Source organism: Symphalangus syndactylus, chromosome 4 (assembly GCF_028878055.3).
Source record: "Symphalangus syndactylus isolate Jambi chromosome 4, NHGRI_mSymSyn1-v2.1_pri, whole genome shotgun sequence".
Taxonomy (NCBI): Eukaryota; Metazoa; Chordata; class Mammalia; order Primates; family Hylobatidae; genus Symphalangus; species Symphalangus syndactylus.
In genome coordinates, this window is record NC_072426.2 from 36653825 (window position 1) to 36769694 (window position 115870).

General features: G+C 36.3%; 1 protein-coding gene and 2 long non-coding RNA genes across 5 annotated transcripts; 1 reads left to right on the forward strand and 2 right to left on the reverse strand.

Moving 5' to 3' along the window:
• Positions 1–14975: 14975 nt before the first annotated feature.
• RTKN2 (rhotekin 2) lies at positions 14976–97313 on the reverse strand. Its single transcript, XM_055274428.2, has 12 exons — positions 96994–97313; positions 91069–91265; positions 68447–68505; positions 63848–63901; positions 62346–62463; positions 58769–58966; positions 46034–46128; positions 40859–40965; positions 39787–39918; positions 27289–27454; positions 21595–21702; positions 14976–20292 (listed from the first exon to the last, which is right to left on the reverse strand). Exons 1-12 carry the CDS (start codon positions 97051–97053, stop codon positions 19757–19759), a joined length of 1830 nt encoding a protein of 609 aa, XP_055130403.1. The 5' UTR covers positions 97054–97313; the 3' UTR covers positions 14976–19756.
• On the forward strand, positions 28193–58332 carry LOC129480539 (uncharacterized). Of its 3 annotated transcripts, none has more exons than XR_008657076.2 (5): positions 28193–28243; positions 41743–41848; positions 50611–50743; positions 56581–56718; positions 58158–58332. It is a non-coding gene; the product is annotated as an uncharacterized lncRNA (long non-coding RNA). The 3 variants fall into 3 exon arrangements; XR_010120480.1 differs by lacking the exon at positions 28193–28243 and adding an exon at positions 39810–39998; XR_010120481.1 differs by lacking the exon at positions 56581–56718.
• A 4497-nt stretch (positions 97314–101810) lies between the features above and the next one.
• Positions 101811–105488, reverse strand: LOC134736465 (uncharacterized). The gene is made up of 3 exons (XR_010120482.1): positions 105381–105488; positions 102904–102996; positions 101811–101906 (listed from the first exon to the last, which is right to left on the reverse strand). It is a non-coding gene; the product is annotated as an uncharacterized lncRNA (long non-coding RNA).
• Between the last annotated feature and the right edge of the window lie 10382 nt (positions 105489–115870).

Genomic DNA, 115870 nt, shown 5'->3' on the forward strand with positions numbered 1-115870 from the left:
TAATTGAATAAGTACTGCAGTTATGAAATTATATTTTCTCTAGAGAACAATTTCTCAACAACCAAATAACCCAAGATACTAATATTCTATTTATATTTTATAATTTCTTAACAAAGATCTCAAATAAGAACTAAGTAAAGAAAAAAACAGGCCTTGTTAGTTAGTGAAGAGTAAATAGAAGTATAGTTTTCACTAGACAGTCTTGCCTGAAGCTCAGTTAGAAATCTTACCATTCACTGGTAAAACATCTGCCAAAGTTAACAGGTAAACCACTAATTGGTAAGCAGTCACTCCAGGGCCCATGCCATCATCACCATCCCCAACTCCCAGGAAATCTTGCAAAAATTTTTCCCATTGTTCTGCCTCCCTTTCCTAACTAATTTGCCAGCCAAATTTCTGTTTTCAGTACTAACTTTAGATGACTCTCCTCTCATGACAGCTTAACTTGTCACTCCTTATTTCTATAATCTATCAAAAATAGGACCCCCACAGTTAAAAAAAAAACCCTCATAATTTATATGGCAGACCCTCCAAGTTGACTGGTACTCAGGCACCAAGTCAGTCCCAAACTAAGGAATGTTGATTGCATCAGTTCTTCCAGCTTTGATTCAAAGATTGCTTTTGGCAGGCCGGGCACAGTGGCTCAGGCCTGTAATCCCAGTGCTTTGGGTGGCCGAGGTGGGCAGATCATGAGGACAGGAGTTCGAGACCAGCCTGGCCAAGTTGGTGAAACCCTGTCTCTACTAAAAATACAAAAATTAGCTAGGTGTGGTGGTGGGCACCTGTAATCCTAGCTATTCAGGAGGCTGAGGCAGGAGAACCGCTTGAACACGGGAGGTGGAGGTTGCAGTAGTGAGTGGAGATCGTGCCACTGCACTCCAGCCTGGCAACAGAGCAAGACTCCGTCTCAAAAAAAAAAAAGATTGCTTTTAGCAAAGACATCATTGACTCAGTTTCAAATCGTGGTGAGATTCTTGGTTTGGTTCCTTTAGGAAGAGATCCGGTTAACCTGACATCTGAATTCATGGCACAGTTACATGTGACTGCTGACTCCTCACCTTGCAGCCACCCCAATTTGGGAAGTCTCCAAAACAGTATATCAGGTGCTTCTTGTGCCCAGAACAACCTCTGGGGTTGGGATAATAGTAATAGCCACAGTAGCTAACATGTATTGATTATTTGCTGTTTTCTTGGAATTTTACAGTTTTATATATAACCTCTTATTGAATTCTTGCAGTGGTCCTATGATTACCATTTTACAGGGTCTGGGCCTTAGAAGAGTTAAGTTGAACTGCCAAAGGCCAGTCGGTGAAAGTAGCAAGGCTAGGATTTGAACCCAGGACAGTGTGCTTTCAGCACTGCAATGGCTGGAGACTGTAAGGTGTGGCTGCCGCGGGAGGGAGCTGGGCTATCATACCTTTGCCTTTGTTTGCTCCATGCCTGGCTCCCCTGCCCTGGAGCTCTCAGTCTTGCGTATTCTTAACGTATATGCTTTTATATCATCTTGTTTTGTTTTACATTAGGGGCATTTTTTATAATTCAGCTAATGTTTCTACTTAATGCATTCAGAGAGTGAGAAGTTCCAAAAAAGTTTCCTTTCTGTATATGTAGTTAGGTTTTGCTAAAGAAAGGTGAGTTAAACTGGTGATTTACTAAAAATAAGATTGATGAGGGAACCTTATCTCGTTTTGAAGATGACAAATATGGAGACTTTTCAACCACGGAGGAAGATAGAACGCAGTAGCTGAATGAAAAGGAGATTAAAGCAATAAGGGAAGTAGCTTTCTGCCCCTTGACAGAAGATGTGTGTCCTATAGAGAAGCTTCTCAGAGTGCTGGGGTGGGGGTTGGGGAGAGGCATGGTGGGAGGCCAAGTGCTCCTCAACTCCTTCCTGTTCTTGAGTAGCTCCACTTGGCTCTGTCTTATGTATTAACAGTCTGCATAAACTATTGTTTGGAAATACAATTCTGCTGCTAAAACAAAAGTACGACATTGTACAATGGTTATTTTACTGCTGGTTACTGGTCAGAAAAACTTTTTTTTTTTTCTGACACTGGAACTAAACCCTATGAATAAATCCAAATAATTTCATCCTCCATCCTCAGATGCCCAGGCAGCTAGCAGAGTCCTGTATATGATGAGGACTAGCAATAAGTTGGCTGAGTACATTTTTCCCAAATATTAATAGTACAGGTTATTGATTGCATCCCAGGAAGTTTATGGCAAAAAAATTAAGCAGACCATTTTCACTGGTGTTGATAAGACTTGTGGTTCATTTAGTCCAAAGGTGGGTTAAACTGGTGATTTACTAAAAATAAGATTGATGAGGGAATCTTATCTCGTTTTGAAGATGACAAATATGGAGACTTTTCAACCACGGAGGAAGACAGAACGCAGTAGCTGAATGAAAAGGAGATTAAAGCAATAAGGGAAGTTCTCTACCCTAAGCATTTTATTTTAGTAATTGATCTGGGTTGAAATTGGTCGAAAGTGGAATTATTATCTCCAAATGATTCCAAAGTTTTACTAAACTTAATTTCTTGGGCTGCTTTGCTGCCTAATACAACAAAGATGTTGAAGTATACCAGACACACTATTCTGATTTCCCAGATAACCTTTGAGTGACTGATTCAGGGATGACAGCAGCTTTGTTCTCGTAACTGACTATTTAAGGAAAACTTTTGGCGTCACAAATTACAAAAAAAAAAAATACAAACAAAAAAGAAAAAACATAGGGAAAAAGTTCAGTTGAATAGTCCCCAGAGGGAAGCAGAAATCAGGGACTCCATTCGAAGTCCTTGGACACATGTAAATGAGGTTTGCCTGAAGCCCCTAAAGTTTCCTCCCTTCAATCTGTTCACCCCTTTGTGTCACCCTTCAGAGCCCTCAGGCCTCTCCTTTCCTCTTGTGTACCAAAAAGAGAATTTGATACATTCAGTCACCTGAAGATGTCACAGGTGGGTGCAATTTCATGTGTCACCCTCCCCTTGCAAAAGAGCTGCCAGGCAAGAAAAATCAAGTCAATAGTGTCACATTAGTGACCTGGATATATGTGAACCACTTTTTTTTCTTTTTTAGAAAATTTTAAATCACAGGTGAGGTGTGATTCTGTCAGCATACTTATATTGACAAAGCATGCCTAAAAAAGTGGCCTGTGCCCTTGGTGAACTTAATGTGTAGTGGTGGCATTTACAGGCTGCTTTTCTTCTAGAGACAATTTATGATGATGCTCCTCAATGCTATCTATAGCTATCCCTGCCCCAACTACTCAGAGAGAATCTGTCAGAGATGTGATCTGAATCCACTAAAGCCCATATGGCAAATTTCTTCAGCATACCACAAAAAAAGCAAACTTTAGACTGACATTCAAGGCCATCCATGATCTGACCACATCTGCCTTACTAACCTTATTTCTCAGTAATCCCTAACCATATGCAAATGAAACAGTTTCAAGTTTTTAGGTAGACCCTACATTTTCATGCTTTTTAAATTATCAATTACAGTGGAAACAAGCCCAAAACTTGGTGGTTAACACAGTATGCATTCATTATCCTATTATCAGTTACTATAGGTCAAGAATTTAGGAGCAGCTTAGCCATGCGTTTCTGGCTTGGAATTTCTTAGAAGGTCGCAGTCATGCCTAGACTTGAGGGTCTGCTGCCAAGGTGTCTCACTAGTAAGTTGGGGCTGGTTATTGGTGAGAGGCCTCAGTTTCTTTCCACATGGGTCTGTCCCGGGACAGTCTGAGTATAGCTACTGTCTTCCCCCTAAGTAAGTGATCCAAGAGAGGAAAACAGCAAGGGTGTGCTATCTTTTTATGACCTAGCCTCATGTGTCACACAGTATCACTTCCACTATATTCTCTGAGTTAGAAATGAATCACTAAGTCCAGCCCACAATCAATAGGAGGGGGACTAAGCTCCACCTTTGAAGGGAAGAGTGTCAGAGAGTTCGTGAACGTATTCTTTTTTTTTTTTTTTTTTTTTGAGACAGAGTCTCGCTCCTTCGCCCAGGCTGGACTGCGGTGGCGTTATCTTGGGTCACTGCAAGCTCCGCCTCGCGGGTTCACGCCATTCTCCTGCCTCAGCCTCCCGAGTAGCTGGGACTACAGGCACCCTCCACCACGCCCAGCTAATTTTTTTTTTTTTTTGTATTTTTAGTAGAGACGGGGGTTTCACCATGTTAGCCAGGATGGTCTCGATTTCCTGACCTCGTGATCTGCCTGCCTTGGCCTCCCAAAGTGCTGGGATTACAGGCATGACCCACTGCGCCCGGCTGAACATATTCTAAATCACCATCATGCTCCCACCCCTTTGCTCTTTCTGTTCCTGCTGCTCAGAATGCTTTTTCCCGTATCCGCGGAGCCCAATCAATCTTCCGTCTTTCAAGACCCAGTTCAACTGTTACTTCCTCCAAAAATCCTTCCCAAATGTCTCCTAAGAGCTTTGCTTTCTTTTCATTCCCATTATATTTTCTACTTTTTTTTTTCTTTTTTTTTTTGAGATGGAGTCGTGCTCTGTCACCCAGGCTGGAGTGCAGTGGCGCAATCTCGGCTCACTGCAAGCTACGCCTCCTGGGTTCACGCCATTCTCCTGCCTCAGCCTCCCGAGTAGCTGGGACTACAGGCGCCTGACACCACGCCCAGCTAATTTTTTTTTTTTTTAGTATTATACTTTAGGTTTTAGAGTACATGTGCACATGTGCAGGTTTGTTACATATGTATCTATGTGCCATGTTGATTTGCTGCACCCATTAACTCGTCATTTAGTGTTAGGTATATCTCCTAATGCTGTCCCTACCCCCTCCCCCCACCCCACAACAGTCCCCCAGTGTGATGTTCCCTTTCCTGTGTCCATGAGTTCTCATTGTTCAATTCCCACCTATGAGTGAGAACATGTGGTGTTTGGTTTTTTGTCCTTGCGATAGTTTACTGAGAATGATGTTTTCCAGTTTCATCCATGTCCCTACAAAGGACATGAACTCATCATTTTTTATGGCTGCATAGTATTCCATGGTGTATATATGCCACATTTTCTTAATCCAGTCTATCGTTGTTGGACATTTGGGTTGGTTCCAACTCTTTGCTATTGTGAATAGTGCTGCAATAAACATACGTGTGCATGTGTCTTTATAGCAGCATGATTTATAATCCTTTGGATATATACCCAGTAATGGGATGGCTGGGTCAAATGGTATTTCTAGTTCTAGATCCCTGAGGAATCGCCACACTGTCTTCCACAATGGTTGAACTAGTTTACAGTCCCACCAACAGTGTAAAAGTGTTCCTATTTCTCCACATCCTCTCCAGCACCTGTTGTTTCCTGAGTTTTTAATGATGGCCATTCTAACTGGTGTGAGATGGTATCTCACTGTGGTTTTGATTTGCATTTCTCTGATGGCCAGTGATGATGAGCATTTCTTCATGTGTTTTTTGGCTGCATAAATGTCTTCTTTTGAGAAGTGTCTATTCATGTCCTTTGCCCACTTTTTGATGGGGTTGTTTGTTTTTTTCTTGTAAATTTGTTTGAGTTCATTGTAGATTCTGGATATTAGCCCTTTGTCAGATGAGTAGGTTGCAAAAATTTTCTCCCATTCTGTAGGTTGCCTGTTCACTCTGATGGTAGTTTCTTTTGCTGTGCAGAAGCTCTTTAGTTTAATTAGATCCCATTTGTCAATTTTGGCTTTTGTTGCCATTGCTTTTGGTGTTTTAGACATGAAGTCCTTGCCCACGCCTATGTCCTGAATGGTATTGCCTAGGTTTTCTTGTAGGATTTTAATGGTTTTAGGTCTAACATTTAAGTCTTTAATCCATCTTGAATTAATTTTTGTATAAGGTGTAAGGAAGGGATCCAGTTTCAGCTTTCTACATATGGCTAGCCTGTTTTCTCAGCACCATTTATTAAATAGGGAATCTTTTCCCCATTTCTTGTTTTTGTCAGGTTTGTCAAAGATCAGATAGTTGTAGATATGCGACATCATTTCTGAGGGCTCTGTTCTGTTCCATTGATCTATGTCTCTGTTGTGGTACCAGTACCATGCTGTTTTGGTTACTGTAGCCTTGTAGTATAGTTTGAAGTCAGGTAGTGTAATGCCTCCAGCTTTGTTCTTTTGGCTTAGGATTGACTTGGCGATGCGGGCTCCTTTTTGGTTCCATATGAACTTTAAAGTAGTTTTTTCCAATTCTGTGAAGAAAGTCATTGGTAGCTTGATGGGGATGGCATTGAATCTATAAATTACCTTGGGCAGTATGGCCATTTTCACAATATTGATTCTTCCAACCCATGAGCATGGAATGTTCTTCCATTTGTTTGTATCCTCTTTTATTTCATTGAGCAGTGGTTTGTAGTTCTCCTTGAAGAGGTCCTTCACATCCCTTGTAAGTTGGATTCCTAGGTATTTTATTCTCTTTGAAGCAATTGTGAATGGGAGTTCACTCATGATTTGGCTCTCTGTTTGTCTGTGATTGGTGTACAAGAATGCTTGTGATTTTTGTACATTGATTTTGTATCCTGAGACTTTGCTGAAGTTGCTAATCAGCTTAAGGAGATTTTGGGCTGAGACAATGGGGTTTTCTAGATATACAATCATGTCATCTGCAAACAGGGACAATTTGACTTCCTCTTTTCCTAATTGAATACCCTTTATTTCCTTCTCCTGCCTGATTGCTCTGGCCAGAACTTCCAGCACTATGTTGAATAGGAGTGGTGAGAGAGGGCATCCCTGTCTTGTGCCAGTTTTCAAAGGGAATGCTTCCAGTTTTTTGCCCATTCAGTATGATATTGGCTGTGGGTTTGTCATAGATAGCTCTTATTATTTTGAGATATGTCCCATCAATACCTAATTTATTGAGAGTTTTTAGCATGAAGTGTTGTTGAATTTTGTCAAAGGCCTTTTCTGCATCTATTGAGATAATCATGTGGTTTTTGTCTTTGGTTCTGTTTATATGCTGGATTACATTTATTGATTTGAGTATGTTGAACCAGCCTTGCATCCCAGGGATGAAACCCACTTGATCATGGTGTATAAGCTTTTTGATGTGCTGCTGGATTCGGTTTGCCAGTATTTTATTGAGGATTTTTGCATCAATGTTCATCAAGGATATTGGTCTGAAATTCTCTTTTTTGGTTATGTATCTGCCAGGCTTTGGTATCAGGACAATGCTGGCTTCATAAAATGTGTTAGGGAGGATTCCCTCTTTTTCTATCGATTGGAATAGTTTCAGAAGGAATGGTACCAGTTCCTCCTTGTACCTCTGGTAGAATTTGGCTGTGAATCCGTCAGGTCCTGGACTCTTTTTGGTTGGTAAGCTATTGATTATTGCCACAATTTCAGAACCTGTTATTGGTCTATTCAGAGATTCAACTTCTTCCTGGTTTAGTCTTGGGAGGGTGTATGTGTCAAGGAATTTATCCATTTCTTCTGGATTTTCTAGTTTATTTGCATAGAGGTGTTTGTAGTATTCTCTGATGGTAGATTGTATTTCTGTGGGATCGGTGGTGATATCCCCTTTTTCGTTTTTTATTGCATCTATTTGATTCTTCTCTCTTTTCTTCTTTATTAGTCTTGCTAGCAGTCTATCAATTTTGTTGATCTTTTCAAAAAACCAGCTCCTGGATTCATTAATTTTTTGAAGGGTTTTTTGTGTCTCTATTTCCTTCAGTTCTGCTCTGATTTTAGTTATTTCTAGCCTTCTGCTAGCTTTTGAATGTGTTTGCTCTTGCTTTTCTAGTTCTTTTAATTGTGATGTTAGGGTGTCAATTTTGGATCTTTCCTGCTTTCTCTTGTGGGCATTTAGTGCTATAAATTTCCCTCTACACACTGCTTTGAACGTGTCCCAGAGATTCTGGTATGTTGTGTCTTTGTTCTCGTTGGTTTCAAAGAACATCTTTATTTCTGCCTTCATTTCATTATGTACCCAATAGTCATTCAGGAGCAGGTTGTTCAGTTTCCATGTAGTTGAGCGGTTTTGAGTGAGTTTCTTAATCCTGAGTTCTAGTTTGATTGCACTGTGGTCTGAGAGACAGTTTGTTATAATTTCTGTTCTTTTACATTTGCTGAGGAGAGCTTTACTTCCAACTCTGTGGTCAATTTGGGAATAGGTGTGGTGTGGTGCTGAAAAAAATGTATATTCTGTTGATTTGGGGTGGAGAGTTCTGTAGATGTCTATTAGGTCCACTTTGTGCAGAGCTGAGTTCAATTCCTGGATATCCTTGTTAACTTTCTGTCTCGTTGATCTGTCTAATGTTGACAGTGGGGTGTTAAAATCTCCCATTATTATTGTGTGAGAGTTTAAGTCCCTTTGTAGGTCACTCAGGACTTGCTTTATGAATCTGGGTGCTCCTGTGTTGGGTGCATATATATTTAGGATAGTTAGCTCTTCTTGTTGAATTGATCCCTTTACCATTATGTAATGGCCTTCTTTGTCTCTTTTGATCTTTGTTGGTTTAAAATCTATTTTATCAGAGACTAGGATTGCAACCCCTGCCTTTTTTTGTTTTCCATTTGCTTGATAGATCTTCCTCCATCCCTTTATTTTGAGTCTATGTGTGTCTCTGCACGTGAGATGGGTTTCCTGAATATAGCACACTGATGGTTCCTGACTCCTTATCCAGTTTGCCAGTCTGTGTCTTTTAATTGGAGCATTTAGCCCATTTACATTTAAAGTTAATATTGTTAGGTGTGAATCTGATCCTGTCATTATGATGTTAGTTGGTTATTTTGCTCGTTAGTTGATGCAGTTTCTTCCTATCCTCGATGGTCTTTACAATTTGGCATGTTTTTGCAGGGGCTGGTACTGGTTGTTCCTTTCCATGTTTAGTGCTTCCTTCAGGAGCTCTTTTAGGGCAGGCCTGGTGGTGACAAAATCACTCAGCGTTTGCTTGTCTGTAAAGTATTTTATTTCTCCTTCACTTATGAAGCTTAGTTTGGCTGGATATGAAATTCTGGGTTGAAAATTCTTTTCTTTAAGAATGTTGAATATCGGCCCCCACTCTCTTCTGGCTTGTAGAGTTTCTGCCGAGAGATCAGCTGTTTGTCTGATGGGCTTCCCTTTGTGGGTAACCCGACCTTTCTCTCTGGCTGCCCTTAACATTTTTTCCTTCATTTCAACTTTGGTGAATCTGACAATTATGTGTCTTGGAGTTGCTCTTCTCGAGGAGTATCTTTGTGGTGTTCTCTGTATTTCCCGAATCTGAATGTTGGCCTGCCTTGCTAGATTGGGGAAGTTCTCCTGGATAATATCTTGCAGAGTGTTTTCCAACTTGGTTCCATTCTCCCCGTCATTTTCAGGTACACCAATCAGACGTAGGTTTGGTCTTTTCACATAGCCCCAAATTTCTTGGAGGCTTTGTTCATTTCTTTTTATTCTTTTTTCTCTAAACTTCCCTTCTCGCTTCATTTCATTCATTTCATCTTCCATCAGCAATACCCTTTCTTCCAGTTGATCGCATCTGCTACTGAGGCTTCTGCAATCTTCACGTAGTTCTCGAAACTTGGCTTTCAGCTCCATCAGCTCCTTTAAGCCCTTCTCTCCATTGGTTATTCTAGTTATCCATTCTTCTAATTTTTTTTTCAAAGTTTTTAACTTCTTTGCTATTGTTTTGAATTTCTTCCCGTAGCTCAGAGTAGTTTGATCGTCTCAAGCCTTCTTCTCTCAACTCGTCAAAGTCATCCTCCGTCCAGCTTTGTTCCGTTGCTGGTGAGGAACTGCGTTCCTTTGGAGGAGGAGAGGTGCTCTGCTTTTTAGAGTTTCCAGTTTTTCTGCTCTGTTTTTTCCCCGTCTTTGTGGTTTTGTCTACTTTTGGTCTTTGATGATGGTGATGTACAGATGGGTTTTTGGTGTGGATGTCCTTTCTATTTGTTAGTTTTCCTTCTACCAGACAGGACTCTCAGCTGCAGGTCTGTTGGAGTTTACTAGAGGTCCACTCCAGACCCTGTTTGGCTGGGTGTCAGCAGCGGTGGCTGCAGAACAGCGGATTTTCGTGAGACCACAAATTCAGCTGTGTGATAGTTCCTCTGGAAGTTTTGTCTCAGAGGAGTACCCGGCCGAGTGAGGTGTCAGTCTGTCCCTACTGGGGGGTGCCTCCCAGTTATGCTGCTCGGGGGTCAGGGACCCACTTTAGGAGGCAGTCTGTCCATTTTCAGATCTCCAGCTGCGTGCTGGGAGAACCACTAGTCTCTTCAAAGCTGTCAGTCAGACAGGGACATTTAAGTCTGTGGAGGTTCCTGCTGACTTTTTGTCTGTGCCCTGCCCCCAGAAGTGGAGCCTACAGAGGCAGGCAGGCCTCCTTGAGCTGTGGTGGGCTCCACCCAGTTCGAGCTTCCTGGCTGCTTTGTTTACCTAAGCAAGCCTGGGCAATGGCAGGCGCCCCTCCCCCAGCCTCGCTGCCGCCTTGCAGCTTGATCTCAGACTGCTGTGCTAGCAGTCAGTGAGACTCCGTGGGCATAGGACCCTCCGAGCCAGGTGCGGGACACAATCTCCTAGTGTGCCATTTTCCAGGCCCATTGGAAAAGCGCAGTATTAGGGTGGGACTGACCCGATGTTCCAGGTGCCGTCTGTTACCCCTTTCTTTGACTAGGAAAGGGAACTCCCTGACCCCTTGTGCTTCCCGAGTGAGACAATGCCTCGCCCTGCTTCAGCTCGCGCACAGTGCGCTTCACAGACTGTCCTGCATCCACTGTTTGGCACTCCCTAGTGAGATGAAATCGGTACCTCAAACAGAAGTGCAGAAATCACCCGCCTTCTGTGTCGCTCAGGCTGGGAGCTGTAGACCGGAGCTGTTCCTATTTGGCCATCTTGGCTCCCGGCTAATTTTTTGTATTTGTAGTAGAGATGGGGGTTTCACCGTGCTAGCCAGGATGATCTCGATCTCCTGACCTTGTGATCCACCCACCTCAGCTTCCCAAAGTGCTGGGATTACAGGCGTGAGCCACTGCGCCCGGCCATATTTTCTACATTTTTTTTTTTTTAACTATGCTTGTTATTTTAGATGGTAATTATCTGGTATTCCAAGCCAGGGTTTATCAACTTTGGCACTACCAATGCTTTGGGCTGGATAATTAATTATTTGTTGTGGGGATCTTGTCCTGTGTATTACAGGATGTTTAGCAGCATCCCTGGTATCTTCCCACCAAATACAAACAGCACCTTCTGCCCCTAGTTGCAACGATAAAAAATGTCCTCCGACATAGTCAAATGTTTTGTGGTGGGCAAAAAAAAAAATCTCCCCGGTTAAGATCATAGTTCTAGACAATTATGTTCTATGATTCATTTTGAATTTCCAACTCATGGCTCTGAAAGGCCATTAACAAGCTAGGAGAGGAACAGACTTTATTCTTTCAATCTTGATGTTGCTGAGGACCCCTGAGTTTTCCTGTCTAACCTTTCCTAGACATTCTTCAGTCTTCTAAATGATTCCAATAGCCTATCAGTAAATTCGCCCACCAGATGCAGGGGCTAACGTCTGTAATCCTAGCACTTTGGAAGGCTGAGGCGGGTGGATCACCTGAGGTCAAGAGTTCAATACCAGCCTGGCCAACATGGTGAAATCCCATCTCTACTAAAAATACAAAAATTAGCTGGGCGTGGAGGCACATGCCTGTAGTCCCAGCTACTCGGGAGGCTGAGGGAGGAGAATGGCTTGAACCTGGCTTGAAGGGGAGGTTGCAGTGAGCCAAGATCACGCCACTGTACTCCAGCCTGGGCAACAGAGATTTTTATTTTTCTTAAAATAAATAAATTCACCCACCTTTTTTTTTTTTTTTTTTTTTTTTTTTCATTTTCAGCTTGTTAGTTTCTGTTGCCTTCTACCTAAAGAAATGTAATTAATGAAAATCAACTCATACTTCAAGGTCTGGTTCAAATACCACTTCTAGTTGTCCCAGATGTCTCTGGATAGAACTTATCTCTTCCGCTCATTCATATTTCTTTTAGTGCTTTCTGCAGCCTGACAGTGGAGTCTATCTAGGTTTACATATGCCCAAATGTTCCTTCAACCCAGGGCCAAGCATTATGCACAGAATAATATAGGCTGGATCTAATTGTGAAGGAAATGGATTTTCATTTAGGGCTTTAATGCAAAGGAATACATCAAGTGACCACATTACTGGGGGAAAAAGAGTTTGGAGGCTAGTCTGGCAAACCTTGGTCTCAATGCTTTTTTTGCTAGTTCACGTTTATTAGAGGCTGTTGGTATACTGAGGAGGATGACAGCACTTTCTTCAATAACTGATTAGGTTCAAATCCTGTCTTCTCCACTTACTGGGAGACTGTGAGCAAGTTACTTAATTGTTTTGTGCCTCCAATTACTAATTTGTAAAATGGGGATTGTTAAAATACTACCTCATGGGGTTAAAACATAAAACAGATAAACTGAGAGCTGCTTTGGCTGAATTAGGAGAGACCCAGAGACTCCCTCACTTGGCATCACCCTACTGGTTGCTACCTCCAAGGGCATCAACTCAGGGACCTAGGGCTGTCTAGATCAATTTGAGACAAACACCAGTAGCCATCCCAGTTGTTAACTAGCCATGTTGTCTTGAACAAAGTATTTACTCACCTGTTTAACATTAATAAGGAAGTTGAACAGGTGAGTAAATACCTTGTCCAAGACAACGTGGCTAGTTAATGGTAGCCAGGGGCTGAGTGCTCATTCTACTAACTCTGTCAGCTCTAGTTCTGATGCCAACTATTCTAGCTTAACCTGTCTTATTTTCTTGAACTGGCATTCAAGGTCCTTTATGTGGTCCAACATATCCCATCTCTCCCCTACTGCCACATTTGCTTCAATCATACCCACTTGTTTCACCTACAATTTACTTTACAATATGCTCATTCCATTTCTGCCCAGCCAACTGCCCTATCCATTCATTCCTTTCCACTTCTGTGACTACTAACCTCCCTTTGAATGCTGCAAAATGAAACTCCTCCAGGAACCCATTGGATGAATTATCTTCTATTTTACTTATCCCTTCTAGATTTGAAAACCCTATTATTATTAATCCTTATATCTTTGCAAGATATTCATAGTATATACTTTTGCACTTCTTAACTCGTTAGTTTTTTGAGGCAGGGTCTCACTCTGCCCAGGCTGGAGTACAGTGACTCAATCACAGTTCATGGCAGCTGGAACTCTCAGGCTCAAGTTATAAGTTATCCTCCCACCTCAGCTGCCCAAGTAGCTGGGACTGCAGGCATGTGCCACCACACATGGCTATTTTTTTTTTTTTAATTTTTTGTAGAAACAAGGTTTCACTATATTGCCCAAGCTGCTCTTGAGCTCCTGGGCTCAAGCAGTCTACCTGCCTTGGCTTCCCAAAGTACTGGGATTATAGGCATGAGTCACCGTGCCCAGCCTTAACTCAATCCCTCACAGATCTTTCATAGCACTTAAAATGAGATGCTAAATTGTATAATACTGATTACTCTTTCATATTGCCCACAGTGTTTTATGTATTTTTTAATCTTTATAACCTAAGTTTCCCAGTGGCAGGTAGAGATTGCTTGTATCCAGATAGATTTATGTTAGATATATGGGAGGCAGGTGAAACCATGCTTCATCTCCATAATCTCTAATGATTGGTTCTACTCACTGGAATTCACGTGAGCTTAAGAATAGACTTTTAATTTATAGGCCCCAATAGTGCCAAATATAGAGTTCAAGAGAAAATGAAGTATTTGGACACAATTTTAGGTATTTCCTAAACTTTTATGCACTGTGAACCTAACATGTTCACATCAAGCAAGAAATGAAAATAGGAGAGGGGTTGTAAGTGACTAAGTTACTGTGTGTGTGTTGGGTCTCTATCAGCTGTATCCTTTTCCCTCTTCATACACATGTTACATGCTATATGTCAACCTATAGAAACAAGGCAGGAACTTAAGTATTAGGTCCTGGACTATGTGTTACATGCATTTTATTTAATAAACACAACTATCTTGTAAGGATTTTTATCTTAAACAAACATTAAAATAAAAAACCCAAATGAGGTTAAAAAAAGCCCCAAATCATATAGCTAAGTCATGACAGAGCTAGAATTTAACCCAAGTCTAACTCCAGAGTCCGTAGTCAACTACCATTCAGTATATGACCCAGAGCAAGTCTTCACCACTCTTGTATGTGTGTTAAGTGGCGCTACTGAGAGAATATGGTAATGATTAATTTATATAAAATATTTAACACAGTATAGTATCTTACACATATTACCCAATAATCTGTACTCACTCTCATTACAGTATACTATGACAGGGTTAAATGTCAATAAAACATGCTTCCTGCCCTTGAAAAATCTAATAGGGTGTGGTGGGTAGACTTCTAAAATAGCACTCCAGTGGCTCTAATTCAATGGCTCTTTACCCATGAAGATGATGAGATATCACATCCATGATTATATTGCATGCAAAAGGGATTTCCGAATCAGTTGACCTGGAATTACTCAAAAGGGAAATTATCCTGGTGGGCATTCCTCATCTAATCATACGAGCCCTTTAAAAGCAAAGCACTTTCTTCAATTGGGAGCAGCTGAAATAGTCAGAGATTTGAGGCATGAGGCAGGCTTGATGCACTCTTGCTGACTTTGAAGACTGAAGGGGCTACTTGAAAGGGCCAGAGCATAGTTTCTAGGAGCTAAGAGTGACTCCTAGCCAACGGCTAGTCCTACAAGCACAGGAACTGAGCATGAAGTACCTAGTAGGGCATGGCAGGTTGGAGCTGGGTTGTAATGGTTTCTGTAAACTACAGAAGGGGATCTGAACTTTTTATTCTGCTCCATTGGGAGCACATTTTAAAAGAATTTTTTAAAACTAACTGAAAATACCTGAAGAATCTAACACAGTATGTATATGAGTATGTATGTATGTTGTATCTATAGTTTTATATTTTATATACATAAAACACACATTTTAATATTTGAGGTAAGTGAATAACTCCTCTATTATTCTCCCTGTTAATATAAAATTATAAAATTGCTACAACTAATTCAGTTAAATGTTTATTAAAATGGTTAGGTTCAACAAAAATACATCCATTCATAATTTTGAGTAAACAAAATATAAAAATATTTTTAAACAAGACACCAAAAAGTATTCATTTTCAACAAAACAATTTATTTTGATATCTTGAAACATCTGATATAATTATGTATATACAAGATCTTTTCAATCTACCTCTCCTTTAGTAGTTACATTAAGAGATTACCATATGTCTCAAAAGCAAACTGCTGCAATTTAAAACACAATTTTCCATAAGATCTGGAATGATCTTTCCTAATTATCAAATGTGTCAGGATTAGTATTTTCTCCCATACTCAGATAAAGAAAAATGTTTTTTAAAATTTCTGTAACTTTTTTTGTTGTTAATTGAATGTAAAGGTGGTTTGTTTCTCTAAGCACATTGATTAGTAGGCCTCTCTCCCTCAAGGTTTTTTTAATGTTAAATATTTCTGATGACACTACAGATTTAGAAATAAAATGCTGAAATAATCCATTTGAGCCAGGATTGCTCATTTGTCTCCCCCACTCTGAGGCGCTCTGCGGGAATAAAGTACCGAGGGAGGTACATTAAAACAAAGAGACTCCTTGTGGCTAGCAGCGACTGAATATCCTAGGTACCTAATTTACTGCAGTGGCTTAAGCTCTGGGGAAATTCTGGATCACTAAACTAAAAGTAAGGTTATGTCAATGGATTTTCAAAACAGTATACTTTAAGAAGGATTATATGTAAACATTTTAATAATGTTAATTATACCATGGCTATGAGAATGTTAGTCTTATAATAATTAGCACCAGCTACTTGGTATGTCTTTTTCTGATTAAACTGATTCCACCACACTGTCTACTTCTATCAGTCTTGTCTAGAGGAGCACTTAAAGAGAAAAAGTTAGAAAACGTCTTCACGAATCAGTTCTTTTAATGTGTAGAAGTTTCAGTTACGTGACTTAGACTTGCTTACCAAATACCTTTGGTACTTTAAAAAATGTATGTCCATGATATACTTTTTAATCCAGAAGTTTGACCCATATTAAAAAATAAAAATTATAAACAAAGCCAATTACACAAGCATGTCGGAAAATAACACACCCTAATATATTTTCAAATGATGACTTGTCTTTTAAAAACCCAAAGGTAACATCTTTCCCAGAGTTAACTAAGAACATCTATGATCCAGAATAAGCAGATTTCATTTGACTATTAACAGCAATGAAGCAGTTACACACAAACATGTAAACATATGTAAACACTTAAAAATAGTGATGCCTTTGAAATGTAAGGGGAAAATGACAATGTAAAGTTATAATTTAAGACTAATAGTGAAGATATAGCTACTAGAATATAAATGGTCATCAGTTAATTAAAGTTTAATTACTATTCAGTAATTCACTCTTTAACAAGAAAATGAGTTATGATAAATTCAGACTACAGGGACAGATATTTTTCTTGCAGAGCAGTTCTTGCTCATGGTGCAATGCAGCATTCTGTCCATGTAGTATAGTTGTACCTCATTCGTGGTAACACAGGTGATTACATTCAAATGGCATTTAACATAAATTGCACCAAACTGTCCTACAATTTCATTTTGGACTGAATTAATTAACTTCTCAGTAGGTGGCTGAGGTGCTGAACATAAGCCTAAAGAAATACTTGACTGCTTAACCTACCTTATGTGAGGTGTCTCTAATTCAAGACAGCTTCCATTTTTAATAAATAGTAGCAGGTAAAATGCATTTAGTAAGATCCCAAAGGGTAAAGATAAGGCATTTATAATAAATGGATTTAGTTTTCCACATAAATTCACATCCATTTAAAAGAAGTCAGGGGGCATTGCAGACAGCTAAGGAGGATTTAACAAAACTCAGCAAGAGTTGGCATGCCTGATATTTTTGAAAGACTATTTACCTTAGGAGGTGTGCATTTAGAATTTTAAAAATGCCTTCTTTGCCCTTGCAAGATATTAAAATACAAAAGTTACCACTTAGTAGCAATTAAAAATAATACTATCTTAATGCTGACTTCATAATTTATATCCCAGAGCTTGAAATGTAATTGTCTAAGACATTATCTTTAGATCATCAGAATTATCATATCATAAAGTATCTATTCTATTTCCCCAATTATATTATCAAGAGCTGACAGCTAACTTTTTGTTTCAAGTTTATAGTCTTCATATATCAAGAAACAAATTAAAAGGACAAACAAGGAATGTGAAAGCTCATAAAAAGCTGAAGCAGCTTTCATATTACATGGCGTATTTATTTGTCATAAACTTCTGGTTTAAGAAATGGGAAAACAAACACTTCTTTTGAAACACTCTTTGACACAGTGCTTAACTATTTTTAGATTTTTTTTTTAAACTGTAAAGGAAGGGAGGAAGGAGAGACAGAAGGAAAGTGGGAAAAGGGGATGAGACAGAGAGGGAGGAGAGGGGGCCAGAGAAAAGAAACAAAGACAAAAAGGAAGGAAGGAAGGAGGGAGGGAAGGAACGAAGGAAGGAGGGAGGGAAGGAACGAAGGAAGGAGGGAAGGAAACCAACTTTGTATTATAACTACAGTCCTTAGGTAAGGGTTAAATTAGCATTTCAGGAGCTGAAGACACCAGACCCATTTCAAAGACTTGTAACATACAGTAAGCTGGGACCCCCAGAAAGAGACCGAATAATTTGGTGGGGAGGGGGTGGTGGTCCTTGCTCAGGCTTTTAAATGGTTCTAGGTAAAAAGGGCTTCAGTCCTGTTTCAAAGTTCTGCTCTGAGGGCACAACTGCTAGATAATTTCTATATGAACACTTTCTTTTTCTTATACACCTTAAATCCTTCCTGCTGTTATCCACATGAGGAAAAATGGCAAGAATATAATCTGGAAGTTTAATACTGATTTGTAATAAAGGAAGGTGTCAACTAGGAAAAAAAAAGAATGCTTAGATGCCAGCTTCAAAACAATTTTGCCTGCAGCATCTTCTAGCTCAATAATTTAGTGGCAATGACAGTCACAAATGCTGTCAAAAACAGCAATGAGGTTTTAAAAAATAACCAAAAAATTCAAACAATAATATCCTTTAGATTTTTAATGTCATTTATTGAAATGGCAGTTATAACAGAAGCTTTGAGAGCCTTCTAGTTAGAAAAAATAAGTCCACTTTTTAAGGTTTCCATACATGTGATGATCTCTACATGCTATCAAGCAGGCATATAGTATTTTCTTCTCACGAAAACCTGTGTCTGTCCGGGTGTTACCAGTCACAAGAAACCTTTTGTTATCATTACTCCCTCAAGATTCAATTCTTACTAGGAGTCCTGGGCAAACACAAAAGTGTCCTGGCAGTTACATCATTCTCTATAAATGAAAAAGACCCTGCTATCTGAAAATAATGAAAGGCTCCATTTAAATTAATGTGGTTTTTTGGTCAAGTGTTCATTTTGTTTTGTAATAATGTAGTTCTGATCCAAATAGAGTTCTTGCTAGCTTTAAAAAGATCTCAAGAGATTATACACAGGGCAGCAATTTAATTCTTAAATTTTTATTTCTTGCAATGACATTTAGGGTTCAGTGTGATTTGAGATTTTTAGTGCTGTTGCTGACACCTTATGGAAACTGTTTTATTTGGAAATTCTGATTAGATTTTTAAAACTGTTCTGCTCTTGTTTACAAAAAGCATTATTATAAAAAATGGATTTTTTGTTCCTTTAAGGTATTTTTATGCTATTTATTCCTCACTTGACTTTATAATCCTGTTTGGGTCACTATGATTAGTTGCTATGGAAATTACCTCCTATGGAAATGATTCCAATGTCATTGTTGTAAGAATATGACATTTAATGAAAAATACCGCTAGCAGACATCAACTCTTACTAGGAAAAGGAAATCTAATTAAAATTTTAAAAAAGAATTCTGAAAATTATTTACCATGGCCAACTTTTGTGATATTTTTGAATCTCTCATCTTCTTTTTAAATAAGTATTAAATGAATTTTAAGGTGTTGATCAGCTACTCACTTCCCTAAATTCCAAAGTCACAATGGAAATTAGCACCACACACAGAAAATTGAATGTAAAGAGCATTTCATCTATCATTTCTCTAAACTAATAAGTGTTATGCTTCATTAATGAAAGTTAATGTCAACAGTATTTCAGGGCTCATCAAGGAAACAAGTTTGAATAGCATATTACAAATTCCCTTTAAAGATGAAGAATTTAATATTGCAAAATTTATCCCAGGAATTTAAAAGGTCAGGCCTATAAACTAGTGAGTTAAACAATAGATGAGAGCCAGTGAACCATTAGATGAGAATTCCAGAATGCTAAGAAGAGAATTTTCTTGGGTGGATTCTATAATTTGTGGTTTGAATAAAACCTTTGAAACATTCCATTAGTATTAAAATTCTCACAATGAGAATATGGCTCATATTTAACACATTTTAAATTACTAGACAGTCTCTCCCCAAAAGAAATTTTAATGCTTTATTCTGCCTAGGGCTTATTCACTGCCTGGTACTAATTCAGGAATAAATTAACCCTTCCAACAATTAGGATATTGTCTAGAAACTGCCTCTTGCACACTGCTGGAGAAATCACTTACATTTTGCAAATCAGGAGTAAAAGAGAAATCCATTTCTTCATTATAAAATGTTTTTCTATACCTAATAGCTTATTAATTATTGGTATAAATCACTATCATATTTACCTATATAATTACACTTTATTCTATAATGCCTCTGAATTAAGCTTCACAGTTATAGATTTTGTTAAATGTTTTATCATTAAGAGTTTTCTATACTTGTGCCTGCAGCCATGATCTAGGGTCCAGAATGTCTTTGATGGATTTCTGCCTTGGAGCTGGCACTGGCTTGGCTTCAAAATTGGTTTTAGTGTCTGTGTGCTCACCATCACTTAATCTATTTTTCCTGGCAGGGAGAAGTTTTCGAGGAGCAGCCATTGGTTTCGGTAAGTGATGCATTAGGGTTGATAGTTTGGTATCCAAAGACGATGTCTGAGATACACTTGTTTTTCCCCAGTTGTCCTTAACCAATTGATCTGTGTTACTCTGTGATTTTAAGCTGAATGGAAGTTTATCAGAAGGAGGAAGGGGAGCTTGTCTCTTTTTCCCTTTTTCGTCATGTAATGGCTCACTTGCAGGAGACAGTACCTTTTTCTGGATGACCATTTGATGGTTACCATCAAAGAGTGTGGCCCAAGGAGGTGGTAAGCATTCTTCATGCTGACCAGTAAGGAACTGTCCATTTGTCTCTCCAATTTTTTTTTGTATTATATCCGTTAGACTTTCAAGTTTCATAGGTGAATCAATGCCTGTAATAATTTTAAGAAAAAAAACATGAAAAAATTCAAAAGCAGTATGCACTTTATCTGAATAAATTCTTTTCCAAACTAGTATGCTATATATAATGGTCATCAAAGACTATAAGGAAAACGTTCACTTGTAAAAATAACCACACCATCAGAACTAAAAAGATCATGCACTGCACCAATCATACATTATATATGTAAACATCCACATAATACATAGTATGTAAAACATATATAATATACATATAATGTACATAATACATACACATTTATAAATATATTCCTATATAAATTAGCAAAATCCAGCTTTCAAAGAAGTGGAGTTATATGAGTTTTCTAAAAAATTCTATAGATTAAGTATGAGATAACATTTCTTGGATTTAAAACCTTATTCTGACTGCTAGGTAAGAGATTTCCTTTTTACAAAAGCTAGATATATATTAGGATGACTGTATTTAGATGAGTATCCTTTCCTGTAGACCAGCAAAGTCTCTGTTAAAAGGGAAAATGCTTAAAACCAAAAACCCAGGAAAACAGAGTGAAGCCCTCATACCACTTTGGTAATAAGGGTGGTGGGTGAAACTTTCCTTGGGAAAAATAAAAGAACAGAGATAAATGTCTATTAAATGAATTACTAGTATTTTAAAATGTGTGAACCCAAATGTATCATTTTTAACCTAACATTTTAAAGTGAATGTAAGTACAGGTACATTGGTGGCAAATTAAACAGAATTTAGACTGACTTGCACTTGTTCACAGCATTATTTACTGAGGCAATGGCACAAAAATAAACACCCTTCAAGGTGTGGGAAATTGAATATTAGTGAGTCTAGAAATTTAAAATTTTCCAAAGTATTAAACTTAACCAATTTTTTTTTTCTGGCTAGAGATGAAAGCTTCCATTCATTAATATGCACTTATCAACACTACTTGAAAACAAGTTTAATAAAATACAGAAAAAAATTACTGAACATGATTACATTTTAGAATCTGCAAGTGTTTATTTTCAGAATTTTCATCAGCTACTCAGCTAATATTTATTTTCAGTGCACCTTTACTCATTTTAAGCCTTAAATTTTTTGTTTGATCTTAAGCATTCAGACTATGAAAAAATGTGTATTCATTATTTTGTATTAATTCATCTATTAAACATGAGTTCCTTAGTCTATAATCATAGTCTTTTTTCATTCATTTTGATTGTGCCCTGAAAATTTTAGCATTTTAATGTCAATAGAATAAGCTGCTTGAGTATGGACAATGTTGTTTTTGTTATCCTGCAGCTTAGAAAAGACAAACTCCACTTACTCATATCATGGTAGACTGAGGTTGCCTCTTTTGTCAAGAACAAAGGTGGTTTCCGTGGTGACATAATCTCAATTTTCATAAGTTCTTCACAACAATGCTTCCATTGGCCTAAGACAGACAGAAAAAAGGTAGACTAGTTTAAAACATAAATGTGAAGATATATATTTCATTTTTAATAGATAGCAATACATTTTTGCTTTGAATAAAAATCAGTGAATTTATAAATAAAGCACTGCCTTAAGGGAGGCTTGCAGAAAAACCTAGTACTATCCATAATTTCGAAGTCCAGTCCTGAACATAAAAGTAATCTATTTAAAAAATAAAGTTCCGCCAGGCACAGTGGCTCACGCCTGTAATCCCAGCAACTTGGAAGGCGTAGGTGGGCGGATCACCTGAGGTCAGGAGTTCAAGACCAGCCTGGCCAACATGGGGAAACCCCTTCTCTACTAAAAATACAAAAACTAGCCGGGTGTGGTGGCAGGTGACTGTAGTCCCCTCTACTCGGGAGGCTGAGGTAGGAGGATCGCTTGAACTCGGGAGGCAGAGGTTACAATGAGCTGAGACTGTACCACTGCACTCCAGACTGGGCAATAGAGGGAGACTCTGTCTCAAAAAAAGAAAAAAAAAAAAAAAGAAATACTTCTATGCAAAGACATTAGGCTAAAATCTCTAGGCTATTAAATACTATCCTATTTAACTAAATGGTTAATAACTACTTTAAAATTTCTATTTATTGCAAAAGTTTGTGCAGGTTCTCTTCTTTTAAATATTAAACATTAAGTATTCAAGATGTTGAAAGGTTAAACAATCAACTTAAATATAGTTACCTAGAAGGAAATAGAAAAAAACATAAAGGAGTGAGGTTCTCAAAAATGGTTTTAACCATGAAAATTTTGATTAAGAAATAAAAATTATTTATTTAACAACTGTCCCTTTAAGATGATTATCATGCTTTTCAAAATCATTTAACTCTAGAAAAACACTGTATTTTCATTTAGGTTTTAAAAGGTATATAAAAACCTATTAAGTCATATCGCCCAATAAAATTCTGAGTCTAATTTGTTTTAGGAAGGACACATTAAATAAAGGTATTTGGAATAAGAAAAAAATACTTTTAAATAAAATCAACTATTAAGTTAAAATTTAAGTGTGGACATTAATTTTTATTTTAATTATGTTTCACACTATTTTAATCTTAAATTTTTTAGATTTCTCCTGAGTGATGTCTAAAAATTTAATCTTTTCATACTTGTTGTGCACCTGCATGCTGGACAGCAACTATGCTAGTTCCTACGTATCTGTATATTAATTTTATAAGAGTAAGTTACTGAGGTTCACCTTCTTATAGCCTATCTTATACCAGTAGAAAAGTAAATGTAATACACCTATGTTGTATATCCATATTTCATATCCAACTTATTTCCTATGACTTAAAAACTAAGGACACGGCCGGGCGCGGTGGCTCACGCTTGTAATCCCAGCACTTTGGGAGGCCGAGGCGGGCGGATCACGAGGTCAGGAGATCGAGACCACGGTGAAACCCCGTCTCTACTAAAAAAATACAAAAAATTAGCCGGGCGCGGTGGCGGGCGCCTGTAGTCCCAGCTACTCGGAGGCTGAGGCAGGAGAATGGCGTGAACCCGGGAGGCGGAGCTTGCAGTGAGCTGAGATTGCGCCACTGCACTCCAGCCCGGGCGACAGAGCGAGACTCTGTCTCAAAAAAACAAAACAAAACAAAACAAAACAAAACAAAAAAAAAACCAAAAAAACTAAGGACACTTCATGTTTAGTAAAATTACTCATTTTTGTTGTTTGTAGTTGAATATACTATCATAGTAATATGATAATATATGCATAAATTAAAAATCCACCACTGTAGAGAAACATCAAAAAGCCTTTCAGCATGTTTTATTATGATGCTAAGCACTGAATAGGATAAAAATTTCAAAATAAGCCACATAGCAACTGATAAAGGGAATAAATTCTTGAGTACAAGGCTTCAAAGGTTGATCCCTAGAATGTATATCTAGTAGGATCTGAGATCTTATTCCTCCCCACACTTCCTTTTATAGATAAATATATAAGAGCCAGTTTTTTTCTTCTTGGAGGCAAGAAAAAAAACCCATATCTAATGGAAAAATAATGAAACACTTTAAACTGGCACACATTTCTGTCACGTTCTTAGAAAAATTATTATAAAGTATAGTATTTCCTCTATATTGATAAATGAAAGCATTTCATTGTTAAACTAGTAGCAGAATACGAGTTACAATGAAAACTGGAATATAATGCCACATTATTTCACGTGTTGCTAAAGTCAGAGGTACAAATGTGTTCATGGGTCAAGACTTTACAATTGAAACATTTATTTTGCCAGTAAATAAATCTCTATGCATAGCTATACATGATAGCCAGTATGCTAACATGAAAACAAGGGTGCAATATGAAATATTAAATGGGTATGTTTTGTTCACATAACAATTTATATATTGAAGATGTTTCCTAAATTACCATTTACTGTTAGAGTGTTCCCAGTCAAAATAATTTTTTATGCTAAGCTCCTAAAGTAACTCAATATTTATATTGTTAAATATTTTTTAAAAATTTAGGCCGGGTGCGGTGGCTTACGCTTGTAATCCCAGCACTTTGGGAGGCCGAGGCGGGCGGATCACGAGGTCAGGAGATCGAGACCAAGGTGAAACCCCGTCTCTACTAAAAATACAAAAAATTAGCCGGGCGTGGTGGCGGACGCCTGTAGTCCCAGCTACTCGGAGAGGCTGAGGCAGGAGAATGGCGTGAACCCGGGAGGCGGAGCTTGCAGTGAGCGGAGATCGCGCCACTGCACTCCAGCCTGGGTGAAAGAGCGAGACTCCGTCTCAAAAAAAAAAAAAAAAAAAAAAATTTAATGTTCCAAATCTACCTTAATTTTCTGTATCTTTGACCTACCATTCTTTGCTCCACTCCTATTGACCATCCAGAACACGTGTCACTCCTCTTTTACATGTTTGTTAACTCACAAATATTAAAAATAGTTATTACATCCCCCTTGCCCACCAACATCCACCCGAGGCTATTCTTCCCCAGGCTAAACAGATCTACCTCCATAAGTGTTTCCTCCTGAGTTCTAATTATCTCACTTTCTTGGTTTTCTATTCTTAAATAGCGCCAAATAATTGAAATTTGCTCTCAATATTAAATTTCTCTTACTTTATTCTGCCCTGAATATCTATCCTGTACTTTGTTCTACGTACCATACTTCAACCAGGATCACAAGAGGTTGCACCTGTCACTAGGAAAGTTAAAATTTTAAAGTACAAGTCAAATTTTTAGTATGGTATAAATACCTCCATCTTTGCTTAATATATCCATACACAATGAATTCTGAATTTTGAAGTATAAATGTAATAGAATTTGTACTATAAAAATTACATAGGTTGGCAGTTTTTATGCAAAAAAGCATTAAATACCAAAAAAGTAACCAGACCCGAGAACCAAGTTGTCATCACTTCCTTATTATGTTGACAGTACAAAAATGTCATGAGGTTCTTATTCCTTCAAATCCCCATTTTAGCGTGATAAATTATTTCACATAATCTAGAGAATGAAAGCATGAGATGATCACTTAATAGTAGCTGATATCTAGACTACAAGATTCTGGTATTATCACCTTCATTTACCTCTCCTGTTTTTATGCACGTAACAATTATAGAATAGCTGGGTGCGGTGGCTCACACCTGTAATCCCAGCACTTTGGGGGGCCGAGGTGGGCGGATCACCTGAGGTCTGGAGTTCAAGACCAGCCTGACCAACATGGAGAAATCCTGTCTGTCCTAAAAATACAAAATTAGCTGGGCGTGGTGGCACATGCCTGTAATCCCAGCTACTCGGGAGACTGAGGCAGGAGAATCACTTGAACCCGGGAGGCAGAGGTTGCGGTGAGCCAAGATCGCGCCATTGCACTCCAGCCTGGGCAACAAGAGCGAAACTCCATCTCAAAAAAATAAAAATAAAAATAAAACAAATAAAAATATCAAAATCATTTCTAAAAATAAGATAGTCATTTATAAGCCAGATTCTCTAAGAGCATTTAGGAAAATGGTTAAAGTTTTAGCTATGATTAGCAAAAGCAAGGAAGTTCTTGTCTTTTAAGTTATATACCTGAGATCCGCTGAAAAAAAAATTTTTTTTTTTTAAGACAAGAGTCTTGCTTTTTGCCCAGGTTGCAGTGTACAGGTGAGATCTTGGCTCACTGCAACCTCCGCCTCCCGGCTTCAAGCAATTCTCCTGCCTCAGCCTCCCAAGTAGCTGGGACTACAGGCACATGCCACCACGCCTGGCTAATTTTTGTGTTTTTAGTAGATATGAGGTTTTACCATGTAGGTCAGGCTGGTCTCAAACTCCTGACTTCAGGTGATCCGCCTGCCTCAGCCTCTCAGAGTGCTGGGATTACAGGCGTGAGCCACCGTGCCTGGCCTGAAAAATTTTAACTAAATAAATGTGGTACATGCTGATAAGCATGAAATGAATATGTGAACATTTATTGAGCATCTAGGGATGATACTTAAGGAAAACAAGTCCTAAACAATCCAAGAAGGCCATGGAGGGAATCCTCTAGTTCAATGCTGTGAACCAGAAACCTCTTCAGGCCTAAGTTTCTCATCTTCAGAGCAAAGGGAAATAATTTCTACCTCACAGGAGTGTTATAAGAAATAAATGAAATAATCTGTTATATGGGAAATAATCCATAAATTTAGATCCCTTTCTTGCCTCTTACCCAATTTCTAACTTGAGAGCTGCAGGTATTAACTCTTCCTCATAGTGATCCAGGAAACAGAATTCCTAAAATGTCTGTCCCTAGGATTATTTCTATGAGTTGCAGAAATAATTTCCTTTTTTTGGAAATGTCTCAACTTTCTATGGAATAGCATTCAGTAGACAAAATACTGGTAGTATCTATCAGTAGGCTTTGTTTGATCAGAAACAGGCATTATCAACATTCTACATTTTCAATATAATGATAATATGCTATTGAACTTACTGTCAGTAAACACAAAGAACTGTTACGATTTCAGTATTTTCCTGTTGATAAAATTCCTCCTTGAGAAATATTAGAACCTCATATATTTTACACACTAGAGCCCTATTACATTACCATCCATTGTTTTTATGTCCATGTCATTGGACTGTATTATTGAGATGAGAAAATCGTATGTGTGTGGTTTAAAAAGAAACCTGTCTGGATGATGTCCAAGAAGATGATAACGAATCTGGAGTTAAGGGAAGGCTACAAAAGTGAGACTCCTGAATGTTTCAATATTTTAGGATCATCATTATCCTGGAAAAGTTTTTTGTTCCTCAAATGGCTTCTTATCCCTTGGATCAAACACATTGCTTTCAACAGTTAAATCCTAATATTTTGAGAGAATATGGTCTGGTTGTTTTAGTGACCAAAGGGAGCTTCAAAAAGTAGGAGGTAGAGATGCTAGAATCCAAACGTATACTATACAATAGTCAGTCAGGCACTGGAAAGAGATTGAGAGAAAGAAGCATCAGTGCATTGATGATATACTACCATTTTTTCAAGAACATAAAAAATTTTTGCTACAAACTATAAGATTATAATTTTAGGATTGCTGTGCACATCCTTTTAGGCTACATAAATACACAACTAAAAAAATCCAAATATCTATTTACTAAGATCAAAGAAATGCTGCCAGAAGGCTTCCATCCACTTCTGAAGATCTTCTCTATTGTCAGCTGCAAAAATCTGAGTTATAGCTTGTCCAGGAACAGGATTGATGACAGAGAAATTATGGATTCTTTTCTTGGCATCCTTATCCATTGCCCGGATTCTGGTTTCCTAAAAATTAAGAAAAAAATTGGGGTTTTGCATGAGAAAATTTCTGTAATGATCAAACAAATGTTTTATTGCTTAGCTACCATATTTATACCTGATGTAACCATAATCTTATTGGTAATCATTTGAAATTTAAAACATGTAATTTTGAGAATTTTTTATATTCAAACTCCAATCTAGGTTTTTAAAAAAGAATGCTTTATATAAAAAAACTGAATAATGTCTTAAATTATGCTATATATAGCACTTATGCTAAATTACATGAGATTAAAACATAACCCCTGTTTTGATCTATCTAAGTGGAAGTTTACTGTCTTTTACATACATCTTAAAATTTCCAATAAAACAAGTACAGCATGTCACAGCTATAATGTGGATTATGTTAACCATATTTCAAATTAATAAAATAGAAGAATCAGTAAAGTATGTTTTTTATTCTAATATTCATGCATAATATCTAGTGCTATCAGTTAAAGCCGTAAAACCGTAACTTAGTGTTTACTGTAGCAAAACAGGTTTTTCTCATTAACATTTATTTTGTATGTAACATTCATTTACAAAGTCCATAGCTAAAGATCCATAAAGTAATATAATCTTTATAATGTTTAAATTATTTTTAAAGTGCTAAGTACAACACTACCACAAAGACAATGGTTTCATTCATGCTGATAGTCTAAACCTTTTTTCTGAGTGATACTAGAATGCTATTATGATGACACTTATTGATTCTATACTTAGAAGATTCTGAGAAGTCTATTCCCAAGTCACACACAGGCACAGCCATGCCACATGGTAAGCTGGCAACTACATGTAGCTTTGACCAAGGAATATTGGGGGATAAAGTCTGTACTAGAACTATCTGTCGCACAAAGATAGAGATTTGATGCCTAGATAATAACTCACTTACACTATTCTAGGGCAATGCTGTCCAGTATAAGTACAATGTGAGCCACATATGTAATTGAAAATTTTCTAAAAACCACAATAAGTAAAAAGAAACTGCTGAAATTAATTTAACGATGTATTTCATGTAACTCAGCATATCTGAAATATGTTGAAGGCTTTCATACTAAGCCTTCAAAATCCAGTTTGTATTTTACACTTACAGCACATCTCGATCTGGACCAGCCACATTGTAAGTGTCTAACAGTGACTCCGGGATAGTGGCTACTGCACTGTACATAGTGGTTCAAGAGAATCATGGTTAAGCCTACTGTAATGTGTGACAAGAATATTTTGGCTGGTAGTAATAAAAGCTGATTAAGAATAGAAAGAAATTCTTCACTGAGTAAAGTGTGAGGAGAGGCTATACAGTCACACACCAAAACCTACATATACATACAATATGGATATTATGTAGTCATTACAGGGTTAGGAAGAAAAGCTATCCATTCCCTGAAAAATGGATAAATACAGGCAGGTGAACACCATATATACTACACAAGGAATTCCCTTCTGAAAGGAATAAATTCTTATTCAAAAACCGTAGGGGAAAAATGTTTGTTGTATAAAGCAGCAACATAACTTTGAACCTTTAGAGTATCACAAAATATAACAATCATTAACCATCTTAGAGACAGTCTATCCTGTCACAGTAGAAATCTAGGAATGTGAGTGTCTTTAGAGGACTGTAATGGGACTTATGCCCAGTATCTTAATTTTATCATAATAGAGTCTTTTTACACTTCTATGTCTTGGTAATAAACTTTGTGAATTAATTCTTTTAAGTAATTATTTTTATTATGTAACAAATTTTGCCCTAAATGGTATCCTTGGAGCTCAAAGATGCACCTAATCATCCACCGTAAATATAAAGCTTATAATCACAAGCAGAGAATGCCTTAAGCTCTAGGAAGAATCTTTGATATGCTACTCTTATCAGACTAATTGAAGGTTAAATCACAGTAGGGGAAAAACCCTCTATTGTATTACAAAATAAAATACAATAAAAAGTATTCTTGTTACTGAAATTGTGCTTCCCTCCACCAATTCCATTTTAATAAACATTTCTGACTACTTTTTGCATAAAGGATTAAAGTGGATTCAATCTTTAAATAAGGGAAATTTGATTTTTATAGATGAATTTGGATATTTTTACCAAGGTATCATTTCAAATGAAACCACTACATAGAAAATCTGATGAACTCAATCATTTATATCCTTCTAAGAGAATATAATGCAAAAATATATAAATACTACTGTGTATACTCCATTAATTCTGGTAGCCATAAATATCACTACATTTTTAAAACTTGAGAGGTTTTTAAAAGGTGCAAATGAAATGCAGAATTTGAATTAACTTCTATATGTTATCATCCAAAATAATTTAATGGAAAACTTTTAACCAAAAAAAATGCATGTCGAAGAAAAAGTGATTAATACAAGTAAAGTTTCTTAGAGTGTCAGAAAGTTCATGCAAGCTGTTTTTTCACTGTGGGAAAATATCAACAATAGTTCTCAGGTCTTCAATTCTCAAAAAAGGAAGTGATTAGAAAACACTAAGGTGAATTTTAGGACTGTTATTTATGGGCTTATGTGTTTATATAAGTGAAGTATCTCCTCTTAGGGTATGAAAACAAGGAACTTGGTAATTCCCTGCCTCCCCCCATATTTCTGCCACCTAAAATATTGCCTAGTACTCAGTAAATGGCTAAAAAGTATTTAAAGAACAAATGAAATAGGAAAAGAACAACTCAAATAATGATTAAAAAGTTTTGTATTGATAGACCCAGATCCTAGAAATAATCTCCAATCCAATTCTTTATGAGGAAACATGTTCTGTGAGAAGTAGTCTATTAAGCCCAGCGTTTCCTGTATTGTTTTTGCTAATCTCAAAACTTCAATTATCTAGGGGGTTTTATAGTCAACTTTTCTTGATTTGTAAATAGATTTGAGATTATTCACTGTGTAATTTTATTCTGTAGCTGGGTTTGCTTTTCGTCAGTCTGCAATTTTTCACTCCATGAGATGGTGGTGTTACCTAGAGAATGCCAAGTGAAATCAATAAAAACATAAACTGGGAAGTCAATTTTGTAATAAAACATAAACTCTAAAGTCACAGGAAAGTTTCATTTAGGTTTTTAAAAATTATTATTTTGAATTAAAACTGTACTTCCTCCTCTTCATTTCTATATACATGGAAAATTACTAGATCAGGACTACATTTATAAATTATATATGTTACTTTTGACTATACGACCATAAAAAATGCACCCAGATTATGGTCTCTAAATACTCTTTACTAAAAAAATCAGAGCTTTTTGAAGAAATGGCTGACTCTCAGCCTGGGCCAGGAAAGGTGTAAGATGATTCTGGAACATCCTGTCCTATCAGAAATCTAAGATTCCTAGGGTTATGTCAAAAGGATTCAAGAGTCAACTCGAAGGGGCTTCTACTAGTCAAACATTGGACATTGATTAGAACATTGATTAGAATAGCAATGGCAATGGACACATTACACATATTTAAATCCAAAAATTCATAACAATATTTAAAAACTAACTCATTGGTCACCTGTGAAACACGGTAGGAAACCATCTCATTGTTTTGGTAACTGACATATAAATGGGAAAAAACAAGCAAGCAAACAAACAAACAAGCAAACAAAAAAACAACAAAAAAAACCCAAGCACTTATCCTGTCTTCCCTATAAGAATTGTACTTCAGGGTAACCAAATAGCTGATGAAGTACAGGCATTCCAGCTATAAGGAATGTATAAATACTACCAGTTTGTAATCCTTAATGAAATAAAGGATCTAAACAATGCTCATTAGTGGTTGTTAAGATGAGTGGAAGACCTAGATATATGATAATGCTTCTTGATGAAAGTATATGACCCTTCCTAAAATGTATTCTTACTAACCAACCAACAAATCTGAATATGATCCAAAAATATAAGAAAAAAGGCAAGCTGGGTGCGGTGGCTCATGCCAGTAATCCCAGCACTTTGGGAGGTGGAGGCAGGTGGATCACTTGAGGTCAGGAGTTCAAGACCAGCCTGACCAACGTGGAGAAATCCCATCTCTACTAAAAATACAAAATTAGCTGGGTGTGGTGGTGCATGCCTGTAAACCCAGCTACTCGGGAGGCTGAGGCAGGAGAATCGCTTGAACTTGGGAGGCAGAGGTTGCAATAAGCCGAGATTGCTCCACTGCTCTCCAGCCTGGGCAACATGAGTGAAACTCCATCTCAAAAAAAAGAAAAAGGAAAGAAAAATGGCAACCCAGGGATGCAACTAGAAAAATCCAGACTATGGAAAAACCCTGCAGGATAAAAGATCAATTTCTTCAGCAAATAAATTGTCTATGGTGTGTGTGTGTGTGTGTGTTTGAAGGGGGGAGTTTGAGGTGGGAGTGAACATAAGTCAACATATTCACTATTATTATTATTATTAAACTTTTAAGTTCAGGGGTACAAGTGCAGGTTTGTTACATAGGTAAACTTGTATCATGGAGGTCTGCTGTAAAGATTATTTAATCACCCAGGTATTAAGCCTAGTAACCATTAGTTATTTTTCCTGATCTCCCTCTTCCCACCCTCCACACTCTCCGATAGGCCTCAGAATGTGTTGTTACCCTCTATATGTCCATGTGTTCTCATCATTTAGCTCTCACTTATAAGTGAGAAAATGTGGTATTTGGTTTTCTGTTCTTGTGTTAGTTTGCTAAGGATAATGGCCTCCAGCTCCATCTATGTCCTTGCAAAGGACATGATCTAGTTCATTTTTATGGCTGCAAAGCATTCCATGGTGTATGTGTACCACATTTTCTTGATCCAGCCCACCGCTGATGGGCATTTAGGTTGATTCCATGTCTTTGCTACTGTGAATGGTGCTGCAATGAAAATATGCGTGCATGTGTCTTTATAATAGATTTATATTCTTTTGGGTATATACCCAGTAATGGGATTGCTGGGTCGAATGGTATCTGTCTTTAGGTCTTTGAGGAATCAACACACTGTCTTTCACAATGGCTGAACTAATTTACACCCCCACCGACAATGTGTAAGCATTCCTTTTTCTAAAGAGACTTAAAAGACCTAATCAATCAACCATAATATGTGGCCCTTATTTGGATCCTAACTCAAAAACTTACAAAAATTGAGACTAGGGATCTTAAAGACTGCCTGGATTTTTAACGATATATTAACTACATATAATTATATCTACATATGACAACTTATATATAAAACCATAAATTTTCTTAAGTGTGACAACTGGAATATTTACAAGTAAAATTATATGGTCTCTAGGATTTGCTTCAAAATATATCTAATGGGGCAATGTGTGAGAGTACAAATGGGTTCATTTATACTATTCTATGTATAAATTACCTTGAATTTTTTTCCAAAGAAAACAATTAAAAAATAAAATACAAACACAAAAACCAAAGTCAGTCTATTATTAATGCCTCTTTCTTGGCTGTAATGCAGATAATATCTCACATCTTCCTTACAAACATGCTATAAAGATAAATGAGTTATTTGAAAAGTGCTTCATCTGAAGTCCTATTAATCAGCAATGAAGACAAAATGTTGGTGCTAAAAACAAGCTTTAGACTTTATATATACGCTAATGACAAAAAAGATTATCTTCGTATATACAAGGAATGTTTGAAATATGTAACGCATAGCTATAAGTTAAACCAACCATGAGGTATGATTAGTATCAGTTTAATATAATTATTTTAAATTTATATTAATTAAATCAGATGTAAACTCCTACAGGAAAATGTTTGAAAAATTATTTTTGCTATATTTACTTTTAAAAATCTGAATAGTTGGTATGATTAGATATTAAGGAAACTAACATAATTGGATTAAAATCCCATGTGCTTCATAATAATTTTGCTTTCTAGGTTCTATGATAAATATAATAGTTAAAAGTATTTTCAAAACAATTTATCCAAGGTCTACTACACTAAGCAGTGTTATTGACTTGTTTAGTACAGATTTTATTAAAATGAATGATGTATATAATATTTAAAACAAGAAAATACTTGATCTCAAAGACTCACACTTTTTTTTAACCATCATACCCCTCACCATATTGACAATGGATAAAGCTTTAGTTAACAAAATGCTTTCTATAATGTGTAGGAAATTCAGTTAAGTACCTGTTATTGAGAATGTCTTGCTCAAGAACATTCTTGTGAAGTTTTCTGAATTTGAAGCAATCACTTTGAAGTAAATCACCCTTTCAAATTTGGATTGACAATGGGAGGGGAATAGCTTTTAGGCTTTTCTTCCCTTAATGTGACTATTTCCACAGACAGCTCCCTATGAAAATTAATGAACTAACTTAGCCTTACAAGAAATGCCATTTAGAAGGACAAGAATTATAGCTTGAGAACAGATCCTGTGATCTAAATAACAGAACTATTATTTATATACCTTACCAACTGTGAAATTTATGTTTTCAAATAATTTTTAAGTAGCATTAAGGAAAATTATTTTCATGAGAAAAGAAGAAAGACAACCAAAAGACAAAAAACTCTGATTTGTATTTAATGTTTAACATTATTAAGCTTAAAGATCTTAGAGACCAACCATTAGAAATATACTAAACACTAAAAGAGAAACAGTATTCTTTTTGCTTGAGATGGAGTCTCACTCTGTCACCCAGGCTGGAGTGCAGTGGCACAATCTCGGCTCACTGCAACCTCCACCTCCCAAGTTCAAGCAATTATCCTGCCTTAGCCTCCCGAGTAACTGGGACTACAGGCGTGTGCCACCATGCCTGGCTAATTGTGTTTTTAGTAGAGATGGGATTTCACCCTGTTAGCCAGGATGGTCTCAATCTCCTGATCTCGTGATCTGCCCGTGCTGACCTCCCAAAGTGCTGGGATTACAGGCGTGAGCTACCGCACCCAGCCAAGAAACACTATTCTTAAAAGTTTTATTTGATCCTTACCTGCTGTATCAGAAAATACCAAACTGGTTTTTATCCTTTGTTTATTTAAGAATACACTGTTCGAGACCACCCTGGGCAACATGGTGAAACTCCGTCTCTACTAAAAAAAAAAAAAAAATTCTGGGGTAATTAAAACTTTTAGGTAAATAATAGTTATGGCCAGTAGCTAGCCGTTTTGTAGGCACTACCAAAAGGGCACAGCGAAAACTTCAAAAATTAGCTGGGCATGGTGGTAGGTGCCTATAATCCCAGCTACTCAGGAGGCTGAGGCAGGAGAATAGCTGGAAGCCGGGAGGTGGAGGTTGCAGTGAGCCAAGATGGCACCACTGCAATCCAGCCTAGGCAACAGAGTAAGACTCCATCTCAAAAATAAATAAACAACTAAATAGGAAAAAAAAAAAAAAAAAAAGAATATACTAAGAAGCTGGGTATGGTGGCTCATACTTGTAATCCCAGCACTTTGGGAGGCTGAGGCAGGCAGATTGCTTGAGCCCAGGAGTTTGAGACCAGCCTGGGTAACATGGTGAAACCCTGTCTTTACAAAAAATACAAAAATTAGCCAGGTGTGGTGGCATGTACCTGTAGTCCCAGCTACTAGGGAGGTTAAGGCGGGAGGATCCCTTATGTCTGGGAGGTGGAGGCTGCAGTGAGCTGTGATGGCACCATTGCACTCCAGCCTGAGAGACAGGGCCAGACCCTGTCTCAAACAAACAAACAAACAAACAAACAGAAAACGCTAATAGCATGTCTCCCTTACAAATTTGCAAGGTAAGAGAAAAACAATCAAAATATCTAACTTAGATTTAAAAACCAAGTAATTTAAAACACTGAATAGACAAAAACCTATGAATTTATCACTATATAAGACAGTGAAGGTAGGGGAGGGAGGAAGATAACACTCATCTGCTACCCCTGGAGGGAGTAATATCAACTCCAATATATATTACCAATACCACTGCAATACCAATACATGACACCAACTTCTTACCCTGAAAACTGGCAATTAAGATACCAAGTATTTATCCTGCCTTTTCACAAGAGACTGTAATTCATCCCTAGTTGATATGAAAAACTTCTTTACAAAAAGAATGCCAAAAGGAAGGACATATGTAGAATGAAAGTAGTATGAGAAAATCACCCAGAATCTCCCGTGTAATAACTGATTTAGACAAAGATAATCACAGGTGGCTAAAACCATTATGTGAAAGATTGTTAGAAAACAAACACAGTCACACATTGCCAAGGTGTCTCCTCACTGGCTACTTGGTAATCGTAAAGAGGGAAGATTACTTTATGTTGGAGAGAGGGCATCACCAGTAGTGGCGACAACCTGACATCATGAGCCTCCTAACGGGAGGCTCTATAAAGTACTTGTCTGTCATCAACCATAAAATATTCTAATAAAAATGTTTTACATAAATACAATCAAGCCTCTAGACCTCATTTACAAATTAGAAGAATTGTCGAGGATGCGTAATCCTTGAATAATCCTGGACTGAAGACCTGAGGTAAAAGGCCATTTTGGGAAAACGGGGAAATCTGAATATGGACTGAGCATTAGGTGACATAAAAAAGTTATTTTTAATTTTCTTAGCTGTGATAATGGTATTATGATTATATATATATAAAAGGTCCCTATTTTTATTAATAGGAGTTACATGTTGAAGTATTCAGGAATGAAGTATCATGATATCAAAGTCTTATGTTCAAATGGGTCATCAAAAAATATAGATTTAATCAAAGAGATAATGTAAATATGACAAAATGTTAACTGCTGAGTCTAGGTGGTATGTATATGGGCCACCAGTATAGTTTGTTTTTTTTTTCCAACTTTTCTGTACATTTGAATCATTTTGTAAGTTGAGAATAGTGCTCAACTATTACAAAAATTACTTTAAATGGAAAAATAATTACATAACAGTCATGTTTTAGGAAGTAACAAATATATTTCTTGACTGGGATAGTGCTTGATTTTTTCAATAAGGAGATCAGTGAATTCACTATTAAGAGGGAAGTTTTCAGGTGAATGGAAAAATTCAAAGGAAGCCTGAGGTAGAAGTAAGAACTACAAAGAGAAAAAGGCTTCTAAAGAGAAAAACACAGGAAACCTATACTGGAGAAAATTAAGATGGCAATATTGCAAAGAAGGAAAACAGAATACTTTGTCATCAGTTTCATCTTTGAGATTAACAATTAAATTATATTTATTTATATTCTATAATAATAATAAATATATCTTTCCAACCTTAACTCTTATTTCATGTCTAATTTTAAAATGCTCTTTTGTATTTTACACAGAAGTTATGTACAATGGAAGAGATAATTAACTCACCAGTCCTCAAGGTCAAATGTAGCTCACATTGTCTCCAAGTATAAGGCTAAATCTATACAAATTACTAAATTAATAATTTTCCTGTGATATGTAATGGCTAATTGTGGAAGAAACACTGGAATTTTAAGTCTGCTGATTTCAGTCATCTTAACAATGCCACTGATTGACTACAAAATCTCATTAGTCACCTCGCCATCAGCCTTTATTACCACAAGGAAAAGTAAATCAATTAAAATAGGTCAATTTAGTCAGGCCATATAAACATTGTCACCATTTTTCTGGAATTAGATCCTTGTCATCAGACTGAAAATACAGACACACTGACTACAATAACACAGTTTTATTATAAATGTTCTCTTAAATTTAAATCGTAAAGTGTCCACACACATGCCTAAGCCATCGCCTATAAGTCTACTGTGGCTTCATCCTCAGAACCTCATTTTATAGCTACTTTTTAACTTTCAAAATTTATTTACAGTGATATAAAGAGAGGGAAAAGTCTAATTTTGCCTTCCAAATCTAGTCTAGCAGTACGCCTATGAGGAAATAGCAAAAACAGTCCATGAATTTTTATCTATTTTTTCCTACTCATTAGGAAAAGGGTGAGCCATATAATTTTCCTTACTAATTTGGAAAGTTCTATCTGATCTCTGAGACTATTTCTTCACTTGTAAAAGAAATAATATAGGCCGGGCGCGGTGGCTCATGCTTGTAATCCCAGCACTTTGGGAGGCCGAGGCGGGCGGATCACGAGGTCAGGAGATCGAGACCACGGTGAAACTCCATCTCTACTAAAAATACAAAAAAATTAGCCGGGCATAGTGGCGGGCGCCTGTAGTCCCAGCTACTCGGAGAGGCTGAGGCAGGAGAATGGCGTGAATCCGGGAGGCAGAGCTTGCAGTGAGCCGAGACTGCACCACTGCACTCCAGCCTGGGTGACAGAGCGAGACTCCGTCTCAAAAAAAAAAAAAAAAAAAAAAAAAAGAAATAATATACCTGTAAAACAGGGCTGCCATAGCTGCTTTGCCTACCTTAAAGGGCTAAGATAAGGCAAGCTGAATTCCTTCAAGACTGTCTTCAAATAAAACTAATGACTTTAAAAATATCATTTGTTTAGATTACATTTTATGACTGAATATTCTATGGTATAAAATATAAGAAAAAAATTAGTAGGATTTCATTTTTACTCCTCAGCTATTTAGTAAAAGCCAAAGTAGACATAATCATATACAAAGAACTTTTACCAAAATTATTTAAGCCGAATCTAGTGCAATAATTAGTTACGTATAGATTTGGAGAAATTCTAAGAAGAAAACTGGCCTGGACTTTTAAAAAATGTCAATGTAATGAAAGGCATAAATAAAGGCAGGAGGTGAAGGGCACAATTTAGATGAAAGGAATCAAAGGAAATGCTGACCAGATGCAGTACATGATCCTTGATAAGGTCCTGGATCAAACACTAAATAAAAATTAGAAAGGATATTTTGGGGACAATTAGAGCAATTTCTTCTGTATATTAGATAATATTGTATCAACAATAAACTTTTTGAGCATGACAATAATATGGTTACGAAAAAGTGTCCTTGGTTTTAGGAGAAATATGCTAACATATTCAGAGAAGAAATGTTATGTTGTTTGCAACTGATTTTAAAATGGTTCAGAAAAAAAATTTTAACTAGAGAGAAAGCAAATGTGGCAAAATGTTAACAACAGCTGAAGAATCTAGATGAATGGTATACAGGTGTTCATTATTCTGTTTCAATTTTTCCATCTGAAATTTTCAAAAGACTAAAGTGAAAAAGCGGCAGGAAATACAACACTGCATAAACCAAACAAAATAAAAAGTTGGCAAGTAATGAAAAAAGCATGTCAATTTTTCATTAATAAAATTATGTATTTCAAAAACCGAATTTTCTAAGCCAAAATAGATTCATTATAATACTGATGTATTATGTCCTTGATTTGTCAAAACAGTTTAAACAGAAGTTAAATTAGGTGAATTTATATAATAAAAGGTCTCACTAAAAGACTTTCTGTAAGTAAAAAGCAGTGTAATTTCTAAAAGCGGAATAGAAATAGACAAAAATGTTATTATTGGAGAAGATCATGAAACTCAAGTCTTTACAGATTAGTAGACTGGTACCTACGGGTTTTCAGGAATACAACTATTATATAAAAGGACATACAACTTTACATTCTTCTTTAAAGGATAATTTCAAAGATAAGGAGAACAAATACGATGTCTCATGTTTTATCACACACTTCAACCACACCAAAGACAAGCAAAGTAGAATAACTAGAAACAATTAGGGGCAGCCCACAGGCAAAAACCATGATATTTCGGTCTAGAAATGCATTTATTCTAGAGTAGGAATGCTCTAAAAAATGAGGAAAGAAAAATCCCCTAATCAACACTAGACTTGAATAATAGACAAAGCTAAATTTACGACTGTGAAGTAGAAGAAACTAAGTCTGCCTTATATTGAAGTTTTCCTATAGGATTCCAGATGAAAAAATTGTAGCTAGATTTCAATAGTCTCCTTTGTATCAAACCAGTATATATATACTTGACAAATTCTCTAGGTCGTGTGGTACTACTTTTTAAATGCAGTATAAGCGCTCAACTATTCTAAATGGACTGGCAGGCTTTTCTGTTCTGACAGAAGATTGGACAATTGCCCATCAATCCCATAGGAAATCAGAAAGTATAGTCAAGAATGTCTTTTTATGGCTTCATTTGAATACTAACTAGAAACAGCATCATTACAACATGATCTAACAATTTATGTTTAATCTCTTAAATAAATTCATAAAAAATTTAAATATACTGTTAACGTGGAGTTACATTCTCTGCTTTAAAACCTATTTACTGGTATAGATGTCCATTACTATGTTTTCTTAGGAAATACACATTTTCTTATAACAGATAAGCTCTAATAGAAAAACAGAAATAGATTAAATCATATTTATGAAGTAACCTGTTTTTACCAGTGCTTCTCTTTTATTTCTAAGACAACAACAATGTAAACTGCACAGACAAAAACAAACTTCCTAAGATGTATCTTTTTTTCTCAAAATAGCATTTCCTCTACCTTGTTAATGGGTACTACCAAAGCTGGTTCCACTTTAGCTTCAATTTCCTCTGGACTGTAAAAACAATAGAGTTTACCTCCTCGCAAAACACAATACAGCCTTCTCCAACTAATCAGACCTTCTACCATTTGCTGAAAAAAAAAAAAAATCAAGAGACTATGAATTTTAAGTTATTATCACTTTAACTCAATTCATCAAAATACTTATCAAGGTTAGTTATTTAGAATTTTTAAAATGTGATGGAATTATCCATTAATTTGATATACAAAAGGTTAATTGCCCCAAATCCAAGAGTATGTTAATATCAGAGAAGAAAAGTTTGGAATTCTTAAAGGCATTAAGTGAAATGGAGGCAACGATTACCACCTAACTTTTACACACATAAAACCATAGATCAATGGTGTTTTAGAAAAGCTAGTCGATTAAAAATTAGTGCTTAGAATTCTATAGCAATTCATCAAATGACTCAGGAAAATTATAAAAACAATTCTATATGTTCAAAATATTATTTTCCCTTACTGTTCTCAGAGCATCGGAAAATGTCAACTATCCTTTAAGAATGCAAATTTTCCTTCCTCCTAATGGAATCTTTTAGAAAAAGCTATTGATTCATTGAAGTTCACAATTAATTATTTACTGAATATAAATAACTATGGTTATAAATAAATCAGCAGTAGGTGGCACAGAGGCAGGCAGCTTTGGAAGCTCAGAGTCCTAAACCGTGCCAAACGCTGTCTGCCAGAAAGACCTTTATGTGAAAGGTGTTGAGCAGCCCTCATCAGTTTCCACAAGGAGCCCTCTGTTGCTGATTATCCTGTTGCTGCTATTAATGAAGCAGAGGAGCATGGAGAGGTAGTGCCTTAGCCATCAACATTGCAGTAGATCCCTCCCTGCCTTGTCATTCTTTTAACCCCGCACCCCCTACAGTTTATATCTGATAACATTTAGAAAACTGACATTTAAAAAAAGACTTAAAAAATACTTCTCAATATCAGAAGGTGAAACAACTGCCAGTATATTAAGATTTAAAGTAGAGCTACAATCGCTGTAGGATATTTAAAGTCCTCTAACCTGCTGATTAAGAAATCCTGCAAATGCATCCTCAGCCATACAAGCTGGCTGGGCAACCAGTCGGCAGCACATGTTGCCATACAGGGGAAGCCAAAATGAAGACTCCTCTATTTAAAGGAGAAAGAAAAAAAAATCAAGTTATAAATATAAGTTTATTTAAGGTCATCATACATTTTGATTTTTCTCTTTTTACAATTTTGTTTTGCTTTGTACAGAACATATTTTAGAATTAGTTTCATGTAAAGATTTATCCTACCCAAATACCAGTGCCATATTTAGTGAGAAAATCAAATATGAGAATAGAAAGGACAGGATAATATTAAACTGACAGTTTATAGCATGCTATCACCTGAATAAAAATGAACTGTTTAGTCTCTTGTTTGATTTTAATTATTCAATGAAAGTTGTTCAGAGAATATAAGTGATCTCATTTAATATAAAAACATTCTAATAAAGTAATTTATGTTTGTCAAATTCTACTTTTTGCTCTGATTTTCATTATAATAATTAGAAAAGTGATCCTCTGAATAAAACATTATTTCACTTTGCGAGGCTGAGGCAGGCGGATCACTTGAGGTCAGGAGTTTGAGATCAGCCTGGCCAATATGGTGAAACCCTGTCTCTACTAAAAATACAAAAATTAGCTGGGCATGGTGGTGCATGCTTGTAGTCCCAGCTGCTTGGGAGGCTGAGGCAGAAGAATCGCTAGAGCCCGGGAGACGGAGGTTGCAGTGAGCTCAGACTGCACCGCTGCACTCCAGCCTGGGCAACAGAGCAAAAACAAAGCAAAACAAAAACAAAAACAAAAAACACTATTTCAGAGAACTTAAGATAACTTAACATTTTTGGCCCTTCCTCCTCCCCTTCTCTTGCTGAACAATCAGTCATAAGCCATTAGATAGAGCCCCCAACATGAACATCTGTGCCAGGACTGGAGAAGGAGCTGTGATGTGCTAGAAGTGGATGATGGAGACAGGCAGAATGAGAATGGTGAGTAGCAGGGGCCGCCTGCAGGAGGTATCAGCACCTGAAGGGGCTGAGAGGGTGACGACACTGGGGCACAGCCTAGATTTGGGACTCCGTCTTGAGCAAGCAGGGTAAAAGAGGTATGGCTGGGAAGAGGAGCCTCACATTGAACATTAGAGCCCAATGAATGAAGAACTAGCCCAGATTGAAGGAAAATTAAAAAGCATGATAATTAAATGAACTGTATGATTCTGCACTGTATCCCTCTGCTATAAAGAACATTATTGTGACAATGGGCAATATCTTGAATGGACTCTGAGGATTAGATGGTGGTAATGTATTAGTATTCATTTCTTGACGTCAAGAGTGATGATGATGTAGCTGAATGTCCTGATAGTAGGAAATATGTATTAATACATTTTGGGGTACAGACTATCATGTAAGCAACTTGCTCTCATATTTTTTTTGAGAAAAAAAAAAGATCTTGACATTTAAGCTGAGTGTGGTGGTGTGTGCCTGTAGTCCCAGCTACTCGGGATGCCAAGGTGGGAGGAGTGCTTGCACCCAGGAGTTATACCGATACCCGTCTCTGATTAAAAAAAAAAATCTTGACATTCAACTTGCAACTTTTCTGGAAGTTTGACATTGTTTAAAAAAGTTATTTCAAAAAACATTAAGATACTCCTTTAATGAAGATACCTACCTGTGTACTACCTATCTATATGGAGGAAAGCACTAAATAATTTATTCTAGGCATCAGAGTATAAATAAAAACCCAACATATGGCCCTTAGTTCACACTGGACCACATAAAAATGATTTTTAAAGTTTTCGCTGTGCCCTGTTGGTAGTGCCTACAAAATGGCTAGCTACTGGCCATAACTATTATTTACCTAAAAGTTTTAATTACCCTAGAATTTTTTTTGTATAAATAGTTAATATATACATGCAAGGCAGCGAAGGTTTGTAGTAAAACCAAAAAGTATTAAACTTACCTACCCAAGATTCTACTACAGAATAGCACACAACAATGTTCTGAGACTATTCAAATCTTTTTCATTAATACATTTTTACAGCTGCTATATTTTAGAAATAAGGGGCTTAATCTGGGAAAAATAAATGCACAAGCATAATACATACAATTCCAAAATGCAAACACGAATAAACAAAAGTTGTCTTTCCTAAAACAGGCAGCAAATGAAATGAAAATTCTGTAAAAGCATGTATTTCAGTAACACATTGGAAATCAACTTTCTGATTTGTAAATTTAAAAGTTTGAAAGCAAACTTCTTTATATAGGCAATCTCAGATTTATGAATAGCTTATGTTCTAAATATCCGTAAGTTAGTTGAAAAGTACATCATAAAGAGTAAGAAACATGAAGGATACAATGAAAAAGACTAACATAGGTTTAACAGGCATGCAAAAAGGACAAAAGCTACACAACAGCAGAGGCAGTTTCAAATAGATAAGTGAGATTTTGTCCAAACTGATGAAACATATCAACAATGTAAAGAAGCTCAAGAAACCCCAAGCAGCATAAATAAACTCTACACCTAATTATACCATAGTAAAATTTTAGAAAACCAAAGGCAAAAAGAAATAAAAAGATTACACTCATAGTGGTGACACACTGGCAAATGATTTACAACATTTATAATAAAATAATAAAAGCCAAAAATATTGGAATTATATGTTCAATATTCAAGAGAAAATTAAAACTGCAGAATTAAGAAATATCTTCAATAATGAGGCAAAATAAAGTCATCTTCAGATAAACAAAAAGAAAAAGAAGTCTGATATCAGCATAACTCACTAAAAGAAATTCTAAGGCTTATAATTCAAGCAGAGGGAAAAGCATCCCAGATGCAAGGCATAAGATACAAGTAGTGCATAGAAACATGTAGGTAAATCTAAATAAGTATTAAATCTAAATAAGTACTAAAAAAAAAAGAATTACAATATATAACAATAGCACATAGGTTAGGGAAAAGAGTTTCACTGTTCTAAAGTCCTTGTATTGTCTGAGAAAAGCACAAAACTATCTTTTAAGTTTAGTTTTTAATAAGTATGATTAATGAAATTTTTAGGGGTAAATTCTAAAAAACGAGAAAAAGGATTTATAGCTTTAATTCAAACAAGGAAAAGTTGCCTTAAAAGGCAAGAAAAAAAATAACCATGGAATAGGTGAGACAAATAGAAAACACAGGTTATCATAGATTTAAACCCAAATATATAGCTATTTGATATTAAATACAAAAGGAATAAAAGCTTCGGTAAAAAAAAGATTGTCAAATTAGAGAAAGATTAAAATCCAATATAATGCTGTTTGAAGAGGCATGTTTGTAACATAAAAATAAGTACAGTTTGAGGTAAAAGAAGAAAATACACAATTTAAACACGTACATGCATCAAATAACAAAGGTTCAAATTATATACAGTAAAAATAGATATAACTATGGGTCGAAAAATCCACAATCACAGAAGGAGATTTTATCACACCTCTTGTAGTAATATAAAGTATACAGACTACAATCGTTACTTCTAACAAATAATTAGCAAATATGGAACACACTGATGAATAAAACTGACTAATCTATTACAAGAATGAGAATTAAAAAACAGAGATGGTACAGAAAGCAAATATCAGAATGGAAAAGAGGGAACAATGCTACAGAGGCTGCAGAAATTCAATAGATATAAGGACATTACAGAAAATTTAATGCCTATAAATCTCAAAGTTTAGATCAAATGGGTAGATATCTATAAAAACATAACTTATTGAAACTGACCCAAGAAATAGAAAAGCTGAAGAACCCTGTAACTATGAAGAATAATTAAATCAGTCTAAGAGATAAATACATATTATCATACAATGAGATACTATAAGTAACGAAAAGCATACATACTGAAAGATGAACAAAAAGCAAATTACTAAGACAACATGATTCCATATCAAAGTTCAAATCAGGCAAAATTATACTATTTACGGAAGCACACAAAGATGGTATTAATAAAACCATAAAGAAAAGCAGGGAAGCATATACCATAAAAATGGAGACATATGTACACCTAGGGTTAACTGAGGGAAAGGAGTGGTAGTAATGTTCTATTTCTTGACATGTTCTATTTCTTGAGACAGGGTCTCACTCTGTAGCCCAGGCTGGCCAACAGTGGTACAATCATACCTCACTGCAGCCTTGAACTTCTGGGGTCAGGCGATCCTCCTAACTCAGTATCCTGAGTAGCTGGGATTACATGCACGCATGACCATGGCTGGCTAATTTTTTTTTATTTTTGTAGAGATAGGGTCTCACTATGTTACCCAGGCAGGTCTCAAACTCCTGGGCTCAAGTGAGCCTCCCATCTCATCCTCCCAAAGAACTGGGATTACAGGCATGAGCCACCACACCTAGCCTCATAATTATTTTTTAAACTACATATTTACATTTCATGAACTTTTCCCTATTTTTAACATAATTTCTCATTGTGAAACAAAAAATATTGGTATAACATTATCAATCTTATCAGTACAGAGCCACAGTCCTTACAACAGTAAGTATAATTAGGACATTTACCACATATTTTTATTTATTTTGCTTGGAGAAAATGAACAGAAGTAAATAACCCAAATCATACTTCTAAACTGCCTTACCAGCACTGCTCCATATTTTTTCATCATGAGTAAAATAACCTGGGAGCGTAGCAAGTGCTCATGCTAAGTTTTACAAATCTTCCTAATGACCTAAACCCCTTCTTCAGTTTCCTATATCTTTATTTTGGATAAACTATAACTACTACTGCCATCCAAAGAGAAAAAGGTTAAGATAATTTAACCCTACTTTCTCTTTCTTACATTCTCTGCTTCCTACTAACAGAAAGGCTGGCTTCCTTGATTTCAAATTTAAAAATAAGTCAGGTCTTTAATTTCCAGCTAGAAGAGTGGTGAAGTCATAAATTCCAAGTCAAAAACAAGGATTGAGCATACCCGAGACCGTTCTTTTCCCACTAAGCCTTGCAAGCACATCTCAGTGTAGAGAAAGGAAAATAAACTTTTCTCCTTTGGGGAAGAGGGACAGATATATTTGAAAGAACCAACAGAATCACTCATGTCTCCATTATTTAAGCCTATATCCACTTGAGGGGAACATGCTATAATTAGAAATATAGACACAATATATGTAGTAAGTAAAATATATACTGTACTTACCATTTCCATTAATAGACAGATTATGGGTCTTGAAATTATCCTCAGCACTTTCCAAGGTTAGGGTAGTGTGAGCTAGCAAATTATACTTTACACCACTAATAGTAAGAAAGAAGACATGTTTTAAGTATTTTTGTATTTCTACTACTATACAAAATATTTGTATGTTCAACAACAAGTAATAAACAACCTGATTTAAAGATAAGCAAAGGACTTGAATAGACATTTCTCCAAAGACAGCACAAGATCCAGCATTACATTCTGACGCATTACATTTCTCCAAAGAGAGAAATGTCTATTTCTCTTTTGTTGACAAATGGTCAACAAAACATAAAAAGATGCTCAGTATCATTAGTCATTGGGGAAATGCAAATCAAAACCACAATGAGATACCGTTTCATACTCATTAAGATTAGTAAAACAAACAAAAAAACAGTAACACATGTTAGCTGGTATGTGGAGAAACTAGAACCTTTGTACATTGCTGGTCGGAATGTAAAATGATACAACCTCCGTGGAAAACATTTTGGTGGTTCCTCAAAAAATAAGAAAAAAGTACTGATCCAGCAATGCTACTCTGATATATACCCAAAAGAACTGAGAGCAGAGACTCAGATATTTGTACACCCAAGTTCACAGCGGCATTATTGATAATAGCCTAAAGGTAGAAGAAACCCAAGTGTCTATCCAGGGATGAAGGAATCAACAAAATGTGGGGTGTTTGTGTGTGTGTAGATACACATACATATACATAATGGAATATTATTCGCCTTAAAAAAGAAGAAAATTCTGACATACTACGACATGGAAGAATCTTGAAGACATTATGCTAAGTGAAATAAGCCAGTCACAAAAGGACGAATACCATATGATTTCACTTACAAGAGGTACCTAGAGTAGTGAAATTCATAGAGATGGAATCTAGAATGGTGGCTGCCAGGATAGAATGAGGAATTAGTGTTCAATAGGTACAGAATTTCAGCTTGAGAAGATGATAAACTTCTGGAGATGGAGGGTGGTGATGCTTGTACAATATGAATGTACTTAATGCCTCTGAATATATATTTAAGAATGTGTTACTACAAAAAAGAAAAAAATGTAGATATAATAGATGACATTTTTCAACAATGCAAGTTATTAACTTAGCAAGTTTATCTCTATACTTTGTCAATAAAAATCTGCAAATTATTTGTTTTAATTCACACAAATGTTTCTCTGAAGGGGTCCCGTTCATTTAATAAATATTTACTGAACACTTAAAATGTGCCAAGTCCAATGCCAGGTGATGGGCATTCAATGGTAAACAAGATCCAGCATTACATTCTGATGCAGGCAGAATGAAAAAAAGAGTAGGCAGAGGAATAAACCAAATACCAGCATTTGCAAGTTGGAATGCAACTTTTTCTATGAAAGAAACAAATGAGATGAGAAAACTGAGGACCTGTGGTAGGTTGGTGAACTGGGGAAGGACTTTCTGAGGAGGTAACAGTTACCCAGTCATAAAAGAATCTAGCCAAGCAAAGAATGCAGGAAAACATTCCAAGCAGAGTGAGTATGTGCAAAGGGAGGGCTGAAGGAAAACCAGTGTGGCTGGTGCACAGCAAGCAAGCAGCAAGCATGGTGCAATGCAAGGCTGGAAATACAGGGAGTGATGAGCTCACCTGGAGGCTCTGTGAGGCCTGGAAGAGGGGTGGATTTAATTCTAAGTGTAATAGGAAAGTTGATAAAAAGTGGAATGATAGGGTCTGATTTATATTAATTTCCTAGGGACAAAGGCTGTCTTTTTGACCAAACTCTAGCCACGATCCTCTGAGTCCTTTACTCAACTAAGCCTCAACCTTGGCCTCTAAGGACCTGAACAAACACTAGCATTGTTTCTAGCAGCTCTAACCTGCATCCCTAAGATGTCTTCTTAAAGTGCCTGCCTGAGAAAACTCAAGGCTGACAAAAGAATTTATTGTTTGTTCCAACCAAGAGCTGAAAACAGGGCCTTTGTCTTTCAGTCTCTGTGAGACGGTAGGAGACTAATTTTGATAAATACCAGCTAGAACACCCAGGTGGGTTCCACATGAACCAATCCCCCCTTCCCACTATCTGGAACTTTTCACTTAGCTAACTCTGAGCCTGACTCAACCTCTCCCAATTTCCTCATTTTCCTTTAAAATGCCCAGTCATCTCTACACAAATCAAAGTTGAGTGCAATTCATGTGTGACTCTTCTTATTGTAATAGCATATTAGTGATTCAAATCTGTCCTTACCACTTTAGCATCCAACTTTTTTTATTTTTCACAGAATGAATCTCCTTCTTCTGGTTATCTACATCAGAGATTTGAGGGTTTTATCTATAGTGTGAGAACATGGAGGACTTCATTACACTCATTCCATTTTTTTTCATTATAGTTCCCTTTGTGGTACTTATGTTAAAATAGCACTCTTACCAAAATACCTAGAATTTCTCGTGATGAATTTCATATCCTGGCACTTCGTGGTGATAAAAAGTCAATTTATGTTCAGTAACAACTGTATTTTCTTTTTTTTTTGAGACGGAGTCTCACTCTCACCCAGGCTGGAGTGCGGTGGCGCGATTTCGGCTCACTGCAAGCTCCACCTCCCAGGTTCGTGCCATTCTCCTCCCTCAGCCTCCCGAGTAGCTGGGACTACAGGCACCTGCCACCATGCCCAGCTTATTTTTCGTATTTTTAGTAGAGACGGGGTTTCACCGTGTTAGCCGGGATGGTCTCAATCTCCTGACCTCGTGATCCGCCCGCCTTGGCCTCCCAAAGTGCTGGAATTACAGGTGTGAACCACCGCACCCAGCAACAACTGTATTTTCTAAGCTAGTAATCCTAATTTTTTTCATGATTTTCTTGATTTTTTTTCCAAATCAGTAAAATCTCAAAACATCAACGAGTATATTAAAAGAGAGAGAGAGACAAAGAGAGATATAGAAGACAGTGATGTCTGATGGGAATTTATATTAATTGTGCTAGGTGTTAATGTTTCATAAACCTCCTTTGTTTCTTACTAAATCTTTAATAAAGTCTCTGTATGCACACACTTAGTAAGTATGCAATGTATGCATGCACTTCAATAAATAATAGCATACTTCATAGAATACTACTCCCTTGGAGAATGCCTTTGGCTTTTACTATATAGTCATTACAGACCAAAGATAACTCTCTATACCCAGTGTTTTTGGTCAATGTTTATATAGGAAAATTTATATTTCTGTCTCCAAATTTCAACATAACATTTTAAACAAAACAATGCATGAGTACATTTTCGAGTTACATTCTGAATTGGTATAATGTCAGACTCACACTTAGGCTTTTCAAAAGTTCACTATGTATCAACAAATCTTTACTGCTGCTAGAGCTAAGAGAGGGACAAGTGGCCATTCTGTGCTATTATTAACTTATTCTGAACAAGTTTCTATAGTGTCTTTCACAATAAGCTCTTATTTTTCCCTATTGTTCACATAATGAATCCCAAAAAAGTTGAAGTATTAAAGAAAACTGTGGAGAAAGAATCAAAGCAGGCCGGGCATGGTGGCTCACGCCTATAATCCCAGAACTTTGGGAGGTTGAGGCAGGAGAATCGCTTGCACCCAGGAGGCGGAGGCTGCAGTGAGCTAAGATCGTGCCACTGCACTCCAGCCTGAGTAACAGAATGAGACTCTGTCTCAAAAAAAATAACTAGATGGGGGTTTAAAGTTGATAACACATTATAACGTTTCCCACTTAAAATAATGGGAAGTAGACTCACTGTGAGCACTTTAGGGCAGAATATGTTATTTTCAAGAAAGATTATTGACAATAAGTGGGGTGCCTGCATTTGCCAGGCACTGTTCCAAGTGTTAAAACTACAACAATCAATGAAATGGGGGAGGAGAATGTATAAATATGTAAACATACATTTATATATTTATCTATTTTTCCTCTCTTATACAGGAAGAAAGATAGAAACATATATAATTGTATCAGGCCCCTGAAGCTAAGAAAAGCATGGTGAAGGGATTAAGGTCAGGGGAGAGTGCTATTTCAGATGGCCAAAGGAGAAGAAGGCCTATCTGCAAAAGTAACACTTGAGTGAAGACCTGAAAGGAAGAAAGGAGCCACAAGAACAACAGAAGGAAGAGTATTTCAGGCAGAGGACAATACATATAAAGGCTAAGGTGAATACATGCTAGGTGTGTTTGACAAACAAGGAGGTCAGTGTGACTGGAGTACAGTGAGGGAGGCAGAGTGATTTGAGATGTCCAAAAGGTAAGTAGGGGGCAGACAGACAGTCAATACCACAGTCCTGGTGGGGCATGGTAAGGAGCACTGGATTTGGAGTGAGATGTGCAGCAAATGGTAGGTTCCTAGCAGAGTCATGTGCTATGATCTGACTTGTATCAAAATTAAATGATCCCTCTGGCTGCTGTGTGGAGAACAGACTACAGAGGCCAGGAGAGAAAAATGAAGACACCAACTAAAGGCAACTGCAATTGACCAGGCAAAAGCTGTTGCAGGCCTGGAATAGAATGGGGGTGGTGGGGTGGTAAGAAATGGTTCAGATTCCTGATATATTCTCTAAGTTTCAGTGCAAAGACAGGACGTGAACAAGGAAAGAATTAAAGACATCTCCAAGGCTTCTGATCCAAGCAACTAGAAAAATTGAATTGTTATTAACTGAAATGAGGCTGACTGACAGAGAAACAGATACAGGAGGTAAGAATTCAGTTTGGGGCAAATAAGTTTGAGATTGTTTTTGATATCTAGGTGCATTATTTGAGATTGTTTTCAGTATCTAGATGCATCCAGGCAACTGGATATATGAGTCTGGAGTTAGAAGAGGAATAGGTATTGGAGATATAAATTTGGGAGTTATCAGTATATACATGAAATTTAATGAAAGTTAGTTAGGTGAAGTCCAAGGACCAAATACTGGGACACAAGCACTCCATTAAATGAAGAGCAATGAACAGAGGAGACAGGCAATGAATAAATGGTTACTGAGGTAGAAGAAAAATCAAGAAAGTGGTATTCTAGACGGCACATAAAAATAGTATTTCAAGGTGAGTGATCAATTGTGTTAATACCAAAAGGTCCAGGAAGAGGAACTCCAATAACTGACAAGTGTGGCAACATTAGATCACTGTTGACCTTGATGAGTAGTTTCTGTAGGACGGGATGGAGGTAACATGAGGTAAGCCAACTGAAATGGTTCAACAGAGAATGGCAGAAGAGGAAGTAGAGATAGGAATATAAAAAATTATTTTCCATGAAGGATAGTTATGAAATAAAAAATTATTTTCCATGAAGGATAGTTATGAAACTGAAGGTATTTCAGCATGTTTATAAGTATACAGAAATGATGCTGTACTAAATTGGTGATGTAGGATAGGAGGGGAGGAAACATGCAGAAGCCTACTGTGAGTAACTGAGAAGTGGGATCTAGTGCACAAGTAGACAGGCCTTAGATGAGGTGAAGGCAGTTCACAAGAAAGGAAACAGCAAACACTGAGGCAGATGTGGGTAGGCTGGCAGATTTGGTGGATGGAGGATATTTTTCTCTTCCAATTACTTCAGTAATATCAATGACATATGAAACAAAGTTATCAGCTATGAATGAGGGGCAGAGAGAGGATATTGGCGGTTAAAGAGGAGAACATGTGAAATACTTACCTTGAAGAGAGGTAAAGTAGAAGACTATAGAAACAGTAGAATTGCTCAGTCATACTGAGAACCCGCTTAAGGTTAGGGATTACGTATCTCAAGTGAGACCAGGAAGTATAACTGTTGCTTCTCTTGCCTCTTCATCTATTCCTCATGAGTGCAAAGGAGCTAAAAGTAGGAGTTAACCAAGGTTGGAGTTTTTCCAAGGCAAGTCTGACAAAAGAAGAGAGATGCTAGGAAAGGATAAAACAGTAAATTATGTATTCTAAGCTAAGTTGGAGTCAGAGTAATGAAGGGAAGAAACTGGAAATGTGGGAGATGGTGGAGAGAGTGGGATACCTACTACAAAGATTACAGATGACATGCAATTACTAGTAATGACAAGATCTAGAATACAATCACGGGGTAGATGGTTGAATCGAAAGAGGACAAGATTACTGGTGCAAGGTCATGAAACTGAGAGGTCAAGGTATTAGATGGGCTAATACTTGTATTATTCTTAACACGTGTATGTTAAGTCTATCAAGAAAAATATCTGAAATGGTAGGATACAGAAAGAAAGAGAATGAAGACACTTTTGGGTTTTATTTTTAGGAGTGACACTGTAATTTATTCTCATTTACCACTAAAAACATTTGAGTAGTCTTCACTTTAGGAAGAGTCATTTCAATATACTGTAGAATGTTAAACACTGCTATTAGTGTGCACAAGAAGAAACTATGTTATTCACTGCATCTGTACTGGGTGCACTGGAGAGATGGCATGTTTAGAAGGCAATTTGTGTGGCAGAATTGACTAAAATTATGTGATAACCAAACTATAGGTTTAAATTTTTTTCTTGGGCCTTAAGAAATGATTGTGACTAAGACATCTTTTAACTACTTTAAGGTTAATATGTAAGATATTTACCTCTATTTCCAATGAATGACACATAACAATATGAAAAAAATTGATAGCCTCCTCTAAAAACAGTTAAACTATGATATAGCCAACTAACAGATAATATGGCCATCAAAGTAATTATGTAAAGACTCTGTAATAAATTCTGAAGAAAGTTGAATGTGCAGTATAATTATCTAAATATCCCCCAAAGCTAGACATTTAAAAACCTGAAAGTAAAATATCAGCTTGAAATGATAAAAAGTATTTGTTTTAGAAACTATGAGTAACTTTTTCCTTCTAGGTTCTATTTCCAAGTTTCTATTATTTTTCTTTTTTTCTTTTTCTTTTTGTATTTTGAGATGGAGTCTCGCTCTTGTTGCCTAGGCTAGCGTGCAATGGCTCCATCTCAGCTCACTGCAACCTCTGCCTCCTGGGTTCAAGTGATTCTCCTGCCTCAGCTTCCCAAGTAGCTGGGATTACAGGCGCTCGCCACCACGCTCGGTTAATTTTTTGTATTTTTTTTTAGTAGAGACAGAGTTTCACCATGTTGGCCAGGCTGGTCTCAAACTCCTGACTTCAGGTGATCCACCCACCTCGGTCTCCCAAAGTGCTGAGATTACAGGCATGAGCGACTGCACTGGGCCTATTATTTTTCTAACAAAATGATTAATGTGGTTAAGTGATAACAGGATGAAAACCACCCCTAGGAATCAACTGCATGCAAAGCAATTGTCATACTTCATCTCTATGTGCAGTTTAAGGCACTTTGACAAGCAACATCTTTTTTAAGATTCAAAAAAACTGCTAGAGGTAGGCAGGGCAGGTATTTTGTTCCACATTTTCAGATGAAGAAACTGATGTTCAGAGAATGTAACTGACTTGCCTGTAGCTTGCAAGAGGTATACTGGAAAGAGAGCCCCAGTGTATCCTATTGGCTTTATAACTCATTGAGCCCCAGTGTATTATATTGACTTTATAACTCATTAAGAAATAGTTTAAGATACTTTTTCCTTTAAAACAAATAGTGACTACATTTTACTAAACTGGAAGAATTTTGAGTGCAAGGACCTATTAACCTTTGAATTTATCAAATGACATAATTGCTGAATAATCATTTCTACAATGATTTAATTATATACAATAGTTGAGTGACTTCTTAGTTATGTTTACAAACTGTATTATCTGTCACATCACCAAATCTTTAACAGTCTCGTTCCTCAAAACATAAATAATCCATGTATTCTGAACAAGTGTTTGGATACACATTTTATAACTTTAATCATATTTAAAATGTATTATAAAATGTAGTATTAGTGACTTATTTTTAAGAAACAATACATCTTTTGTCGAGAAAATAACCATGCTGAATTTTACAAGATGATTGCTTAAAATGATGTATATTTAAAGAATAATATACTAAAATAGTTATTAAGGAGCATAAAATAGTTAATTCAGCTATTAGATGCACTGGGAAAATCTGGCTAAAGGAATTTTAGTAAGCTAAATTCCACAATAAAATGAATAGATGAATCTTATCAAGGAGCCTACTAAAAATTACCAAAAATGTTCACTGTCTTCTTTCAGATCAAACAATACTTTATGATATTTCAAGTTGCTTCATTTTTAAAACATGACTAACTACAATGCCAGTGCTTCCAAAACCAACAGTGACCTCACTTTTAAAACATTCTTGTCAGGATAACATTTTCTTTCTAAAACATTACACTCATTCCTTTTAGCCAACCCTAATATTGAGTTCCCAAAAGTTTAATCAGCTACATTTTTTTTCTATCAAATAGGCCAATTGTTACAACATTTTTTTGGAGGAAGAGGAATGTTATGAAAAAAATGGCTACTTTAAATGGTAGTCTAAAAAATGCACTCTTGTCAGGAAGAACGGCTATATTTGGTCACATATCATATTACTAGGGAAAATTTTATCATTTTATATGTGTCCATTTTGGTTAAAGATTAAAAGCTGTATTAGAAATCTTCGCATCGACCTAGATCACTTAAATACACAAAATTGATCCCCTTATGCCTCCTGATTTTTAAACTCCTACCATGGTGCTGAAGTGGTCAGTTAAGGAAGCATCAGGTAAGAGTAGTCCTGAGCTATGAGTTAACCTAGTAGACTTTGGGTTCATACTACAGTGTCAACAGACTGCTGGTATTAGAAGGACATGATTTGTGAAATGTTGTTAAAGGTTTTATTTTATCTTTTGACCAACTTTAATGGTATCAAATAAACAAATGGCATGCAAGATTCAAGGGGGAAATGTTCATAAAGAAAATTAGTGTTTGGACTCAAGAATAAACCAAATAGAATGAAAAATTCTGAACAGGAAAATAGACACTCCAAAATCTATACGACTGTCTATTAAAAAGAACTTAATGCACAATAATTTATTCTCAAAAATTCCTCTAGGCTTCAAAAAGAAATATAGATTAAATATAGTTTCTTTCTTTCTTTTTTTTTTTTTTTTGAGACAGGGTCTCACTCTGTCACCCAGGCTGGAGTGCAGTGGCATGATCACAGCTCACTGTAGCCTCAACCTCCCAGGCTCAGGTGATCCTCCTACTTCAGCCTCCTGGGTAGTTGGGACTATAGCTGGGCTGGTTTTTTGTATTTTTAGTAGAGAAGGGTGTCACCATGGTGCCCAGGCTGGTCATGAACTCCTGGGCTCAAGCAATTTGCCTGCCTCGGCCTCCCAAAGTGTTGGGATTACAGGTATGAGCCACTGCCCCCAGCCTTAAATATAGTTTCTAACATCATTTAAATGATCTCCTATAAAATTATAAACGTAGTTTAAATGAAAAAATGTGGCTACATTTTATAATCCTATGTCAAGTTTCTAAACTGTGAAGTTTTAGCATGAGTTTAAAAAAAAAAGGCCTAGAAAAAGCACTGGTCCGGGAACAGTAAAAATAGTAACCATAATGGTAACAGAGCTTACTACAAAATGCTTCCTTTATAAACCAAATCCATGAATTATTAAATCTTGTAATTATCCTATGGAGTTGAGATATTATTATGTATTATTATTACAGAAGGAAAAACAAAAACTCAGAGAGTAAATTAATCTCTCTTGGGTCACAGAAGTAATAAATTACAGAAATTAAAAATTGAGTATTCGTGGCCAAACAATGAAGTTTTAAACTGTTTAAGAAGTACATTCACTGTTTTTACATGCTGTAAAGGTGCATGAAACTACAAAAATGTTTCTGAAAAGCTTTCTAAAAAGAAATGACTGTGTATGAACATCTTTGCCTTTCATATGAGAAAGTGAGGGAAAAATGTAACTTTTCTACCATATAGTGTAGTTGGATAAGAGACACTACTGGTCCTGTCATTTTTAAAATAGGAGTTTTGCTACTTAAAAAATGTAAAAATTATTGAACTGGGTAATTATCTCTAAGATCTTTCTGCACTAAAACCTGCTTAAGCCTGGAAATAGAATTGTTTATCTAATCATCAAAAAGAATTAATTACACCACCTTATGACTGAATTAAAGTACCTTCCAGCAAATCCTTGATATAATATTAATGCAGCAAAGTTTTAAAGATGGTCTTAGATCTAAGAGAAGAAAATTAAAGGTCTCTTGACTCCTTTTAAATGACATTTATATTGGAAAGATATCTTCTATGACTGCTTTTCAGAATGTGGGCTGGGACCGATTCATGGGTCATGAAATCAATTTAATGATTTACAAACAGCATTAAAAAAACTGAAAGCAAAAGAATAAGAAAATGCCTGATAAATAGTAAGGGTTAAGAATTACTTCATAAAATCTATCTGCTTACATAACTGCGCACTCAGTCACGATGTAAAATGTATTTTTTTAGCATGAGCATCAATCCAAAGAGATTGAAAGACACTATGCTAGAGTGCCAAAGTATATTTTGCATGTAATATATCTCACATGAAAAGAGTAATTTCATTAAATTCTGATGGCTGGCGTTTCTAGTATCTATACCTAAAATATTTTGCTTTTTATAATTACAGTAAAATTATTGACATGCTGAAGAGCCAACTCGATGAAACATGCAAAGAAATTCTAGGAATGTAGCTTGATCAACAGAGTTCCAAAGAAACATCAACATAAAACTATTTGTGAAGAAACAAATGCAATGTTTAAAGAAGGTATCTGAAGGAAACCACACTCCTTGGAGAAATGGTGTTTCCAAGTCTTGGCAGAAAAATACAAGGCGAAAGGGGAACATCTTACTGTGTCAAAAAGCAAAAAAGCTGTCAAAGATTAGGTTGTGTCAAAGGATGTAAAAGTCAGCTTAACAGTTTCCCACTGATCAAAGATGAACAACTTGGGCATCAAAGAGAATGTCAGATTGAAACACAAACATTATAAAAATTCAAGGCTGGGTGTGGTGGCCTCATACCTGTAATCCCAGCACTTTGGGAAGCTGAGGCAAGCGGATTGCTTGAGCCCATGAGGTTGAGATCAGCCTGAACATTGTGGTGAAACCCTATCTCTACAAGAAAAATACAAAAATTAGCCACCAGGCGTGGTAGCATGTGCCAGTAGTCCTGGCTACTCAGGAGGCTGAGGTTGCAGGGAGCTGAGAGCTCCACTGCACTCCAGACTGGGCAACAGATCCAGACTTGTCTTAAAAAAAAAAAAAAAAAAAAGAAAAAGAAAAGAAAATTCAAGAGTTCAAATAAAACAACACTGATCACCTCCATGATTGCTAGGGTTTCAACTTAATATTCTAAAATCTAGTAAACAGAAGAATCAGGCATTTTTTCTTCCGTTTCCTCCACCAATGTTATTGTAGTTGTATCCAGAGAGTTTACAAGGACACGTTCTTTGCAAGAATTCCAGTTTGGAAGAAAAGAATGCAGGACAGATATACAAAGTCACCAAATTATAATCCATAATGAAATAATAAATGATTAGCCTTGGCTGTTAAAAACCATTAGATAAAAGACTGAGAGAGAACTTTATACTGGATGGGTTAGGCTGGCAGCACCTAACATTTTAACATGATCAATTTTAACATTACTGAAAGTGGGACAAAGCCTCCTACTAGAAGCTAGTAGGAAGTACATCGAATAATACGAATATTATTCCCCTAAAAGAGAACTGAATCTAATCAGTCCTCTAGATCTAACTGCAAGGTTATAGGAAATACAAGGGCCAGAAAAAAATGTAAAAAAAGACCACAAAGATGCTATCAACTAAATTCAAAATATGGAAAATTATACAAGACCTAGTCTCTTCAATAAATAATGACAACAAAAAAAGAGGACAGGAAATTGTAGTAGGTTAAAAGAAACTTCAAAGACTCACTTTAATGTAATATTATAGACCTTGTTTGGATTCCGATTTGAACAAATCAAAACAGGATTTTTTCCAGAATTGGGCAATATGAATATAGACTGGATATTAATGACTTATTTTTTATTAAGTATGATGATGATAATGTGGTTTTGTTAAAAAGATAAAATATTTTGTATAAGAATAAAGCATGACATACATACAGCAATTTAATTAGTAGATTAATATGTAAAGAAATACTTTGACATATACATAGTTCCTTTCCAACGTTTCATTTTTTTGGTAGATACAAGCTGAGCATCTCTACTCTGAAAATCTGAAACGCTCCAAAATCTGAAACTTTATGAATGCCTGTATGACACCACAAGTGGAAAATTCTACACCTGACTTCATGTTATGTTTGAAGTCAAAACTCAGTCAAAACTTTGTTTTATGCACAAAATTATTAAAAATATCATGGAAAATTACCTTCAGGCTATATGTATAAGGTGTGTGTGTGTGTATATATATATATATATATATATATATATATATATATATATTTAATGTAATGTGTAGTCCTGGGTGCTATCCCTAAGATATCTAATTATGTATACACAAATATTCCAAAATCTGAAAAAGTCCAAATCTAAAACACTTCTGGTCTGAAGGCTTTCAGATAAGGGATATTCAACTTATATTAGAATTCCAAATAACTAAAAACACTCTCACCCAACTTCCTACCTTTAAAGGAGGGTATTAAGTATACCTCAGTTGAGTAAATGTCAAACAACTAAGTTTTGTTTTTGTTTCCTGATGTTTTTCCATTTATAAAGTAAACATACACTTCACATATAATACTTTAAAATATCACAAATATATAATTATGTCACCATAAATACAGTATTAAAAACTTACAAAACAGCAGAGCTGAGGAGCAAGCACATTTCATGATCCTCTTCTTGAAGCACTGAACTTATTTTCTTTCCTGTAGCTTTACTTATAGATGTCTTGAGTTTCTTAGCTAGCTTTTTTGGTGTGTTGGTTATAGAAGATTCTTCTGTACAGCAACTGTATACTTCCACCTTTATCTGAAAGTCTGGCCCTGCTTCATTACTAAAAACAAGGGCATTCATAATGTTGGAAATTTAACTCAGTAGAAAATAAAATTATAACATTCTGTTTATGTAACATTTAAAATCAGCATTTAACATCAGGAAAACAAAAATTAAAACCACTATGAGATACTACTTCACACCCATAAGGATGGCTATTATCAAAAAGGCATGAGATAAATTGTTGACGAGGGTATAGAGAAAAGGGAACCCTAGTACACTGCTGGTGGAGTCATTATGGAAAGCAGTATAGAGGTTCCTAAAGAAATTAAAAAGGAAACTACGATATGATCCAGCAATCCTTCTTCTGGGTTTACACTCGAAGGAGATAAAATCATTACCTTGTGAAGTTATCTGCACTCCCCTGTTCATTGCAGCATTATTCACAATAGCCAAGATATTGAAGAAACTATAAGAATGCAGCATTATTCACAATCGCCAAGATATGTCCATCAATGGTAAAACTTAAGATCAAGAAAATAAGGTACGTGTGTATACACACACACAATGGACAACCATTCTGCCTTAAAAAAGGAGATCTTGCCATTTGCTTCAACACGGATGAACTTGGAGGATATTAAGTTAAATAAGCCAAGCATAGAAATAAAAATATTGTATGATCTCAATTATATGTGGAATATTAAAAAAAAAAAGAGCTCAAAACCATAGAAATAGAGAAAAAAATAGTGGTTACCATGGGCAAGGATTGGGGGAGAGGAAATGGGGAGATATAGGTCAAAGGACACAAAATAGCAGATATGTAGGATGAACAAGTTTAGAGATACAATGTACTGTAAAAACATGAGGTGAATGTTAATAAAATTGTGTTAGAGATTTTTGTTAGATTTTAGCTGCTTTTGTCACAAAAAGTAACGTGAGATGATAGATGTTAATCTGTTTGATTATAGTAACATTTTACTATTTATATGTATCATGTAACATCGTGTTACAAACCTCAAATATACGCAATAAAATTTCTTTTTAAAATAAATAAAAGGCTGCAGGGGAGCCAAGAGAAGACTGCAAAATCTCCTCAATAAGTGCAAGGTTTATGGGGAAAAAAATAAGAATTTGGAATAAGTTTATGTTAATATATGTTAATGAGACAGAATCTCTCAGTGTTTATTTAGCCCCTAAATGGCCTGAGAGAGTTACTGCAACTTTCAGAGATATCAGCTTCAAAACTAGGGCAATCTTAACTTAATTTAACCAATATATACATAGGTATGTTAAAGAAAGCATAAAATACCCTGGTCATTTTGTTGCCAATACTATTTCTCTTTGTCATTCCTTTAATACATTTTTAAGGTATTTATATGTATAATTTTCTGAAATGACTGTTCGTCCAAAAATATCTGCTAAACCTTTAGTTTTCATTTCTTCTTTATAAAGAGTCACTTATAGTGCACTCGTCACTGTGCCCCGACCCTCCCCCACTTTTGCACCTAGTAACTATAAATAACATTTTACTATCTGGTTATATAGGGGAAAAATATAGTTCAAAGCATGAACTCCTTGAGAATGGGTGCTGTCTGGGTGATCTTTGTGTTCTTAATTTAGTATTGTGCCTGGAATGTAGAAGGTACTAGATATATATTTATTAAATAAATATGCAAAATTCTGCAAAAATTTTAGCAAATGTTAAGATTGGCTTTACCCTTTTTCAGACACAACGAACTACCTTTGAACTACCTTTAGCATTAAAGACTGTGGTGGCGTTACTAACAATAAAATATACTTAAGACTGCAAAAGAGGTCCATCAGCAGCAGATGTTACTTGCAGATGGAAGATCCATCAGTTTCAGAGATTTACAAAATGGAGCACAGACTTTTAAAGATATAAATGGCCAATCTATAGTTTGAATAAACCCCAGGAATAACTTCCAGCTATTTTTAGTTTATTATTTGGCAACTTTTAAACATACAGTATTCCTGGTAATGACTAACAAATGTCAATATTTAGAGAAAAACCAGAGATTCATAAATATTGAATACTTATTAAAAACAATCATAACAAAAAGCACATTTTTCAACATTTAGAACATTTGTCAGCAGTTATTTTTAGTACAATTTAAAATATTTACAGAATTCTCAAAAAATTATAAATCATGTGTTGTCTTCCTAAGTAACTTCTATTGTTCTTTCCCTGGAAAAGAAAAGTCTGATTTTTGTCTCCATGATCAAAACAAACAATAGCAAAATGATGTGAAGAAAAGCGCCCATTAACTGGTAATTCTGGCCGAAAAAAAAAAATTCACTAGCAATAACTGATAATGGAAATAAATGTATTCAGATAACCCAGAAAAAAGTAATTTTTTTAGCCTCAATTATATAAGCATTTGGGGATATGTTTTGGACCCTAAATAAATTCCTTTGGTTCAATACAGCTTGTAAGAAGGCCTGAATTACTACTTATAACTCAGAACAATGCATTTTATTTTTCCAGGCTATACTATTACTATGAGACACTGGACCAGAAGCCACAAAATACAGTTTGCTATAGGTTTTTTTAATGTTATGTGAGTGACAAAACTAGGCTTCTGAAATCTCACCTGTCTAGCTCCACAGCTGAAAATGGCAAAAACCATGCACATGGATTTTTATATTAATAGTAGCTATTAACATTTAGATCTAAAGATCGTGTCTTTAAAAGTCTAAAATACAAATCCCACACTGATTTAGGCACATAGAACCTTTGAAGGAGGGCAGGAAAGAATATGTTAGTTAAAAATGATTTCAATGGCTACCCAAGGAGTTCTTTCTTGTTCTGTATTATGACCACAATAAAATGAGCCTGTAAAAGAGCAGGGACAATAAAAACAGCCCTGAGGATCACCCATTTTTTTTTATTGTTTTGAAGTACATGAAAGAAGTGCACCATAAGAAAAAGAACACCCCAAAATTTCAAAGTGCTCTTCCTATAGCATGTACTTCAGGACTATCTTGTAAATAAAGTTGCTATACTATTTTAGTATTTCTGCAACCAAATATCCTACATGAGATAAAAATCCTGTTTTATGCTTAAATTCTCTCTATATCGAATAACATTACAGGATATTCTGTTGTATGCATAGCTTAGTTAATAACAACTATATTTATTAACAATTTTAAAATGGGTCATATCTAATAAGTCAAATATTTACTGCTAATAGTAATTACAAGATTTCCATTTTTATTTCACATCAGAAAACTGCAGATAGAGAAATGGACTTCTTCTGAACAAAGTAATTTTTAAAATCATATTAAACATTTAAAGATCACTTAAACATTTAAAAAGAACACTTAAACATAAAAAGAATCCAAAGAACCAATAATAAGAACCTCCTTTTAAAAAAGAATTTTAGATTATTTTTATTCTCTGAAGATTAAAAAATACTTACAATATGGTTACATTTTCAAAACATATATCTGTGATTGTTTTATCCACATTCACTACATCAGTATCAAACACATTAGCTCCCATTTTGAATAAACAAAAAATGGCATAGCGTTGTGATCCTGGAGGAAAAATAACAACATATTAAGCAATAATCCATGTAATAAATCATTATGTTACAATCTACTTGAAAATGAAAAATATTAGCTTAAATATTATTAAGAGATTCTTTTCATACATTGTATACTGTAACCCTTAAGTCTTACAGTGACTGTTCTGCCAGTATATAGGAATACCTTACTCAACTAGAACACAACAATTAAATAAGAAAGCAAAAAATAAAGTTAAATATACAGGTCTCTCAGCAGCCTAAAGAAACCACCAAACTCATAAATTTTATTCCTATTAAACTTCTTAAGCTTTAATAGTAAACTTTATATACACACATGCGCGGGCGTGCACGCGTGCACACACACACTACTACTACCTTTGTCATTTTGGTTTCCAAGTCTATTTAAGAAAAAGATGTTTTTTATTAGAAGAGGTTCAGAGTAGGCACATTAACGACAGCAAAATATTTTCCACCAAACTAACAGCAAGGGAGGAAACCACAAGAAAAACAAAACAAAACAAAACAATAAAATAGACATGAGAACACAAAAAACATAGCTGCTGGGCCTTTTAATTTGGTGATGTTTTAAAAAGTATTAGGTGATTAAAAGGCTAAATCCTCATTATTGAGAAAATGTAGCTCTTCAGAAAAACTTACTCTCTTTAGTAATCAGAAAGCTTTACTTAATTCCCACATGTATTCCTTTGTAAAGTAAATTATATTTCCTAATTGAATAATAAACACTAACCTGATTTTAAATTCTTCATATAAAACTAATTATGCTTAATATGATTCAGTTTTTAAAGTACAAGGAACAAAGCTATCACAATAGACAAGAAAGATAAAGTATTATCATATCTTTCCTGCTTTGCCTCTAACAGCTAGAAATCATTCGAGGTTAAATTTCCATGACCTAAGCAATGCATGGATTTGTAAAGACTATATAAAACCATAAAATATTGAAGGAAAAAAATCAGATCAAGCTAAAAATCTTTCCTTATTTCATTCTGTTAAATAACCTGAAGTAATGAAATAAGGCAGAAAAATCTTCCAGATTCTGGTCAAATATAAGAAATGTTGGCTTTACCTTTATTTGCTACACATTTTCTTTTGTTCCTTATTTCCCTTCCCCCGTTCCCACTCCGAACCCGGTACTTACTGTCCTTGCACTGGTTCCTGTCAACAACTAAAAGTACACTACATATGCACTATATTAATCAGTATCAAGTGACTGCAACATATTTATATTAAAAATCAGAAAACAGTTCAAGATGCTGCTTATTCTTTCAAATGACATCAATTTATTTCAGCAAGGAAGCAGTCCTTTTTCTCAATAATCAGATATACTACATACTAAAGAAAACATTTCAATTACAAATTAAAATCATACATACGTTCTTTATTGCTGAAGTGATCAGAGTCTTTCCACATTAGAGGTATTCGAATATCTATAAAGAAGGGAAAAAGAAATGGCAAGTAATAATTTTGGTAAGTTTTATTCTTTACAGTGACCTGAACCTCTGCATTCCATAATAATTCTGACTACTAAAGCTAAAATAAAGTGTTATTATTTAACAGCACATTTTCTAGACATTGTTCATAGTTTGTACTTTTAAAAAGTTTATCTGTGAAATTTTTGTGAGGTAAAAATATATTCTTCTTATAAAAATAACTGTTCTAACTCCATATATAAAATTTGTTTTTTCCTTACTGATTAATTATGACATCTTTATCATATATGCCATTCTGAGTAAATGTCTGTTCCTTGGCTATTTTATGAATTTGAATCATTTATTAATTACTATCTAGCTAAATACCAACACTGTACTATTTTTCTCTTTTTTTTTTTTTTTTTTTTTGACAGGGTCTTGCTGTGTTGCTCAGGCCGGAGTGCAGTGGTGCCATCATGGCTCACTGCAGCCTTGAACTCTAGGGCTCAAGCAAACCTCCCACCTAAGCCTCCCATGTAGCTGAGACTACAGGTGTACGCCATCTGTTGCCCAGGCTGGAGTGCAGTGGTGCGATCTCAGCTTACTGCAACCTCCACCTCCTGGGTTCAAGCAATTCTCCAGCCTCAATCTCCCGAGTAGCTGGGACTACAGGCATGTGCCACCACGCCTGGCAAATTTTTTTCTGTTTTTAGTAGAGATGGGGTTTTACCGTGTTAGCCAGGATGGTCTTGATCTCCCGACCTCGTGATCCGCCCGCCTAGGCCTCCCAAAGTGCTGGGATTACAGGTGTGAGCCACTGCGCCCGGCTGCCTAATTATTATACTTTTTCTTGTAGAGACAGAGTTCACTATGTTTGCCAGGCTGTTCTTCAACTTCTGGGCTCAAGCAATCTGCCCTCCTTGGCCTCCCCAAGTGCTGGGATTACAGATATGAGCCATCATGCCTGGCAACACTATACTATTGTAACTATTACACCTTTATAATATACTTACTAATTTGTAAGATATATTTCATTTTTGAAAACACCTTACTCTTACTTGCTAATTTCTTTATATAAATTTTAGAACAAATTTTGTCAAAATCCCCCTTTCCCAAGTGTTTTATTAGTATTCCATTATCCGAATTAATTTGGGAACTGATAACTTTATAATATTCTGTCTTTATATACAACAGCATAATAATTTGTCTTTACATTTTTATTAAGGTTATTCTTGAATAATTAATATTTTTGTTTTTTGGAGATTTTCTTGTAAAGGATATCTTTTTCGCTATTACATTTTCTAATTAGTTATTGTTGATTTTAAGATAAACTACCACTTTTTGTATATTTATCTTGAATCCAGTCACTTTTACTGAATTCTTTATTCATTCAAATAGTGTTGCAGTAAATTCTCTTAAGTTTTGTAAGTCTACAATCTATTATCTTTTTTTTTTTTTTTGAGACAGAGTCTTGCTCTATCACCCAGGCTGGAGTGCAATCGTGAAATCTCTACTCACTGCAACCTCCACCCTCCCCTACCACCCCTGCCCCCGGGGTTCAAGTGATTCTCCTGCCTCAGTCTCCGGAGTAGCTGGGATTACAGGCATGCACCACCACACCCGGCTTATTTTTGGATTTTCAGTAGAGACAAGGGGTTCACCATGTAGGCCAGGTTGGTCTCGAACTCCTGACCTCAAGTGATCTGCCTGCTTTGGCCTCCCAAAGTGCTGGGATTACAGGCATGAGAAACCGTGCCGGGCCTACAATCTATTATCTTCAAACAGTATTCAATTTATTTTCAATAGTTTCATCTTTTATTCTTATTATTTTAGCTAGAATTTCTAAAATTGTTAAATTATATTGGCATGACATTATAATTTTGTTTTTGATTTTTATGAGAATGCTTTATTGTTTTGTAATTATGACTTGGCTGATATCCTGCCAAAATGTCCACTTCTTCTTGCTTGACCACAGCTGCTGACTCATTTCATTTCACAACTATACTTATTCACAGCTGTTTTTGCTCTGTTAGGATTAACAGAGCATTAACTATTTACACTATCATGGGAGGGACATGGATCCTGACTTCCTTTGCTGTACACCCACAACCTGTGGGTCAGCCTTCTTCTATGCCATGCCTAAGAGAGGAGGGTGGATATCAGCTCCACAAGAGAAGTTGGATACTGATTTTCCAGCTAGTCTTGTGCTCTTCAGATAGCAATGGATTTGTAACCCATCAATTTCTGAATTCAGCTTCCAATGATAGAACTTCCTTCCAGATTCTTGCAAATGGCTCAGTTTCAGTTTACAGTACTCTAACCTTTGTCTTGTTTTATGTCTTCATTGACATTTTAATGGTAAACTGGGAGAGTCATAATAAGACAGCTGACTTGATGCTATCAAGTCCCAGAAGTCTGTCTATCATTTTCAAAAGTGAAAACTAAGGTACTTGGTGAACTGATTTGGTTTATTCATTAAATTAGTAGTCGGTGACTAAGCTAATTACCACAATATAATTATGGTAAATACTACATTTACCTATGGTAAATATCTGGTGTTCAGCAGAAATAACAAGTGTAAATTTGTGATTTAGTTTCATAAAGACTTGGCCAGGGAGTGGTGTAGCTGGAAACAGAAAACCCAGGTATTTTCTGGCTATCAATGTAATCTCAAAACATTATGAAACTTTGTTGCAAATATTCATCTTTACCAAAATGAAGGTCACATTTTCATCCCAATATCAAGAGAAAATGGATTTATAAAGATGAATTCATTTTTTATTTTGTTTTTACAAACACATACAAAATATAATTAAGTCTAGGCAAAGATGAAAAGACATTACGTAAGTATCCGATTTTCTCAGAGTTTCCGTTCCTTAATTTAAAATTATCTTTTGGAAAGAAGAAACACATGCAGAAATAAGTTCAATCTTTACACTTGAGTAATTGTGGGCAGGAAATAGTTTTTTATTTTATTTTAAATACTTTTACTTAAGAGCCTCCTTCTAAATGTATAGTTATTTCTAATATTATGAATTGCTACAATCAATAAACTGTTATGAAATGACGATAGATGTTGACTATCATGGCATTTGAGTGTTTAACAGCAACTTAACATATCTCATTTATATACTGAGTGGCACTATATCAGAAGCAAGAAATGAAGGATATGTTTAGTTTTTATAAAATCTCAAAGATCTATAGTAATTTATTCACAAAAAATTTACTACACATAATGAACAATACCACATAAAAGTACATGTTTGATAGCAAAAGGATACAAGGATAAAACATGTTTTGTTTTGTATTATAAAGATAAAAACAAATATAAATAACTATAAAACAAGCAACAAATTTTTACATATTCCAGTTATTTTCTGAAGAATATTTTGCTTAGCTGAATGCAATTCTTCAGATTTTGGCCATTTATGTACTTTGTAAAATGTAGGTCTACCGTCTTGTGTGATAATTTTGTTTATCCAGAAAAATATTACTAGAAACAGTTCCTTAGGTGACAGTGCCTCAAATGTAGCAGCAGGCTCTCTAGTACAAGACTTTTAGCCAATAACCTAGTGATTACTTAAGGACCAGTGGAGGTATATACTGTTGTTTCAAAAATGTACTGATGAGAAAATATTTGTAAAAGTGCATTATCTGACTAGTGTACACACAAGTCAGCCATGTATTCATTTCAATCTGTGGCATCTCCAAGCCATTGTCTTTAGCTTCCTGAACACTTTGGAGAAACTGAGACTGCACAGCATAAGTGCCATCTAGTGGTGAAGGGTCTCCTAACTGTATTAGGAATTCAGAGAAAGGAAACATCCTTTCTAGTTGGAACGGTAACAGAGATTACATTATATATAGATAAACAAACAGATATTTAAGAGAATGTAGTTATTTCACAAGCTAATTGGGTGTCAGAAGCATGGGTTATGTTGCCAGGACAAGGAGAGAAATGTCTGCTAAGGCAGACAGCTTATGTTTAGGAGTAATAGAAGATATGACTAGAAAAAAAATTGGGTCAAAATGGAAGACTGGAGAAAAATGTTTGGTCTTTACACTACAGGCAATGAAGAGCAGCCATCCATCCAACAGTCACTGAGCAATTACTATGAGCCAAGCACCATGCTAGCTTCTGGGTATAAAGTGATGACCAAAATAAACATGGTACCAAAACCTCACGGAACTTCTGACCTAAACAAAACATTATAAACATTATTACAGCTTCTGAGCAGGAAAGGAACAGAGTCAAAAGACTTGGGTTTGGCCTAGCTCAGTCACTTAGCCTCCGAGTCTGTAGAAAATAACAATTACTCTACCTATTTTACAAGGCTGCACTAGGGAGAAAACTGTAGAATATGTAACGTATGAAACAGTTTTCTTAAACTCTAAAGTTCTATATACATGTAGCACATAATGCTGAAAACAGTGTTTTAGAACAAATATTCTGATAGAGGTATGAAAAACAAAATGAAGAGAATGGAGACAGGGCATAAAACAAAATCCACCATGTAGTTACAGAATTTATTCAGCAATATAAAAGATTCATTTATAGCATACCTGATATGGCAATCTTTCCTTTACATGCTGTTCGTTCTTTACTTTCAAATTTCACATCACTGTCAAAACAAAAAAACTTATGGAAAAAAGATCTTCTCTAATAAGCAATTGTTTTAACAGTGTTTCAAAAATGTCGAAATATTAAAAGCAAATGCATATCCATGAATAATAATGAATTCCAGTTAATGTAAACTATTTGACTCAAACTTTAAGATGTTTAGTCAACAGTTAGCAAATTAAAAGAAATATTTGGAGCCACTCCCTAATTTTTCATATAAACTTTGTATTCCTTGGTGACTGTATACTGGGTACTTTACAATGAAAGACTTTTGTGATCATTTGTATCTGTAAACAAGATGTACAATATTTGTCCATGTCCCCAGAAGTATAATACCTTAGATCACAATTTCATAAATTACATTTCTAACTTACCAGACACAGTGGCCTGAAAAAGTTAATGAACTTCCCAATCATGCAATTTGCTGTCCAGGAGTATCTTATCCTTATAGAACCTGATAAATATCCAAAAAAGTACCCTCTGCTGTATAATCATATTTAATATCATATTTAATTTCCCCAAGATTCCAAAGAACTAAGCATATGTTAAAACAATAAATTAACAAACTAAGATGAGAAACAGAGTAGCTCTGTAGACAGAATAAAATTTAGAGAGAAAAATATTATGATTCAAAGGAAATTCTGGGGATATAAGACACTTCCAAATCTGAAGTTAGAATATTTTATTACCATGAAAACTTTAAAAATAGAAACAATCCAATCTTTGACTATTTCCCTAATATCCTATTTTCCTAATAAACTGCATTTAGAGATTAGCATTCCATTTACAGGGCAATATTTCTAAGAGTATTCTTTGTATTTTTCATTCCTATTTAATTTGGTCAGCTCATTAACTACCAGCTAATTTAATTTGTTACTTCAAATAAGTGATAAGATGGAAATTTTCCATTTGGATAGTGTTTGATTCTAAGAAGGCTTCTGGAAAAAGACTGGATGGGAGTTTGAAATGGGACGTTATCTAAGTAATTTTCAGAAGAGGATGACAGCAACACACTGCTTTCAGTAGGTCTGTTAAAAAGACTGCCAATATATTCATTATAATGCATCCAAATTTGAAAACAAATATATCATCCAACTTTTTTGCCCCTTTACTGGATTAAACTCATAAATACATAGGTGACATATATTTCAAATGAGCTAAAATAATTTACTGATGTAAAGTTCGTAAGTTTATATGAGATATTTACATAGTATTTATAGAATTATACATTAGGTATGACTAAAATAATGCAGTATATTTAAAGCCATATATTCTCAGAATTCTACCTAATTACTTTATGGCCATATCTGGTATTAAAACTAGGGAATTCACTCAGTGAAACATACAAATACTCATTGTTTATTTCAAAATAAAGTTTCATTGAATCATAAATTTTAAAAAGAGCGAAGTTCAACATTTTATATTAGTTTGTAATGTCAGAGAAGATTATCTTGCTTATTTCCTCACAGAGTAAAAAGTTCAATTCAACAGTTCAATTGAACAGTTTATTATCTATTTTAGTGAAATAATACACTGAAAGGCCCACTAGAAATCAAACACAAATCTCAATTTCTTCAAATTTGTACCAGAAATACAATACAAACATAATTGGTTGGCATTTGAAAGTAATATTTCTAAAAATACCTATATGAGCAATGCATAATATAAATTCTTAAAATACTTATTTCAGTGAAAAAGTACAAGGAAGCTCAAATATAGTGAGTAACTTAAGTATTATGGAATAGGTCATAGATTATGCTAAAGTTGAGATCCATTAGGTATTATTAAATTGGATTAAATTTGAGGCTTTGGCAGGCAAATGAAATTCTGAAATACTAGAACTACCAAAAGCAAACTTGCTGAATATTTACCAAGAAAAATTTTCCCCTTCCAAACTATTCAACTACCTGGCAGAGTATAGCTTTCTCCCCTGCAATTATAAATTATTTGCATAGGCATTTCCAGGATTGGTGAGCAAATTTATTATACACAAATATTGTCAAACTATGATATAAATTCAATTAACCATATAATCTTAGAGAATTAAGTCTTTTAAAAAATGAGAGGAGAAAAACTGAAGTAATTCAGCCTCAATTTTCTGAAGCTTGAATTACTTTCAATTCAAATAACAAAACTGCTATTTAGAGTACTAAAATGTGATGTTTTTCTAATTAATCCAAATTGACAATGAAATTGTTAAACACTATCTGTCTAATAATGTGCTACTGTAGCTAATAGTTTGCTTAATATAAATACTTGTTCAAAAATCTGCAATATTAATTCTAATTCTGAATGCTAGAATTAGAGAGCCAGTCTGAGGAAATAGCAAATAACCACAAAATTACCAAACAAAGCACAGCTAGGTAATAGTGTACCTTATCCATATGAACACAGTCTAGAGCATTATTTTGGCTGAGATTTGTAAATGCTAATTTAAAAGATAGTGATAAACATATAAAAGACAAACTTAATTTTTATTACTTATATTTCTGCCTGTAGGTAAATAAAATGACCAAAAGAGGGTGCCAATCTGCCACATTGTTGCTCAAAAATTTGTATTAAAATTGACTGAGTAAATACAGATTATCCTTCCTTATATTGCTCCAAGTGGGAATTTAAAACAGCATTTCTTTGCCAAAATTAACAAGTTATAATGAGAAATAGCCCAAAGATGAAAGCATTTTACATTTTCTTAACGAAGTACTAAAATAATTCTAAATGGGAGTCTATTATTTGAAAGCAGGTTATAAAATCCTTTACCTCTGATACAAATAAGTAAAAATTAAAACACTCAGAAACATTTAGCATGAAATTTTAACCCATCCTAAAACTATGGTATAAAATTTATAGCTTCATAAATATCTTAAAAATAAAATCAGTAATGTCTTTAAATACAAGTTTTATTATAGAACTAAGAGTACACAATTTTCACTTCCAACCTATACTTTTTCTTTTTTGAGATATAGTACCTGAGCAATGAACAAAAAAACTGGAGGATGAGAGAGTAGGATAATAATCATACAAAACTCACAAAATTGTTTTGGCAATATTAAAAATCACAATTATGTTGAATGACACACATAATTCAATGCTATAAATGACACTGATTAGTATTGTTTTTACAAAGCCAAATAAAGCATTTCAGAAGTAAGTCAAGAAGAATGAACTGGGTTGAGCAGGGGTTGCGGGGTGGGAGGGTGGTGGGGGCAGTGGGAAGGGCACAGATGGAGGATATTGCTGAAATATAAGCTCCGTGTGTACTTTTTTTGTGCGTGGGGGTGGGGGTGGGGCGTCTACTTTGTTCAGTGCTCTATCACCAGTGCCTGGTATTCAGCTCAGTACATTCTAAAGAACTCAATGAATGTTTAGGGACTGTTAAATGAAATGAAATAAGGATATGGTCATTTTGATGGAGCAGGCAGTAGATAGGGATTCTAAAGTCTCAGAATTGGATTTTACTCATTATTAACTAATTATATAAGTGGGTTGCTATTAATCTTTTAACCTCAGCATCTTTATCTGTAAAATGGGGAAAAGATTCACTATCTCACAGAGCTACTAAATGAATTAATATTTTAAATGTATCCTATGTCGTTCTTCAAAATGTTACACAAATACAAGGATTACTTTCTGAGTATTTATATTTTTGGCCTCAGTATTTAGGTTGGGGCTCACATAGAAGAGACACTAAACCATTTGTTAAAGTGATCAGAGAATGACTTACCAGTTCCTGTAAAACAGTAGTAGCCATCTAAATCAGATTATTTTCACACATTCTACAAAAGCCTTCAGATCAACAAGGAAAGCAAATAAAATGACCTATAGTCCACATCAACAGCATAACTAGAAAACAGAGATTTCTACAAGTTTTAATTTACAGTAAATGGGGAAACTAACATCTGAAACCATCAAAACCAGCTTGTAGAAGCCTTGCATATAAGAGTGAGGTGGGCATTGCAAAACACAAGCAATATCAACTTGGGATTTCCCCTAGAAGAAGTGTGAATGGGTCTAAGACCTAGTGGATACCACAGCACTGGTTCCAGGAGAGGTAAAAGAAAGGGCTCCAAAAGGACTTTGATGCAAAAGTTAAGTCCTGTGAGAAACACAAGAATGAGTGAGGTGTCCTTTGGAGCCTTGGCTACGAAGAAAAAGAAGGAAGAAAGTAGATGAACTTTAATTTCCCAAGAAACGCTAGTTTCAAACATTAGTATCAAAGAACAGAAAATTAAACAACCAGCATCCCAAAAGACATCATTTATTAAGGAAACTACTCTTCACAGTTCCAATAATAAAAAACATTCTTGAACTAAGAAACCAAATACAGTATTCTCCTCTTAGCCATGGTTTTGCTTTCCATGGTTTCAGTTATCCAGAGTAAACTGCAGTCTGAAAATATTAAATGAAAAATTCCAGAAATAAATAATTCATAAGTTTTATTATTTGTATTTATTTTTGAGGAAGGGTCTCACTCTGCTGCCCAGGCTGAAGTGCAGTGGCATGATCTCGGCTCACTGCAACCTCCGCCTCCCGGGTTAGAGCAATCCTGCCACCTCAGCTTCCTGAGTAGCTGGGACTACAGGCACACGCCACCACACCCAGCTAATGTTTATGTTATTTGGTAGAGACAGTGTTTTACGATGTTGCCCAAGCTGGTCTCGAACTCCTGGGCTCAAGTGATCCACCCACCTTGGCCTCCCAAAGGGCTGGGATTATAGTCATGAGCCACTGTGCCTGGCCTAACAATTCATAAGTTTTAAACTGCACACCATTCTAAGTAGTGTAATGAAACCTCACACTGTCCTATGGGATGTGAATCATCCCTTTGTCCAGTGTATCCATGCTGTATACATCACCTGCTCATTAGTCACTTAGCTGCCATCTAGATTATCAGACTCTCAAGGTAACACAGTGCTTGTGCTCAAGGTCCATAGTAGCCTAATGCTATACCACAATGCCTATGACATTCATCTCATTTAAACTCATCACAAAAGCAATTTATCATCTCACATCATCACAAAAAGGGTAAATATTTTGAAAGAGAGAACACATTTGCATAGCTTTTATTACAGTATATTGTTATAATTGTTCTATTTTATTATTAATTATTGTTGTTTATCTCTTACTGTGCCTAATTTACAAATTAAACTTTATCATAGGGGTGTATGTATAGGAAAAAATATAGTGTACGTAGGACTTAGTGTTATCTGTGGTTTCAGGAATCCAGGAAGGATGATGGAACATACCCCCTCAAGGATAAGGGATCCTGTGATCCCTTCTAGTAACCTCCCAACTGACTCCTAATCACTTGGCTCAGAAAAATCCTACATATTTCATTAGGGACAAAAATGGACTCCAATTACCCACAGAAAACTACTATAAATAAAAGTAGATAATCAAAACTCTTCATTTGATTAAAATCCTCTACCAACTCCACCTCCAAAAAATAAAAAGTAACAAAAACCGTAACACAATACTCCAAAATGAATTAAGCGCATTTATACAAATTATTGCAAATATGAAAGAAACCAGGAATCTAAAATCCAAAATTTGAGACTAGTAAAGAATAAACAATAGGCAGATACGCAAAGAGAGGAGAGAATGAGAGGAAAGAACAAGGAGAGAAACTGGAAAAATAAAATCATTTCTGAAATGAACATTAAAATATAAGGTGTCCAATGATAAATATATAGAAGCAAAAGTACACAAAGGGACATAGTAAATGGGAATGAAAAGAACCAAAAGAACAAAAATGAAATAAGGTATTAAAAAAGATCAGAAAGTGATAGACATAGAGGACAGGCAAGGAAGATCCAACATATATGTAATCAGAATTCTTAAACAGGAAAACCAAAATAATGAGATAGAAATAATATTTTTGTATAATTCAGAAAGATGTTCTGAAAATAAAAAAGAACAATCTACTTATCAAAAAAAGCCCCAAAATGTGCCAAATGGTCAGCCTTACACACATTCCAGTAAAATAATCAGACTTTAAGATAAAGAAAAGTACTTTCAGTCTCCAGGCAAAAAGTCTAACTCATTTACAAAGGAAAGCAAATGAAAGATTAGATTTCTCAATAACAATACGACAATGGAGCAAAGTCTTCACAAAACTCAAGGAAAGAATGTGTTGGCTAAGGAATTTATAACTAGCAAAGTCACCCTAAAAGTAGAAACACTAAAGAAAAACACTTTAAACATGCAAGAAAGTGAAGAAAACTGTACTCATGTGAAGAATCTTCCAGCTGATGAACTTCTTCCAAAAGAGATGATTTTGGAAAGTACAACCGAAGAACAAGAAGTGAAAATTATACCTATTTAATTGCATATCAAAGACTAAAACAAAGGTGAAGATACGACTATAAGATTATTATGTAAATATTATCCATTCCACCAAAGTAGAAATAACACGACTTGAAAAAAAAAGTGGAGTAGGGGAAATACAACAAGCTCATTGATCTTGACATAGATAGTAGCTGGAAAAAATCAAAATAGCAGAAGCCTGAGTTAGGCCATTCTTGCATTGCTATAAAGGAATACCTAAGGCTGGGTAACTTAAAAAGAGGTTTAATTGGCTCATGGAACTAAGGGCAATACATAAAAAAAACTTATAAGAACTAAGGGCATTATATAGTTATCAGTATATAAAGTTTTTTTATATAAAATTGTAGTAACTACTAGGACTTATAAAATGCTTCCAAAATTTAAGAAAACAGACCACATAGTAAAAGACTGTAACTATAATACACACAGTTAACATAATATAAAAGAATATTACAGTGGCTGAAACCAGATATATCAGTTATATCAGTAAATATAAAATGTCTTAATTTTCCCATTAAAAGGATTTCCAGATTGGCTCATAATATAAAACGCAACTCTAGAATGAATACAAGAAACAAGTCTTCAAAGCTGAGTCAGAAAGGCTAAAAATAAGGAGATGGACAAAGATATATGAAACAAATACAAATAAGAAAATAGAGGATGTGATTTTGTTACCAGGCAAAATTCGGGTTCAAAAACATTACCTGAGACAACAACAGAAGGACACTTTATAATGCAAAAGGCTGCAACTAACAATGAATATATCACAAGTACTGAATGTACGAAATGTTACAGAGCATCTTCCTAAAGCACAATGTACAGAAGATACAAGGATGAAGACAATTAAGCCTTAATAATAAAAAATCTTAACCTATCTGTTTCAGTACAAGACAGTTCAATGGGTCAAAAAACAAGGAAGGTTACAGAAAACCTAACACAGTCATTAACACAGATCTTTCGAACTCCTTTGGCTAACTTTACACCCTTATGAAAAGAAATGTAACTTCAAAAGCCAATGCGACAGTCATGAAAATAGACCATATTAAGTCATAAAGAAAACCTCAAGATGTTCCATAAAGTAGAAAAAATAAAAATTTATTTGATTAAAATGCAATTTTAATCAGTTAAAATTCCTCTTTTGGTAATGGCAGAGTAGCTCATGCTGGAGAAATCTTCCCACAGAAAACAATAAAAAATATAGAAAAACTATTTTAAAAACATCTACCTGAAGTGACTGGTAAGTGACCAAAACTATAAAGAAATTTGAAAAGAATCAACACTGGAAAAAGTGATACAGTGGAAAAAAATAATTGATACATGTTGAATCTCAAAAGCATTATGCTGAAAGAAAGAAACCTCCACTGTATAGTTCTATTTATACTAAGTTCCAGAACAGGCAAAATTAACCTACAGTGGAAAAAAAAGTCAGAATAGTGGCTGATTCTTGGGGTGGGAACCGTGGCAAAAGCTACTAATTGGAAACTGGGAAGGAGCACACAGAAACACTATCTATCCAAAAAATGTAATTAATTCAAAGAGAAAAAAAGCAAACAGAAACAAATAAGTCTGTTTATGATTTAATAACAAGACCATAAGAAAAAGTTCATTGATATGGTTTGGCTCTGTGTCCCACCCAAATCTCATGTTGAATTGTAATCCCCAGTGCTGGGGGAGAGCCCTGGTGGGAGGGATTGGATCGTGGGGGTGGATTTCCCCCTTGCTATTCTCGTGATAGTGAGTTCTCAGGAGATCTGGTTGTTTAAAAGTGTGTAGCATTTCCCCATTAGTTCACTTGCTCTCCTGTCGCCATGTGAAGGAAGTGCTTGCTTCCCCTTCACCCTTTTGCCATGACTGTAAGTTTCCTGAGGCCTCCAAGCCATGCTTCCTCTATAGCCTGCAGAACTGTGAGTCAATTAAACCTCTTTTCTTCTTAAATTACCCAATCTCAGGTGGTCCTTTATAGCATTGTGAGAACAAAGTAATACAATCATTTCAAATAATTTTTGAATACTCTCTACCCTATATCCACAGGGATGTACATATATGTGTACATACACATATACACACACAAAGAACTGCAAAGAACTTATTTTAAATTGTGTCATAAAGAAATAAAATAGATTAGGCTGAACATGGTGGCTCATGCCTGTAATCCCAGTGTTTTGGGAGGCTGAGGTGGGAGGATTGCTTGAGGCCAGGAGTTCAAGATCAGCCTGGGCAAATAGCAAAACCCTGTTTCTACAAAATAAATAAATAAGCAAGCTGAGAGACAAAAAATAAATAAATTAGCTGGGTGTGTTGGCATGAACCTGTAGTCCTAGGTACTATCATTGTGTCACTGCACTCTAGCCTGGTAGACACAGTGAGACCCTGTCTCTAAAAAAATTAAAAAATAAAAATAAAATAAAATGGACTGGACAGAGGGATAAAACAAATATTAATTGTAGAACCTTAGTGGTAGGTATATGGGTATTCACTGTATAATTCTTTAAACTTTTCTGTATGTTGGAAATTTTTCATAATTTCTGTATGTTAAAAAAGAATTGTAAGGAAATCTTGAACTTGGCTAGGTAGGTTTACTGTCAGTAATAATATTGGTACTGTAATCAAAAACCTATAAATATTGATATAAACTCACGATTTTTTCATCTCTTTCATCACTGTGTCCACTGAAAAAGCCTAGAAGCAGTGATACCCCAGGAACCGTGAGCATACCTAGTGCCCAGGTTTTGCATTCAAAATACGATTCACCAGTAAAGGGAGCCAGGTGTCAGAGAAATGGCTGACTCTAGGCATGGGGCAGGGAAAATATAAAGCAAGAATGAATCGTCTTTTTGTATCAGGAAGCAAGAGATTCTTCGTGACTATAAATGATAATAAAACATTGAATAAAAATCCAGGAATGGAGAGACTAAAGAGAGGAATGTCCTTCTTTATAGAAGAATATCAGCCAATAAGTGTAGAAGGAATACTAGAATTAGATAATTACAGTTTTACAAACCCCATTATAAATATAATTGATTTAGGGAAGAATCATAAATGGATGATAAAGCCATTAAGTTAAAGCTTATTGGATAACAGAATAGTCACCCAGTTCCAACACCCCACAGATTACTTATGAACTGCAAAGGGAAAACCATTTTATCATGAAGAAGAAAGCAGGCAACTGCCATCTAAAGCAAGGGTTCAAACTCAGCATTACCTGGTGGTAAGACCAGATATCATATTGCATCAGTTGGGAGCATATAATGGTCTCCAGCCTCACCTAGAAAAAAATGTTTAACTTCAGTCTGATAAAGCCTTTAGACTCAATGTCCCTCTATGGCAAAAACACACAATATGAGAAAAGGTTCAATGATACTTCAAGGAAACAACCAGGCAAATGCAGAACACAGGATATTTTAAAGGCTATATTTTTAAAATCTAGACTTTTTTTTTTTGAGACAGGGTCTTGCTCTGACCCCCAGGCTGGAGTGCAGTGGCATGATTGTCACTCACTGCAATCTCAAGCTTCTGGATGCAAGTGATCCTCCTGCCTCAGCCTCTTGTGTAGCCGAGATCACAGGCACAAACCATCACACCTGGCTAAATCTTTCTATTTTTTTTTTTTTTTTTTTTTTTTTTTTTTTTTTTTTTTTTTTGCAGAAACAAGGTCTTATTATGTTGCCCAGGCTGGTCTTGAACTCCTGGGCTACAGCCATCCTCCCACCTCAGCCTCCCAAAGTGTTGGGATTACAGGTGTGAGCCACCATTCCTCGCCGAGGCTCTTCAAAGTATAAATGACAAGGGGTTTTTAGAAACAGGCAGAGTAATTAAAAGAAACTGGAGATATAACCAAATGTACTGCATAGATCTTGACTGAATTCTGGTTTGGGGAAAAAAAAGATAAACAGTTTTCTTCTTACAACTTGGTAAAATTGAATATGGACTGGATATTAGATTATTATTATGGAATTACTAATATTTTGTATATAACGATTATGTAGAAGAATGTTATTTTTAAAAGATCCATGCCAAATTATTGTGGTGTGTGTGCCATGTTGTCTGCAACTTATTTTTAAATGGTTCAACAACAAAAAAGAAAAATGTGTGCATGTATACACATGGTAGTGTGTGTGTGTGTATAGAAAAAATGGTAGAGTAGATGAAGTGAATATATATAGCGAGCTATTAACTCGACAACCTACGGGGAGAATATACATGATGTTGATGGTACTATTCTTGTAATTTTTATGTATGTAAATTTCATAATAAAAAGTTGATTAAAAAGCAGACATAGTTGGGAATAAATGACAATCTGGAACATGATGAACAGACACTTAGACCAATAAATGACAGTAAGAACCTAAGAACATAAAAGAAGGTGACCAAAAAAAAGTAACTGGTATATAATTAACTCCTATTAAATTCTAAGCCCTATTTGCTCATCATACACATTAAGGGGATACAAGGCAAACTTTATTTATGAAGCATACATTAAATTGTTCTTAAGTAAGTACACAACACTGTGGGTGTTCTGCGGGATATAAAGTAGAAAGAAGGAGAGAACCAAGAGTTACCTCAGCTATGAGTTGCCTCTAAGCTCCAGGCACCAAATCTTCAAAATAATCCTGTGAAATTAATGGTGATAATATCATCTCTATTTCACTGATAAGAAGAATCAGACATTGTCCCTGTTTCCAAAAGCTTATAATTTATGAAGATATGTTGCTTATAAATAGCTCTATTAGAATTTAGTATGTTATAGTGAGGTATTCATGATTTGGATGGTACTAGGAGTAAAAGGAGGTAAATAGTCATTTTTTGGGTCCTTACCATGGACATAAAGGAATAATTATTTTCTGAATAGAATTATCAAGGAAACTTTGAGGCAGGTATGGTGTCCCAGTACAAGTGGGTTTTATCAAGTGAGAATGGATGATATGGCACTTCAGCGTAAGCAAACGCACCGGAGATGTGAAAATCCAAGAACTGTTTTCGGGATACCGATCAAGCATTTGGCTGCAATAAATTTGTAAAGCAGAAATTGAAAGATAAGAGTGCAAGTAGTTTGGGATCAGACCACAAGGATTCTGGAATGCCTATTTCAGTAAATGGAAACCAATAGCTATTTTTTGAGAAGTAGACTGAAATAAACCATCTTTTAAGTAGCCATATCCAGCCACAGCATGCAGAAAAAAAGGTACAATGATAGTTTACTAGTCAAAAGTCCAGCAAATTAACAGACTGCTGTAACCAAGCCATGATACCTCTAAATTGAGGCAGTAAGCAACCTATGCACCTCATCCTAACGACCTACTGCCTACCCAATCCAGAAAGGTTTTTACATCCTGACTCCATTGGGAACTGTACAGAAGCCTGGGTATTTTGGCTTGTTCAAGCATAAAGAAAGGCAGTGTACTAGGTGTTTCATACCCAAACACAACTTAGAACAAAGTTTTTGTTATATTATTAGAACAGTATGGTAATAGAACATTTAACCAGTTGCCAATATTCTCAAGATTGGTTTTAAAAAAACAACAAATCATATTACTGATTTCTCAACTGTGTTCCTCATCTAAAGCACAGAGTAACCATTTATTGAATTCTTCCAAGGGTAGTACAAAAGTAGCACTATTCTATACGCAGAAGTTAAGTCAATGTGTACAATGAACTTCTTGAGACATTAGGACTTAATTCTTTCCTGGAACCCGAGTTTTAAAAGGCTTTAGAATGAAGTAAGATTATTTGACTTTTTAAATACTTTCATTGGACTGAGAAATAACTTAAAACTTCTTGCAGAATTGATTATGTACAGAGAGCACTTTGAGTGAAGATCTATTAGAAAAGCCCTAAAGAAATCCACACGGTGGTGGAGCCAAGATGGCCGAATAGGAACAGCTCCGGTCTACAGCTCCCAGCCTGAGTGACAAAGACGGGTGATTTCTGCATTTCTGCTTGAGGTACCGGTTTCATCTCACTAGGGAGTGCCAAACAGTGGGTGCAGGACAGTCGGTGAAGCGCACTGTGCGCGAGCCGAAGCAGGGCGAGGCATTGCCTCACTCGGGAAGCACAAGGGGTCAGGGAGTTCCCTTTCCTAGTCAAAGAAAGGGGTAACAGACGGCACCTGGAATATCGGGTCAGTCCCACCCTAATACTGCGCTTTTCTAACGGGCCTGGAAAACGGCACACTAGGAGATTGTGTCCCGCACCTGGCTCGGAGGGTCCTATGCCCACGGAGTCTCGCTGATGGCTAGCACAGCAGTCTGAGATCACGCTGCAAGGCGGCAGCGAGGCTGGGGGAGGGGCGCCCGCCATTGCCCAGGCTTGCTTAGGTAAACAAAGCAGCCAGGAAGCTCGAACTGGGTGGAGCCCACCACAGCTCAAGAAGGCCTACCTGCCTCTGTAGGCTCCACCTCTGGGGGCAGGGCACAGACAAACAAAAAGTCAGCAGGAACCTCCACAGACTTAAATGTCCCTGTCTGACTGACAGCTTTGAAGAGAGTAGTGGTTCTCCCAGCACGCAGCTGGAGATCTGAGAACGGACAGACTGCCTCCTAAAGTGGGTCACTCACCCCTGAGCAGCCTAACTGGGAGGCACCCCCCAGTAGGGACAGACTGACACCTCACTCGGCTGGGTACTCCTCTGAGACAAAACTTCCAGAGGAACTATCAGACAGCTGAATTTGTGGTCTCACGAAAATCCGCTGTTCTGCAGCCACCGCTGCTGACACCCAGCCAAACAGGGTCTGGAGTGGACCTCTAGTAAACTCCAACAGACCTGCAGCTGAGGGTCCTGTCTGGTAGAAGGAAAACTAACAAACAGAAAGGACATCCACACCAAAAACCCATCTGTACATCACCATCATCACAGACCAAAAGTAGATAAAACCACAAAGATGGGGAAAAAACAGAGCAGAAAATCTGCAAACTCTAAAAAGCAGAGCACCTCTCCTCCTCCAAAGGAACGCAGTTCCTCACCAGCAACGGAACAAAGCTGGACGGAGGATGACTTTGACAAGTTGAGAGAAGAAGGCTTGAGACGATCAAACTACTCTGAGCTACGGGAGGAAATTCAAAACAATAGCAAAGAAGTTAAAAACTTTGAAAAAAAAATTAGAAGAATGGATAACTAGAATAACCAATGGAGAGAAGGGCTTAAAGGAGCTGATGGAGCTGAAAGCCAAGTTTCGAGAACTACGCGAAGATTGCAGATGCCTCAGTAGCAGATGCGATCAACTGGAAGAAAGGGTATCGCTGATGGAAGATGAAATGAATGAAATGAAGCGAGAAGGGAAGTTTAGAGAAAAAAGAATAAAAAGAAATGAACAAAGCCTCCCAGAAAATTGGGACTATGTGAAAAGACCAAACCTACGTCTGATTGGTGTACCTGAAAATGACGGGGAGAATGGAACCAAGTTGGAAAACACTCTGCAAGATATTATCCAGGAGAACTTCCCCAATCTAGCAAGGCAGGCCAACAATCAGATTCAGGAAATACAGAGAACGCCACAAAGATACTCCTCGAGAAGAGCAACTCCAAGACACATAATTGTCAGATTCACCAAAGTTGAAATGAAGGAAAAAATGTTAAGGGCAGCCAGAGAGAAAGGTCGGGTTACCCACAAAGGGAAGCCCATCAGACTAACAGCTGATCTCTCAGCAGAAACTCTACAAGCCAGAAGAGAGTGGGGGCGGATATTCAACATTCTTAAAGAAAAGAATTTTCAACCCAGAATTTCATATCCAGCCAAACTAAGCTTCATAAGTGAAGGAGAAATAAAATACTTTACAGACAAGCAAACGCTGAGTGATTTTGTCACCACCAGGCCTGCCCTAAAAGAGCTCCTCAAAGGAAGCACTAAACATGGAAAGGAACAACCAGTACCAGCCCCTGCAAAAACATGCCAAATTGTAAAGACCATCGAGGCTAGGAAGAAACTGCATCAACTAACGAGCAAAATAACCAACTAACATCATAATGACAGGATCAGATTCACACATAACACTATTAACGTTAAATGTAAATGGGCTAAATGCTCCAATTAAAAGACACAGACTGGCAAACTGGATAAGGAGTCAGGACCCATCAGTGTGCTGTATTCAGGAAACCCATCTCACGTGCAGAGACACACATAGACTCAAAATAAAGGGATGGAGGAAGATCTATCAAGCAAATGGAAAACAAAAAAAGGCAGGGGTTGCAATCCTAGTCTCTGATAAAATAGACTTTAAACCAACAAAGATCAAAAGAGACAAAGAAGGCCATTACATAATGGTAAAGGGATCAATTCAACAAGAAGAGCTAACTATCCTAAATATATATGCATCCAACACAGGAGCACCCAGATTCATAAAGCAAGTCCTGAGTGACCTACAAAGGGACTTAAACTCCCACACAATAATAATGGGAGACTTTAACATCCCACTGTCAACATTAGACAGATCAACGAGACAGAAAGTTAACAAGGATATCCAGGAATTGAACTCAGCTCTACACAAAGTGGACCTAATAGACATCTACAGAACTCTCCACCCCAAATCAACAGAATATACATTTTTTTCAGCACCACACCACACCTATTCCCAAATTGACCACATAGTTGGAAGTAAAGCTCTCCTCAGCAAATGTAAAAGAACAGAAATTATAACAAACTGTCTCTCAGACCACAGTGCAATCAAACTAGAACTCAGGATTAAGAAACTCACTCAAAACCGCTCAACTACATGGAAACTGAACAACCTGCTCCTGAATGACTATTGGGTACATAATGAAATGAAGGCAGAAATAAAGATGTTCTTTGAAACCAACGAGAACAAAGACACAACATACCAGAATCTCTGGGACACGTTCAAAGCAGTGTGTAGAGGGAAATTTATAGCACTAAATGCCCACAAGAGAATGCAGGAAAGATCCAAAATTGACACCCTAACATCACAATTAAAAGAACTAGAAAAGCAAGAGCAAACACATTCAAAAGCTAGCAGAAGGCTAGAAATAACTAAAATCAGAGCAGAACTGAAGGAAATAGAGACACAAAAAACCCTTCAAAAAATTAATGAATCCAGGAGCTGGTTTTTTGAAAAGATCAACAAAATTGATAGACTGCTAGCAAGACTAATAAAGAAGAAAAGAGAGAAGAATCAAATAGATGCAATAAAAAACGAAAAAGGGGATATCACCATCAATCCCACAGAAATACAATCTACCATCAGAGAATACTACAAACACCTCTATGCAAATAAACTAGAAAATCCAGAAGAAATGGATAAATTCCTTGACACATACACCCTCCCAAGACTAAATCAGGAAGAAGTTGAATCTCTGAATAGACCAATAACAGGTTCTGAAATTGTGGCAATAATCAATAGCTTACCAACCAAAAAGAGTCCAGGACCTGATGGATTCACAGCCAAATTCTACCAGAGGTACAAGTAGGAACTGGTACCATTCCTTCTGAAACTATTCCAATCAACAGAAAAAGAGGGTATCCTCCCTAACACATTTTATGAAGCCAGCATTGTCCTGATACCAAAGCCTCGCAGAGACATAATCAAAAAAGAGAATTTCAGACCAATATCCTTGATGAACATTGATGCAAAAATCCTCAATAAAATACTGGCAAACCGAATCCAGCAGCACATCAAAAAGCTTATCCACCACAATCAAGTGGGCTTCATCCCTGGCATGCAAGGCTGGTTCAACATACGCAAATCAATAAATGTAATCCAGCATATAAACAGAACCAAAGACAAAAACCACATGATTATCTCAGTAGATGCAGAAAAGGCCTTTGACAAAATTCAACAACACTTCATGCTAAAAACTCTCAATAAATTAGGTATTGATGGGACGTATCTCAAAATAATAAGAGCTATCTATGACAAACCCACAGCCAATATCATACTGAATGGGCAAAAACTGGAAGCATTCCCTCTGAAAACTGGCACAAGACAGGGATGCCCTCTCTCACCACTCCTATTCAACATAGTGCTGGAAGTTCTGGCCAGAGCAATCAGGCAGGAGAAGGAAATAAAGGGTATTCAATTAGGAAAAGAGGAAGTCAAATTGTCCCTGTTTGCAGATGACATGATTGTATATCTAGAAAACCCCATTGTCTCAGCCCAAAATCTCCTTAAGCTGATTAGCAACTTCAGCAGTCTCAGGATACAAAATCAATGTACAAAAATCACAAGCATTCTTGTACACCAATCACAGACAAACAGAGAGCCAAATCATGAGTGAACTCCCATTCACAATTGCTTCAAAGAGAATAAAATACCTAGGAATCTAACTTACAAGGGATGTGAAGGACCTCTTCAAGGAGAACTACAAACCACTGCTCAATGAAATAAAAGAGGATACAAACAAATGGAAGAACATTCCATGCTCATGGGTTGGAAGAATCAATATCGTGAAAATGGCCATACTGCCCAAGGTAATTTATAGATTCAATGCCATCCCCATCAAGCTACCAATGACTTTCTTCACAGAATTGGAAAGAACTACTTTAAAGTTCATATGGAACCAAAAAAGAGCCCGCATTGCCAAGTCAATCCTAAGCCAAAAGAAAAAAGCTGGAGGCATCACGCTACCTGACTTCAAACTATACTACAAGGCTACAGTAACCAAAACAGCATGGTACTGGTACCACAACAGAGACATAGATCAATGGAACAGAACAGAGCCCTCAGAAATGATGCCGCATATCTACAACTATCTGATCTTTGACAAACCTGACAAAAACAAGAAATGGGGAAAGGATTCCCTATTTAATAAATGGTGCTGGGAAAACAGGCTAGCCATATGTGGAAAGCTGAAACTGGATCCCTTCCTTACATCTTATACAAAAATTAATTCAAGATGGATTAAAGACTTAAATGTTAGACCTAAAATCATTAAAATCCTACAAGAAAACCTAGGCAATACCATTCAGGACATAGGCGTGGGCAAGGTCTTCATGTCTAAAACACCAAAAGCAATGGCAACAAAAGCCAAAATTGACAAATGGGATCTAATTAAACTAAAGAGCTTCTGCACAGCAAAAGAAACTACCATCAGAGTGAACAGGCAACCTACAGAATGGGAGAAAATTTTTGCAACCTACTCATCTGACAAAGGGCTAATATCCAAAATCTATAATGAACTCAAACAAATTTACAAGAAAAAAACAAACAACCCCATCAAAAAGTGGGCAAAGGACATGAATAGACACTTCTCAAAAGAAGACATTTATGCAGCCAAAAAACACATGAAAAAATGCTCATCATCACTGGCCATCAGAGAAATGCAAATCAAAACCACAGTGAGATACCATCTCACACCAGTTAGAATGGCCATCATTAAAAAGTCAGGAAACAACAGGTGCTGGAGAGGATGTGGAGAAATAGGAAGACTTTTACACTGTTGGTGGGACTGTAAACTAGTTCAACCATTGTGGAAGTCAGTGTGGCGATTCCTCAGGGATCTAGAACTAGAAATACCATTTGACCCAGCCATCCCATTACTGGGTATATACCCAAAGGACTATAAATCATGCTGCTATAAAGACACATGCACACGTATGTTTATTGTGGCACTATTCACAATAGCAAAGAGTTGGAACCAACCCAAATGTCCAACAACGATAGACTGGATTAAGAAAATGTGGCACATATACACCATGGAATACTATGCAGCCATAAAAAGTGATGAGTTCATGTCCTTTGTAGGGACATGGATGAAACTGGAAAACATCATTCTCAGTAAACTATCGCAAGGACAAAAAACCAAACACCGAGTGTTCTCACTCATAGGTGGGAATTGAACAATGAGAACTCATGGACACAGGAAGGGGAACATCACACTCCGGGGACTGTTGTGGGGTTGGGGGAGGGGGGAGGTACAGCATTAGGAGATATACCTAATGCTAAATGACGAGTTTATGGGTGCAGGAAATCAACATGGCACATGGATACATATGTAACAAACCTGCACATTGTGCACATGTACCCTAAAACCTAAAGTATAATTAAAAATAAATAAATAAAAATTAAAAAAATAAAAATAATAAAAATAAAAACCCTGAAAAAAAAAAAGAAATCCACACAGTTTTGATTTCCTCATTTCTCTAATAAAAGGTTACTTCTTTATACGATCATTTCTATGTCTGCCTATTCTTAAATATTTTCCCTAAAAAATGGTTATTTCAATTATTTACTCTCATCTTAATACCCTGCTGCCAGATAACCTTCCCCAAATATTTGTTTTTATCATACTTCTTCCTTGCTTAAAATAAAATGATAAAAGATAACAGGATATAGAATATTCAAGATTTTTTAAATTCCAGAATTCAATAATTAAGAGAAACAATGTTTTTATATGAATGAAGAAATACACATGTGTATATATAACATAAAAGATATTTTCATGTGTAAGCAAATATATATAAAGCCCTGTAATAGCTCACCATGGCAGCTTGGAGCAATAGTAAAAGAAAGTACAGGTTCTTTTTTGGACGGAGTGGGAGACGGAGGTACATGGGTTTTTAAGTCACCTGGATTCATGACCTAGCCACAAATGCACTGTGTATCCTTAAAGAGTTACAGCTTTTAAAAGAGGTTTATATCTGATATGGTTTGGCTGTCTCCCCACCCAAATCTAATCTTGAATTGCAGCTCCCATAATCCCCATGTGTCATGGAAGGGACCATCAGGAGGTAACTGAATCATAGGGGCAGGTTTTTCCTGTGCTGTTCCCATGATAGTGAGTAAGTCTCACAAGATCTGATGGTTTTATAAAGGGCAGTTCCCCTGCGCATGATCTCTTGCCTGCTGCCATGTAAGACATGATTTTGCTCCTCCTTCGCCTTCTGCCATGATTATGAGGCCTCCCCAGTCATGTGGAACTGTGAGTGCATTAAACCTCTTTTTCTTTATAAATTACTCAGTCTCGGGTATGTCTGTATTAACAGTGTGAAAATGAACTAATACAATATCTTTCTCCATTTTTAATGTGATATTTGTGAACATCTTACACAATGCCTGGCAGCTGGAAAGGCTGTTAATTAATACCAAAGAACTTCGTAGCATTCCAGGCTTTCTTGAATCTTGCTTCCTCCTTCCTTTTCATCTTTGCCTTGATCTTCAGACTCAACACAACAGATCTTTTCACTGCTCCTGAATAATTCATACTTATTTTTCAAGGTAAATTTTTACTTTGCTATTTCTTTTTGAGACAGAATCTCACTCTTTTGCACTGGCTGGAGTGCTGTGGTTCAATCACAGCTCACTCCAGCCTTGATATCCCACGCTTGAGCAATCCTCCCGCCTCAGTCTCTTGAGTAGCTGGGAGCATAGGCACATGCCACCATGCCTGGCTAATTTTTGTCTTTTTTGTAGAGATAGGTTTTTGCCATGTTGCCTAAGCTGATCTCGAACTCCTGAGCTCAAGCAATCTGACCACCTTGGCCTCCCAAAGTGTTGAGATTACAGGTGTGAACCACTTTGCCTGGCCTATTTTGCAATTTTTCTTGGAATGCTGCCTTCCTCCTGCTCACCTACCTGGACTCTATCCATCCTTCACAATCTAGATGATCCAAACCCAATTGTTCTATTAGATATTCCTCAGTTCCACCATTTCACACTTATTGGATTCTTCTTTGAAAAAGTCTAGATTTAGTGTCTATACTTATTTTTTGACATCTTATCATAAAATTTAGAGAAGGTAGACTAGTGTTCTCATTAAAATGTTATTTATTTTAACTCTGACAGCAATATAAAACTAAGCATTTTTCCATGTTAAGGACTAACCAAACTAAGGAACAGACTGCTGAGTCTCTAAAGGCAAAATATTTGCTGAATATACAAATATTGTCATATTTTGACAAATTCTGTTCTTTTAACATAGACACCCTAGCACAGTGCTTAATAAGTGTTCGGCAAGTGGTAGATATTCAGTAAATATCTGCATAATTTACATAACTTTCTTCAAGGAACTAAATCATTAATCTTCAAGTCATTTTTGTGTAATAACAAAGCAATTATAATATCTAGTTACATCTGATCAGTCACCTCAGGTTATATCTTCACATACAAAATGAAGCTATAAACAAAGAATACATATAGAACATACAAGATTTTTTTTTAAATTCCAGCAATAATTAAGGGAAACACTGTTTTTACATGAATGATGAACAAATATATATGTGTGTGTGTGTGTGTGTGTATAGTAACAAAGATATTCTCATCTATCACAGATAATTAGTAAAGAAACTGAAAATCATACACATTTCCAGTTAGGGGTCCTAATTTTTCCCCATCACTGCTATATAAATTGAACAGGCATTAGGCTTATTTAATAGTTTTTATAAATCAGCAACTTCAGAAAAGCCACACTGCCAAATTTAAGAAATGGTCAATTTGTAACTCATTATTAATATTTAAAGAGTATTAAATATGGAGACAGATATGGTCCCAAAAATAATATTCCAGATATTGTGATAGATGACATAATATGTTTAGTCCCATACTTTCTAAAATCAGGGCTTCTCAAACTCTTCCATTGAAACTGCCCCTCTTGACAAAATATCCTAATAAAAAGGCTGAGAGGGAACATATATCCCCTATCCCCATGAATAAGAAAGCAGAACCCAAATACTCCACTATTCTAAACTTCTCATGCTTAATCTTAAAAATTCATGCTCTAAGAAGACATGCCATATTTATTCTATGACTTTGCATCATGTACTCTCAGTGCTACATGTTACCAACTTTGAGACGCACTGACTTAAACCAATGTATGTCTATCTGAAAAATATTTTCCTACATTATGCTAATGGAACAATTTCATTGTATAATGCTGGGGGCATATAACAATGAAAACTGACATTCGTTGAGTACTAAGTATGTAAAAGGTATTACATTAGGTTTTTGTATATATAAAATCTCAATTTTCAAAATGTAAATATTATCATGCCCACTGTAAGGAAGGAACTGAGGCACAAGCAGATTAAAATAGCTATCCCGGCAGGGCACAGTGGCTCATGCCTGTAATCCCAGCACTCTGGGAGGCCAAGGTGGCCAAATCACGAGGTCAGGAGATCGAAACCATCCTGGCTAACATGGCGAAACCCCATCTCTACTAAAAATACAAAAAAAAATTAGCTGGGTGTGGTGGCACACGCCTATAGTCCCAGGTACTTGGGAGGCTGAGGCAGGAGAATCACTTGAACCCGGGAGGTGGAGGTTGCAGTGAGCTGAGATTGCACCACTGCACTCCAGCCTGGGCGACAGAGTGAGACCGTATCTTAAAAAAAAAAAAAAAAAAAAAGCTATCCCATGGCAATATAGCTAATAAGGTTGGCTACTTTGTATCCAGGTCTCTATTACATTACATCCTCATCAAAATTTTATTTTTACAGAAATCTCAGACACTGACTGGTGTTTTTAACTTACTTTTCAAGAATTTAATGATGCTATGCTCAGCCCAACAGTCACTATTGTCTAACAAGAAACTCTTCCCTTGTGGCAGAGCTGTGAATCAACAAAGGGGAATGTAAGGCTGTTTTTATTTAAAATATACCAAAATCCAGCCTCTAAACTGAACCAATTCTTAGGTTCAAGTAAGATTTGGCATTGTAAAAAGATAGGATATAAATTTCATATACAAATCATAGATCTAATCTAAAAGAACAGCATGAGATGACAGAACACATGACCAGAAGTTATTAATACTTAGCAAATCTTAACTCTCATTAGCTTCCATCACTTGTTGCATGAATGTCCTTGAGGTTTTTTGCCTCTCTGGGACTTATGTTCACAATATCAAGAGATGGGCTAGCAGATTTTTAAGTTCCTTTCCATTCATAAGGTTTTATCTCTTTATAATTTTGCTGCTCACTTATCTCAATTTCTATACTTGAGTTTCCAGGTCTCACAGCTAGTACCTTTTTATTAGCATATTTCTAAGCAATTAATTTTCTTACTCTACGTTTCTATCAATATTGGTACTTTCTTCTTAAAATGCTCCCTCGGTCATTGCTTCTGAATAATTTTCATTTTATAATTACATATTGAACACAACAGCCCAATAAAAGCTGCTGCCTAAGTTCACTCTGAGCTCTATCGGCAAACTGTTTATGATGTCAGCTGCTACTTCAGTGTATTTGTTTTTTAAAACAGTTTGGTGATTTGACATTTGTACTTAAGCTTAAATTATACTGTTTTAAATTTACATATTTAAGTACATTAAAAGCCACAAGTAAACTATGTTACTAACCATCTTCCAGTCTGATTTGCAGTCTGTTCTTCTAATTTCTGTAGCTCCGATGTATAGGCCATTAGTCGAGCATTGCACACCATGAGATTCTTAACTGCATGTAAAACCTGATCTTTCTGAGTGCTCAGAGAAAGGAGTTTCCATATTCCTTCTCGCATTCGAATTTCTAAGTCTATTTTTTCTTGAATGTTGCAGTCCTAAAAAAAAAAAAAAAAAGCATCTTTAAAATATAGCAAAAACCCAAAATTACATCTTAACCCATAATAGATGGAAAATAGATATCATAATTGTATACCATATTGAGAAAGCAACAAAGTTTTAATATATGTCATGTAAAAATAGCTATTTTAAAATGCTCTTTGCAATTCTTAACTTCTTGCTTCATTAGGAAGTCTTTACAATCTAAAGAAACTGAATAAACGAACGTAAACAAATGTGAGAAACATTATGTGTTCTTATAACTCTACGAAGTTTAATAGCGTCCCTCCAAAATTTATGTCCACCCAGAACCTCAGAATGTAGCCTTATTTGGATACAGGGTTTTGCAGATGTAATTAGGTAAGATGAGGACATACTGGATTAGAGTGAGTCCTAAATCTAATGACTAGTGTCCTTAAAGAAAGGTCCCATGAAGACACAGTCACATACAGAGAGAATGACATGTGAAGACAGAGACTAATACGTCTATAAGCCAAAAAAATACCAAGGATTGATGGCAATAATCAGAAGCTGGAAAAGGCAAGAAAAGAATTCTTTCCTAGGGCCTTCAGAGGAGCATGACCCTGCCAATTCCTTGATTTCAGACATCTGGCCTCCGTAAGTTTGAGAATAAATTTCTCATGTTTTCAGCCACTCAGTCTTGGTCATTTGCTATAGCAGCCTTAGAAAACATACAATAACTAATGTGAACAATATATCACACATATATATTATATACATTGTATTAAGAGATGGCAGTGTGGTTGATGACAGTGAATTAACTAAGAAAAACATTCTGAAAAAACAGATACTGAGTAAAGGAGCCAAGGTTTAGTAGCAGGGAGGAAACAGGCTATTTTTAACAGTAGGCAGTGTAAATACAATCTCAGAAGCAAGAGAGTGAAAGCACTGTACATTGAAAATGTCAGAAGCCTTAGCTATCCGGAACAGAGCTTTAGAATACAATTCTGGACATACCATTCATTTTAGTTTTAGGGTTCACCATGAAACTACTAAGTATTTTATTTCTGAAAGTCTTTTATTCCATATAATTATCTTTTAATGGCCTGATTCTACATACAAGTTTCACATGCAACATTAAAATTCTACAAACGGAATGTACAGTTCTGATTTAATTCACAATGACTTTATAAAAATTATAAATCAAAGGTACTCTTTATTATATCACAAACATGTAATGTTTCTGGTATGTCTATTTCTAAAAGATAAAGTGACCACCCTAGTTTCTATGGCAAAAAATATAAAGACTATAATTTACCTTCTGATTGGATCAAAATGTAAATTTAAAAATGTAAATGAAATCTAGTAACAAAAGGTCTAGACAACCTTTTCAAAAAGAAAAGATGAAAGTTAGGAGAGCTAACAGTTTTTGAAGATTATCCCAAAAGACAAACTGCAGTAGATGATTTAACTTGATTATCAAAATCAATCAACTGTACTATTTACACACAGAAAACAGATCTGTTTAATTACCTTCTGTAATTACATCATGTAATCACCACATAAAAACCTTCTCATATAGTGTTGAACTCAAAACTGGTGTACTATATAAACGTAGTCATTTGCTGGTTTTCCTTCGTTACACATGACTGAATTTCAACAACTCCATTTCATCTTTTTATGACTTACCAGCCCCAAAGCAAATTCTTCTTCAATGTAATTAGCAATTAATTGTAAGAATTATCTATGTGACCCATATGTCTATAGAAATAAACTCTGGCAGACTGACTATATTGGGGAGTGCACATAGGGAGCAACCTAAAGCTGGGATGAATAGCTTTACCCCACAACTCAAAATATAAACAAATACCATCTGGTGCCACTAAATTCAATTTTGGTTTTAAATGATGCAATGAAACAGGCAGTTGAACTAGCACAGTGGTTCTCAAAGCTGGCGGCATATTAGAATCATCTGAGGCAGAGAGGAAGGGCCTTATAGAAGTACCTACACCTGTGACCTGCCCCAAACCAATCAGGATCTCTGGAGGTGGGGCTTGAGCATTTTTTTTTTTTTTTTTTTTTTTTTTTTTTTTTTTTTTTACAGTTCCTCTGGTGATTCAATGGTCAGCCAGGGTAGAGAAGAACAGCTGGACTACTTGAAATTCCACAGCAATCCTGAAACTTGCAACAACCTTAAAGAACCAGCAGGTGGCTACAGCCACATTAAGGAATCAGTTTGGGTTTCTATCACATAAATGAAGAGTATCTTCTCACCATCACTTAACAATGAAGACTCCATAAAACTATAGAAGCTTGGGAAATAGCAGAGAAAGAAAATGTAAAGTCAGGATTTTAAAAAAAAAAGTACGTTTAAAAAGTCTGAAGATGATGTAAGATTAAAGTACTATTTATTAAGGAAATGAGGTGTATCTAACAGATACTACTATTAAGATTTTTTCCTTTAGAGCAAGGGTCAGAAAACTATGGCCAGGCTGAGACCTGGTTTTATAAATAAAGTTATACCACAGCACAGACACACTCATTCATGTTGTCTATGGCTCCTTTAAGCTACAAGGGCAGAGTTGAGCAACTTCAACAGAGACTTTGAGTGGCCTGCAAAGCTGAAAATATTTACTGTTTGCCCCTTTATAGAAATAGTTTACTGACCCATAATCCAGCCAAATTAACATACACAGTAAACTATAATCTTACCTCCCTCACTGAGGCAGGTCTCAGGCAAATGTCAGTTAAGTGGATCCCAGAAGGCTAACATAAGCAGGATGAACTGTTAAGTGTACATATGGTTTTCAATGTATTCTGAGTTTTTTTTTTTGTTTAAGGCTACTGTTTTAGCCAGTTTTGTATTTCCCATGCAACTTCTTTTAGTACACATCTGCACTTTACATGCAGAAAAAGCCTCTCTGGTTAAGCAATGCTAGCTCTAACAAGGAAGGGTTTATGGAACCAAAACTCTTTAGAGTTGTCTTTAGTTACTAAGAGTACACAGTGCATCAGGGGTAAGGGTTGACATCTAGTGCTCTTCCTAGTAAGAATAATGATCATGTAATAAGGGTACCGACTGGGCATTCAATAGTGATGTTTATTAACCTCAAAGAAGAGTAGGGAATGGAAAATCATCGGTGTTGCTCCCTCAGCCATAATGGCTTGGCCAGGTAGACTCAAGGCTGATTAGGATCAAAGACAAAAGCTGGTCTCTCTGTAACCACTCCTTTTAGGAGTGTTTGAATGCCAGTCTCCAGGAAGAGCAGAGAATGAGGTAAGGCCATCATCCTCTTATTTCTTTTCCAATTTTCTGAGTAAAGGCTTGCCTCTCATCAAGTCAAACAGAAGCCTGTGTCACCGTCCTGATGCTATAAGTAGTTAAAGTCAGGCTGATAAAAATATATGGACAAGGCTATGAATGAAATAGGAGCATACCTTAAAAATAGAAATTTAGCTTAAGTAGGAAACAGAAACCTACTAGGTTTTAAGAGCTAGCCTAGCATGAAGGAAGTGCAAAGAAAATGGCTTTATTGTTGGTATTAAAAACTGACTGAAAAAACCTGAAGCTGAACTGCTGGTAAGACAACTGCAGTAATCAAGAAACTATGATTCACCTAATGGATATAGTTAAGCCATGCTAACCAAGAGACCAAAGTGAAGAGGAAGAAAAGAGTAAATACAGTACGTTCTCATTTTGCTAAAAGAAATTGTGTGGATTTTAAGAATTGTTTATGTACAGAAAAAAGTCTGGAAATTGTTAACAGCGGCCATTCTGGGGAATGGAACTGGAGACAGAATTCTTAAATTCATGTTTCTGTATATGTTGACTTTTCTGCAATGAGATAGTATTACTTTTTGAATTTTATTTTTATTAAGATTCCAAAAGCTTAAACATTTGTAAGAAAAGGTAGGGGACTGCCCTAACCACTCAGATGAATAGGACAAAGGATAATAACAACAATAGTCATCTCTCAAGCACATCCTGAGTGCTAGGTGCTGTAAGTACTTCAGAGAGGTTCTCGAATTCCAACAGCTGTCTGGGATAGGCAGAATACCCAATCTACAACTGTGGAAACTGAAACTTAGAAAACAGAGATAACTTACTCAAGGTTGCACAACAAGAAGAGTTTGGTTTGACCTGAATCTGACTCCAAAGCCAATACTCTATGCTGTGAGGAGTCGCAGAGGACTCCAGGGTTTCAGTAGAGGTGTTTGACTAGTGTGTGACCACCTCAGAATCTTTGGCCTTATCCCGATTACATGGCAGCTTCGTTCATGTATCAAAGGAAATACCAAATAAAAATTCAGTGTTAGTCAAGTATAAAATTATCTGACTGACCCTCAATATTCCTGTTAGGTTGAAACCTACTACTATTTTGTGTTTTTTCTCCAAATCCAAACTGAAGAAGTAATTCCACATTTCAATCATTTTGATTTTGTCCTGCCTAAGAAATTAAGTATTGTATCTTCCCACATCTAAATAACCCAGCCTTTATGTATATTTAAACATTTATTTTCATTCCATGCAACTAAACTTCCTTCATGATTTTCTCCTCGTCGCTTCTGTACCATTCCTATTCTTGCAGCCTGCAGCTAAGTAAATACACCTGGACAGCTACATCTACACCTATATGATACGTGCAAGAACATCAATAGAATGCCAATTCACTATAAATCAAGATTTTGTTAGCAATCAGGACGGCCAAAGTACATAACAGGACAGGACTGAAAAAAAGTACATCAAAATCTTTGAAATTTTTGAAAATGCTGGCATAAAACAGCATAAAAATTACTGATAAAGACACTGGACTTCTTTTGCACAATGAATCTTAATGTCTTGCTTTATTTTTCACAGTATTATTGAAAACTAATAATTTTGTGTCTGCTAAGGAAACCCCAGATTTTTAAACAAAGATATCAGGTGCCTCCATATGAATGAAATTGCAAATATTCTACCAATTTTACCTACAAAACTGGCAATTTCATATGGCTTAACCTATTTCTGAAGCAGGTAAAAGAAGGTAGAGATTAAAACAGAAGTAAAGGTCTAGCGTAAAGACATCAGAGTTTTCTTTTAAGACCCTAAAGTTACGGTTAAGAGTGAAAAGTGGTAACATTTTAATAACTGATGCTGCCAAGAAATAATGTTGGTCTAGTAAAAAGTAAAATAAAAAGGTTTCTAACACATTTTACATGGCTCAAAAGCAAACATCAAACTTTTATCCAATGTAACGTGTACTCCCTCTTTCCTTTCAAATGATTTGAGAAAGAAAGAACCCACTATCAAACCTTCAACTTTTTCTAAAGTGCAGAGGTTGCTGTTTACCTCTACTCCGCTCCGACCCCTCTCCCCCCAACCAATTCTGTGTTGTGTGTAGACATCGCTCCATTACTGTGCTTCCCATTAAGTCCGTAATAAGCCAATTGTCCTCCACTGGCCTCGCTGGGTTTCTTGGGAATCGAGGGGCTCCCATTTCCCCGGCATCACCTACACTTGCAAAAAGACAGGCGTCCAAAGCCTGGGGAGGGCGGCGGACAGGTGCGCCCGCAAACGCGCGCCGGCACCGCCTTCCCAATCTGAGAAATTCGGGGGTTCCGATGTCCAGGCCCTTTAGAGCCCCAAGAGTGCAGTCTCCTAGTCCCTCCCTTTGTTTCTGGCCACCGCTGAAATAGAGGAGCCGCTTTTCCTCCAAAAAGCGAAGGCGCGAGGAACAGAACCCCGGTTCCCTCTCCTTCCGCGGCAGGGTCCCTCCCGCAACTCACCTGCTGGGTGGGAAGCCCCGCCAGGCCGAGCGCAGGACCCCTCAGGCTCGGCCCCTCCATCTCCAACGCGAACTGTCCGGGCCGTCGCCACTCCTTCAAAGGGAAGATTTGAAAAGCCCGCCCCTGGCTGGAGCCGCGGAGGAAAACAACCGCCCGGCCGTACCAAGTCCCTGTCGCAGGGGCCGGGGGCGCAGGAGGAGCCGGGCCGAAGCGCACGCGCAGTGGGCGCGCCTCGCGCTCCGCAGCTCCCGCCGCCGGAAGTTGCCGAGACCCCAGGCTCTAGCGCGGCGGGGCGGGGGAGAGGGCGGCGGTGCCAGACTTAAGGCCCGGACAGGGATGTGGGCGGGCCTGGGACGGGAGTGGGAGGGGCCTCGGGGAAAGCTGCGGCGGCGGAGCGCACCTGTCCCAGCGCAGGTTTCTGGCTGGTGGTTTTCGTGGCACGCCCTTTGCACTGGGAGCCTTCTGCCCGCATCCCACCGAAGGCCTTCCAAAGTGATCGTAGCTGGACAGACTCCAGGCTGCAGTCCCTGTACTCCCAGACAACTCAGGAACCCACAGTGTCACTAAGAGCCCACGGTCTCGTTCCTAGAGAACCAATAACATTGCTCTCAAACACAGCGCTCTCACCTAGCACAGCGTTGTCACCAGGGTCACCCAGATATCATGGTTTTATTAATCAGGTTCGTGAGATACTATGTCAGGCATTTCACAAGGTCTTGTCTTTGCCCCCAGTGTTTATAATCGCAGATGTTCCCCGCCCACTACTCTGTCCACTTACTTTGTTTTCTTGCGAAGGATTTCTTTCAGCTCTCTCGCCCTCTCTTTCCCTCTCCAACATCCAAGGTGACAGCAAAATGGGGTACTATTTCTCAAGAGCCTCATTTCTTGCTGCGCTGAAGATTAGCCCAAAGACCCATTTTAATTAACGGATTTTGTTAATTATAAAGGGAAACATGGGTTTTTTACAAATCAAAATGAAAGCAGCAAAGATATCACACCCTTGAAAAGCCTTTAAAATTCATTGTCCCTAGTTGATCTTTATTTCCCCCTTGAAAAGGCAACAGGAAGCCTCTTTGGGCTTCAGACATTTTTTCTTCTTGAAGAGTCTACCAAATCACCCCTCCAGCCCTCATCGCCTAGAAACCCTTGGGCATTTTTCCTCCATAAATAGGTGCCCATGTTTTTTATTTGCCTGGGACAGACGCTGTCTGGGTCTGTTGTCCCAATGTTGCACCAATCTTGCGCTTATCCCGAAGTGGATGTTATATGGTCATTTTCACTGCAAGACCCTTTTAAAAGAAGTTGGTTTGAGAATGTACTTTAAAAATATAATGGGTACCATTCCTCAAATAGGTAAAATGCCTCTTTAAGACCCTTTGGACTAGGTGATACTAGAAGCTTCCCAGTTGGGAATGATGGTCCCCTTGCATTATGAATGACCCATATCCTTACGACAATAAAATACGTGTTCAAAATTACCAACACGGAGCTCACCTCATTTTCTACAAACACAGGTCTGAATTTCAGAATCATTAAATGCCCCTTCCTCCAATGCACATCTCTCCCTTATGCTACCACTTTGTGGTGTAATTATCCCCTACTCAATATGAGGCTGCATGAGCCTAGCAATAGTACCTGACTCAAAAGAAAAACACACCGAGAGCCCATCATCAGACACATAGTACTTATAACACATACAGCTCTCAGATGCGGATCAAAATACATGTAGAAGCCAGCACTTCATAAAAACAGAGGTGAGTCAACCAGTTTAAAATTGGACACTGATAGAGGAGTATTTGATGAGTTAAAACCAGATATTTAACTGGAGATACATTTATTTATGATACTAGAAGAAAGAGGTTAGGAAAGGCCATATTTAGTAATTATCTGTAGAATACAGTTGTTACAAAAGACCTTTCTCTTTGGAGAGGAAGTTATGATGTGGTCCTGTTTTCATTATACACCGGGAGAGGTCCCCAGGAAGTGCTTAACTACATAATTATTATATGATGATTAAAATACCTTGGAGTAGGACTTATGTTTCCTTATTTATCCGCAAGTCCTTTCTTGTTACTGCTAATTTCATCAGACACAGTTTTCTCTGGTGTGTGTAATGCACATAAAATATAATCATCCATGGAAACTACAAAATTTAAAGAGTTCACATGCAGTGGTTTCATTAGCTTGAGGATTTATCTATTGATCTATCTATTTATTTTACAGTTCCCAAAAAGTGAGAAGTACCACGTTTTACCATCTCAAATATTTGAGAGAGAACATTTGGGCATCTCTTAACCCATCATCCCTGGGCTCTTACAGAAGGTCGATATCCACCAAACTGCCCAGATGTAGTAGCTTCAGCTAGAGGATGAATGATGGAATTACTGTCCTACCAATATTACTTCTCACTATAAGGTCAATATTTAATGCTAATTAAAAATATACATATATTAGTTATCCCTAATATAACAGATAGTACTATAATAAATTAAAAACTACAGAAGCCAATCTAGATAATACTAATAGGTGCCGAAGTATATTTTTCTTCTCTTATTCTCTGCATTCTTGTTTTAAACTAAGAGGCTAAAGGAAAAGAAAACACTGAACTTAAAATCAGCTCTCTGTTACATAACAGATCCATTATTTTGAAAAATGTGGTTTGACACAGAACAGATAACTTGTGATTGTGAATATCCTCCTAGCCTCTCTTATAAAAAAAAAAAAGTCCTCTTAAAAATTCTCTTGGTGCTTTCTTTTACTCATCTGTTCATCTTGTAGATAATCTGTTTAGGTTGAGCTGAATAAATTAAAGCTATATTTTGAATTATATATGGAAGAAACAGAGAGAGAGAAGGAACTGAGGTCAAGGTGCTAAGCAGAAGTGCAGCATTTTCTTAAATGAATGGTCTACGAATAGCTGAAGCATCACATAATCAGAAGGAGGCTATGGAATGTGGAGTCTGAGGATTTATTAGCCCGATTACCTTGGGCAAGCCACTCAGTTTTCTTATCTATAAAACAAGTATAATAATACCCATCTTGTTTTTTAAAGTTGTTGGGAGACTCAGATAAGATTTTTGAGAGTGCTTTGTAAACTGTCCCACAAAAACAGGAGTTGTTGCTACCGTAGGAAGAAAACATGAGTACCAAAAGGCAACTGTAAAGTACCTATAGAACTATGAGAACCGAATGAGAAAAATTTATGTGAATTGGATATATTCAAGATATATCACCTACCACTGCTAAATAATATTCTGTATATAAAGAACTCCTATAAAGCAATAAAAATTCAACTGGAAAATGGTCAAAAGTTATGGTAGGCATATTATAGGAGAGTAAATCCAAGTGACAAATAAAATAGGAAAGGTTGCTCAACCTTATTATTAGTCTGTAAACTGCAGATTAAGATCCCAAGGAGATATTTTACAGTCACTAGATTGAGAAATATTAAGAAATCTGATAATACTAGGGGTTGGCAAGGGTACAAGTCCAAGAGATACTATATACTGGTGGAGGAGATAGAAATATGTCCAATCACTTTGGAAAAAACAAATTTAGAACTGTCTTGTAAAGTTGAAAATGTGTTTACCTAGCAATTCTGCTCCTTGGTATGTATCCTCTGGCATATTCTTGCAAATTTGTATAGGCAACATTGCTTATCATAGCAAAAGTATTTTTAAAATCCAAATGCTCATTTCAGGAGCATGGATTAATAAATTGTGGTGATTTACCCAGTAGAATGTCATATATCTTTTAAAAAATAAGCCATAATTATGTTTAATAACATACACATAACTAAATCTTAGAAATACTGAATGAAGAAAACTAGTTGGAGAAGAGTACACAGAATATATAATCTTTGTAAACTTGAATAATAAGAGACTCTAAACAACACGTTGCTTAAGGAAACAGGTGTGTGATAAAAGTTTATACTTAACAAGAAAGGAATGCTAAAAACAAAATTCAGGCTAATGGCCAGCTTTGGAAGGAAGGCAGGAGAACAGGATAGTCACAGAACCTGCAGATATAGAGCTACTTACTTGTCACGTTTTAATTCTTTAGTTGGGTGATGGGTTCACCAATATTAATTGTAATGTTTACCTGGCAACTTACATATGTAACATATATTTGGTGTGCATCAAACCTTTCATAATAAGAAATTTTTAATATGTAAAAAAGTCCTCGTAAATGTTAAACAATAGTGATAATGTCTGGGTTTTTTATAAAACTAATAATACATATTATTATAATATTATAATAATACATATTTTAAAACTAATACATATTTTGGCTTACAGAATTTGACTTGACATTTGACCCATTACCTTCGTATTTTTATTATATGAAAGCATGGAAAACACAGCTGTAATGCATTGGTACCTATAACCAGAAAAAAGATGCTGAAGAATTGGCTATGTCGATTTATTTGTGAACACTTAAGAACCACTGCTTGGGAGGAGTAAGGGGTAGGAGTCTGGCAGAATTTGCAAGGTATGAGAGCTCTTGTCAGCAGATGGGAACAAAATTAAGTGCAATTTAAGTTATTACTGCCAGTGTGACCTACATATTACATACAATCCTGAGGAAATTCAAGTGACATTATAATCAGAATGCTCTTTACTCACCAAGCAAATCAGTCACAAGAATTAGTTGTATAACTTGAATTGGTGGTTCTCAAATTGGGAGACACAAAGACTTTGCAAGGCCTGGGTATATGTAAAGGTCTGACCTTTTAAAAGAACTCATTGTTAAGATTTTCAACTTAGGTTCCTTCATTCTGAAATTGATCAGCCTAACAACTTACCTGCTGTCTAGGCCTCCCCTTGGTCCCCTTTTCACAATCACCTTTTCCCATTTGACAAAAGAAAGCCATCACTTCCACCCATTGCATTGTCCTGGAGTATAAAAACCATCTGGAAGTCAAAGGGACAGTTAAAATTATTAGTATTGGGCCAGGAGCGGTGGCTGAGGCCTGTACTTTGGGAGGCCGAGGGGGTAGATCACCTGAGGTCAGGAGTTTGAGGCCAGCCTGGCCACCATGGTGAAATCCCATCTCTACTAAAAATACAAAAATTAGCCCGGTGCAGTGGCGGGTGCCGGTAGTCCCAGCTACTCAGGAGGCTGAGGCATGAGAATCGCTTGAACCCGGAAGGTGGAGGTTGCAGTGAGCCAAGATCATACCACTGCACTCCAGCCTAGGTGACAGAGTGAGATCCTGTCTCAAAAAAAAAAAAAAATTATTGGTATTGATTCTACGTTAAGTAATAGTTACCTATGAATACATAACTAATTGGAGGAAAAAGAGCTCATCCACCACCACATGATATGTGAAGATGTATAAAATTTCAATTTATATACATATGTTTGTTGCAGAGAAATATTATAAGATGAGCAGTAAAGACTTCTTATGCATAAAAATATTTTAGTGTAAAATTCTGTGGGGGAAGTGGAATAAAAATACAAATTCAAGTAGGAAAAGAAATAATGTATAATTTCCAGCATAAAATTGTTTATATATTTTTTACATGGATGATGCTGGATGGGTGTCAACTGTTAACATTTTAGATTCCACGGAATACATTTAATAAATAGAATTTTTAAAATTTGAAATTTTAATTATTTTCAATATACCACCAATTACATCCTTCATAACTATTTAAATGTACGGTAAAACATGACAGATGCCACCTTAAAAATATGTAAGGGGTAAAAAGATTTTTAAAATTATTTTAAAATAATCAAATCATGTCATATGTAGCAGCAACATGGATGGAACTGGAAGTCATTCTGTTAAGTGAAATAAGCCAGTCACAGAAAGACAAATACTGCATGTTCTTATATGTTGGAGTTAAGAAACTATCTCATGGAGATGTAGAGAGTAGAATGACAGCCAGGCGTGATGGCTCATACCTGTAATCCCAGTGCTTTGGGAGGCTGAGGCAAGAGGATCACTTGAGCCCAGGAGTTCCAGACCACTCCTGACAACAAAACAAGACTCCGTCGCTACAAAAAAAAAAAAAAAAGACAAAGAAAAGAAATCAGTTGTGTGTGATGGCACACACCTGTGGTCCCAGCTACTCAGGAGTCTGAGGTGGGAGGATTGCTTGAACCTGGGAGGTTGAGGCTGCAGTGAACCATGATCACCTGACTGCACTTCAGCCTGGGCCGCAGAGTGAGATGTTGTCTCAAAAAAAAATTATATATATATATAAAGGAGAGAGACAGAGATAGAGAGAGGGAGAGAGACATATCGGAGGCTGGGAAGGTTGTGAGGTTGGAAAACAGTAGGAAGGGGGAATGAAAAGAGATGGGTGAATGGGTACAAAGATACAGTTAAACAGAAGAAATAAGTTCTAATGTTTGATAGCAGACTAGGATGACTATACTTAGTAATAATATTATGTGTATTTCAAAGTAACTAGAAAAGAGGACTTGAAATGATACCAACAAATAGAAATGATAATGCTCAGGTGATGGAGACCCCAAATACCCTGACTTGATTATTACAAATTCTATGCATATAGAAAATATTTACATGTACCCTATATATATATATATAAATATTACATATGAATAAAAGAAAAATGTTTTAGGGGTATTTGCATAAAATTGTTTGAAAACTGCTGATTTAATTATCTCATGGCACCCACAACAATACCCAGATGCATTGATACAGAGCGGAAGGTCCACTTGCAGATGGAGCCAGAGCCACTTCCTCAAATTCCCCTCTGACCGTTTCCTCCACTGTCTGCAATGCCTCATATTCTCTCATGTGCCCCTCTAGTTTCCAGGCCAGTCTCAGCTCGTTTCTTAGGTAATTTTTTTTCTTTAGATGGATTAATATTACGAATTAGGCTAAGGACAGATTCCTCTTTTCCTACTTTAGTTCTGGAAATGTTCTTTTTGTAGATATTTACTACCTTTTTCTCCTCAAGAGTGTCTTGGCTATTATTGTGCTTTTGCTCTTTTACATGAAATTTTGACTCAGCTTCTCAAGTTTGAAGGAACAAAAGAGAAGCGTGTTGGAGTTTTTGTCTGAATTGCATTGACTTTAGAGAGAAATTACGTATTTTAGGATATTGGGTATTCCAATCCATGAACATCATGTATGTTGCAAATTTAGATTTTCATTTGCGGTCTTTTGATGAAGTTTTACAGTTTTTTCCACATAGGCCCATGCATATCTTTAGTTGCATGTATTCTTGGGTTCCTTATATCTCTTCTTGCTATTGTAAATAATACTTAAAAAACATATCTTCTGTTTGTGGCTGGTGTATAGAAATAAAACTGATTTTTATCTGTTGGTCTTACATCCAAGTGCCTTGCTAAATTTGCTCATTATTTCTAATAAATCATCTATAGGTTTTTAAGTATATTCTGTATGAAATCAAGTGTGAATAATAACACTTTTGTTTCTTTTCTGATTCTCATACTTCTTTTTACTTGACTTACTACATTGGCTAAGGCAGCCAATACAATATTAAATGGAGGTGGCATTCTTGTTTTATTCCTGATTTTAATGTTTATCTCAGTAAGTACACATCATTTACCTTGCAGCTTTGGGTTTACGCCTTTCTTAATCTATTGTCTTTATCTCCTAACTTTTATATTCTCTACCTTCTAGACTCTTTGTGCTGAATTCCGAGTATTTTTCCATCTTCTCATTTTTTTCTCTTATCTGTGTCTGATTTTCTCTTAAATCCACCCACTGAGTTTTTTATTTCAACCATTAAATTTTTCATTTATAACAGCACTGTTGTAATGACTTTTACAAATCTCCCTGGTCATTTTGAATAATCTTTTGTTACCTGTTCATTTCTGTGATTCTTCTATTTCTTTAGATCTTTTTCACAATTGTTCTACATTCTGTTTCTAATCATTGTAATATCTGTAGTGCTTAAGGATATTAATTTGATGTTATTTCCACCGACATTTACTCGCGGTGATTGATTTCCTTGAGATTTGTAATCATTGACTGGGTGTTCATTTTTACCTAATCCAAGCTTTCTTACAGGGGGGGATTTACATATGCTTTTACTGGGAATCATAGGCTCTAGATGCCCGAGACCAGCTGACTCAGGTTTCTAAGCATAATATAAGAATCTCAGATGCAGGTCCTTCCACTTGCCATTGGCAGAGCAAAAACCATTTGTGTGTGTGCACGTGCATTTGTGCACTAATAACTTACAACTGTGGTTTTAACTCAAGTGTTTTGATTGGTTTGATTGGTTGTTTTTGCTGTTACTCTATTTCTAGTTCCTTAAAGGTGTTTATTTTTTCCTGAGATCCCAGCAATGCTATAAAAGTTATATTTATGCAAAATATATCTATTTTACAAAAAATTATTCATCAGTGAGAGGAACCATTATTCATGAAGTCCACTGTACCTCTAATATAGAAGTCCACAGAAGGCCGGGGGCGGTGGCTCACGCTTGTAATCCCAGCACTTTGGAGGCCGAGGTGGGCGGATCACGAGATCAGGAGTTCAAGACTAGTCTGGCCAACATAGTGAAACCCCATCTCTACCGAAAATACAAAAAAATTAGCCAGGTGTGGTGGTGTGCACCTGTAATCCCAGCTATTCAGAAGGCTGAGGCAGGAGAATGGCATGAATTCAGGAGGCAGAGATTGCAGTGAGCCGAGGTCACACCATTGCATTCCAGCCCAGGTGACAGAGTGAGACTCTGCACTCCCCCCCCCGCCCCCAAAGAAAAGAAGTCCACAGAAACTGCTAATATAGAAATTCACAAGAAAGGATAGTTTAATACCAAAATATAATAAGTACATAATTATACATAAAATATAAGAATAAATAACTGTCCTTTAAATTGCACTCATTTGGTTTTAAGGGAAACGCACCATGTTATATTTTTCTCCTGCAGATGTAGCTGCCTAAAAAAGCTGGTCAGTGTCCCAACAGGGTCAGATTCCTTAATGGTCACTTTGAATATATTCCATTTTAAGGAAAATGGAAAAGGAAGAATTTTTCAGATAGTAGAACAAAGTGCTATGAAGAATGATGAACTGGGGAATCCTCTTCAAGGTCTAATCAAGAAACCTTTCTTTCCCTTTGGGATAGAGGATCGTTACAATTTCTACTTGCTGAGATTTCACAGCTACTACAGACCAGCACTGCTGTGTCTCCCCTTCTTCTCCTTTCTAAATGGGAAGAGTTATATGGAGGTTATCCTGAACAGGTATCCCCAGTATATATTGCATGTATGTGGGGCAGATGACTTGCCCTTTTTGTTCAGAGGTTTCTGGTTCAAGAGGACTCCCATCCTCACATGAAGCACGTTGCTCCCTGAGGTATGGACTACAGTGTATTACCAAAGATCCTCCTTTTTGAGCTTGGTATCCTCACCACATGGGAGTTTGGGGTTTTCTCCTTCCAGGAGTGCATATTTCCAACAGGAAAGAGAGTGGACTGAATACTTAGTGCCTAGGAAGACTATTGTAATCAGTGACACAACATAGTTCCGGTTTGGTTTACTTCCTCATAGGTTTGCCTGTTTGAGGTCAGCCTTGACCATCAGACTTGCTTTCTTTGCTGAACCATGAGCAGAAGGGTCTGTGAAGCAGCTGTAAGAGCAAGTGTTCGACTTGCCGTCATTTTTTCCCCCTCGGTCCCAGTGACAGGCAACTTTCCAGATTGTAGGTGGTATAATATTGCATGGTTCAGAGTAAGATAACTAAAAAGAGCGCCCACCTGTCTTGTGCTGAACACACATTAAGAGCAATAAACATATCTTTGTTATTTTGAGCATTAAATAATCTTTGTTATTTTTAGCATTATTTTGAGCCTCTGAATCTGGGAATTGTTTGATGCTACAGTGTTACTTAGCTTGTTCTGGTTTGATACAAGCACCAAACTGGGAGACAGAGGACTTAAATTATAGTCTCAGTCCTGCCATCTAATAGCCATTTGGCAAGTCACTTGACATCTGTAAAGCTGAGTTTCTTAATCTGTAATGTACAACTAATAATCCTTCCCCTGTCTGCTTCATAGGCTTGTCCTGGATATCCAGTGTATATGAAAGTATTTGAAAAATGTAGGGCATGTACAAATATCTGCCAGCAGTGTCATTAACGTTGAATTGGTTTATTCCATCTGTGTAATGCCAATCCCCAAAAAGAAAACATTAGAGAAGTTATGAAAACTAAAGATTTAAATCAGATAACGGTGGAATGAAAGACTTGATAAGTTCAGCATGAAGTAGAGATATTTCCATCTAAAGTATTTCAATGACTATGCACACCCTATTTTATAACCATAAATTTCTTTAAAGAGTCATTAATGTTTCTGAAATTCTATTGTAAGTTAAAAGTTATGACTAACAAAGCCAAAATCAAAGGTATTTTTAGAAGAAAAAAAGTTTATTTTGGACTTAGAAAATACTGTATTTTTCTTTTGTGTGATATCAGAGTGAAGCTTGAGTTGGCTTGCTTACCACACATTCCAGAGTCAAATCTACTAAACTGCTATGTTTTCAAACTCCATCTGTCTTTCTGTCACCCCCAAATTCTGAGCACCTAGGGGTTGATCCTCGCCTTCCAGTGAAATCACCACATTAAAAAGAACAAATCATAGGCCAGGCGCGGGGGCTCACGCTTGTAATCCCAGCACTTTGGGAGGCCGAGGCGGGCAGATTACGAGGCAAGGACATCAAGACCATTCTGGCTAACAAACATGGTGAAACCCCGTCTCTACTAAAACTAAAATTAGCCGGGCGTGGTGGCGGGCGCCTGTAGTCCCAGCTACTCGGGAGGCTGAGGCAGGAGAATGGTGTGAACCCGGGAGGCGGAGCTTGCAGTGAGCCGAGATTGCACTACTGCACTCCAGCCTGGGCGACAGAGTCAGACTCCGTCTCGAAAAAAACAGAAGAAAGAACAAATCATAGACTCTTGTAGCGTGCCCTTCCTGTTATTTTCTGAAAACCTAAATGCAGGAGAACATTCTATGATGACTCTCCAGAGTGTGTGAGCCTGTTAGTAGTTCTGCATCGGTTAATGAAGAATATACACTGATCACTGAAGCTGTCAGTGAGAAGGAACTCTGCGCCTTACGGCATGTTGTTTTTGGCTTGCCATTTGCTGTTATGAATGTCCAGGCAGGTAGGGCAGGCCCCCACAGTGATGCTATGAAGTGCTACATTTACTGGTGCTATCACAGTAATGATGATGATGTGTAATGAATAATTATACATGAAACTCTGAGTTCCTTCTCGTATTAGACACCTGGAATGAATTACTTATCTCTGTCCTTTCTAGTTTTGCATTGGGAGGCCTAAAATATTCGGGTTTCATTTTGAGCTGTACAAATTTTACTGATTATGGGTGTTAAATAATTTCTTTTTTTTCTTTCTTTCTTTCTTTTTTTTATATTTTATTTTTTGAGATGGAGTTTCACTTTTTTTTGCCCAGGCTGGAGTGCAATGGCCAGATCTCGGCTCACTGCAACCTCTGCCTCCCAGGTTCAGATGATTCTCCTACCTCATCCTCCCAAGTAGCTGGGATTACAGGTGCCCGCCACTGCGCCCAGCTAATTTTTTTATTTTTATTTTTAGTGGAGACAGGGTTTCACCATGTTGCCCAGGCTGGTCTCGAACTCCTGACCTCAGGCAATCTACCCGCCTCAGCCTCCCAAAGTGCTAGGATTACAGGCATGAGCCACTGCGACCAGCCTGGTGTTAAATAATTTCTAATGCTAAAGGAAAGCTTGCTTTTTGCTAGTCACTGTTCTAATTTTTTTCCATCTATGAAATCCGCCATGAATATAATTTCATTTCCTCAAACCATTTTTCTGTCACTTAGAAAACGCAATCATTCATTTCTGAAATACCCAATAAATTCTTTAGCTGAAATAAATAAAGTGTAAAATAGCATATACTTTCAACAAAGAATTTTTTGCCACTCGTTACCCAAATAATGTGGCTCTGACTTTTTTTTTTAAAGACAGGGTCTCACTCTGTCATCCAGGTTGGAGTGCAGTGGCATGATCATGGCTCACTGCAACCTTGACCTCTTGGGCTCTAGCAATCCCCCACACTCCCCTCTTGAGGAGCTGGGACTACAAGTTTATGCCACCACACACACCCGGCTAATTTTTTAACTTTTTTGTAGAGATAAGGGAGGTCTCATGTTTTCCAGACTGATCTAGAACTCCCGGCTTCAAAAGATCCTCCCAACTTGGCCTCCCAAAGTGCTGGGATTAGAGGTGTAAGCCACTGTGCCAGGCTGGCTTTAATTATTTAAAAGGACATTTGTGCATGTCAGAGAATATATCATCACATATATGCCTTTATTTTTTGTGTCCTAACAATTTCTTCATCTTTTGGCATTTCATTTCTTTGCTTTCATTTATATTCCTAATAGAAAAGACCAGGTCATCTCACTTCTAAAAGATTTTCTCTTCAATGTCCAATATTACATTTTTCTCTATAGTTTTTATTTAACTGAATTCTACTTGGAGCTTCTTAATAGTTTTTTATGTTCAAGCTCATTATAGAAATTATATACAAAATGATATATATTTTATTATCTAAAGTAAAATTAGTTTCCCCTTTTCGGATATTACTTATTTACTGAAACTAATTTTTTTAAATTACTGGTGCTTAAATTCATAAAATTAATAAAATAAAAAGGATGATTAAAGAAATCATGATATTCATAAATCACTTTTTAACATAATGCAGTTTTAATAAGAATGAGTTTATAAATTGAAATTGTCTGTGGAAAGGAATAAAACAATTCTTAAGCTCCCTTAGTATATTTGACTGATTTTTTTTCTATTTCTTAATAAATCAATATGGGAAACAAAAGGAGAAACTAATCTTGTTTAGCATCTTTCATTAGTCAAACAAAATATTTTCCCCTAAAAACTTTTAGGGAAAATTGCAAACTTAGGTTGTACTAGAAAATTCATTTGAATATAATGGCTGGTTAGATTTGTTAAATAAATACAAGATTTTGCCATATATATTTTGAATATGAGAATGGTTTAGTAATTATTATCATGTACAAAGTGGATGTTATGCTGTTTTTCTAAGGTACAGAATAAAACCTACTGTGCAAGAATTTTAGCATAAAAGATGTAGTTTGATGTCATTTCTTTATGGCTTAATTAGATCAGAATTTTAGGACTCATGGGAAAATGTATTACAGGACTTTCAAAGCAAAGAAGATTCAATCATAGTATTTATAAATTAGAACAAGCCTTGGAGAGTATCTACCTACTTCTATACCACACTTTTTTAGAAGAGAGTAGATATAATGTAATCATTATAAAATGTTATTTAAAATAACAAAATAATTTGCTATTTATTAAGTACCTTTAGTCTGCTACGGGGGCATGGTGACAATCTACAAATAATTACAAATATTTTTAGTAATGTGATAAATTGTTAGCTTCTACTTACTATGGTATTTCTGTAACTGTTGATGTATACTCTATGGCATCTTCAGGTACGATTTCTATATCTGATAAAAGAACATTTCACAAAGTGGTTTTCTGATATGGCGTTTTCCATGACAGCATTTACTAAAGGACATGAATTGGTTATTAATGGCTGCCAACCACTATATTCTTCCATTGTTTAAAAATGACTGCTCACAGTATTGGCAAAAACTTCGCCCAGGTACATTATGTCCTCAAGGCCCATCCCGTTATATTCCTCTCTCAACAGCAGCAACATTTGAAAGACTCTTGGTGCAGTTTGTCTTTCCAGCTGTGAGCCTAAAAGCTGTAAGTGCTATTGGAGGAACAGACAGTTAAACGGGAAGAAAAGAGACTGAGAAAGGAAAGATGCCCAGTGCTGAGGATCCTGGTGTGCTACTTGTTTTTCTGCCTCCCATACCCAATTGTCACCATTTATGTGAAATTCATTATCCAACTGGGAACTCAGTGGTCATGACAGCTGCAATGTCTTTTAAATAAAATGCTTCCTTGATGATGCCATGACTGCAGTATGGTACAGCTGCACCCACCACAGAACAAATATATTCATTTGTCCACTGATAAAGTCATTTGTTTCTTCCTTTCAGTAGCAGCAATTTTTCTCTTCAAAAATAAAGCAAAATCTCTCTTTTAAGATACACCTCTTGAACAATAGTCACATCTATCTCTTTAAAGCCAAGAGTCAGTCTCAATGTTGCTAAGTTCATTTTCAGCTTTCTTTAGAGGAAGGTTACTGTTAGTAGTATAACCAAACATAGGATATTATCTGCTGAATTGTGAGTCTTTAATTTTTCAAATGAAAAGTACAATGAAAAGTCCTACCACCTCCATTCTCAGCCTCATACTTACATATACTTTGTAAAGTTCTATAGGTTGAATTAAATAATTTCCACGATCACCATTATTTATTTCTGTGGCTGCATTGCTTTGCAAACTTCAAATTAACAAGATTAATGCCAAAAGATGACACAACAGTAAGTGTTTGATACCATAGTCATCAATTTAAAAAATAAGACTACAAATCTGATTCTGTTATTATGATCATCATATTTATGCTTCTTTGAATAAAATTATTCATCCAGAATGTTAACAAGATGTCTTTCATGTGTCATTAAAATAACTTATGTCAAATACTTGGCTAAATTGATTGAAGTACTTTCAATATTAATAATTTCATACAAATGTCTAGCAAGAATAACCAGTCAAAATTAATTAATGATCAATTATTATAGATTATTTCTCTTGGCTCTCATTTGCTTTCCTAATAATCAACCTACTTTTTTGTAAAATAGGTCAATATGAAATGAGTCCTAGTGATTTCACACTTCTATTTTTTAATAAATCAAAATGGTTAAAAGAATTAGTTATTCTCCTATAAGTTATTAATCCTTACAGATATTATAAATCATGTTTCCATCCCTTAAATTTGATATGCTCATTTTCTTTTTAATTATCATATACTAATATAATAGTACTGTAGTAATTTTATTAGTTCTACTTCTAATACATTTTGTAAAAATGGATTTATTCTCAAATTAATCATATTTGACTTCATAGTACAAACATCCCTCTCATTATTACACTACTGGTTAGGAGAAGCTCTTTTTCAAGATGTTTAGCTAAAAGTATGGAAAGGGAACATTCATGTCTTTAACTTTGTAATCATTTTGTTTCCTGATTTGGATCTTTGTGACTCAATATTAGGTATACAAATCTCCCATTGATTTAAGCAAGAATCCAAGAGATTAAGAATCAAACTCCTTGATTTTTATTTAGCAGAGGATAGATGAGCAAGAGTCATATTATCTAGGAAGCTATAGTAAAGAATACAGAATTGAAATGTCGAGTATGGGCCACGCGCAGTGGCTCATGCCTGCAATCCCAGAACTTTGGGAGGCCAATGCCGGAGGATTGCTTGAAGTCAGGGGTTCAAAACAAGCCTGGGCAACAAAGGGAAACCTTGTCTCTATGAAAATAAAGTAAAACAAAATAAATAAAAGGAATATGATTAAAATAATGTTGAGTATAAATTAAACTTTTGAATCTTAGGCATATTGAAAAGATGCTGGATTTCTGACAAAGGGTTAAGCTTCTTCCATGGTTACTATATTTGAGAAAAGTCATTCCCCTTTCGCATTTGTAGAATTTAACACTTCATTTTGCAATTGCTAAGTCACAGGTGAATGTTAAAGTGGCAAACAAGTGAAAATAACTACAGAACAAAGATAAAGCAAAGTTACTATCCTGAAAATTCAATTCTTTTTTTAAAAATTCTGCCAATCAATTCTTATTGTGCATCAGGAAGAATAGCTAATGGATGCTGAGTTTAATACCTAGGTGATGGGTTGATCTGTGCAGCAAACCACCGTGGCGCACGTTTACCTATGTAACAAACCTACACATGTACCCCAGAACTTAAAATAAAACTCAAAAAAAAATTTTAAAAAGTTTATCATGTAACTCAATTGGACTCAATTCCTTTTTTACCTACATTACTAAAAAGTAGTATTTTTGTCCTAATGGTTTTGATTTCATAGCTTATGCAACCACTCTTCAATTACCTTAATACAGATAAGCTAAAAGCATATCCACCTTCGAAGTATTTTCTTCACCTTTTAAATATTCTCCTCATTTGAAAATGGAATTGTAGTTTATTCACTTAGATAACTAAATCTTTTTAGTATGATATAAAGTATGAATTAGAGACTTTACGTATAATAATGATAGCAGAAACAGTTAATCCTTGGTTTTTTTTTTTTATTTTGCTGTCATGGTGGTTAGATATGTTCTATCTCATTTAATCCTTACAACCCTGAGGCAGGTAAATACAGAAAAGGAAGCCACAAAGACTCAAAAGTTTAAAAAAACTTGCTCAACTCAAACAGCTACAAGTGACCAACCTGGCTGGGACTTAAACCAGATCTGTTTGATTCTAGAACGTACTACACTATCTTTTTAATTAATAGAATAGAATAAAATAAAATGGATTTCTTCTACCACATTTTGTATTTCATCACTGGCAAGTTCTGCCTTCCACAAAACTCTTGGACACAATTCAATTCAGCCAAGTTGTTTGCCCCTTTATAACAAGGATAATTCTTGGACACAATACAATTCAGCCAAGTTGTTTGCCCCTTTATAACAAGGATAGCCTTTCCTCCAGTTTCCAACAACATGTTTCTTATTTCACAAGCATTTAGGTAATCTCTAAGAATATCAAGATTTTTCTCTACAGCTCTCTTCTGAGCTCTCACCAGAATCACCTTTATGGTCCATTCATGGCAAGACAGGCTTTTTCCAGCATGTACCTCCAAATTTTTCCAGCCTCTACTCATTACCCAGTTGCAAAGCTGTTTCCACATTTTTAGGTATTTGTTATACAGCAACAACCCACCTGTTGTTACCAATTTCTGTTTTAGTCTGTTCAGGTTGTAGGACAAAATGTCTTAGACTGGGTAATTTATGAACAATATAAATTTAGCACTCCCAGTCCTAGAGGCTGGGAAGTCCAAGATCCAAGGTACTAGCAGGTTTGGTGTCTGGTGAGGATTTGTTTGTTTGACAGCACCTTCTATGTATCCTCACATGGCAGAAGGGGCAAGGCAGCTCCCCACAACCTCTTGTATAATGACACTAACTTCATTCAGTAGGATATAGCCTGCATGACCTAATCACTTCCCCAAAGTTCCCGCCTCTTAATGCTATCATATTGGATACTGGATATTAGGTTCCAACATGAATTTGGAGTGGAGGGTGGGAACACCAAGATTCAGACCATAGCTATTATATTTCTCAAAGATAACAACAAAAAATTAATATTTGGATATTATGGTTGTAAGTTATAGTCATAAAGCACTTAAAACATTCAAAATTTTGGAAGGTTATAAAATGTTGAGAAAACTCAGATTCACATAAACTAGTTAAGACGAATTGTGTACTACTTTCCAACCACTCACCTTGCAATCTCAGGATGTTCTTTATTCAATTAATCAGTGATGACAGAAATAATCTTACTTCTTAGTCAGGAAAATTGAGTTAACCTGCATAATGGTAACAGGCAGGTAATTCTTCAAGCTGGGTTTTTTAAATGACAGTTTTTGTTTTGTTTTGTTTTGTTTTTTTGAGACAGTCCACTCTGCTGCCCAGGCTGGAGTGCAGTGATGTGATCTCAGCTCACTGCAACCTCCGCCTCCTGGGTTCAAGCGATTCTCATGCCTTAGCCTCCCGAGTAGCCTGGGATTACAGGCGGGCACCACCACACCTGGCTAATTTTTGTATTTTTAGTAGAGACGGGATTTCGCCATGTTAGCCAGGCTGGTCTTGAACTCCTGGCCTCAAGTAATCCACCAGCCTTGGCCTTCCAAAATGCTGGGATTATAGGCATGAGCCATCGCTCCCAGCCTAAAATGACAGTTTTAAACATAATTAGAAAATATGTAAAAGTTGAAATGTGAATCAAATATTTGTGGAAGCCCAGGGTTGGTGGTCGGCACTACTAGAACACTGCTACACTGGGCACCGTGCCAGATTTTGCTGTCTACTTAATATGACAGCAATTTAGCAGCACTTTTTAAAGTTGATAAATAGAGTCAGCCAATTTAAGTTAAAACAAATGCATTATGTTTTCCTTTGGGCAATTAACTTAGTAATTAATAACTTAAATCACTCTTTCTGAAAAAATTAAGCCATTAATATAGGGATAGTGTATGACACTAAAATTATTTAAAAAGACATGTCTAAATATTTTTAAAATTTGTATTACGGCAAATGTTAAATATAATCCAAAGTAAAAAAACTAATTAAAATAAATTCTTATAAACCCATCATCCAGTTTCAACACTGTGAACCCATAACCAACCTTGTTTTATCTAAATTGATCCCCTCCTCCCAGCCCAAGCTGTGGATGAATTTGAAGCAAATCTCCAACAGCATATCTTTTCTTCTGAAAGTATTTCACAGGTGTTCTAAAAGATGAAAGGGTTTTCTTTAAGAACGTAACCATAGTCCTATAATTCCAATATTCCTTACTGTCGTCAAATATCCACTCAGTGTGTTCATAGTTCTCTTGTTGTTGCATAATTTATAATACTTTGTTTGTATGAACCAGGATCAAAATATGTTCCACACAGCCAGGGACGGTGCGTTATGCCTGTAATCCCAGCACTTTGGGAGGCCGAGGCGGGCAGAACACCTGAGGTCAGGAGTTCTAGATCAGCCTGGCCAACATGGTGAAACCCTGTGTCTACCGAAAATGCACAAAATTAGCCAGGTGTGGTGGCACTTGCCTATAATCTCAGCTACTTGGGAGGCTGAGGTGGGAGAATAGCTGGAACCTGGGAAGCAGAGGTTGCAGTGAGTCGAGATCACACCATTATACTCCAGCATGGGAGGCAGAGCAGGACTCTGTCTCAAAAAAAAAAA

What these genes read in the sequence shown, in the direction of transcription:
- RTKN2 (XM_055274428.2), bottom strand. Translation starts at nt 97,053, where the DNA reads ATGGAGGGGCCGAGCCTGAGGGGTCCTGCGCTCGGCCTGGCGGGGCTT. An exon ending in TCACTTCAGCAATAAAGAAC is followed by an intron (nt 62,464 to 63,847) that starts GTATGTATGATT and finishes TTTTTCCTCCAG; the next exon opens with GATCACAACGCTATGCCATT. An exon ending in CTCAGTCTACCATGATATGA is followed by an intron (nt 20,293 to 21,594) that starts GTAAGTGGAGTT and finishes AAATTATTACAG; the next exon opens with GCATTGATTCACCTATGAAA.